The sequence below is a fragment of the Carettochelys insculpta genome, chromosome 13 (assembly GCF_033958435.1).
Source record: "Carettochelys insculpta isolate YL-2023 chromosome 13, ASM3395843v1, whole genome shotgun sequence".
Lineage (NCBI taxonomy): Eukaryota > Metazoa > Chordata > Testudines > Carettochelyidae > Carettochelys > Carettochelys insculpta.
In genome coordinates, this window is record NC_134149.1 from 17807635 (window position 1) to 17920130 (window position 112496).

The following is a 112496-nucleotide window of genomic DNA, read 5'->3' on the forward strand; positions in this document are numbered from 1 at the left end:
GCCAGCAATGCCCCTCTGCCATGTACATTGGACCAACTGGACAGTCCCTGTTGCAAAGAATGAATGGACATAAAAACATCAGGAACTGGAATGCACATAAACCTGTAAGGGCACAATTTAACCTCCCAAGTACACTCCAGAAAAGACTGAAAAGGAGCCATGCTTCTACAGAAGGATTGTGCCACACAGTTATGGAGGGAGACACCTGAATGGGAATTCATTTGCAAACCTGACACTTTTAAATTAGGCCTTAACAGAGATCTCAACTACCTCACTCATTACAAAGGCGATTTCCTCACCTCTGACGGTCCCAGGAACCCCACACGTTCTACTGCACTCGATTTGCCGCTACTACCAGCCCTACTAGGGACAGGCACCCCCCTGTGTCCCTCCCCCACCATATAAACCCTGGATTCTAATTGCCTGCTCCAAATCTGAGGAAGTGGCTCTTACCCGGGAAGGCCCCTTACCTCACACACACATCTGCTCGTCTCTGCTCGCCTCTGAGCTGCCAAGGACGGCTTGTTATTTGTAAAGCTACAGACTAAGAGGGCTACTCCTCTGCGTCGGCGTGTTGCAGGGGACTGCCCCAAGGGGGCTGGATTTGGGGTACAGTGTTTTGGGGGGGCTCCCTGAGGGCTGGCTGGGGCTCCCTGAAATGGACAGGGGTTCACTGACGGGTTCGCCAGCAGCACCTAGACCCCCTGGAGCCCAGGTGATATTGAGGATAGGGGGGAGGGGCCAGCGCTAGCCCCGGCCCCAGCCTCACTCTGGGCCGGGTCCACCTTAAGGTAGGGGGAGGCAGAGCGGTTGCCAGGTCACGTGATCCTGCCGCTGCCGACGCGGAGCCGCCACCGCCATTTTGTCTAGGGGTGGAAATGTGAAAGGAAAAGCCAGAGCGGAGCCCCGGGCAGGAGAGCGAGCGGGGCGCGCGGCAGCGAGAGCCCCGCCCCTCCGTGGAGAGCAGCGCGGCCCAGTGCTTGGGCCCTGCTAGCAGCCCAGGGAAGAAGGGTTCCCTGCGGCCGTAGCGGCTTGCCGGTTCCCTCCGTCCGGCGCACGGCAGGGGCCGCGGGCGCTCCCAGGGCGGGCGTCACAGTCCCGTCTCTCGCCTGCTCGGGGCCGTGGGGCGCGGGAAGGGGCAGGCCGGCAGCATCGCAGGCTGGTGAGGGGCGGCCGGGGAGTGGAAGATGTCGGGCCAGTCGATCACCGACCGCATCGCGGCCGCCCAACACAGTGTCACCGGTTCGGCCATCTCCAAAGCCGTCTGCAAGGCCACGACGCACGAAGTCATGGGGCCCAAGAAGAAGCACCTGGACTGTGAGTATCCGCCGGCGGCAGGAGGCGCGGTGCCGGGGGCGGCGCAGCGCGCATCCCGTCGTCTCTGCCCGGCCCCGCCGGGAAATGCCTGGTCTTGGGAATCACGATTCCGGGCCCTCGGGGAACCCCTGGCTTGGCTTCCCGACGCTATCGTGGGCGGAGGTGGCTGCGCCTTAGAAGCGTTACCTGGGTCGGGGGCCGTGCCAGGAGGGCGAGGTTTTTACCTCCTGCAAGAAAGTGAAGCACGTCCACCTTATTGTGGGGATACGCTTAAACCTGCTTGATGCTGTGTCACTCCACTCCCCTGTACAGTAGGGGACTTGCGTGTAGGCTCTGGCTGTGTAGGAACGAGTACGACTTTTCAGAGCGAAAGCACATGACTATGGTAACAGAGCAGCACGGAGGTCCTTCAAAATGATGACCGACCTGACCTGTAACAGCCGCTCTCCCAGATACTAGAATTAACAAACGCCAGGATTTTTTGTTTTTAATCTTTCATTATCTGTTGCCTATAACTGATATTGAGGAGCAAACCTGAAACTCCCAAGCAACTTAATAGGAAGGCAGAAGATGAGGAGTGTGAGGTTTCCTAGTCAAAAGTTTCAGTGATTGACTTGGTTTAGTTCTTGAGGGCCACCCTTAAAATAAGACTGAGTCTGAGGTAACTCACAGAATGAGGAAATGGAAGTTGTCTGGTGTTCAGAGTTCAACTTGCCACAACATAACTTCCCCAGAGATTGTATTATTGATCAGATTCCTTTGGGTGTCATTTGGTACAGATCTCTTGTTTAGAGCTCATTTTGCTACAGGGTGTGTATAGAAAAATTACATGGTTTGACATGCTTTTTTCATTCATTTTTCTTCAATTAAAAACAACTTTAACAAATCATGATTCTGACTGCATATAAGAAAAGATGAGATCATGAGAGCATTTGATATAGATTTTAGTGAAAATGTCCTATTCATTGGCATCTTTCACAGGAGCCAAAATAAACCCTAGCTGGTTTTCAGTGGCAGGGCTTAAACTTCTATCTAGCATTTGTCATTTAGATCACAGGTTTTGGCAAAGTTCTGATTTTTAGTTTGTGCATGTGTTTGTTACAGTTTCTCCTCTGTGCAGATACACAAAGGTTATAAATTATTATACCTATAAACTATGGAAATGTCCTTTGCTGGTTAGATTAAGCTGGTGGTTTACAGCTTGAGGTCTGGAGATCCCTGGCTCAATTTCAGGTATATGGGCCAAGAGATCAGCCATCAAGTAAGCAATTAGGATATTAAAGTATATGATTATGTAGCTGAAACATCTATAAAGCATGTTTTGTAGAGGTGTGGTAGAGAGAGTCCCTGCACAAAACAAAAGCAAAAATAGGGCTTTGGTTAAAAGTGAAAGTTAATGTATTCTCTCTGTCCTCTGCCCCTCCAGTTGGGAACTACACTCAGCTTCCTTGCTCTTTCTTAAACTAATACTAAAGATAGCCAAATACATTCACATTCAAATAAAAAAAAATTGGTGTTAAGAAAATATCCTAGGCAAAGACCTACATGTGACATATTAGTTTGTGTATGTAAGCAGTTGCAAAGTGCCCTGGAGCTTTGAGTTTGTTTCTGTTGGGCTGCTGAATAGTACTGTCATATTTAATCTTTGTTTTTGGTTTGTTTGTTTTTTTTAAGTCAAGGGATCAGAGCTGTGTAAATGGAAATAATCTCATTTTTAGTGTAGGTCACAGTGTCCCAATATTAAGTCAGCTATTCTGTTTTTCATAGTGTTAAGATAATAGAGTAAAGTAACTTTGGTGGTGGTATTTCACCTCCATTCCTAGGAGAACATTTGAGATTTACCCAACTTCCCCATTTTATTCTCTAGCGCTTCTTCCCATTCTTCAATTTTATGTTGACCTCCTTGTGTAGGATTAGATTTTTTTTGTTTTCTTTTTAAAATCTATCAATCACCTTCTTAAATGCATACCTTTCTTCCCCTGGTGGCTCTGCCTTTAACCTGCATCTTCTCCAGAAGCTGGTATTTTCTGTCTCTGCTGACTTAACAGTCCATTCTTTTTTGCTTTCAGGATAAGTTACTTGCTTGGCAGTATCAAGTCCTCACAGTATTTATAGGCAGATGAAATAAGCTGATCTAAAACTAGCTCTTTTAAAAATAAATAAAATATGTTGAGGATCATAACTTATGTAAGCAAAGTTTTAGCTCAAGAACATTATTTAAATTTTATATTGGTAGTATTTACCTGGAATTCAAATGGCACTGAATTATTTGACTCTTACGCTAATTTAAAGAAACATGAGCACAGCTGTGGTTGGGTGTTTTTTTTTTTTTTAAATATACAAAAGACGACATACTTGGGGCAAATTAAGGAGGGGAAAAAGTTACAAAACATTTACCGCTTCTGATTAATCATAGTTAAAATTTACACTCTATAAAGGTTGTACAAGTGCAACATTCCTGCATGATATTTAAAATAGCAGTAGCACATTTACTTAAAATTGTATTGTGTTGCAAAATTAGGCTCTGATCCTGCAGTCCAGTGCTGGCAGTTTGATGTTCAGTGTAGGCTCTTGGACTCATTGGGACTCTGCAGGAGAAATGGTCTATCTGCCTAGATCTGATTGCAGTCTCACATTTACAGACAACTCTGTGGTAACAAATTAGAGTATGTAGGGAGGAAAAGTCCAATATTTTTGGTTTCATGTTTCAAAGGAGCTGTTAAACCCACTGTTTTATTCACTGTTTGTCTAAAATGTTCAATATCTTTACACATCAAGTGCTTGCTAATGTTACTGCTTTAGGTGGGTGACCCATATGTTCACCAGCCTGTAAAGTTTGCCCATAGTAATAACCTGAAACAAGGAGAAATGTATAACATCAGAGTATTCCTTTATAGCTCTTTTATAGTGATATGGGAACATTCATGGTGTCTCTTTAAATTTCGGATTTTTTTTTTGGTGCCAGTATTTATTTTATAATATATCTTGGTGTGTTCTTTGTATATCAGTACTTCTGGGTTTTGCTGATTTTTGTCATGTGAGTGGAAAATGACACTACATATTTAATGGATAAATGCTGATAAAATATAATCCAGTTCTGGTTCATATTGAGACTTGCCTATTTTTAAATGCTGCTTTGTCCTGCCCAGGGTACCATAATCCAGTATTTTTAATGCTTGCTTTATGAATCCTCTGCATTTACTCATAAAGCTGTGTATTGTCACTGCTCTGTGAAGTAGTATATGCACACAGCTAGTTCTTAATTTACTTTTTCTGCATAGGGTGAGAGAGTGTTCCAAGATAGTTAACACAAAAGCAAATGAATATTCTCCAACTCCCAACCTTGCATAATCTTTCAAGAAAGATGGAGGGAAAAGTATTCAAATAGCTTAATAAAAAGTTTTGTCTGTGTATTCTAGTTTCCAATCCATGGAATAAGTTCAATGGATGTCTTTTAATTGACATTTTCTTAATTTGCTTAACTCTGCAACTGTTGTTGGCTTTTTTTTAAATGGTTAATGTCTGAAATAATAAAAATGAAGGTACTTGCATTAGACCTGCTGTGGGTTAATGTATTGTTATGGCATCAAGTCTGCTAAATTGGGTATGTATTTCCATGGGCTTTGTCTGACTCTGGAGAGGTAAATATTAGAAACTCAGAATGAGACCTCTCAACTTTGTCCCAACAAATCAATGCTAAGTGTCTTTTGACAATTCCGTGTTTACTGTAGAACAGATGGTGGCCTCCATTACACAGTTTAGTGTTTCCAAATTTTGTTTGCCATGGAACCCTTTTAAACTCATAATTTTGCACAAGTCCTGAAAGTCTTATATGTGGAGCTGAAAGAGTAGATCACAAATAAGGATAACAGTAAATAAATGCTAAGCCCTCTTCCCCCTGCCCCCGATCCCCAGCATTAACTTGCCTCAGCCCCAAACCAGCTCCCAGGACTAACTTATCCACCCAAAGGGGCCCCCAGCCTAACCCTGCCTGAACCAACTCCGCCTGAGTTAGCTCCTCCCATTACCTCACCCAACATAGGGGACAAGCCTACCTCCTCTGATGCTAATCCTGAGGGCCCAATTTCATTGGCTGCCCTGTGGCAGTGCGACAGGCCAGTTGCAGCCAATGAAAGGCAAGGATGATGCAGGACCTGTCTGGCTCCCCTAGCCCTGCACCCATTGCAGATGTACTGGCTACTTTGCAAGTGATGGTCTCTCTGTAGCTCCCTGCCCTGCTGCTGCTGAAATAATGGAACTGAATTCAGTTGGTTTAATGGCTGGATCTATCCTGCCAGCTGTTAAACCAATTAAATTCTGTTCTATTATTTCAGCAGCAGCAGAGCAGGGAGCCTCAGAGGAGTCAGCAGTGGCAGTGTCTGGAGCTGCAAATGATTCCTTTAAAAAGCCACAGGTTGCCAACCCCGACCATATCCAATTTATATTTGTCACACTTAAATTTTTAAATGCAAGAAATCATGCAACTGTATTATATTCGTATTTAGTCATCTGTGTGATCCACGCTCCCTGAGAGTGGGTATGGGAATTTACAGTGGTATATAGCAGGTGATCACACCACTGACTCTGCACGCCGTGCTGAGTAGTGACATTATCATCCCCACTCTCTGGCAAAGCTGGCGTCACACAGTGACGCTTATTGTGGCAAACTCAAGCGAATTTTTTAAATAAAATTCATAAATGCTTAAAAATATTTTAAATCATAAAATGTTATTGTTATGGAATTTTCTCATGGAACCCTTACTCACTTTTTCCACAGAATACCATTTTTGGAAAACACTGATATAGTTCATTTGCTTAAACTTGTGAGGAGGCGGAAGATGCTATGGTTGAATTTTTTATAACTGATTTAGTAGACCACGATATCTAATTTGATTACGTTTGCATTTAATAATGTGATGTTTGTGATCAAACTGATTTGTGAAACGGCATGAAAATAGTGGACTTCATAGTTCAGTTAATTCCTGATTTTAAATCTCAACTCGAAATAATGAGGTGAGATGGTGTAGTATGTAACGTGAAACTGAGAGAACAAGTTTCCTTCTCCTTCCTATGTTTCAGGTTTTAAGAGTAGAGTCTATTCTATATCAAAAAAATATTGAACAGATTGAATTTCCTGACAGAGTAGTACTAGTAGGCAATAACATAGGCAGTGAAATATACTGATTTTTAGAATGTGGTAAAAATGTTGCAAAAGGTCAGCTGAGAATTTGAAAGGGATTTGAAGAATCAGTAGTGGGGGCGGGGGGGGAATCATCTTTCAGATCACTTTATTAAAGAGTCCGGACTGACCATTTCTATAAAGTAAAACAAAGGTTGAGCAAATGCAGTTTGTATCCTGGACATTTTAATAAAGAGAAGGTCAGTGAAAACTGATGGGCACTTGTTTAACTTCTGCTTTGCATCTCCTGTTGATTTGGCTTTCCAATCAATTATGCTTTCAGGTTGGTCAACAAACAGTTGAAGCGACAAGTGATAAGGATTGCCTATGCAGCAATTGGAATCTGCTTTTTGAAATTATTTTCTTAATTGACAAAATTGATTTGTCTAAAAGATTTTAATTGAAGAAACTGTATTAATCTCTTTCTTAAAACTGGCCTCCTTAATAAATATGTGGCCTTCTTGAAAGCAATCATTTTATTGGATAGTTTTCTACAACAGAGTTGTGAATTTGCAAGTTCATTGTGGTATCTGAGACATGATTTATTCAGAGTATTGCACTTTCACCACAAACAAGTTTGAGAGCACTAATGCTTTTTGTTATATAAACCTTACATACCAACAGACAGAAAACAAATAGGAGATATTTGCTTGTAACTGATTGTAAACCTTTAAGTATGGAAAAGTTTTTATAAATAAACAAACTTATTTGGTCAGACTGTTTGATCCTATTAGCTCTTTTCCTTAATTTAGTTTTTCTTAGCTTTGTGATTTATATATAAAGCAAATGCAATATATCTGTTCAATAACTAGACTTAGTGCTTAATTAAAATAACTTACCTGTCACTCTGTCAACATGTATTACAAAATGGCATAGAGCACTTATGTCTAACTCCTTCATTTTAAGATGTTCCAACTTAAGAGGAACTAAATCAACCTGATAACATTTTTGCTTATAAAAGGTAGATCAGATGCATTTAAAAACAATTACATGATCTCATACTATTTTTTCCATAGGACACTTGCCTCATTTAGTGGGATGGCTGGCTGGCTGTTGCTCATTGAATTAACATCTATTCAATATTTTGCTTTATCTTTACTGTTAAATGTGTAGGCTCAGGCTTTACTTACAGCACACTTCAAATCCTGCTCTAAAGACAGAATTACTAATTTGCTCTTTTTTGATGCTGATTATCACTGTAGTATGTGAATGATTCACAAATATTAATGTATTTATTTTCACAATACTCTTGATGAGAAACATTCTCCATTTTATGGATTGGGAACTGGAGGCATCCAAGATTCACATTTGAATTGTAAACACTTTAGGCAGGAACCATCTTGTCCTATATTTATATAGAACCTTATGCAATGGGGTCCTGGGCCTGTGGTTCCCAGGTGCTGTGGAAATAAAAATATGTCCACTGTTTTAGGTGCCAAATTTGAAATGCTTAGGCTTTGATTTTTTTTTCATGTTTAGCATTATATAGCTATTCATATGTTCAAAGCACAGCTTGCATTGACATCTGTTACTGCTGTAAATGCTCAGCACTTCTGCAGCTGTTATTCCAGATGATCAGGTTGGACACCCAGAAAATGAAGAACACAATTACAGCCACTTTCAAAAGGGAGCTCTGTGACAAAAGCAGGGATAGAATCCCATTCTCCAGGGCACTATTCAGCTACCTCAACTATGAGCTCATCCTCTCTTTTTGCAATATCCAGCCCTATTCACTATGCATCTTCCAGTTTCTGCAAGAAATGAAGTAGAGATCCCACAAACAATCTTTTTTACTGTACAACCCTGATCACTGGTGAAGGGCGCATCTCATGCAATGAATGAGCTGGATTAGGTGGGAAAAATAGCATGTGATAACTTAAAGACTTGCATCATAATTGACGTGCGCAAGGGAAGAATTAAGACTATGCAGCCAACATTAATTTTGATACTTCTTAACTCTAGTTCTTTACTTTACAACTTTAATAAATCTTTTTAAATTGTATTTTCTATGTATAATTATAATCAGGTTAGATGACACCCATGTTAGAAATGTGAAAAATGGTTACATAGTTGTTTATAAACAATCAAAATTATATCTATTCCATGGTTAAATGGTTAGTCAGAGCCCTAGGAGTAGGGAGGAAAAGGTGCTGGAGGTGTGCCCCCATGCCTAGGGACCTGACTGCCAGCTGTGGGCTCTGCCGCCTCCAACATTCTGGCATGCACAGTGTCCAATGTGCCAGCCCCAGGCTCTGCCACCAGCAGGCATTCTGGCACTCCTGGGGTCCTAATTCCTAGCCCTGTGCCTCAGACTCCTGCCACCAGCCAGCTGCAAGGCAGCAGCTCAGAGGGACCCCAGCCATAGGACCAGCAGTGGGTCACAGTGCAGGTGGACCCTGGCTGCAGGGCTGGCAGGCCAAATCCAAGGCACAGTTTAATTGTTAGCAGAAACAGGTAAGCATCAGTTTACTGATTTAACCGTGTAAACTCATAAATCTCTAACCCAAATGTTACTAGATCTCCTGATTCACTTGCATTTGTAGAGCAGATGTCTTAAGTGGGGAGCTGAGGATGTGTTGTTTCTGATATTTAAAATGTAAAAAGCAGCAGTTTGTATTTATTGTGCATTTTTTAGCTTTACTCCCTTAATTTGATGATAACACAGATGAAATACTCAGTTGTTTTGACTTTAGATAGTTGTCTATTATCCTGAGGATCTCTCTCTCTCTCTCTGCTGTTCATGCTTTTTGCTGTCATCCCTGAAATGTCACAAGTTTAACAACTTTCACTTTACTATTCCAAGACCCTACAAAGAGAATTAAGGAAATGTCTTCCTATAGCAGTATTTTTAAGCCTGAGAGTTTCACAAAATTTATGTTGGCCTTTGTTGTAGAGGTAACTATAACTCTCTCAGCCAAATCCTGTCTACACATACAATTCAGATCTTAATAACTTGGCTTCTTTCCACATGCCACTCTGATCTGAAAATAGTGGTTAGTTACACACAATAGCTAGTTTGTCCTCACATATTTGCTGATTGTGCTTGGGCTAGTAACTTGCCTGCTTTGCTGACAGGATGCTCAATCAGTCTAGTGCTGCTAGCGCTCTTGTATCTTCTCAGAATTCTACTACGTGCCCAAAAGGACAAATGCTCTCAAAATATACTGGAAAAAATTAGTAGCTCAGCATATTGTGGTGCTAAGAACAATGGAATATGAGAAGTCCCGGTGCCTGAGTAGCACTGGTGTGGACCTAGTAATTCAAGGATAGCTTTGCAGAGTAGTCTTACACTCACATTCAGGTCCCTGTCAGCTGAATTAATTCCACAGTGTAAACATATCCCATAACCCTTACCTTGAGGGTGGTAGTGATCTTTGTGCTTGTTTGCATGCTGCCATGTGTTAAAAATACCCAGAACACAGTGATACAGTAGCATTTGAAACAGTATTAGTTGAGTACACACAGTAGGGTCCTTCCATACCCTGTCAGTATGCTCTTTTGCAGGGTAGTTTGTGCTCTACAGTTTGCACTCTTCTGGTATGCTTTGCCTACACTATGTGCACAGGTTCTTAACTCCAGTTGACAGGGATATAGGCTACAACTCATCGACTTCTAACCCAAGCATTTTGTGTAACAAGTATTGTTTTACAGTCTGGCCACTTCTGTGTGAGATGTGTTAAACTGTATTGATAGCCTTAGTTTCATATGATGTGCGTTGAGCACTGCAATAACTTCCTTGTATTTTTCTCTAAAATGAAATCCCTTTCTTACAGCTTTGAGAGAAGACAGTGATCTATATTTTAAAAAGGAAGACTGGAAAATTACTTTCTGGGTAACTTTAAAGTCATTTATCTTGTTCTGCAGTCCCAGGCAGACATGACTAGGGGAAGAAGGGCATGTCCTGCCATGCTGCCTCTTGTAGAAGCATCTCTCTGCTTCCACTGAGTGCAGGGGGTGTCCTGTCCCACCCCCCAACTTCTCTGGAGTGGTGTGGCCTGAGAGAAGTAAGCTTCCTAGCTTGTGCTCTGCTTTTGGGCTGCACCTACCCAAGGGACGGACAAGCCAGCCCCAGCACTTATTGGAAGTGGTGCTGAGTGTGGATGGGTGAATGATGCTGTGGGTACACATGGCCCCCGTGTGCACTCCACATGTGTTACCTATGGCCCCAGTTGTTTAGGCTCCCTTCCTGCTGCCAGAGGGTTTCCAGCCCTGTGGCAGCATCCGACCGCCACTCCTGCGGGACAAGCGGGTGTTCAGTCTCCTAGCCCTGTGCTGTTGCAACGCAACAAAAAGGTCCAGCTCAGGTCTTCAGCAGCCTCTCAGCCCCCATTGCCATGTGGGGGTGGGCAGGCAGGTTCCAACTCCTGGCCATAGCTGCTGGGGAGTTCCAGTTCCCAACCTGCTGCAGCCTCCTGTCCTATACCCCCAAGGCAGGGAGGGGCTCTGACTCCAGCCTGACCAGGGTTCATGCACCTGTAGGCTACTCTCTCATCTGGCAATATTCGTGGTCATTCTGGCCGATGGATGTTGCTAGATGAGAATGTACTGGATTTGAGGAGCAACCTGCATTTCAGATCTTGTAAAATGGATGTTCTGAATGTTTTATAGGTCATTAAAGATCCTGTGGCCCTGCTAATGTGGTTCTAAGGTGTTAATCTTGGTATCCAGGCCAAAGTCTCGTGTGGTTAATGGTCATTCAGTCTGTATTCCCCTTCAGTTTTGATGGGATATATTTTTTCCAGCCTAAAACTATTTAGTCTTGCTGTTATAACTTCTGAAATTCCATTCCAGAAATAGTATTTCTCTTAGTGAAAGTGGTTCATGTGATTGTGGTTTGTAAAAACATTTAGAGAAAAGGTGCTACATAATTGTAAATTTTATATTGGAGAACTAACATTTCTTACCCATGTGTTTCATTCCTTCCCGAACCTACAACTTTTGTAGTACGAATTGTCTCTACCTGTTGGTCTGTCTCACTGCATGTGCATATTCACCAACTATTAGAAGGAGGTGGATAACAATACATTGAGAATTAACAATAGTCAACTATCACTGGCTTGCATGTGTTTAAGTGTGGTTTGGTACAATTTTCCTTGCTCACATGAGAAGGCTTTTTCCCTTTCAGTAGCAAGTTTGACTATTTAATGTTTCTCTGAAAATCATCTTTTTATAGACAGGTCTCTCTTGGAAGAAATCCAGTTTTTTAAAATAATTAAAACCGCAGCATCACTTCATGAAAGTATTTACCAGTTGCCTATTGGAAGTTAACTATGCTAGTGGAATAGGAGTTCAGCTAAAGGACAGTAGAAACTAAGACTATTAATAACCTTGTGTTTAGTGATCTTAAACCTAGTTTAGTCAAGTTTTTTGTTGCATATAGAATAAACTCAGGAGAATAAGCTTTTGGTTGCATATGGAGGAATTATTTTCTATATACTGCCATTCAGGAAATAAAGGAAGAGATGGCAGGGTGCTGTATGGTTGGCGATTCCAAAAATGAAATATAATTAATGCATCCAGTTAGAGCTTTCAAATGATAGTTCTATAGAAAATAATTAAGATTCATGTTACTTGCTCATCCTGTTACACTTATTTCCATCCCAGCTTTGAAAGTCTGTCTAAACTAGTGCTTTGCATTTTTTTTTAATTTAGATCTAATCCAGTGCACAAATGAGATGAATGTGAATATTCCACAGTTGGCAGACACGCTTTTTGAGAGGACTGCAAACAGCAGTTGGGTTGTAGTGTTCAAAGCTCTAATTACAACACACCACCTCATGATGTATGGTAATGAGGTAAGCCTGATTGCGTTGTGATAGCTACATTATGGCACATCTCTGGAAAAAATCAGAATGCCATAAAGAAATGGTTTTGATCTATAAACTTTAAAAAGACTAATTTGAAGAAAGGTTTGTTGTTATTATTTATGGGCTGTAAATTAACTTTCTGATAGAAAATTAGTGAAGTGCTGCTCATTACTAATTAGAGTCAACCAGTTTGAGACTACACTGAAGTAGATGTCTAAATCCATGTCATGCCCTTCCTGTAACTTTATTTCATGAACTACTACTTCCATTTGTTTACCACCCATGTATAGGTCTGTTTAAAATGAAATATAAACAAAACTCAAGTTATGAGGCGGGGAGGCCACTGGCACAGATTTTTCTTTGCCAGACAGACCCCAATATGACATTAGAAATTTCATCTTTAATTTGTATACAGTATCTCAAACTTCTTATGATGTCTAAAAGGTCAGCCTTTTATGTTATATATATATATACACATTGTCATCTAAAATATCCAAATATGTATCCCCATGCTTCATTTGGCAGATATGAGTAAAGAACTGTGGCTGAGGTGAAGTATTTCTCTAACCAAGTTTTACCTTTTACTTTAATTTAAACTGCATTGTTTAGGATGTAAGTCTGATCTGCAAGGCAAGTGGCCAGGTTATTGAAATAAACAGTATATGACTGTCCACATCAAGAGTGGAAAATAACTTTTGATAGGGTGCCAGTCCAAGATTTTGGTAAGTGGTCAAGGGCCACATTTTTTCTATTGAGGGAGTGGAAAATATCAGGGATAAAGGGCTGCTGACAAAGGGGGTTTTCGCCAACAGAACTGTCTACACAGTGTATTTTCTGGTGACAGCAGCCTCTGCCGGCAGGGCAGTTGTATGGGGTGTGCAAATTAGCTGTATGACTATGCAAATGAGTATCCATTTGCAATTTCGAGAGCCCTCCTCTGCATCACGGCTCTGTGTAGATGTAGCCTCACTCTTCTATTAAAGCTGTGTAGAAAAACACTCGTAAATAGTTTACATTTGTCTCTTTAACCCCTTACATAAATGTTGTACAGTCATATAGAAGGAACTTCTAGTGTACCTGTTTTCTCCGATTTCTCTAGTCTGAGTAACAGAGTTGACAAAACTTTTCCTTAAAAAGGCTTGTAAGCTATTCCCTCTAATGCCAGTATGGCTTCATGTATGAATAGTGGAATGCTTCTCTTCAAACTGAACCAAATTTCCTCTGCCAAATACTCAATTCTGAAACTTTAATTTACATAAGTTTAAGTTTAGCTGCAACAAAAACAGTTCACTAAATTTGTGTAATGTAGAAAGAGCTTATAAATATTGCTTCTGAAATCCCAAAGTTCTGTGTGCTTCTTGTAATCTAATTACATTTATTACATTGGATGTTGAAACTAATAGTCAAGCAGTTGACATTTCTTTTCCTTTTCACCAGCGCTTTATCCAGTATCTTGCATCCCGAAATACATTGTTCAATCTAAATAACTACCTGGACAAAAGTGCCATGCAGGGTAAGAATCTTTCTCTCTCTCTCTCTCTCCTCTCTCTGTGTGAGAGAACTAAATTGCAAAGAGTAAAGTATTATGTTTTGAGGAGAACTTTAGCAGAACCCCACTTTCATTAAAAAGGTACGTGTATGTGTGTGCAATATATAACTGTTTTTTTAAGTCTTAAATATGTATGTTTTTCTAGCTCTGCGTTAGTAGTGATATTTTTCATGAAAGGGAGGTGAATTTATATTCTGCAATGCAAAGGGATCACAATCAAAGGAAGCAGGGAAAGTTCTGGGATCTCTTAAGGTTACACAGGTGAGAGCTAGAAATGTGCTTATAGCTGGTTAATGTGTCTCTCTCTTTTTGAAAAAGCATTTTATAGCTTAACACACGAGCACTGGATTTATCTATTTCTCTTGGCTACATTCCATAATTTTTTGGTGGGGAGGAAGGAAGGCTTGATCTCTGAAGTCTGTTATAAGTAGTGTTTCGTGGATGTGTTATGTTTTGACAGTATACTTTTTACAGTAGCTGAAATTCACTAGTTCACATCTTCAGTATTTGACTGTTTTTGTTTCCAGTGAGGCATATGCCATAATAAGAGTTCTCACATTTAACAGTGGCCTCTCCTGTTGTTAGGTGAGGCATTAACACAGTTCAAATAACATCTATGGAATTTTTATCACTTGAGGAGGGTGACTGCATTTTATCTTAAGGCTAATGAAGATAATCAAGAGGGGAAATATGAAGGGAGGCTTAAGGTGCTCTGCAGTGTGAACATGGAGATCTTTTCTCATGCAAGTTGTGTGGAATGACAGATGCATTACAGAATAGTACTTGGTTGAACCTCTGTAGTCCAGCACACTTTCATCCAGCACCATCCATAATCTGACATGATTTTAGCTCCTTTGGTCTCAGTTTGTTTACAGCCACCCGTCTTGGCTCTTAGTGTTCTGTGCTGTTTAGCTGTAGTTTATTCCTAATGTCTTCTAAAAGCCCAGTAACCAGTGCAAGTGTTGGTAATGTGCAACACGATATTGACCTCCATGGTCCAGTCAGGCCACGAGGTTCAACCTGTGCTGACGTTATTCTGTAAGAAATAGATAATCTTCCTCCTTTTGAAATGTCTCACTAACAAATATTTTAATTTTCAGGCTATGATATGTCTACCTTCATTAGGCGATATAGCAAATACTTGAATGAAAAAGCACTTTCTTACAGACTTCTAGCAGTTGACTTCACCAAAATGAAAAGAGGGTAAGAAATGTTCTCTGGCTTTTCATTCAGATACATTAATCACGTTTATGCTTTTCAACTGTAATTTAAATGCAAGGTACTAAACAAATTAAGGCTTCAGTATTCTAAGTCACATGTACCTTTATAGCATATGTGCTGTGTTACACCTTGTAGGATAGATGGAGTGATGAGAACTATGAATACTGAGAAGCTTCTGAAAACCCTTCCAATTATTCAGAATCAGCTTGATGCACTCCTTGATTTTGATGTAAGCGCAGTCTAACTTGTATTTTATTGTTAAAATGTTTTGTTTGATGTGGGAAGTAATGTATTGGTATTTTTCTTCCCAGCAATACTCTTAATTAACTTATTTCTTCACTTTCTACACAGGCAAATCCAAATGAATTAACCAATGGTGTAATAAATGCAGCATTCATGCTTCTCTTCAAAGATTCCATTAGACTTTTTGCAGCCTATAATGAGGGAATTATTAACCTATTAGGTATGTGGAACTGATACTTGTGTGCATATATTGAATTTTGGCAGGAGACAAGGGAGAAGTAGAAATTTAAAACCAATTGATTTGTGTTTAACAAATTGAGTCAGATCCTGCTTCTGTCAAAGTCAGTAGTAACTCTTATCATTTGTGTCGGCAACAGCAGGTTGCTTAAAGGCATTGAAATAAAAGCCTTATTTTTCAGGTATAAATCTGTGGTTACTGCCTTAATTTCTATTTTAGAAATACCAGAAAATGTATGTGGAGTGTTTTTTATAACCAGATTATAAAATATAGAATTCAGCCCATTAGTATACCTTACTGGGCGTGGGGTGGAGTGGACTGTGGAGGCAGGCACAGAGGGGTTATTGGCTTTACCAGCTGGCATTTATCCTCATACACCGTTTGGAAAATTCTACCTTTGAGTTTTTGGCTATGGGTAACTTATGTCAGATATGGTTCTCAAGTGTCTTCAAGGAAGGATAGTGGTGATCTAAGGAAAAACATAGTGGTGAAATTTGAGAGAGAAAGTAGTAATTTAATCATTTTTGGATTCGGCTTTCACTCTCCACCATTAAATCTGTCATTCGTTTTTTTATTGATGTATTGAAATCTACAAGTGTCATATTATGGGGGGAAACCTAAATACCTCAAACGGGTGCAAATACTATTCCTGTTTGTTTACTCATAAGGGTTCTATACATTAACTTGTCAGTATTAAAGGTGGCTACATAAAAATAGTTTTAATTTCAAATGTCTCTTTCAGATTCTAACTTCATTTAACAGGCTGCAAATGTGAAGTATTGAGCTGTTGGTGTGTAGTTTGAAAATGTGTTAGTGGGTAATACTCACTGTGCTTTTTAAATTTACCAAAATCAGATACTGTATTACTAGTGGTTAAGTCTTCCTCATGGATTGAACTTCCACTTGGCTGACAAAGAATTTCAAAACAGACTAAAGAATTTTCATTTGGGTTGACTACCACAGTCCTCCAAGTGACTACTTGCTGAAATCCAACAAACTGATAAATTGGGACTAGTCAATCACCTCTGTATTTACAAATACCTTACTCTTCAAAGTATATTGCGTTCTACTTTCACCTTTCTGTAAAGTACGTTGCTCTCCTTGAAATTCTCTAAAGTCATTATTTGCAGCTTTTGTGTCTTTAAATCTCTGCTTCAGTGTGTAAATATTCTTGTTCTAAAGTGTTTTGTGGCAGGGTTAGGGGTATTTTTCTCTTTTTTACAAATGTCTGTCTGTCCTTTTTTTTTTCCACTCCTCCAGAGAAGTATTTTGATATGAAGAAGAACCAGTGCAAAGAAGGTTTGGATATTTACAAAAAGTTCCTCGCCAGAATGACCAAATTGTCAGAATTCCTCAAAGTAGCAGAGGTAAATAAATGTACATGCATCAAAAAGGTGTCATTTAGCTATCTGTACTGGTACAATAGTCCCATTACAACCAACCTAATGTTTGTGTGGATTGTCATGCAAAATAAAACTTCTATAGGTGGCTGCTGCAGTCTGAATGTTGACTAAAAGTACTTTTACATTGAATAGTACCTTTTTAAGGTATCTTTCATTGCCTAATAATTACTAACAGTATATTAAACTGTTCTGATTAAAATGCCATGGAGAATCTGCTTTTAACCATTGATTAGTACATGGAAATGACTAGGCTGGATAATTATAAATATTTACAAAGCATTCTTTGATATTTCTACTCAAAATAGAACAAATTCAAGCAGGCAGTGTGGTTATTTCCTGCTTTTGCCATCTGTGCATAAAACACTCCAACTAGAGAGATGGTTTGAGCTTCTTTGACATGTACACGAGAATGCTAAGACCTGGCCTGTTAGAATTGGTGTGAGCAATGTACCAGTTCAGAAAGTTATTCGTGTCTCTTTTGATATCTTAGATTCTGTGTAACATTCAGACCCCACAGTTTTTATTTTCATTGCCGCTGCATGTAGTAATGTACATTTTTTTTCCCCCCCTTTTTTGTGAACCCAGCAAGTTGGAATTGATCAGGGTGACATTCCAGATCTTACTCAGGTCAGTGTACATTCCATATTAATTTAACCCAGTTATTTTCTCCTTTTGTGTTTTAATGGTGTTTGTGTGTCATATTCATCCTGTGAATATATTCTCTTCCATATATTAATATATGGAAATGTACATATTCACTTTTTCCATAGATTTACATGTACATAGTTCTTAACCAGTTCTGCAATAGTTTAAATAAAGCTTCTGTTGTGAAGCAGTAAAGTTTCTCTAATTTTATATAGGGGGTGTTAACCAGTAAGCATATCAATAAGCATGAAGCTCACCCATATGCTCACTGGCTAACCAAACCTCGTCAGTTAATTGCAGTGGTGGCCAACTGCGCCAGGCTGGAGCAGTCCCAATTGCAGTTAGGCCCACAACCACAGCTGGGCTAGGCTGCAGGACCCTGCTGCAGGACCTAGATTAAAATGGTCAATGGTTCAGCACTATTGTGTAACTGGTTAACTGCTTTAACATTCCTAATTATAGGGATATTTTTACTAGAACATATTTTTCCCCCAAATCCTTTGTTAATCTGTCTCGTGCACACCTTCTGTGCCTCATCTTACAGAAAACACTGAACTCCATTCAAGCAACAGGTCTTATTCAAAATTACACTGCAGTTCATATCATCTGTATCTGAAGTTAGTACTTGGCCATGGAAGTTTTTCAAAGGTCGATTAAAAATGACAGTGTAGTTCTAAAGCTATTTATATCAGCAGATTGTAAAATATGTACACAAATTCTGTGCCCCAAAAAATTTAGTTTAAATTATGGAAAGTTGAGTGGTTGAAAGAACTTACATGGCAAAATAACCTAGATTGATCCTAGGATCTTGATGTGCTGGAGTAGGGTCAGCATAGTGATGGAAATGCATTTAATCAATTTAGAGGAACATTGAATGTCCTTGTAAAAAGATACCAATAGCTTGTGTTTTCAATACCAGGCAGCACGTAGTATTAAGAGAACCTCCTGGGGGTTCATTTTACTGTAAGGGTAATCGCAGGTGGTGATGTTTTAAGTGGTTTTGCTTGTGCCCCTTTTCCCAGTCTTTATGGTTAGTGAAAGAATGCCCATGTGCTCCAAAATAATTCTTGCAGATTGTTTATTTTTTAGCATGATCAATTTTGAGAGAGGTGTAATCCATAAATTTTACTAAATCTTGATGTCTAATTTTGTGTGTAGTATTTCGCACAGATGAGGTCAATAGGTTAATCATGCACAGATGTTTCCTCTTTCTGTGTTAAAGTTGTTACCTCAATTTCATAAATTGACTTATTTAATTATGGAAATATTATAGCACCCAACTCTTTTTTTGTCTCATTCATTGCTTTGTATAGCATATTTCCCTCTGACCATGTATTCCTTTTCTTTACAAACTTAATGGCCCTGGTCTCTAATCTGTCTGAAAACTTCTCACCGCATCAGTGTTGATACCCTTTTGGAGGCTATTTCACAAATAACAGACATAAACAAAGAGACCAAGTATGAATGCAGACACTGAGATGAAGATATGTAATCTGTGGGCATAGTAGCTCTTTTTTATGTATTGAACTCTATTCACTTTAATACTCTACTGTCTTAAGTAATGGCTGGGTTTATCATTGCTGGTTCAAAACATTTTTAGTGGGTTTTCAGCAAAAATACCCATGTCCTTCATAAAGTTTAAGACTAAAAATTTGATTAATGATTCATGCAATATCTTTATCTTGTAATTTTCAGCACTGAGTTTACTTTGCCAGCACTTATTCAGTTAACTAGTTCTGTTAAGTTATTCTCATTCTTCAGACTTCCCTAGTTTTGACTAATGTACATAAAATTGTAATCTAGTAACGGAACAAAATTAGTCTCCCCTTCCTGTAGATTAATTCCTTCCATAATAGTTAATTCACTAATACATTTAGTACAGTCACAAACAGCCCAATTTAATAAGATAAGGAATGTACATCTGTATTTTCATACTGTGTGCTCACAGCATTCTTTCTAGAACAAACTGACGTGTTAGCCGTGGTTTTCGTCACTTCCCCGTCACTACCAGTGGCCATCATTCTAGCACTTCCCAAGAAATACATTATCTCCTACTACCTCTAGGTTGAGATCACTTTTTTATAATATTAGGCTGATATGTTTGATAACTATTCAGTAGGGGATATTTCCTTTTTTCCTTATTTGTATTTCCTCACCTTATTAATGGTGTGTGTGTGTGTGCGTGTGCTTTTTAAGGTCAGTATATGGTTGATTGCAATGTATTAGTCTGTTGAAATAGGCCTTTTGTGGTTGTTTGTCAAGTTTATTTCTGTTCTGTTGGGTTTAGTGTGGTTTTCAGTGGTTATTTATGGTTCTTCTAAGTAATGATATACCTGCTAAGTTTGAGGGCATTCTTGGAATGGCCTATGTCACTGAAAGTTGCTTTATCTAGGTTAAAGTTCCTGAATATGTGCACATTGACTTTGCTATCTGGATGACAAGTCCTCAACATGCGCATGATAGTTTTGCCTTACCTCAACATACATAATGTGGTCTAAGTCCCTTGTATTCCAGACAAACTGCCAATAAAAGCCTCCTATAACTTTATTATAATAAACATATACTCAAAACAATAAGAAAAAAATAAATCTATATATCTATAGGTAGGCAAGCAAATTAGCCCTATAGGCTACATGTCTTCCTGTGGGAGGGTGAAATGTAAAATGAACCCCATCACACAAGCATGGATGTAAATGATCAAACACTTGTAGGGACAGTTTCAACCCTCTTTTCCCCCACTCAGGATGGAGGAGGAGGATCATAATATTTTTTTAATATGTTTTTGGGATGTGCACCAATGCATATATTTTGTTAATCAGTGTTTGGTACCCATCTAGGTCTTTGCTTTTACCAGTTAGATTTGTATCCCAGAATAATTAAAACAATACCTATTTTATAACCCAACTTTTTATCCAACACCAGGGATTATTAAAGACTCATTACATTCCTTTGTTTAGTGGGGAGTAGCTTTTATCTGTATCATTAGTAATTTCTACAAAGGAGGTCTCTGAGATAACAATGACTGACTCTAATCCTTGGGAAGTAGGAGAAATTGCTTGGTTCCCCATCACAGTAGGATACCTAGATGTAAAACAGAAATATGTGTTTGTGACAGGACTCTCCAGAATACATACTGATGCTTGTATTGGTACCCTTTTGACTGGTTACCACTTAAAATTTACTGCTGAATCTAATGAAGCAGAAATATAGTACCAGTAAATATAACAAAGGCAAACTAGCTCGCTGGGCTGCTCACACTTTGATTTTTGGCTGGTTCTACCAAGTTGCTTGTAGATTTTGTTAGTGATGGCTGTATTTTCTCTTTGCTGAAACTTAAGGATTGTTACTACTCTTCCCCAGCCTTCCCTGACATGTATCCATAATTAAGCTTGCTGTGAGACAGATGCATTTATTCATATGTTGTCCCAGAGAGAGTATTTCAAAGTGTTTCTCAGCAATTGCTTTCTTTTTTAAAATTTAATTTTTAACCAATTGTATGTTCACTGTTGGCATGTCCTTGTTCAGGACAAAGGCAGAGCAGGAAAAATACTTTTAACTTTGCTACTCTTCAGCGAGCTCTTTTCCATAATTATGTTATGTTCACACAAACTTTCAATGTTACCTTTTTGGTGAGTTAACCTTTGTCCTGTATCAAAGTGATCCATCATTGTAGGTGATTCCTACCTTTCTGAAAGACCTTATCATGATGACTTGTTATATCCAGTAGCCTAATGCATAGTAGGTATTTTCAACTGCTTATGTATCTTACACTAGAATCCTCTGCTACCACTATGTGCGTTAACATGTCTGTCTTACGGAAGTATGTGTGGGTTTCATCTCTTATTCTTAAAAAGGGCCTCTCCTAATAATGGGGAAAAAAATCACATTAAATTTTTCTCCTTTTGTGGACACTATGCAGCTACTAATTTCTGTTTAGAAAATGCATCAGATGGTAATAGTAGAAAGAACAGTACACCTACCAGTAAAAAGGCAGGAGTGAGACAGAAGCAGATAGAAATAGTTTGTAAAACAGTCTTTTCTTGCGTACATACCATTTGACCATAATGAGTAAATCTGCTTTCCGTGATGAATATAGATTGTATTAAAACTACATATTATGGCAGTTATTAATCTAGAACACTCCTTGTCTGGCAAACTCTGTAATCTGTCATGATTTTAGTTAGCTGGATGACCACTTATTGTGGGGTGTGTCCCAGTTTCCCGTGGTCCCAAAAAGTTTCTTCAGTCACCAGTCATGGCTCGCAGTATTATGTGCTGTCATTTAGTTGTAATGTACCTTTAAATGTCTTCTGAGAGCCCAGTAAGCAGGGGAAGTGTTGGTCATGTGCTAGAAAATATTGACTTCCTGTCATCCAGCCCTGGACAGGTCCCAAGGGTGCCAGATGAGAGAGGTTCTGACTGTACTTGAGATGTGGGTTTCATGAAATAGTTTTCTCTTTGCCTGATTTAGCTGGACCAATAAAAACAAATTGTCTGTCTTCTGTACCAGTCTAGACACTTGTTGGTTCTTAACAATTTATTGGCATATACTTCATAGGTAGCTGTGGAAGTTACCATCAGATTTTTAGAGACTATTCATAAAATCTTGTAACTGGCAAAGGAATTCCCGTTTCTGGCATTTCCTACCTTGTTTGTCCTAAATGTAAAACCATGGAGAGAAAATTCTCCTTCCAAAGCAAAATAAAGATCCTTGCTCTCAAAGGCAAGTTTATTTTCAGCATGTTGTTGAAAAAAGGTTTGGTTCCAACATATTTGTGAGCAGGATCATTGGAAATATTGTTGAAGGTGTTTATGTGGTGTTGCTCAGTGTTGAGGGGAAACTTCAATTGATTTAAACTAACTTGAATAAAAAAGTCCTCTGCCTCCCCCGGGCCCCCACTTTAGACAAGGCCTCTAGTCAGTGGCTTGCTGCTTTTTTTTCCTACTTCTTACTAAAAACTAAATCCAGCCCTGGTTTAGTTTATTTTTCTACTGCTATTGGCTGCTTGCTTCTGTTCATCCCCTTTGATAGTAGTTCAGATGCCTCCATTCACTCAATCTTAAGCACTTCAGAGCAAGATTAAGGTTTCCAGATATGGGAAGACTTCAGAAATTTATTTGCAGTATTTTAAACACATTGACTGATGTCTACTGGTGAGCTATTTGACTTTTTAAAAAGTCTGTAGTGTGGCATTTTAAAACCTAGCTTTTTGCTAGGAAAAGTGGAAAGCTTAAATCTGCTTCTTAAAGAAAAAAAATGAACATTTCATGTATAACGCTGTTTTGTCCTGACCAAAAACTCTACATAGTTGCCTTGTTAGTTTTTAATGCTTAGATGATGCTGATGGCTGGTTTTTATGTTGATTTAATTCACTGGATCTGAGAAAAGAGAGGAGGGAATGTTAACTCACCATAATATGATCAGTGGTAAAGGAATAGCAGTTAATATTCCACATTGGTGTGAGTGCAATCGAACATTTTTTAGCCTTCGGTAAACTGGTTGTGACTATAATTACTTTCTGCAAAGTAGCTCCCCACTGTACTGAGAACTGTTTGCCTATGCTATAGGGTTTTGGTTGTAAGGACTTATCTGATATAATTTAGTTCATGGGTTTAAGACAAATGAAAATATATCCTGCCTCTTTTACTACTGTAGCTAGAGAATACCTTCTGTAAGCAGGTTCGTGGTATTGGGGCATGCTAATTAGAGCTGAGTATAATTAACTGACCTGTCTTGCTAGTTAAATGTTTTGTGCAGCTAGTTTTCTGTTCCCAGATAATTCCAGTTTTTTGCTTCCAAACATTTGCTCATTATGTGGAAATGTTTGTTTTGTAGACAAGTGTTCAGAGACCATGTTTACGTATTTTCAGTGAAAGGGGATATTGCCAAAAATGAATCATGCAAACTGAGTTCAAGTGTCTGATCTAAAAAGAAATGCATAATTGTGGATGGAGGAATTATTCTGTACACAAGGTGATGTATTATCAAGCAGATGTTTTACAAGTGCTTTAACTTTAGGCACCCAGCAGCTTGCTTGAAGCATTGGAACAGCATTTGGCTTCTCTAGAGGGGAAAAAAACAAAGGAAGTCTCAGCTGCCAGCAGGTAAGAATCAAATGGATCAGAAGGCTGTCTTAAATGTTAATTCTGTGTATTGGGAATTTCTAAGCCTCAGTAAGTTTTTGACTTTTTTTGAGATACTATGTGCTTCCACTTAAGGGGATTCCATAGTTGCCTTCTCTAAGTGTGGAAAGCATAGACTAAAAGCTGTATTACTTTTATTCTGTTAGCAGAGGATGGCAGATGAATGTTCATTAAATGTTCTTATCTAGTGATAAGAACACAGGACTTTGCCTATGTGCTTATCTTTGGGTCACTAGCTCCTTGTTAAACTACAAATTTTAACTTACAGCTGTAGTAGCCAAGTGCTGAGCTGAGGCCATGTGTAGTAGCTTTTCTCTGAATATTTTTATTTTATCTTTTAGCTGTTAATGTAGTCTTACAAGGCACAAAAATAACTGACTTTTAAAGCCTACATGTACACGTGCCTTCAGTGGTTACTGTTGGTGTATATTATAGAATACAAGTTCTAAATACACATCAGTTGTGTTAACCTTATTGTGTAAATTTCTTAACTCCAAAACATGGATTACCATACTACTTTATTTTGCTGTCTTGTGCTATTATTATGGTTACTTAAAATAGTTGAGGAAACCTTTAAGAACTTGTTACTTCTCATATGCTTGATATGAAAAGCTTCTTCAGAGAACCTTGTCATGAAATATTTTGTAGCAGCCTAAGGAATTCCATGTAGGAGTTTATTTAGAAATTAGATACTAGATTTTTTTTTTTTTTTTTCCAGTCTGTGCATGAAGGCAGGGTAACTGATATTACCTCAACCTCCTGTGCTTCCTGTGTTGCTAAACTGTGAAGGAGTTTCCATATCCTGCATTCTCACAGCATGTGATAGACTTTAACCAGTAGGCAAATGCAGCCCCAGCTGTGGGATTCTATTTGTGCTGTGGGATGCAATTTGTCAAATTGCGAAATTTAGTAAACTTGCTTGAATGCACCTTAAGTAGCTTCCTAATTGGCAGTAGCATTTTCTGAACTCAAAAACCATTATGATGCTTAACAAGAGCACAGTATACTGACTCAGGCTACATCAATGCTACAGTGGACACACTGGCAATTGATTTAGCGTGTCTAGTGAAGACGAGCCAAATCAACGACAGCATTCTCTATTCAACCGCATACTCTACCCCGGTGAGAAGAGTTAAGCTGACAGTTTCTCCCATGCAGCTATGTTGTAGACCTCATGATAACTCAACTTAAGGTATGTTGGTTCCAACTATGTTGCTCGTATAGTGGAGTTGCATACGTTAGGTTGACATTCTATGGTAGCATAGACCAGTGATTTTTTTTCAACCACTGATATGGCACACAAGTGTGTTGCAAGAACAGTCTGTGTGCCATGGAAATTTAAGGGCACAGTTTAGATGAGACTGCTCCAGTTGGAGTCTCGAGCAGTGGGGCTTTTTGCTTTTGTGCTTTTTGTATGAGGTGATGTCAAGTCTGTTCCCCCTACTGGCAGATGAGTTCTTACTTGCATGATGAGCTGAGGAGAAAAAATGGGTATAATTCTTCACCTAAAGTCCTTGTGATAGTAGAGCAAAACACCCTTTTTGGCATATCTCTTTCTGAGAACATGGTTGTGCATATTTAAAGCACACTTTTGCTTGCAATAATCATCACTTAAGTTTCTTACCTCAGACTTTCACTAGAAGCTGGAATGATTTGGCTGTATGGGTTTTAAAGGACTATGTCTCTAAATCAGTATAAGATAATTACACAACCTGCTTATCATATTTACAGCAGGTCCATAAATTGTCAAAAACCTAAAGGTGTATGAAATTCTGTATTCGATTATTGATCTGATCTCTTCAGCTAAAACTATAGAACAATAATTCTTTCTACACTTGTCCTCTTTTCTACCTTGATCCCCAAATGTACACTGTTAAGCATTGCTGTTTTTCCCCATCAAAGACTATTATATTTAGTGGGGAGTCCAGAGACAAATAGCGTACCTGTCTGTAAAGCACTTGAGGTACCTTTTCATCTGCATCTAAAGGTCATAATTTAAAAAAAATCATTCTTTTGATGAAACTTTATTTAGAGCAAGCACCCTATCCAGTGCTGTTTCCACACTTGCCAACACAGGAATGTCATTCAGCAAAATGGATGAGAGAGAAAAACAGCAAGCTTTGGAGGAAGAACAAGCTAGACTGCAAGCACTTAAGGTATTTCATCTTTTTAAGGATTGATGTTGAAGGATCTGATGCTTAAATAGTTTGTGTAGAATCCTTGGCCCATTGAAGTCAGTGGGACGATTTCCCCTGGCTTCAGTAGGACCAAGATTTGCCCTAAAAATGCAAGCATGGTAGCTTCCAGTAAATGGTAGTTCTTATGGCAGTTGCATAACTTGGTAACTAACGTTTGAATGCTTTATTCACCTGTGCTTGCAAAATAGATTGGTTTCATGTGTGTGGTTTTTTCCAGAATATATGTTCTCTTGCAAGTTTTTATATTTTTGTACTATTATTTCACCTACTGTGGCTTCACTGTCATTTCTCTATCTTGTAGCTGACTCTGAATTGTTGGTCCTATCAATACACTACAAATGAATGTGTACAGCATCACTACTATGAGCTCAGTGCTATCACTACACAAGGATGTTTTCCTTGGAGTATTCTGTGTCACTTAGGATGATTTTAGCAAGAATGGGTTGAGAAAATAGATTTGTGTTCCCATCGGCTAGAATCCTGGGGCAACAGCCACATAATGCTCCAGTGTGGACAGGACAATAGTTGACTCCGTTGGCTATGAAACTATAGAAAGGGGAAAGTCTTGCACCACAGTGTAGTTTTTAATTCCAGGACAACTCTACGTTCTTTTTAAATTAGTTTTGACTAAGGAGTAACTTGTCTTGGGAAACTGAGTTTGCTTCCCCTGCCCCCGTTTCTTCCTCCTCCCTTTTTGGTTCCTTCAAGATGCTTCCTTTGTTTGCGTTCTCTACTTCCACAGAGGCCCCCATCGCAACATCCCACTATTAGAAAATAAGACATTAGTCCCTCAAAGATCTTATTTTTGTAGCAGCTCCCTCTGAAGAATGCAGTGTAATAGAGAGGGAGATGATTAGTATAGAAATGTGATTGGTGAGACTAAGTGAGCTAGGCAGTCTTTGAGGTACTTCTGTTTCATTGCTGTTTAATAAACCTTGGGAGCAAAAAGGAGCTTATTGGTGTTCTTATAGTTTGCTATTGTGTTTATATGTCCTCACGTACACAATAGCAAATTGTAAGAACAAAATCAAGCCTTTAAGATTAAAAATCCTACTAGAAGAAAAATACCTTTTTTGAAGATTCAACTACAAGTATAGCTAAATATTTATGCAGTTAAATCTATTTTTAACTAATCTTCCAGGAGCAGCGGCTAAAAGAGATTTCTGTGGTGTCAAATTCCACTTCAACATCAGCATCTCCAAGCACCTTGTCAGGGAAAAGTGTGAACACCACTGCAGCTGTTGACCTCTTTGCAGCACCAGCACCTACAACCAGTAGGTGAGAAATATTTTTCTCCCTAATTAAGTGTAAAACAGTGCATTGGCCAGTTGCATGAACTGAAAGCATTGATTATATTTTATGAAATATATTTCTTGACATGAGGTGCTAAGCTTCCTGTTTTTTAAAAGCAGTCATATAGCACCATTCTTGGACTTGGAAACCTGTATTTGCTGTGTTACTTGAGTACTCCAGTCAAGTGAAATTGAATCCTAGATGCTGGAGTAAACAAATTTAGTTCAAACTGCATACAGTAAAAATGCATATTGGTTATACTTTTTGTTGTACGTTATTTATAGAAGTTGAAAGGTGCATACAGACATTTGAAACCAAGCTCCATTCTTGCTTAATCTGCTCAGGAAGGTTAAATGGGATGACAGACTAAATGCTGCTCAATAATTTAACTTACATAGCTCATTTTTCTTATTTTCAGCATGCCTAACCTTTCCAGTGATCTCTTTGATCTTCAGCCTGCATTTGTTCCAACTGTACAGAGTACTCCAGCTATAGCAACATCAGCAGGTAGTGCATGGGGAGGTAAGTTATCTATTCTGTTAAAACGCAATAGTAATATTCTTGTCATCTGGAAATTCATCAGTTATTGTTGCATTACAACTTCATCCTTAAGCATGAGTTTTTGTTTCAATATGTTCAGTTATCTGTGAGAAACTCCAAACATTACTTTTTACCTTGATAACGGGTGAAACTGATCATCTTAGAGTTGACTTTTTAAATACATTAAGGAGTATTGCATTCTCTGTTTTAGAGAAATGAGAAATCATGTTCTGTTACTGACAAAAAGCAGATTTGAAGCACAGTTAACAAACTCCCATTTAAAGCTGCAAACTCAGATATATTTTTCTCTGACCAGAAATAAGTGAAACTTACAGTTGATTTTATTCTTTTAAAGCAAATGATGGACTTTTTGGCACATTGTTCATAGTAGTACTAGGAAGTTAAAATGTAGATGGCTGTTTTGGTGATAATTACACAAAAGAATAGAATACAGCTTGCTCCACTGCATATACAGCTACTGTCTTTTTGGTGTGTGGATAATAGTAAAAATTGATACTTTGTTGTACACCAGGCAGATTTAATTGGAAGACACAGGGTTGAATTCTGTCCAAATACTGTCCTCCTCCTGTTTGAACAAGCTTCCTGCATTACTTTATTACTTCAGTTTCGCACGTGTGACTGCCATTGAATTATCTGAGGGAAGAAATGGTTAAGGTGCAGTTTTTATAAACATTTAAATGAGGAAATGTTGCCACTGTTAAACCTGGCAGTATGTTACCTAGTGGAGTTGTAAAAGATCCCAGTGCCATTTGCCAATCTTGGAGGTTCAGCAGTGTGTCTCAATAGGTGATGCCTACTTGGGAATGCTGCTCACAGGTGAGTAAATGTCCTTTTTCCTGACAGAACAATGATGTGAAAAACATAACCAGAGAGTGGTATGTTCATTAAAACTGCCCAAGTTGGTCAGGTCACTGTTTGTAGAAACTTTACAGCCAGAAATTTATTTCAAATTTGCTTAAACCTGGTTCACAGAACTTTTGAGATGTGCACAGTCTCTCTGTGCTGCTTCTGTGTGTCCTGTTTGAACACTAGATTCTCGTCTCTTCTTTCCTTTTCTTACTACTTACTATGCTATCTGAAAGGTCCTTTCTCATCTTCAAATGGTTGTGTTGGTTCTCCACCCCATCTGGACATCTTTGACATGAAGCCAGTTGAAGAAGCTGTAAAATCTACTATCCCTTTCGTCTCTTCCACCTTTACCTCCAAACAAACAGTGGAACATTTTAGTGGTAAAACATTCTCTAATTTCTTTCCAAGTGGAGATAGCAGTGATAGCAAACAGGATTGTGTAATTCTTTTGTATGTTTCCAATTCATTCTAATATTAAAAAGTATTTTTTGAAACGCCAGAATTTCCCCTAAATTATAATTTCAGATCTCATAATCTGAGAATTAGTTAGTCTACTTTTGGGAAGAGTGTATTTGAAGATTTAAAAATCTGGTTTATTTTTGTTTCTCTAATGCAATCAAGTATCCAAGCATTTCTGCATTTGTTTTTTGCTGCCATTATCTCAAAATTCCTTTGGACACCTTTCTTTCAAGTTCAGGAATGAAAGACTTAATTGTGGCTGTATGTAGATAGATTATGGAGTCTTCTTTTTTTTAAAAAAAAAAAAATTAAGTATGAATTGTTACCTCAGATTTTTCTTTCAGGGTTTTTTTTCCTCTTACACTCCAATCTAAAATCTCCTCTTTTTGCACAAAGGCAATTTTTATGGTAGTAAGCCTACGTACATGTGTGTACTCTCCTTTAGCAATTAATGGTAACCTTTTCTTAGCTCTTTTTCATTATTGTTATAAAATAAAACATCTGTACACTTTAATCATTTTAAATATTATATTTTAGGATTTCCTCTTCATTCAGCTCCTCAGAGCACCAGTTCTTCCATAATTAATGTGGATTTTGATGCTGTATTTGGAGGAAAGTCAACGGCACAGGAGTACAGGACTGCAAATGGTAAAAACTGTTATGTTAACGAGCTTAAGATGACAGCTAAGAATACAAAATTGAACTGAGAGCTTGAACATAGGTGTAATCATGTTCATAATAGACTGATTTCTAATTTTTAAAAAAGTAGCATTTGTAGCTAGCTTCCATTCATCTAAGACAATGTCTCTTCTCTCTTCCTCTTGACTTCCCCATCCCTCCCCGTGCCCTGGTTTGCACTATTCCAATGTGGCCAATTGGATGTCTGTGACTGGGTGAGTGTTGTGGTTTTTTTAACACTTAAAAATGAATTTTGTTCTGTTTTGAAGCATGATATACAACTCTCAGATATGATAAGGCATGGCATTAGTTCTTGCAAACTGTTCCAGATTCAGTTAAAGGTAATATAATGGATAACACATTGTGTGCAAATATTTTAATAAGTTTCTGTTGGTTGTTAGTAGCTTGATGTGGTCTTGAAAGATGAAGAGGTTTTTTCCACAAAATATATGCAAAAGTTAATTGCACCCAACAAAATATCATGTTGCTGTGCTTTTGTGGCAGAACACTTTTAGATTATTTAATAACACATTCTGTCAAGTCATGTTTTTTTCAATAAAATCAGGAGTTGTTTAGCTTTATATGAAAGTTAATTACCTTTTTAGATCAAATTGTCTTAGTGTAGGAGCTTTCTAAAATCTTTCCCTGTAACTCTTTAAATAAAAGCATGTTCATACACGTACTAGCATTTTAGTAGACATTGGAATTCAGAATTCCAAGTGGGGAGATGGGGGAAACGACTTTGGCATGTTGAAATTGTACCCATGCTATAGATGTCTTTTGAGGTTATTGCTTTCTTGGGAATGGAAGTGCCTGTCTGTTTTGTGTCAGCCAATATTTGGTTATTTTATTGACATTGTTTCTATGTTCTGTTTTCAGTTTTTATTTTAGAGGATGTATTACAACCAACAGTGCCAACGCAATGTCAGAGAGCTGTTGTAGTGAACCAACAGGGTGGAAAAATTTTAGCAAATGACCTTGACTCATCACTTGCTAATTTAGTAGGAAGTAAGTGGGATTCTGTATAGCTTTTGCATTGGTAAAGAAATAGAATGTATTTTGCTAATTTAATGTTTTTTTTGGGGGGGGGGTATATTTTTGTTACAGATCTTGGCTTTGGAGGAACCCCTTCCAAAAAGTAAGATTCTTTTTTTATTCTTGACTAAGCTCTTAAAATTATGCAATGTAAGAAGTAATGTTTCTTTTTTGAGAATTCCTTATTATAAAACCATGTTATTGACTAGGAAATGGAATCCAGAATGCAACTTGGTAACACATCTTTTGTTCTGAAGATCATGTACAGTAGTTAGGAAATCAGTTTGTGAACAACAGTGTTCAAATGTTTGACTAAAATGTTTTCAACCATATTATGATAAACCACTGTAAGAGAATTGTCATGTGTCCAGTCCTTGTTGATAAAACAATATACTGTGTGAATTAACAACAAAAGCTCAGGATAAAGTAGCCTTCTGGTTCAGTGGCAGCCTTTAACCTTCCAAGTTAGACTTGGAGTTTTGAGCGTCTTGTTAATGTCAAATGAGACTGAGCTCAAGTGAGCTGCTGAATGAATAATTCTGGCAAACCATTTTGTGTAATATGCTCTCTGAAACAGACCAACATTGTGCTGGATGGTGTTCACAAAGTTGTTTTACTTTTCATCTTGCCCAATGACAGTAACAAGGGGGGAGAAACTCATTTCCACTGTTAACTTATTCCTATATAAGAATCTCTGTAAACTTTTGTTGCCTATGAGTTTTCCTCTCCCATGTTCAGTTTTACTAGTTCTCTGATTTTTATTTGCTCATAAGTAGAAATTATTTCAGTTGTAAGTCAGAGTTATTCTACTTTATGTATGAGCCTGTTAACTCCTTGGGGATGCCGCTTTTGTAATTTCTTTTTAGATCAGACATGCAGTGGAGTCAGCCTACTGAGAAGAAGCTTACTGGAGGAACAAACTGGCAGGCAAAAACAAGCACATCAACTACATGGAATCCAGCCCCTATTCCTCCTGCTCCACATGTGGTAAGTGTTGCACTATTCCTCACTTCAGGCTATGCACTGTAGTAGTAAATACAGGGCATTTTCCACTTCTGTGAAATCCCAAAATAATTACAGGAGGTGATTTTAGTTGAGGCTGGCGATCCATGGCCAATGGGAGGTTCAAGCAGCTGTACCTGAAGAGGCAAATGTAAATAGTAGGGTAGTAAAATCCTGTCCTCTTTAAATAGTTAAGCTCTATGTTTATGTGGTAGCCAATTAAACGGGTGGCAGTTGAACAGCTAGGTAGGATGCTCTTACATGGCTGGGCTGGAGCAGCCCAGCTCTCGCACAGATAGGCTGCTCCAGCTGGGCCCTGTCCTGGCTGGGCTAGAGCAGCTCCCATTTGCAGTGTGCTGGGAACCAGAGCTGCTTCAGCTCAGCCATAGTGCCAGCGGCTTTCCCAGCCGCCCCTTTACCCTTTCATGTGTGCACCCGCCTGTCGTCGTCCTCCTCCTTCCTGCTCCCCGCCACCCACCCCAGCTACTGCAGACGGGCTACTCTGGCCCAGCTGGAGTGTCTCTGCCTGTGGCACTCCGTCAGGGCTGGAGCAAACCCCTGCCCATGCTGCCCAGGGGGCTGCTCCAGCCTATACCTGTTAACCATAATTGGTAAGCTGCCTCCTAAATGTATGAGGCTTACTGGTTAAATGTTAACATCCCTAGTTAAAGCACCAGTGGCCTGCCAACAACTAACCCTGTGAACCACATCAACCATTGGGCCAGTTATTTCTCACAGACAGTAGCCTACACAGGACACGTCACAAGTTTATGGGCAATATTAATCTGGAAGGTGTTGCGGTTGCTTTAGGGTAGAGGATGAAGAAAACTCAATGATCTGGACAAATTGGAGAAATTGGTCTGAATTAAACAGGATGAAATTGAATAAAGACAAATATAAAGTACTGCACTTAAGAGGGAACAATCAGTTGTACACGTACAAAATCGGAAATGACCTGGGATGTAATACTGTAGAAAAGACTCTTGAGGTCATAGTGGACCGCAAGCGAAATGAGCCCACAAAGTAACACTGTTGCAAAAAAACCAGAGTGGTGTAAGCAAGACACAAGAAGTAATGCTTTTGCTCTGCTTCACACTGATGAGGTCTCAACTTGAATAATGTGTCCAATTCCAGGTGCCACCTTTCAGAAACAATGTGGACAAAGGGAAAAAGTACAGAGAAGAGCAATAAAAATGATTAAAGGTCGAGAGAAAACAACCTATGAAGGAAGACTGATAAAACCGAGCTTGTTCAGTGTAGAGAAAAGACTGTGTGGAGGGAAATATGTTTTCAAACATATAAAAGGTTGTTATAAGGAAGAGAGGAAAAATTGTTCTCATCAGTGTATAGGGGACAAGTCCAGGGACTTAAATTGCCGCAAAGGCAGTCTAGGTTGGGCATTGAGGGGGCAGCGGGGGGAAAGTTTCCTAAATTGTAGGGTAGTCAAGGACTGGAGTAAATTGCCCTGAGGGGTTTGTGGAATTACCATTGTAGGATACTTTTAAGAGCAGTTAGACACCTCTCAAGAATGGTCCAGATCATATTTAATCCTGCCATGTGTGTAAGGGACTGGACTAGACATCCTCTAGAGATTCCTTCCAATCCTAACAGTTCTGATTCTCACTTGCACGAATATTAGCTATTAGTGCAGTTGGTTTTGTGTCACTGAAACTTGGAAGTACATGGTTTTTAAAACAATGTAGTTTCTAGTTTTCCACTTTTGAAAAGGACAGAAGTTAACAATGTGGATCTCAAAAGAGCTTTGTCAGGAAGGGTCCTAGTTCACCTCACTTCTGCATTCTGAGAGCACATCTCCATAGTACCTGTAATAACTGCTGTTGTCAGCTTATTTTGTGCCTGTCACGCTTCAAGATTGCTGCTTTAATTACTTGTATTAACTGAGTGTATTGGGCTATGTCTACACTAGCCAAAAACTTCAAAGTAGCCATGCAAATGGCCATTCTGAAGTTTACTAATGAAGTGCTGAAATACATATTCAGTGCCTCATTAGCATGCGGGCAGCCGTGGCACTTCGAAATTGGTGGGGCTCCTTTTTGAAAAGGACCCCGGCTACTTCAAAGTCCCCTTATTCCAATGAGCAGATAGGAATAAGGGGACTTTGAAGTATCCGGGGTCCTTTTCGAAAAGGAGCCCCGCCAATTTCGAAGTGCCACGGCTGCCCGCATGCTAATGAGGCACTGAATATGTATTTCAGCACTTCATTAGTAAACTTCAGAATGGCCATTTGCATGCCTATTTTGAAGTTTCTGGCTAGTGTAGACATGGCCTTGCTGTCCAGGAGGCGTTATTCAAATAATGCTAGAAATGTTTTTCATACAGGAATCTTCTGATTCACCACTAAGGAAATAACTCTTGCACAAATTCCAAATCAATTATAATTGAAATCTTCAGTTAAAATTATGTCAAACCAATAAAGGAAGGACAGGAAGCATCTATAGGTTCTTCTTCGAGTGTCCCCGTGGGTGCTCCACATTAGGTGTCGGGCTCGCCCGGCGCCGCAGATCGGATCTTCCAAGCAGTTTCTGCCAGACCGCGCATGCACCAGTGCGCGCCACTCCCTTGCGCGCTCCTGGCCACGTGCACGATCCGGTCCCCGCCAGTTCCTCTTAACCGCCGTCGGCTGCAGACGGAATCCGACTAGGCTACGGCCAAGTTAGTGTATTCAGTGGTTTTAACTGTTTTCTTTAAAGTTTTCAAGTTCTTAGGCTACCGTTAAGTTAGCCAGTTGTTGTTTTTAAAAAAAAAAAAAAAAACAAAACAACAACAACAAGCGGGACGGCATTCAGTCCAGTCCTAGTAACAAGCGGAGCACCGGAGGCCAGGAGCCTAGGGCCATTAGCCCTCCTGCCACAGCAGGCTATCCGAGAGGGGGAAAAACAGCACAGAGAAGGTGCTAAGTACCCATTAACAACTGAAAGACTCACCAACAACGTCGTCTTCAGGATTCAAGAAATGTGAGTCCTGCCGAGAGGCAATGCCAGTGTCTGATGGGCACAGTCTCTGCATAAGGTGCCTGGGGGAGTCCCATGTCATGCAGAAATGCTCCTTCTGTGCAAAATTAACAGCCAGAGCAAGGAAGGACAGGGAGATGCGGCTTAAAATGCTGCTCTTCGACAAGGCCCTCCAGCCAGACGTGCCGGAGCGGCCGCAGCAGGAGGGACCCTCCGGGGCCCATAAAAGGAAAGCCGCCTCCCTCACCCCATCAGCGCTAAAACGGAGGAAAGTCTCCCCAGCCCGATCCCTGCCGGCAGCAACAGCGAGCAGGACGGGAGGAGCGCACAGCCCCCAGCTGCAGCAACAGCTGATCGGCGGCGGCACGGAGAGCCACGTGGAGGCGGCTCAGCCTCCGATAATCAAACAGCCGCCCTGCACCGCAGGCAGGGCGGCGGCTAAACAAGCGCCCACACCGGCGGCACCGACCCCCGGGGAACCGGCGGTGCATAGCGCGCAGGCACGCAGCCTGCAGGCACCGGAGGACACCGCCCGTGCGGCACTGCCCATGAGCATGCCGAGCACGGCGCGGACGGGGCCGAGATCCCCTACATGTCGGGAGGCGGAGCTACCCCCTCAAGGGAGCGTGAAGGCTGCACACAAAGCAAGGCACTGCAGCGCCTCTCCAGACAGGGCTGCAGAGTTGCTATCTCTCAGCCCTCCGCTTATGCTGCAGACTCCAACAAGAAGGCAGGGGTCCCTCCAGCCTACCCGGAGCCCCCATCTCCATTTTTATAACCAGACTCGCCCTGGCTGGGACCACCTTCACCCTTCCTGGGGTTTGAGCCGCTGGAATACTATCACAAATTGCTCTCTCCAGTGTCCCAGGTCTCTCGACGATCTCGCTCCCTCAGATGCAGAGGGTATGCACCAAGGGAGTGGTCTAGGTCACCTTCCCAAGAACAGTGCCCATGCTGCCATGGTCGCCCCTATCACGCGGGGCAGACACACCACCGGCAATCTACCAGGGAAAGATCCCCTCAGACGGTCCCGTATCCCCGAGGGCAATCGCAAACGGGGACAGAGACTCAAGTATCTCAGGGGGAACTGGTTATGGAACCCCGAGATTTTCCCTTGCAAGCTTCCAGCGAGCGGGTGTACCATCACCAACAGGAACTGGAAGGGTCCAGAGAGGTGTACCCTAGTGGTTCTTCACTCTCCTCCCCGGACGAGGCTACGACCCCGGGGGACGTCCATCCTCCGGACGATCTCAAACAGTTTCAAGAGCTGTTTAAGAGGGTGGCCTTCACGCAAGGCATCCAGACAGCAGAGGTGCAAGAGAAACACCATAAGCTCCTCACAAATCTGAGACCTCCGGCCTCCTCCAAAATAGCAATACCACTTGATGAAGCAATCTTGGAGTCCGCCACTATGATATGGCAGACCCCTGCGACTATTCTGCCTGTCCACAAGAGAGCAGATAAGAAATACTTCGTGCCGGCGAAGGGCATGGAGTTTCTGTTCAGCCACCCACAACCAAATTCCTTGGTGGTGGAGTCGTCGCAACAAAGATCAAAGACATCTCAATTCAAGACGGGGGGGGAACAGACAAAGATGCCAAGAAGCTAGAGCTGTTTGGCAGAAAGGTCTACTCCTCCTCCACTCTACTGTTGCGAATGGCAAATTACACAGCGCATTTAGCGAACCATAATTTTGACAATTACACTAGGTTAACCTCCCTCATGGACTCGCTTCCAGAGGACAAGAAACCGGTGCTCAAGGCCATCGTGCAAGAAGGCTACGTGGCCTCGAGGACGGGAGTTCAGATCGCCCTGGATGTTGCGGACACAGCAGCACGCTCCACAGCTACGGCAGTGGTGATGCGAAGGGAGTCCTGGCTCCAGACTTCGGGTATACCGAGGGATCTGCAGGCAAAGATAGTCGATCTTCCCTTCGACTCGCAGAAGCTGTTTGCTGAATCAGCTGACTCGGTCCTTCATTCCAGTAAAGATTCAAGAGCCACACTTAGAACCCTGGGGATTTACACCCATCCATACAAAAAGAAAACGTACTACCCTCAACAAAGACTACCAGCAACAGCGTCCCCAGTACCACAGGGGTTACGAGCAAGGGCGACATCAACAGCAGTACAGAACTCCCAGGCGACGTTCCCAACGGAGCCGTGCGTCCTCGGGGCAGGGCCAAAGGCCACAAGTTTGACACACAGAGCCAGGGCTGCGCCATCACTACCATCGCACAAGGTCATCCGAAGCAGCTATTCCACCATCGCCTCCGACCATTCTACGACCAGTGGCAAAGGATCGCCACAGACAAATGGGTGCTGGAGATCATAGCCACGGGGTACGCCATCCCCTTCCAGTCGCTCCCACCGCCACGACCTCCACCCAGGCCCCACCTCCAGGAGGCCTCCCACGTAGCGAGGCTCAAGCAGGAGGTGGACCATCTCATGCTCATAGGGGCAGTGGAAAGAGTGCCGGAGCAACTGCAAGGAAAAGGGTTCTACTAGAGGTACTTCCTCACGGAGAAAAAGACAGGAGGCTGGAGGCCCATCTTAGATCTTCGAGGCCTCAACCGGTACCTGCGCAAGCAACGCTTTCGGATGATCACAATCGCCTCCATCCTTACGGCACTGGACGATGGAGATTGGTTCGCAGCCCTCGACTTACAAGACGTGTATTTTCACATAACTATCCATCTGGCTCACCGACGATTCCTCCGGTTCATGGTAGGCAAAGAACATTTTCAATACAAGGTCCTACCGTTCGGCCTCTCCTCGGCCCCCAGAGTCTTCACCAAGACCTTGGCAGTGGTGTCAGCCTACCTGCAAACAGGGGGTATTTATATTCCCGTATCTAGACGACTGCCTACTCAAAGGGGCCTCGAAGGAGGAGGTACTACGCATGATACGCGTCACAGCAGGCACATTCTCTTCGCTCGGCCTGGTTATCAATCTGGCAAAATCAAAGATAGACCCCACACAGGACATAGAGTTCATAGGGGCATGCATAAATTCCATTACGGCGAGAGTGTATCTACCAGAGACTCGCTTTCGGGCCATAGGCTCCCTCGTGCAGGTCATCACCTTCAGCCCTACGGTGCCGGTCCTGACGTGCTTACAGCTGCTGGGGCACATGGCAGCGGCAACGTTCGTAGTACAGAACGCCAGGTTACACATGCGCAGCATGCAGCACTGGCTGGCGAGCATATACAAACCGGCAGCACACACCGTCCACAGGGTGGTGTCGCCCACAGCAGAGGTGCGCAAATCCCTGCAATGGTGGGTAAACCCCAAGAACTTGCTAACAGGGGTACCCTTCCACCAACCACAAATATCAGTTTTTCTTACTACAGATGCCTCCCTCATAGGGTGGGGAGGACACATGGGCGAAGAGGTGACTCAAGGGCTGTGGTCCTCCACGGAGCAGTCACTGCACATAAATACACTGGAGCTCAGAGCAGTGTTCAACGCCTGCAGACACTTTCGAGACCATATACAAGGCAAAGTTGTTGGGATCAGTACAGACAATACCTCCACCATGTTTTATATAAATTGGCAAGGAGGAGCTCGGTCCCGTGCCTTATGTGCGGAAGCAATCCGGTTATGGAACTGGTGCATCGCCAACAATATAATCTTGAAAGCCTCGTACTTACCAGGCGCTCACAATGTGAAGGCAGACCAGCTGAGCAGGCGTTTCTCACTCATGCACGAGTGGCAGATCCGTCCCGATCTGCTACGACCGATTTTTCACTCATGGGGTTTTCCCCAGATAGACCTGTTTGCCACTCAACACAACAAGAAGTGCCCACGATTCTGCTCCAGGGCAGGACTGGGACGGGGGTCCCTGGGGGACGCATTTGCGATTTCGTGGAGGGGCCCCCTGCTTTACGCTTTTCCTCCCACAGTGCTGATCCACAAAGTCTTGCAGAAAGCCAGGAGGGAAGGAGCCCGAATGATCCTGATAGTCCCAACGTGGGATTGACAGCAATGGTTCCCCCTACTCCTGTGCATATCGGACCATCCACCGATGCCCCTTCCAGTGGCGCCGTATCTGCTCATGCAAGCCCAAGGGTCTATAGTGCATCCGCACCCCCAAGGCCTGTGACTACAAGCGTGGTTAATCCATGGCTCAGCTCCTTAGAGAGCACATGTACGGAGGAAGTGCAACAAGTCCTAGAAAGTAGCAGGAGGACTTCCACCAGGAAGACCTACAAGCAGAAATGGACTCGCTTCACGGCATGGTGTTCTACCAAACAGCTAGCCCCCCTTTCGGTGCCTATACCTGTAATATTAGAGTATCTACTGGACCTCAAGAGAGGACTCTCACTATCCTCGTTAAAGGTCCACTTTGCCGCCATTTCGGCGTTCAGACACGAAGGGGAAGGGCACACCGTGTTCGCCCATCCCATGGTTACCAGGTTCCTCAAAGGGTTGGTAAACCTATACCCCCCTCGGAAACCGCTTCCACCTTCGTGGAACTTGGACCTGGTGCTAAATGTGCTAACGGGACCTCCATTCGAGCCTTTGGCCACGGTTCCCCTCCACCTCCTTACGATAAAGACAACCTTTCTTCTCGCAATCACGTCAGCTCGCAGGGTGAGCAAGCTTGCGGCAGTTATGGCAACGCCGCCCTGCACTGTTTTTTCCAAGGAGGCGGTAACCATACGGCTTCATCCAGCCTTTGTTCCTAAAGTTTCTTCTGAGTTTCACATTAACGAACCTATTGTTTTACCCTCGTTTTATCCAAAGCCTCATAACTCTCTAACAAAGAGGCGCGCCTACACCTCCTGGATGTGAGGAGGGCGCTAGCCTTCTATATAGACAGGACCAAGTTCTTCCGGAAAACAGGCTCCTAGTCTCTCTCGCTCCCAAATCGAAAGGAGAAGGTCTCTCTTCGCAGAGAATCTCGAAGCACATCGTATCCTGCATAAAAATGTGCTACGAACTCAAAAAGACTCCCTTACTGGCCACGCCCAGGGCTCACTCCACTAGGGCGGTGGCGGCATCAACAGCCTTTTTCACGGATGTTGCGCTACAAGACATTTGCAGAGCGGCGACCTGGTCATCCTATGACACCTTCGCCAAACATTACGCCCTTCACAGGGTATTCCAAGAGGATACCCGTCTCTCGACAGCGGTCCTCTCGGGGACAAGCTGCACATAATCCGATTACCCACCTCCTATCTTGGGTTACTGCTGGGTACTCACCTAATGTGGAGCACCCACGGGGACACTCGAAGAAGAAAGAAAGGTTACTCACCGTAGTAACAGTGGTTCTTCGAGATGTGTCCCCGTGGGTGCTCCACTACCCGCCCATCCTCCCCGCTTCGGATCTCTGTTTAGTGTTTTGCAGGAGCATCCGAGGCAGTTGGTCAAGGAACTGGCGGGGACCGGATCACGCATGTGGCCAGGAGTGCGCAAGGGAGCGGTGTGCACCGGCGCATGCGCGGTCCAGCAGAAACTGCTTGGAAGATCCGATCTGCGGCGCCGGGCGAGCCCCACACCTAATGTGGAGCACCCACGGGGACACATCTCGAAGAACCACCGTTACTACGGTGAGTAACCTTTCTTTATATCTAGGCCTCCCTGTTAACACAAACTAATAAAATGAAGGAAACCACTGAATAAGACTGATCTTTAATTAAACTTGTCATCTGCTTCTGTTCCATCCATGGTTTAAAAATATAACTTCTGAGTTTCAGCAGATCCCATGAGAGTATGTAAGAAGACATTGGGGGGGGGCTATATAAGGGCAGAGGGGGAAAGAAGATTTGTATGTTTTAATGTATCAGAGTTCTTGAATATTTGAAATATTTATCCTGTAAAGGAAAAAATAATTACAATCCCAGGTTTGAGGCATTTTACAAAAATCTTTACCCAACTTCAAGGTTCTTGTAGGTAGTTTGTTTACTTCTGGACATCGTGCATCTTATGATGCTTTGGGTACCTAGGAAAGCTTTTGTTTTTTCTGTTATGCCTCTTGCTTTTAATACATAAACTATGCTTTTGAATAGATGAGGCAATGCCTGTTCTTGTTCTGATTCAGGTGGGGTACAAGTTGTGAACTGACAAGTATTGTGGCAAGGACTAAGTCATCCAGTGGCTGAGGCAAAACAGCTATGCCAGAATGGAACAATAAGTAAAAAATCCTGAACAGAACATTCCACAAAACAATGTGCCAAAAACTAAGGAACAGTTCTAAGCACCTTGTTCTGTTAATCTGCAGTCATCTGATTGTTGTAGAACCAGTAATAGGGGATGCAGCTGGATTTATTCATTCTTGTCCTGAGTGCTTCAGCATCTCTTCCTATCTTTTGCATGAAAATATGCTAATTATAGCCCTGAAATGGCTTTACTCCTTGAAGTAGAACTAGAAGGTTTTGTTTGTTTATTTAAATAACCCAAACTCACCAAATAGCTAAGGAGATTTGGAAAGCTACTGTGTATTCCCTAAGTCAGGGGGTGAGCAAACTGTTCATGTTGGGTCCCACTTTTGTCCCTGCAGTTAGCAGGGGCCCCCCAGCCTATCCAACATAATCTAAAATGATGGAAAATTCAGTTACATTAATATGAAAAAAAAAAACCCTTTTGGTGGGTGTAAGAAAATCAATACATAGAATATAGAAACTTTAACTGGTATATAAATGTGAATTCACATACATAAGCCAGTAACATATCAACATCTTAATGAGAGGGATGAGCCTAAGACCCAGCAGCTGATTGTGCTGTGCCTTATAAAATTTCTCACACACCCCCAAGGGGGCCTATCCCCAAATTTGCACGCATCTGCCCTAAGCTAACGTGAAAACATTTATTTTCTTATCATGCAATTAGAATATTTTAGTCTCTTTTTGGTCTATCCACTATAATTTATTAATAGTGTAAACAGTTTCCATGAGGTCACAGTGAGATGCTACACAGGACCATATCCTGAGTCTCAGAAATGAATCCCTAACTGGTTGTTCTTGGCACTGATTTTTCTCTTCCCCTTGCATCCACTCTTCAATTTCTGGACTCGCTTCCAAGACCTATTTCCTTATGGAAGGTGTCTTTAGGCCAGGGCAAGGCCCCCCCTGCTTAATTCCATCTGGCTTGTGGCAGGTCTCATGCTGCAAGCTCTGAGCCCCAGTTTCCCCCATTCACCCATCTTGCTGTGCTGGAACTTCAAGTGCTGCTGCTAGGTAGTAGTAATCAAGGAAGCTCCGTACACTGCTTTAATGTGTCGTCTCCACAGCTCCCATTGGCCAGGAACACAGCCAATGTGAGCTGCGGAGGCAATGCTGGCAGGCAAGGACAGCAACAGGAACTACCTGCCAACACCTATCCCTTCCCCCAGAGCAGCAGACACAAGGCCAGGGCAGGCAGGGAGCCTGGCTTAGCCCTAGTGTGTCACCAAGTGGGAGCTGCTCCAAGGTAAATATCCCCCATCTTACTTCCGCCCCCCCCATCCTCTGCTCCAGCACAGCATCCCCTCCATGAGCCTGCACCCCCGCCCTGTTCCAGCTCCCTAATTTTTCGTTCAGACTGCACCCCAGAACCTCCCCCAACCTCATCCTCTTCCCCCTCTCACATTGCTATTGTCCGTTCCAGCCTAGAGCTCCCCTTCTCCACCTTGGGCTGTGCATTTTTGACCCAAGACTTCCTCCCCCTCACAACTGATTCTTCCCCCCCCCCCCCCCCCCCCCGGGTCAGTGGCTCCAGGAAAGAGTTTCCCCACCGCTGCTTTAGGTAAGAAACTTTTGCTCTGTGAACATCCCCTTCTGTCCGTTCCTTGCTGCTTTTCATGCTGAGTGATTAAGGCTTTCTTGCTCTTCTATGTAAACAACTATATACAGTGTCTATATCCTGAATAATTGATTGAATAAATAAAAGGCCTCAAAGGTGACTGGATTTAGCAAAAATACGATGACTAAGGTCTTCATTATTAGCCTGGAACTAGTTATTCCTTGCATGTTAGAAAAGGAAAACTCTATGCAAGTTATGTGGTACATCCTGTTAAAGGAACTGCTTTTACAGTTGGCACAAAGCCTCATAATGTTTGTACATTTTTCCATTCTAGTTCAAGGCTTTATTATAGTCACAATGAAAAAGCATGGAGAGAGCTAATCCATTCCTGGATTAAGTTGTCTAATTTCAGTACCACTTCAATAATTTTCTGTCCTTATTCCTTTTTGGTATGCCAGAATGGAGTACATTATCCTGGATATGTAAGTTACTTTCTTGTAAACTTAACCTATTTATGTACTTTACAAAATATGCCTCTATTTTGTAAAGTTCCTTATTAACTGTTGTACTTGGCACGCTATTTTGGATCATTTCAAGCATAACTTTCTGCTTGCCATTAAAGGTACCTGCTCCAGTGACCTACCCAGTGACTACACCTCAAGTGCCTGTATATGGAATGGTAAGGAGTTCATAACTGTAATTTCACACTTATAAAGGTAATTGCATATTGTTTGCTCAGCACATTTTAATATGCTAATTTGTCAGTTTATACTCCTTACGTGACCCAGACTGAAACATGAAATACTGGATACTTCAGTTATTGTGCTGATTTCCATTATATCATATGCAGCACAAAATACTGACTAATTCCAGGATGCGTTTGTTTAAAATACTGCTTCAGTTTACCTTTATCCTGTCTGTCTTTATACCTTGCAGGTACCTACTCAGATTGGTGCTGCACCTTTAATGGCACCCCAGCCAATGATCTACACGCAGCCAGGTCTGAGGCCAACAAATCCATTTGCACCTGTTCCTGGAACACAGGTAAAAAACTTTCTTGTGTAAACTTAAATTAAAGTGCACAGTTTACCAAAATCCCACAACATGAGATTCCAGTAGTTTTGCAATTATCTTTTTGTAGGCCCCTTAATTGACAAATGTATGCACTGATAAGTTCCTAGTCTGCCTTTTTAAACAGGCAAGTCTTGCTTTTTTATTTTTTTATCTTTCAGGGTTTAGCACTATTTAAAATTTTGCCATAAAGATTTAACACTGATCTAAAGGGATACCTTTAAAGAAAAGAATTTAAGTAAAACCAGTCTCTCTTCTTTCCCAGCCATTGTTACTGCTCTGAACTCATTAGGGCTATGGTCTTCTATTTCCATGCTTGGAGAAGTTACTCTCATTTGTGTATCAACTCCTATTAGGCACTGTAGTTGGAAGGGGAGAAGTAAAAATAATTGAGCAGCAGAACACAGATTACCGAATGATTTGGTCTCACTAGCTGTGAAAATCCTTGCATGGAAACTTGAGCCATGGGGCAGGTATGTGAGGCCAGTATTTGGCTTCTGGGACTAGCTGATCAGTCATTTCCCTGGAGGAATTTAGCCTTACACAACCATAGCAGGAACTGAGTTAATGTCTTCTGCTGCTCTGGGCCCACAGTTGGAATGATAAATGGTGGTCTTTGCACATTTTATGTGGGGTGTGGATCAAGATTCACAGTAATTTATGCCCCTTTGAGAGAACATGCATTTCATGCTCAGCTGTGAATTTTACTCTGTACCATATCCCTAAAATATTTGGGGTTTGTAATTTTAAGTGACTCTCCTGAAGGAATCAGATTGTACATTACTTATCTCCTTCCTCACCCTCAAATTCCAGTTGACAAATAACCAGGGTAATTGTCCTGCTTTATTGTACAGGTTAACAAACTTAAATTTTTACCTTACAGATACAGTTTATGTAGAGCCGCCAAAGCAGAAAGATACATTGACGACCAAATATTGGTAAAAAGAAGATTGAAAATTCAGTGTTCTCACAGTGCAGTCTTCAACAGGGCATCCACTTACTCTCAGTGTAATATAAAATTACTTTGAATTGCAGTGCTTTAGAGATTCTTGTTTATAACAGTCACTATGGTATGGAATCATGTCTGTGCTTTGGTTTTAGGCTGTGTAAGACTAGTTTCAGTAGAAAACCAAAATCTTTGAAGCTAAAGGTCAGTTCAGAAAACGAAAGAATCTGACTTCTAAGGACCTATACGTTCTAAAGAGGGGCGTACTCACATAATTGTTTTGCAACTTTATTCATCAACAGATGGCCGGTAGAAAGTTGACGGAGAGTATCATTTCTATTTATTTTATTTTCTCCCTGAACTGTGTGGCTGTTGTAATCAAGGCACAACGCAAATGAAGTTGAGCAATAAAACTTTCATCTGCTCTAATAAAGTACTCTGATAGAGTAATGCTTGCATTATCATATAAAGCCAATATTATGTGAAATCAGACAGCTTTCTCATATTAGAATAGCTTGTTATAATTCACAATTTTTATACTGTGAGTTTTAAATGCTGTGAATCAACTATATATAAAAATAATTAACGGATAACTGGTCCATTGGCATTATGACTGCGTTATATTGCCAACTGATTGATCCAGACTTTGGCATAGGCTTGAAATCTGTCTCCACACCCGAGGAGGTAATACGTTACAGAATAGCATGTGCAGCTTCCAAATAGATTGCTGCACTTGCTTACGGTATCTTTTGAGCCGATAGTATCATTCTTCGCTCTAGCAGGAGTTGCCTTTCTGTCAAAGTAAAACTGCACCTCTAACAGCAGCAAACTGGAGGGATTAGCAGGTCTTGTTGCTGGCCACTAGAGAAGTCCATATTTCAATAGTCCCCCAGTTAAAAGAAAGAAATAGATCTCTTTGGACTGAGAATTATATTCATGATATTGTCCAGCCTTTGACTGTGTCCTTTGCCACTTGCTCAACAACAAATCCAGTCCTTTTCAAATTACAAAAAAGTAATTATTTTTAAAAGTGTAAATATATATGTAAACATCCGTATGTTTCTTCAGTGCTGCACTATCTTATTTTATTTTGTAGAACTTTCAAATAGAAATACTGTACTGCTTAAGACATGTACATACATTTCTCTTATAATAGAAATCTTGCAAACCATTAATCTATGAATATAACTGCCATCTAGCTACACATATGCAAAAAATTCAAAAATTAAGGTTTTCACTTTCATATTTATTAAATAAAATATTCAATAAAATACCATAAAATGTTGGCTAAAAATACAAACTGATCTTTCATAATTGGTAGTATGGAAAATGTTCATAATTTGACATACATACAACTGAACATGTTTCCAGAACTTTAGCAGGAGAATAGAAGAAAAGGGAAAAGTCCTGTCGTCATTTAAATCTCACTGTAGGGTAATCTTAAACTGGCTCATCATGAAAAGAAAACAAACATCTGTGTTATGTCCGTATAGGAGTGACTGTCTTGTCTTGGGGCTGTTATGTTAGCAATAATATCATTGAGTAGTATACTGATGCCAACATGTGATTTAGTAATCTTGCCAAATTGTTCTAGAGCAAACATTTGAAGTACAGCACTTAAATTCTAGAATACCCCTTTCTCTAGGTATTTTGTTTAATTTTGTGCCAAGAGCATAAGGGAAATACACTTATTTCATAAGAGAAATGCTTTTGTCAAACTAAGCAAGAACTTTTAAGACCTTTTGACTCATGTATTTGAAATTTGTAACAACTAACTTTCTGTGAAATTAAATGTTGCAAATGGAACAGATGTATTAAGCTGAAATTCTGGACATGTACTAGTAAAGAGATAAACTGGACTTCCGTACAGTGATTAAATACTGAAATTTGAATTTAAAGGCTTTTGGATTTAATCCCCTCTTCCTGGGTTGACCAAAAATGTTGTAAGTTAATTTTAAGCCAATGAATTCTCCAGTGCCTAGAATAGCTCTCCACATGCTGGGGAAATGTGCCCATAACTTGGAGTGTGTCATAATGTTTCAAACTTTGATACAATAGGGATGAATTCCACTGAATTTAGTTGGCATTTAAACATTTTGCTTCCAACAAATTGTCTTATATCCAGTTTAGGTGAGTACCTGTGATAGAGAAATGTATTTTTAAAGTAATCTCATGGGCTGAGTTTATAAACAGGTTATGTCTGGCACTATACAGTAAATATCAAGACTTTTTTTCCTGTAGCAGATTTTATGGGTCTGTTCAGTTCCATTTTACATTACATAACTTATGATTCATTTCAAATTATTTATATGAATGAATGGACAGACAGCCTACATTCACGTGAACTTTACTGAAGTGCTATATCCTGATTAGCTAGAATATACTTGTTCCGTACTTCCTGCAGTCAGAGATGGGCTGAAATGCTTTTTAAACATTTGACTGGCTAGAAATTTTCAGTGACTGTTAGGCAGCTTTCCTCTATTCAGACTGTTCTTAAAACCAGTTTCCTTTCCTATTACAAAAGGAAAAAATAGCCACAGTGTACATTTTGAACTCTTTATAAACTACCTTCCCTTTTTGTTTTGTACAGCATTTGTTGCATTAATTAGGTACATAAAACGCTATCAAGATTTTATCTTTGAAGAAATGGGAGGGAGGGTGTTTGCATATTTCTGACTTCACAGAAATGTTAAGAACTGCTTTTTGGAACTTCCATGTGAACATATTTGAATATGTAAAATGCTGGAGTATCATTTTTAGCCCACAGTTTGAAAAATTAAGAATTGTGTAACTGCAAAGAATGAGGACATTGTCAGGATTCTTAAGGCTCAGTGTTGGTCCCAGATGCTCTGACAGATGCTTTTTGTTGTACAGCAAATTATAGCTGCTGTTAGGGATGGTATGACTTTAAAAAATGAAACCTTGCAATCATTGCAAGAGTAGCTGGTACAAAAGCAGGGAAAGCATTGTCCTTACACCTCCATACTAAACCTGTTTTTGTGATTCACCAAGATAATTAAGCTTCCTGTTCTGATTTCTCATCAGGGTTTTTTTCACTACAAATCAGTGAAATCTTAGGAATGCCATGAACTTCCATCATGTATTCCAGTGGCATTTGTGACTATCATTCAGCCTTACAGCTGAGATTATAACATTACTGTAGCCCTTTTTTGGGAGGGAAATCAATGTGTCTTTCTCATGGGGCACTCTACCATAAAATCTATTGCAGGGGATGGTATGGAACATGGTGGTATTGAGCTTGTTGGACTCCAAAGTGTCCCGTTTTAAATAGCTGTCACATTTTAATGTCCTTAACGTGTTATGAATTTGACTACTGGAAGTTCTCTACTTTTAAATTTTAGGTTTCCAGCTAGAATTATGTAATAGAAAAATTTTAGTTCTGTGCATATAGTGGTGGAATAAATGTAGGGTAAAATGGTGTGCATACTTTTTGTAAAATGTTTAATAATCTCTTCAAGATTGATTACAGGGTGTGTCCAGATCTGGATTTTTGATGTGTGGCAGAGAGGGTGGGTTACAATTTTAGAGTAGCATGCACTGTGGATCGGTGCTTTATTTGTAAATAAAAGGGAAAACTTTTTTCATTTGGGTAGTTTGTATCGTATGGATAACATCTAAAGGCACTGTGTACCAGTCATTTGTTTCCATTTTAAAGATTATATTTTTGAGCAATGGAAACTACATGTTATCATTTATACATTTATTGGTAGAAAAATAGAAAAGTTATGTTGCTATTACTCTGAAGATGTATTTGATTGTCATGTATTGCTAAATACATTACAGCATAGCTTATTTTCACAAGTATCATGTGCATTTATTTAAAAGATTGTAATAACTGGTGCAGTTAAAGAAAAAAGATGATGTACATTAGGAAGCCTCAAACCTGAAGCCTTGTGTTTCAAGTCTAGTCCTTTACCAGATATTTGGCTGGGATTTCCTTATAGAGCACTGGTTTTTAAAAAAAAAAAAAAAAAAAAAAGGTGCTGAACAGATTTATTCATTTTTGGGTTTATTTATTTACTAGCTTTCATCATTTTATATGTTGCATTTTCCCCATGTGTAAGAGGTTTGTGCCTTTTTATTGGGTATTTATTTAAAAGGAGCTTACTGTAATGTAGGAGGTTGTTTTATACAGGTTTATTCTTGTATGGCTGTTTCTTTAAATGTGTTCCTTTCCATTTTACAAAATGGATACAGAATGTTTGGGGGAAAAAATATCCATTAACCATAAAACTGGGAGTTGGGGGAAACAAAGTTAAAAATTCTGCAAAATAAAACGTTGCATAAGCACAAGACTGGCTATGTTGACATTCAATTGTGGCACTTAATTTGACAATATACAGAACTGTTTTGGGTTTTTTAAGATTTGTTGCTCAGATTCATTCATTTGTTAATGAAAAGTTTTGAAAAATAAACTTTGGCACAAATAAGATGCGTTTTTAATGTGTTCAGATACAATGTTTCAGAATTGTCAAGTGTGGAAGGAAGGTGAAGCAAGAATAGAGTGTGATGATCGGAGGGCTGCATAGTTATATTGAAATACAGTTCTGGTGTTATGACTTTCTTGCTGATATTCAAATGAAATCTAACCTTTTATAATTTAAGGGTTTGGTCCATCAGAAAGTCCAGTAAATGGAAAGGTTGGCTTCGTAAAGTACAGGTTGGACCTCTGTGGTCTGGCACCCTCAAACCCAACCAGTCCTGAATGAGAGGACTTGCGGAACTATGGGAGATGCCCTGCCACCTGCTCCCCAGCCCGAGTTACTTTGCCCTCTCCTCCCCCCACCAGCCCCAGCCTGGCTGCATGCCAGGTCTGCCCACAACCCTACTGCTGCAGGCTCTGGATGCAGGCCTCAGGCAGGGCTGCCAGATGCTGGCCACACTGCCACTGGCTGTGTAGCCTAGGGCGCTCTGTCCAGGAACATTTGCAGGTAAGATGTTACTAGACCAGAGAATCTTGGTGTTTAGAGGTACAGCCAGTAGCGTGCGTTTTCCCTATGCAGGCTTTATCTTTAATGGAGAAGTATTTTAAGCTAGTGACTAAATTTTAGGGACACTTATTTCATTGTTGAAAATAAAATGGTAGCAAGACCATTGTCCTCTCCTTCGTGCCCTCCCCATTTAGGATCAGTGTCTGTCTTGGATGCAGTAGACTATAGTCAGTGCAAATCTATACTAATGGATTCCACAGAATACTCTCTGCCTCTGAGTCCAGTATAACAAACAGAGCCAACAGCCTGGGTTGCGTGGTTTGGTTATATAAACTGTAAACTAGAAGCCCTGACAAGAAAGTAGCTCACTCTTAACATGGGGCTTGCATTTGTAGTCAGTAAATTGGGGGGGGAAAAAATTTTTCCCCCAGTCTCAAAAGAAAAAAAAAAAAAAAAAACCCTAGTAATTTTAAAGTCAAATTGCCAGCATTATGCAACTCAGTTGTTTAAAACAAATAACCAAAAGCTGTCAGCTAATGTTAAAACCAAGGGCATAAATCCTAACAAGGCAGGGGTTATGACATGTAAAGTACTTAAGCCTTCAGGAAACATCAAATAAAGGTAAATCCATTTACTATTCTGGTTTATTGTTGCCAGGGCAACATCCTACCTAAAGTTTGTATCATTTGATGTCACAATGAGTTGATCTTGGAAGTGTTTGTTCCTAATAGCTGGGTAGGCATTAAGCTGAGTAACACACAGCATTGAACCAGACATTGTAGCAATATACAAATCCTGTGTCCGTGCATATGATTCTGTAGTTGCTAAAAAGGGTTTTCAGGTTTCTAGGAGTCAAACACTTAAAAGCAGCAGTCTTGAGTCAGCTGCAGCTTTGTGCAAGTTTGACAACAGACTAATTTTTCAATTAATTTTTGAATAGACTGCAACTTCTGAAGTGCTGGGTCACTTCCACTTCTTCATATAACTGAGAGGCACAAATCCAGCACAATTTTTTTTTTTTATTACAAAGCACTTTGCAAACCAGGAAATCCAAGCTATTTGGCTGATCTTGACATACTTCTGTGCTATGGAGTTGTAAAGGGAATGTTATCTTCTCAGGGAAACTTCTCCAGGGCAAATTCTGTAACAAACATTAAATTTTGCACACTATTTAAAAATTCTGTGACATTCTTCATGTTGTATGTCAAAACAGTACAATATAATCATTTTAGTTTTAATTATTTTGTTAAATTATTTTAGAATACCTGTCATGTACATAAAGGTAGAGAGCCAGAAAACTCTCCCCCCCACCCCCCAGCAGTAATGAGTTAAACCCTCTGAGGATCCAGATCCAGTCTGGTGGAGGGGGCTGGGTAGTGGGGGGTCCTCCAGAGCTCAGGTATTTGCATGTCACACGCCATAGCGTCCTACTGCAGGGCAGCTGGAGCTCCCATAGTAACATCCCTTCCTCCCCCAAGCTCTGCCATCAGGCATCCCTGGCCCAGACCATCTTTCTCAAACCCCCATCCCACCCAAGGGGCTCAGACACCAGCTCCCCCTCCCCAAAGTCCAGCCCTGAGGCACCCCCTCAGCCCAGACACCAGAACCCGCCTCCCTACGGAGTGAAACTAAATGGCGCCCAGCCCAGACCCCACCACTCCCCTTTGCTGTAAACTAGCCATAAAAGATCAGCTGCTGCAGTGCCCTGAAGTGGCCACATGTAGAGCCAAAACACCAACATTCTTCTCCCTGGAGCCCAGCCATGGGGCAGCCCCTGGCTCAGACATGGGCACCCTCAGAGTTTTTCTCCTTCCAGGTTCTTTATGGTCCTGCCAACATTGACATGGGCTTGAGCAGAGGACAGGAACTAGTGTGACTTGTGGGGAAATCTCTCTCCAACCTCACTCCTAACCCACAACCACCCCCCCAACTCTCAACAGTCCCTGGCAGCAGTGGTGTGATTCTTTGTATTACAACTAGCTCCCCATCTCTGGCTCCCTACTCAATCTCCCACCCCATTGCTTCTGAGAGCTGTGGAAGGAAGGCAAGCCTGGGAGGGAAAGGCAGCATCAGTCTAACACTTCAATCCAGCATCATATGTGCATGGCTGTCTCCAAGGCAGGGGCTCTGGCTCCAGCTCTGCACTGTGGTGGGGGCCTTCTCAGTTGTGGTGCCAGCCCCACTCTGCTTCCTTCCTGTGCGTAATGGGGGGAGGAGGGGCAGGGCTGAGTTCTTGCCAGGTACCACTGAAATTGGCTCATATGCCAAGAGGGGTGTGCACGCCGGGGGTTGCTGACCCCGACCTAAAGGGTAAAGCTCTGCATATTCATTAATGAAACTATTATAAATAGGATTATTAGGCTACTTCTACATGGCAAAGTTATTTCAAAATAATTTTGCTAGCGTCTACATTATACACACACTTTCAAAATAAATTCCAAGTAGGTGCATTATTTTGAATTTCATAATGTATGCAATTGGCATGCAGCTTATTTCACAGGTGTGGCGCTTCAGTAATACTAGTAGGAAAAAAAATATGCAGACAAAAAGCAGCAGAATCTGGCAACCCTGTGCATGGGCAATAGCAAACAATGTCTCAGGGGCCACATGTAGAACTCTAACGGGCCGCAGGTTGCCCAACACTGCCCTAGAATCACATGTGATTTCACACAGAATTTCATATTCCTCCTGAAGGAGGAACAGCACTGATTTCAAAACAACTATTTCAAAATAGGTGCTGTTAAGACAAGGAATAACGCTATTTTGAAATAAACCAGACTGGTGTCCAATGGCACAATTTTGAAATAGGCACTGGGTGTCCAGACATGCCATTTCAAAATAGCTGGGTGCTGTTTCAAAATGTATTCATGTGTGTAGCTGTGTTTTGTTTTGAAACAGCTATTCCCAAGTGGATTATTTTGAAATAATACTGGTGAGGTAGATATAACCTTAGTGACTTTAAAAAGTCACTAGCAGTTCTAGTTCCTTCATTGTGTTGCCTAGCTTCCTTGTATTGGTACATAGACACCTTAGTTGTTTCTGCTTGGCTTCACCCAGATTCCTTGCCTGAGATGAGGTACAGTCATTCTGCTGCCAAGATTGCCCTTTACTGTCTGTTGAATTGACACTGTTTTCCAGCTGTCCATTCTCCTATATTCTGTCCAGGTCTCTCTTGCTGTGTCCTCTCATTTGATTTTTCTGCTGCTCTATATTAGACTCAGGTGTGATTGAATGTGCCATCTCCCACCTGTCTTTACCCCAGCTTCTTAGGTTAACACTCTTGTTGTCAGTTATGCCAGCCAGCCTCAAATTTTCTTGATCCATAAGTGGAATAAATGTTGTCATGTGCACTGAGGCATGAGCAGATGTGCACATATGCTGCTAATTTTGGGTGTTGTGGGTGTTCTGCTAATCAGCTGGGCAGCAGCTGAAGCTCTCCTGGCCAGCTGCCCAAGTGCTCAAGCTCTGTTCCAGAAGACAATTGCCCTGCCTACTTGCATGGAATCCATCTCATGAGAACAGTATTGTGTCCACGTGTGCCTCTGTGTTTGAACATCCCAAAGCCCTCCTTACAGTACTTTTGATCACCATAATTCTGTCTTGCCTTCACTATCCTCCCCCAAGGACAGGTAGAAGCTCACTGAAGATCACATGACCCTCCATTTATTGAAGCATCTTCTCTCACCTGGTGCAGTCTTCCTTAGTGCATCTCAACAAGAATCAAGTAGTATCATTTGTCCTCATGTGAAGAACAATCTGGATTCTTTCCTGCTCCCAGGAGGATTCTGCAGCCTCAGTTCTACATTGTGCATCTTTGCTCCCAGCAGACAGTGCACTCTGCTGTTCTCTCGATCAATTCTGACAGGCCTATTGGATCTCCTAGGGTGTTTTAAAATACACACAGCCCCACTTTCACTTGTGTTTGTGTGATTCTAGGGCAGTGTTGGGCAACCTGAAGCTCAAGGGCAATCTGCAACTCATTGGAGTTCTACGTGGGGCCCTGAGACATTTTGTTTACTTTTGCCCATGCACAGGGTTGCCAGATTCTGCTGTTTTTTGGCCATGTGGGTTTTTTTCCCTACTAATATTACTGAAGTGCCACACGTGAAATGAGCTGCATGCTGATTGCACACATCATTGCTTTTCTGAGCCTTGTGCTCCCTCTGTATCCAATCAAAGTATTGCTGTGGTTTAGCCAGGGCACAAGCAAATTCTAGGCACACAAGTGCAGTTAGCAAAACTACCCTATTCCGGGAGACCTTCTTTGTTTCAACAATCTTACTATCCATTGAGATGAAGGATGGTCCCTCATGTAGCCCACTCACTGTCCTATGTCCTAGCCTGCCCTTCATTACTCTATGGTCTTCTCACTTCTGTCCTTTCTTGCAGCAATTCTTGTCTTTGTTCATGTTGTGCCTATAGAAATAGTCTGGCTTTTGAGGCATTCTGAGCATGTAGTTGCTCCCAGAAGAGTGCAGAATCTTGGCAAATCCTATAGAGCCCTGTACATCCATGGATGTCAGCTTTATATCCATGCGTATCCACCTCCCACAGCTCATTTTCGCAGATACAGATGCGACTACAGATACAAAATGTTGTATCCACACAACACTCTACAAATCTACACATCTAAATATAGATTCAGAAGCTTGACTTTTTACCTTTCTTCTCTCCTTTTTAATCTCTCCCACATTTCTTGATATGGCTCATATTGCTTCTCCTTCACAAATGTGTGAATCTCTGCCTTTACCCCCTACAATCCTCTTTGTCTGTTTGCCTTATCTACTTACTGTGGTTTCTCTCATGCTGTTTCCTCCTCTGTTTGCTAAGATAGTGAGCATGTGTGGCAGAGGAAGTTCATTTCAAGGAAAGAATTACTTCGGGAAGACATATCAAGCTACAGTAATATCTAATTGTTGTTTGTCATATGCTTGTTCACATTGATTCCAATTAGGAGTTCATGTGCCACATGCAGGGACGGGAAGATTTTCCTCTTCGCAGCCCATGTCAGAGTCAGCTGAGGAGGCCCTAAAGTGATGTCTTTATGGTGCTCTGTATGTGACCCTGATGACCCAATCCTTTGGTTCCTTTTTACTGTCCATGGCAATGTTGGAACAGTCTCTTGCTTGGTATTCACAAGTCTTTCCCTTGTTGTTTGTAGCTCATCAATCTTTTCATAGGGATGGAAAAGACTTCAAGAGGTCATCAAGTCCAACCCCCTGTCCAAAGCAGGATCAACCCCAACTAAATCATCCCAGCCAGGACTTTGTCAAGCTGGTGCTTAAAAAACCTCTAGGGATGGAGATTCCACCACCTCCCTAGGTAACTCATTCCAGAGCTTCACCATCCTCCTTGTGAAACAGAATTATTCTGTTTTTCCATTCTTTATTTAGACAGCTACTGTAGTTAAGGGAGCTAGTAACGGGCAGGACCACCCACACCCCTCGCTAGCCCCAGGCTCAGGCTATGCCTAAAGCCCAAGGTTTCAAGTCTTGTGCTACCTCTAAGAAGCCTGTGTCCAAAACAAGCCACATGTCTTGTTCCTGAGGTAGTCACACCCATCAGAGCATTGTTGTATTTAGGAGGCTTTGAAAGCCAGGACCCATAAGGAGTGTGAATTTTGACTGAAGCAGTTACTTATGCAAGCTAGGCCTCATCCTTTGCACCGGACCATCAGCTGCTGGGAGTGAGTTTGCTGCAGAGTGCCCTAGCATCCGTCCTGGAAACAGCACCGAGAGAGAGGACTCTGGCCCTAGAGGCATTCTCATTCTCATAAGCTACCCTCCTTCCCTCTGCTGGAGTAGCTGGCAAGAAGAAGGTGAAAGGGGGTTGGGTCAACAGGGTCACATATAGGGCGTCATAAGGGTACCACTCTCAGGGGCTACCTAGTGGATCTGACAGGAGCTGATAGGAGAAAAAGTTTCCTACCTCCATGAATGCAGTGCACACGCGCACACATGCACACACACACACACCCCTGAGTGGAATTGACATGAACAACACATTTTGAAGAACAGTTATGGGAAGGTGGTTAGCCATCTTCCCTCCACTTCAAAATAGCGTTAACAGATACAATTGGTGTTCCCTGTACTCTGGGCGACTGAGAAGGATGCTGTGGTTCATAAAGTGATGTAGGTTCTGAGAGCAGAAGTAGCAGCAGACAAAACATTATCAGGAATAAGTCTAGCAACCTGTGGAACTGATCCCTGAGTTGACCAACAGGTGGTGGTAATGTGAGTGGTGTGCTGTCACAGTGTAGTGGAGTACTATCACTTTTATGGGGCATAGAAACTCTTCTTAAGGGACATATTTTTCACTTGTGTTGCTTCCAAAGCTCAGGTCGCCTGAACCACCTATGAGGAGCACTGTTATAGAGAGTTGTCACTGCTGGAACCCATAAGGCCTGCAGAAATGGTGCTTTCTGCCCCATACCACTGCAAACACTACTAGCATGACACTTTAATAGTATTTCCTGCAGTTGTGAATTCCAAAGGAGATTCTTCCCATCCCAGTGTTGCCTTTGAAGGCAGCCATGGGGAGAACTCACTGAGCAAATCTGGGGGGAGGGAGGAGGAGAGGATGCAAAAAAACACATCTAGGAACAAAAGGGCAAGTTGCAGGCACCCAGAGGAGCTTGAAACTGGCAAGGAAAGACCATTTTTATGGAATTACATAATGACACAGAAGTCTTATGTGGCATCCTGATAAAGAGGTAAATTTAGATAGAGGCATAATCCTGTTATATAGAGAGAGCTGACCAACTATTGATTATAAAAATATTGTGTGGATTGGGAGGTGCTCTTTAAAAAACTGTATCCTGTTATTCCCACTAATTGCCAGACTGTCACAACACCTTTTTGACTTACAATCTCCCCCTGAGCAGGCTCCTAGAAGTGAAATATAAAGGTTGAATAACATGTGGCTTTCAATTATTATCTTATTTTATTCCATTTTTTTCTGTGAGCTCTGTTTTTTTTAAAAAAAATGAAAAATTTAGCTTGATCAACTGGTGCCTGAAATCCACATAAGTTACCATTGGAACAAATATTTACAATTTAAGTACGAAAATAAGTTATGAATTGGTGCAGTATGTTAAAGAAACTGTAGCAACAGTATTACAGGACTCCAGAGTCTCACCAACTAGCGTCAAATTTCTGTTGTTTCTTGACTGATTGAAAAATACCTAAAATAATGAATCAAGCCCCTAGCTACAACGACCAAATTTTGATATATGAACTGGGATCCCTGTGTACATTGCAGAGCATAAAACCCAGATGTAGTTGCTGGGATTTGCAAACAAAGCATTCCTGCTTGAAGAGCTCTGATTACAGAGCAAACACAGAGGAGAAAAGGGGAAGGCTGAATCTGACCAGCTGCGTAAAACACTGCAAACTCTTCTTCTTTAGAGAGAGTCTTTCCACGTGACACAGTATGAATGCACCCTTTGAGTTCTAAACTCTTACCCCGCCACGCAACCTATCCCTAAGTAGAACTGAGATTTGAGTTCCACTATTGCTATTGATTTTTTAAGGAAGGTGCACAGACCCCTAAACTCAGGTGATGGCCAATAGTATAAAACTCTATAGTAGAAAGAGAAACACAATGATATGATTAATAATGGTCATTTAAACCTTGAAGGGTTGTTTTGCAAGGAGTGAAATTCCTGAAAACATCATTAGGTAATGCACCATAAGTACATTACCATTTGTTTCATAAAGTCATGTCAATGCTAGGGGGCTATAACAGTATAGAAACATCCAGTTCCGCATTCCTTTTCACAAAATGGAGAGCCTTCTTCCAACATGGAAAAATCACCTTTCTGAGGACAGAGGTTCAGTTATTTATTTTAGAGAGCCAACCCATAATGCAAAGCTTCTTCAGAAAGGTCCTCAGTTCCTCACCCTCCTTATTCAAAACAAGGTTCACAGAACACACAAAAAATACATTCTTATCCATAAATTTAAAGAATACCTATGCTGGGCTTGCTATCAAAATATAGAACTGCTCATTCTCTGCAGGCATAGAATCTTAGAATGCTAGGACTGGAAGGGACCTTGAGAGGTCATTGAGTCCAGCCGGACCAAGTACTGTCTAGACCATAGCTACGTTACATTAGGACTATCTCAAGAATTAATACAACAGTATATTGTTACGGGTTAAATCTTATATAGGTTGTCAAGTATCCACAGTGCTGAAGGCTCATCTCAAGATTGGCGCTGTGGGCAGCAGATCTGGGCAGCCTTACATTACACGTTTCCCCTTTCTCACCTGCAGCCATCTCTAATAATCCAAACAATGGTAAAAGAGGAGAAAAGCAGAGAGATGAGCAAGGAGGAGAGATGGAGGAAACCAATGGTATTACAGAGACATGCAAAGCAGAGCCTTGTACTACAGTACTGCAGTGGGCTGGTGATCTGAGAGGACTTGATACCATAATGGTGAGTTGGGAGTGTGGCAGTGTAATCTGCTGCAGGTGGAATTGGGTGGGCACCCGCCCCCTAAGACTGCAACAACTCGTGGGGAATCAGAGAAGCTCTCCTCAGTATGCTGCCAACACCATTCTGGCAATGGGAAGTATCTCATTCTAACAAAGGCTTTCCTTTGTACACTTTAGAGAGACATTGGGCCGACAGACTGACCCAGACAGGGATCAGCCCTCGGCCATTTTTCCCTGGGGGTAGCACAGTGACTCGTGCATCTGATGAAGCAGATTTTTGCCCACAAAAGCTTAGGCTCCAAAATATCTTGTTAGTCTCTAAGGTGCCACAGAACTTCTTGTTGCTTTTGCAGACACAGACTAGCAGGGCGACCCCTGCGGTACAGTGAGACAGGCTTCCTCCCCACGCAGGAGGAAAGCAGCAGGGACAGAGCAGACAGCAGCAGGAGGATGCCGCTAGATCAGTCCCACCACCTGCCCCCCGCAGCCCCCTCGAAGCCCAGCTCCTAGCATCCTCCCTGCCAGCCCCGCTATGCGCCGTCCACTCACCCAGGCCCCGCCCATCTTCCGGCTAACCTAGCCTGTCAGGCAAAGCGCAGCCGCCAATGGGCGCGACGGGGAGGTGGGCTTGAGGATGACGCATTGACGTTGGCTTCTTCGGGTCGGCGGACGGGGAGCGGTTACTCGCACGCACGCACGGACGCCGTCGGTTCCCCAAGATGGCGGCGGCCACCAGCGGCGAGACGGGCTGCGGCGAGGTGCCCGCAAGCGGAAAGCGGGGTCACCTGGGCATCCCCGAGGCCGTGTTCGTGGTGAGCGCCGCTGCCGGTGCCTGGCCGCTGGGGCGCAGCCAAGTCGGCCGCGCCGTAGTCAGGCAGATGGGCCCGTTCCGGCGCTGGGGTCCCGGGGAGCGGGATGGGAAAGGGGCACTTGGCCTTTCTTCTCGGCCGTGCCCCAGGGGCCCTGCGCGGGCGTGGGGAACGGGCTCGCCCCTGTCTGCGACTCTGGTCAAGGGGCTCTGCCGGGCTGCCCCAAGGCTTGTAGCCCCGCCCGACCCCGGGTAATTTGATTGCCTAACTGGTGGGGTCTGGATGCTGGCGGGGGCCCCTAGAGCTTCTGGGCCCTGTTTCTGTGCGGCGGGGCCGAGGTTGGTGCTGGGCAGGGAGGCTGCGCTGTGTGGGACTGGCTGATCCAACTTAGGCGCTCAGGTGGTGGAGGGGATCGGGAGAGTCACTCCTGCATTAACTGGCTGGTCGGGATCGGCCTTAGTCAGGGCCTGGGTCCTGCCTCCCTTTCCACGCTGGTACCAGGCTGGGTTGAATGACTCCGAACCACAATCATCGGGGCGCTCTTTGTGGGGTTGGGAGATTACCCCTTATGGATGCAGTTTTGGGTTTTTAGCGCTGTTGCTACCTAGTTCTTGTTTTCTGTCAGCCTGTCCCAGGCTTGGATATGAATGAAACTTATGGAAGAAACAAGTGTATGTTTTGGGAGCGTGTTGGTGTCCGAAGTCTGAGGTTTTCTTTTGCGTACTGTCCTATGACAGCCTAAAACAGAGTAGCATCTTGTACCTGTCAGTGATCCCTGGTTACCCCAGGGGTGCACAAACTTTTTACATCCAGCCCCACTTTTTCATTCCTGCAGTTAGCAGGGCCCTTCCCCACCTGTCTAATACGATCCAAACCAATGGAAGTTTCTGTTAGAGTAGACCCCCAAGTACATCAAATTTCCTGTGCAAGTTGGGGGAAGCCAGGAAACTGACTAGGGCACAAGCCTTGGTCAGTTTCCTGGCTCCAGCAAGTGGAGGTGAGCTGGGGACCAGGTGGCAGCCTGGGTCCCAGCTCCCCTGGCTTGTGGGAGTTGAGAAACTGACTAGTGCACCAGCCCTGGTCAGTTTCCTGGCTCCCCTCCAAAGAAGCCAGTCTGCTGGCTCCCTGCCACTCTGGGAGGCAGGCACAGCTTCTTCCTGGCTTCCCCTAGCTGGGGGACCCAGCGGCTGGTGCGGGGAGCTGGGGAAGCACCTGTGCTCCCCAGCCCCTGAAAACCCCACAGTATTGACTTGCGTTTAATTTGCATTAACACAAGTTAAGTGTAAATCAAAATAGCACATATTGGGGGTTTACTGTGTGTTCATGTTAAGAAAGAAAAGAAAAAACTTTCAGCATGTGAGGAAAAAATAGGTATGCAAAATGTAAAATCTTTATTAATCAGTATATAAATGTGAATACGCTTACATAAAACCAGTGACATATATCAACATCTATGCCCCCTGAGATGCCAGTCCCCCAATTTGCATGCTCTTGAGTTAAGCCATTGTCCCCTGTATCCAGAGCAACAATGCTCAGTGTGAAGTGCTTGTTTTCCTTTTGTTTTGACACCTTCAGAGCTCTTGGGAAAACTGACCTAATCCTGTACAGAAAAATTCTTTTGACTTAAGGTAGTGAGCCATCTCTTTCCTTTCCAAAAATTAAACAAAATCACACACCTTTCAAATTAAGTGTGCTTTTTTGCTATATTGAATTTCCTTCAAAAGTCTTAGGAGAAAGATAAATCTGCCCTATGATCAATTTATCTTGAATTATGGAGTTTAGGGTGAAAATTGACTTGATCAATGACCATCAGCCATTTAGTTTGATCATATAGTAAAGAACTTGTAAAGGCAACTTGGTATTAGGAAAAAAGGAAAAGTGATTTTCAAAAACGGAAAGACTGCATACTTAACAAGGTGATGTTTGTAGGGAAAATGTTCATAAATTCAAAATCATTTTAGGAAAAAAGATCTTGCCTTAATTGCTTAGAGAAATGGACTGTCTGCTTTGGTGTAAAGTCTTTGAATGGCCAATACTAAATGCTTCACATTCAGAAAATTGCTAGAATCCCTATCGTGGATATTTGTGGAATACTTTATTACTTTGGGACTCTTCTAGTCAGTTAATACTTCATTTGTGACCCAAATAATGAGGGTTTATATTACTCATAACTTTTGTATTCTTGTATAATTTTATTATAGATTATCTTTGTGTCCACTCAAAAGATTCACATGCATTTTATTTTTAAGCTTTAATCTTACCTTTCATGTTAATTGTCTGTCCTCTCATTTTTGTGTTTGAGAAACTTTTTTGTTTATTAATAGGAATGCCTGAATGACATTCTCTATCATTCATTAAATTGTCATGTTCCTTCTGATTGATTTCACACCCCCTCTAAAATAAGCAGTGAGCTCTTTTTCAACTCTCCTCATATAGAACGCTTCCCATTCCTCTTATTCCTCTAAACTCCTTGTATTTCTGATACACGTGGGTTTGCATGTAGGCAGAACTGATTACAGTGGTCAGGATTTTCACAGTTGATTTTAGATCAGGGATGGGCAAAATACAGCCCACATCCAGCCTATCGTGACCCTGTGGACTCTTAAATTCCCATTGCATGGAGGTCAGACAGGCTTCTGATGATGGCTATGCTGACCCCAGATGTGGTGTCCCTAGCACCATTGTAAAATGGCAAATAATAGCTGCAAGGGCAGTGCTTGTGGGCAGCACGTTAACACCTGCTGCCTTCCCTCTTCCCAAGAGGTGCACATTGATGTCTGTGAGAAGCAGCTGGCCACTCTGAGTGGCTTGTTGCCACTATGACATACGTCTCGTACTCCATGCAGCACGCCAACCCAATGCCCCAGGTCAGACCCCTCTTCTGCATACACACTCCCTACCTCCCTCCCAGAGCTGGCACCCCATCCCCCTGCCTGGAATTCTCTCCTGCACCCAGACTCCATCCCAGATGCCACATCCTCTCCATTAATATAATAGAAGCACCTACCTAGATTTTCAGAGGTACCTATGCACTAAACTCCCAATGATTTCATTGGCCACTTTCTAATGTATGACCTCTGTTTCTCGATTATGTAGTTTAGGTTTCCTTACTACTAGTTGCTGAGGGATTTTCTTAAAGACTTTTTGAAAGTCCAAAACTATTTTGTTCATTGCCTTTTTCCCCAATATCTATTTTGTCTGTTACAAGGAACACAAGAAAAATTCTGAGGGAGCAAACACTATTGAGACTCTTCTACGTGAATCAATGTCTAAAAAGAGATTGGTTAAGTTGGAAATAGATGACAAATGCACACCACTTTTTGACTCAATTGACTGTATAACACTTTGCTGGCAAATAAAAGATTGCTGGAGAATCCAAGTAGTGGGCTCTTTGAAAGCTGGAAAAGTGATGATCAAACATATTTTGCCATCTCCTGATGGAGACGATAATGCCTTTAGTGAGTAGCTGATATTCTCAAGTGCAAGTAAGACTAAGGCTTAGCACTTTTAACACAGCAGCCCCATGCATTGAGTGCCACATCTGAAATCTCTGTCAGTTGTGTGCCCAAGAAAGCTTCTTGAAGTCAGCTTTGGGGTTTTATGAACTAGTTTTACAAGTTGTTCCTAATGCATTTTTGAAAGCTGTCCTCAAGAGGCAGGAATGTGTTGTCCCTAGGTAAGGAATTAGACTGGGAAGATGAAGGTTTTGCAATTATGTATCATGCTTATATGGCGCCTGTCATACAAAAGGTGCTACCTCAGGGTCAGCAGCCTTTCAGAGGCAGAGTACTGAAATTTGACCTTTTGAGCTCTGTGAACGGTCAGTGCTGGTGATACTTTTTAAAGGCACTAATAGTCCTACTTACAACTGCTTCATAAATAAATGAAGATGCAGAGCTTTACCATGTAGGTGGTGGTTGGTAGCATTAGCTGATCTCTTGTTAATCCACAGGCAGCATGGCTTCAAGGAAGTCCCCAGCTGCATGGGGGGGTGAAGCCTGAGCTCCCTCCTCAAGTGCTGATGAAAATCAGCTTATGTGCCACTCTTGGCACCTGTGCTACATAAATAGCATCTCTGAATACGATCTCCTGACCCCAGTGTAGTGTTACGTCCACTAGTCTTCATAGACTGCTGCCTCCTGATGCATAATGTCAGCTCCTCCTACTTCAGATGTGAATAAGGAGCTTCATCTGGGTTGTTGGGTCTGTGCTGAGAAAGGTTGATTGCATTTACCTATTTGGGCACAGTGAGTCTCCCTCTAGCCCAAGGGGACTCATGCTGTGAGTGGCATAGTAAACTATAATAAAACCATCTGAAGAAGTGAGTTTACTCACGAAAGCTCATGCTCTAAACTTTTCTGTTAGTCTATAAGGTGCCACAGGACCCTTCGTTGCTCTACAGATCCAGACTAACACGGCTACCCCTCTGATATATAATAAAACCAATTACTTGCTTGTCTGTTTAAATACTACCACTGCAATAAAGCTTCGTTAACAGACACAATCTGTATTAGTGACACAGGTTTTTTGGCATGGAATTAGTAAAGAATGGAAACTTCAAGTTATAAAAGAGTATATTGAGAAAGGACCATGTTTTTTGTCATCTAGCATGCATAAAAGTGTATAAAAACAAATGCTGGCAAATGAATAGCCTGTGAATGAGCTGCAACCATATCTCCTTAACATGAATCTCACTGAAGCAGGGGACCTAGAAAGATTAATTTTTTGTATTGCAGAAGTGCCTAGAAGACCCAAAAAAGATCAGGACCCTTTTGTTCCAGGCACCATAGTTACATATAGTAACTGAATGAGCCTCCAGTCTAATTAGACAAAAAGCATGAAAGGGAATTGTGATCCATATGAGGAAACCTGAAATACACAGGGGTTAGGTGATCCTACACTTTGAATGGAAAAGAATGTTTTTCAGCATTGCATAGGGGTTAAACTGTAAGGTGTGCAGCACCAGCAATTCTAGCATTGTGAAATATTGTCTGTATCCACAGTATATGATCTCATTTCTAGGCAAGCAAAGATAGGAGCAGTGTGTCAAGGGAGAGCAATGAATGAAGGCATACAGTCATTTTTATGCAGAATAAGTTTTGTCCGCTTAATCTTTCTGATTGTTACCATAGGTTTCTATGGAAGTCTTCATTTTATCTTTCTTCTTTAAAGGAGGATGTAGATTCTTTTATGAAACAGCCTGGAAATGAGACCGCAGATGTAGTACTTAAGAAACTGGATGAACAATATCAGAAGTATAAGTTTATGGAACTTAACCTTGCTCAGAAGAAAAGAAGGTGAGTTACAATTTTTTTTCAGTTTGGAAATAGACAATAAGACTTCAAAAAGGCTATATTTTGGGAAATATTTTCAACTGTCTAAAGAAGCAACAGAAAGTGTTAGCAATGCCAATAATGGAGTAAATTTGGAAAGGTACAATTCACATTTTTCCACAGACTGAGCAGCAATGTCAGTAAATCTCAGTTTATGGATGGAGTTTATGCCCAGAAATGACTACTGTGACTGTGTAGTCTGACCAACTGCATAGCACAGGTCACAGAATTTCACCAAGGCACTTTACAGCAAGCCCATAACTTTTTACTTTTTGTTTTTGTTATGTTTATAATTTACATATGTACAAGGTGGAAATAGCATACATGTAACAAAAATAAGCTTGCATTGTTTAGGAAAAAACTGGAAATAGCAAAATAACCACCCCATCCCCCAAAATTTGCAAAGGTCATATCAGACGTCAGTCACTCAAATGACTAAATAGGTAAGTGAAAATATAAACTACAAGTATCAGGTACTAATATATATTAAACTGCAAAAATATGCAGTAGTTTCATGTATGGCAAGACAGCCTAATTTTTTCCAAGTGTTTGTGTTAGTCATTTTTCCCATTAATTCAATAATACAGAACTCACTAAGACAGTCTGAGGGAGGAATTGCAGATTCACCCTCCCCCCCCACTTTTTGTTTTTCCCTAAAAAATATGGCAACTAAATAGTTACTGCAGTCCATGTCATAACTGTAATTGGTAGTACCAACTCATCCAGCATCCTTAATTACCAAAGCTTGGAGAAGGAAAGATAGCATCATTTAGTTTTTGGGAGAGTATTGATTCTGGCATTTCAGAACACTTGGATTTTTCATGCTCAGGCAGAAGTTATCTTTTAGAAAGACATCATCTTGATTGAAAAACTTTCAAAACCTTTGGTGTTGATGAACTATGATATAAGAGGTCTAGGAACTACACTGTGGCAACCTGCCTGCTTGGCTGCTCAGTTGCTTTTGAGCCTAAGGAGGACTGAAATTGTCAGATCCTATTGCTCTCTGCCACTGAATAGGATTGTGAAACTGACAAGGCTATGGTCAGTTTCATTCAGCTGCTACTTGTAGAGAAAGCTGAGCACAATAACACTGGCATCCTGGGGCTTATTTTTATTGTCGGGCTTCCTTATATATGAGTAACTCCAGTGCCTGTCTTTAAAGTCAACCTGGCAAGCTGATGGGGAGTCTGGGTTGCCAAAGAAGCAGAGACATGAGTGGGGAAGCTGTCAATTAACTAGGCAAGTTCACTTCGAAAGATTTGACCATACTGCCACATTCCCACCTAATTTTTCAATTATGATTAATCAGCATTTTTGGAAGAATGCCCCACCTCTAAACTTCTGACCAACTCTAATTTTAATTCTTTGCTGAGTAAACATACTAGTTCCATTGGAATTTTTCTTGTATTCATTGTATCTAAAACGGTTGGAACATGCCAGGTACACCTACCTTTTCATGCTAGATCTCTTGTATATTCAGAAGTGAAGAGTTTGTATTAACTTCTTAGCTTAATTATGAGTTTCTGACAGCTGATTACAATGAAGACAGAGAAGGCTTGTGGAACCTGACTGTGTACAATTTTTAAAAAGATTGGATTATGTAATAGCAAACTGTTGGAGTCTGTGTGCGCAAAATACTAAATTTGTGACTTATTAATTCACAGGCTAAAAAGTCAGATTCCTGAAATTAAACAGACACTAGACATTTTAAAACACATGCAGAAGAAAAAGGTAAATTATTTTGATGATTTAAGGGGCATGAATAAAAAAGCTAACAGCTTTACCATACTAGCAAAAACCAAATATTTTGGTAAGCATTGCTTAATTTGCTTTTATAAAGTACAGAAGAACTATTTTTAACGTTAACTTTATTTACTAGCTTTCAGAAGGTTAACATTCCTATTCTAAACTTTACTTTTAATAGGTGCAAATCATGCACTGATTTTTGGCTTTATGGACTATTGTTAGCTTTGTAATTGTTTCTAATTACTTTATAAAATCACTACTTTATAACACACTTTTATCAATCTTGGGATCTTAACATCTATTTTGAAGTAAATTTGTACAGTAAAAGCTGGTGGGGGAAGGGATAGCTCAGTGGTTAGAGTATTGGCCTTGTAAACGCAGGGTTGTGAGTTCAATTCTAGGGGGCCTTTCAAGGGTCTGGGGCAGGTTAGATTTGAAAAAAAGTCTGTCAGGGATGGCAATAGGTCCTGCTGTGAGTGCAGGCAACTGGACTCAATGGCCTCTCAAGGTCCCTTCCAGTCCTACAGGATGTATATACCTCCATAATTATCATTAGCTGTGTTATCCAGCCCCGTACCAGCTAGAAAGATCTATAAACTGGTATTTCTGATCTTCATTAAAATGTATTTTATAGCCCTGTTGGAGTGGGGTTAACAGGTTCCTTACTTGGCTTTGCATGGCTCCCCAGATGTGGCAACATCCTTCTGCTCTTAAGTGGAGGAACAGCCACTGGCATTCCATGTGCTATGCTGCCCTAGTCTCAGTCTCTGTAGCTCCCGTTAGCCAGAAACCTCTAATACTGGAACTCCTTCCTGAGCCTGGCCCTGCATTTCTTCCTGTGCCCCAGCCTGAACCCCCTCTCGCATCTGAATGCCCATGGGAAGCCTGAAGCATGCATTCCCTACCACATGCTGAACCCTTCAGCCCCAGCCTGGAGCCCCTGCCTATATCCCAAACTCCTCATCCCTGGCCCTGCCCCAAAAATGCATCTCCAGCTGGAACCCTCATCCTCTCCTGCAACAAACCCCCTGCCTGAAGTGCAGATCCTGCACCCTGAGCCCCTCATTTCTGACACAGAGCCTGTACTCTTCCCATACCCTGGCCTCAGCCCATAACCCCCTTCCACACACTGAACTCTTAATTAGCTAGAATATTAACCAGCACCTCCCATCCTCCCCATATGCCAAACAACACAGCTTTTACTATACCAAGAAAAGCAAAAAAAAAATTTACACTAGCTTTTGTATTGCTATTTAAACTCTTTGCAATGCAAGTAGCAACTTCAACTTCTGTGATCTGTCTTAAGGAATCCACAAACCCGATGGAAACCAGGTTTTTATTGGCAGATAACCTCTACTGTAAAGCATCCGTTCCTCCAACAGATAAAGTCTGTCTGTGGTTGGGGGTAAGTAATTAGAGAATTTGTCTAAAATATATTTTTAAAATGATTAAACTGTTAGGTTTTTAATATTGTTAATCTCTTCCGCTCACAGTGGAACAAAATTCCATGCAATCATCAAGTTTAATGGCATTGGATGTAGTAGGAGGAAAGTGAAGCACCTGGTATAATTTCTAGAAGTTTAATTATGGTGAAAACTTGAAAAAGGGCGCATTTAGGTGATCAAGTAACAAGCCTCTGGTGTGAGTTCAATGCAAAAAAGGTCTTCAGAATCTGGTACCTACTATTTATTTTGTGGCCGAGTAACTTGCAAGCCCGTTGCGGGGTGGAGAACAGAGGGGGCAATTCAAGGGGGCTTGGGGCTGCTTGCTGCCACTGCTGTTCTTGCGGTAGTGGCTGTAGTCCCAGGCCCTTTAAGTTGCTGCCAGAGCATGGCACCCTGTGCACCTCACGGCTCTGAGGTCTGGGGAGGGCCCAGCACTGTGTTCCCGGCAATGCTGAGGGCTGGCTGCCCTGGGCCTGCTCCTTCAGGTTCAACTTTGGGTCAGAAAATCAAGCTGTGGGTGTTTTTTGATCTCTGCATCAGTAATTAAGATTCTTCATCTGCCCCTGTGCAGCCCCATTGTCTTTTGACCTGACATAATTTATCCAAATTCCAGGTGAAAGGCCAACTGGTATGTTAAAGCACAAGCCAGAATATACTCCTGCTCTCTCTCCCCCTTAGATGTTGGCTCTGCAGGGGTATCTGGAGTACCAAGTAGTGACAAAAATCACAAGGGTTAGAACTGTTGAGGAAGAAGCTGGCATTTTTATATGGTAACTTTTTCTAATCATACATTTTTAGTTGGCTTTGTCTTACTTTGTGTGATGACCATAAATTCTGAGCCGTGAACATTTAACTTTAAATCTTGTTTGCAAGAAACCTGTGGCGGTCATCAAGTCCAGTCCCCTGCACTCAGGGCAGCACCAAGCACCATCTAGACTATCTCTGACAGGTGTTTGTCCAGCCTGCTCTTACAAATCCCCAATGATGGAGATTCCACAACCTTTCTAGGCAATTTATTCCAGTGCTTAGCCAACCTGACAAGAAGCTTTTCCTAAAGTTGAACCTAAACTGACCTTGCTACAATTTAAGCCCTTTGCTTCTTGTTCTGTTCTTGAAGGCCAAGGATAATAATTTTTAGATATTTGAAAACTGTAATGTCCCTTCTCTGTCTTCTCCATACTAAACAAATCCAGTTCTTTCAATCTTCCCTCATAGGTCACATTTTCTAGACCTTTAATTATTTTTGTTGCTTATGGATAGTCTGAAGTTTATATTGGCTCTACTGCTGTAACAATGAAAACTTTTGTGAAGTAAATCTTACAGGGATATTTAAATAATGTTAGGGGCTTCCTTGCTCATACTTAACATTCTAATTAGCCATAAACTCTAGTTTGGCTTTCCTTTAAGATTACTCAGAATGATTAATTATGGGTATTTCATTATCACACTGTGCTTCCAAATACCAGTCCACACTGCCTTGAAATCATATACCCAATAAAGCAGTTTGTTTTGACAATTACATCTGCATCAGTATATCTAGCCATATATAGCCTTTTGCAATCCTATTCAAAGAGTAAATGAAGAAAGGATTTGTCTTGTGTTTTATGTATTTATAGTGCAGTTACCAACTTTTGTATCTAACCACAGATGATGGGTTGGCTGGGTCAAAGGTTTTAAACAAAAAAAACTTCTGAGTACTTAAGCATTATCAAAAAGGGATATCGTATTCATATGTTTCCTTATCTGCAAAGATAACTAGTGGTGTTCCCCAGGGGTCAGTCCTGGGACCGATCCTGTTCAACTTGTTCATCAGTGATCTAGAAAATGAGGTAAGCAGTGAGGTGGCAAAGTTTGCAGATGACACCAAGTTGTTCAGGACAGTCAAAACCAAAACAGATGGTGAAGAACTACAAAAAGATCTCAGCAAACTGAGTGATTGGGCAGCAAAATGGCAAATGAAATTTAATGTGGGTAAGTGTCAGGTAATGCATGTTGGAAAAAATAACCCAAATTACACGTACTACACGATGGGGTCAAATTTAGCTACGACAGATCAGGAAAGGGATCTTGGAGTTATAGTGGATAGTTCTCTGAAGACATCCACGTAGTGTGCAGCAGCAGTTAGTAAAGCAAATAGGATGTTAGGAATTATTAAAAAAGGGATCGATAATAAGACAAAAGATATCATACTTCCCCTATATAAAACTATGGTACGCCCACCTCTTGAGTACTGCGTGCAGATGTGGTCTCCTCACCTCAAAAAAGATATATTGGCATTAGAAAAGGTTCAGAAAAGGGCGACTAAGATGATTAGGGGCTTGGAATGGGTCCCATATGGGGAGAGGCTAGAGAGACTGGGACTTTTCAGTTTGGAAAAGAGGCGATTGAGGGGCGATATGATAGAGGTATATAAAATCATGAATGGTGTGGAGAAAGTGAATATAGAAAAATTATTTACCTTTTCCCATAATACAAGAACTAGGGGACACCAAATGAAATTGATGGGTAGTAGGTTCAAAACTAATAAAAGGAAATTTTTCTTCACACAGCGCACAGTCAACCTGTGGAACTCCTTGCCCGAGGAGGCTGCTAAGGCCAGGACTCTATTAGGGTTTAAAAAAGAGCTTGATAAATTTTTGCAGGTTAGGTCCATAAATGGCTATTAGCCAGGGATAAAGTATGGTGCCCTAGCCTTCATAACAAGGGCAGGAGATGGATGGCAGGAGATAAATCACTTGATCATTGTCTTCTGTTCTTCTCTGGGGCACCTGGCATTGGCCACCGTCGGCAGATGGGATGCTGGGCTGGATGGACCTTTGGTCTGACCCAGTATGGCCATTCTTATGTTCTTATGTTCTTACTAAGGTTTACTTTAAGACCACTAGGTCCCTAACTCCTCATGTAAGAACTGAGTCATCTGGTTGGGATAAAAACATTGTTCCCTTTGTTCAAGTTAATCTGTACAAAGGCACAATCCATTTAGCAGTGGAGTGGAGTGAAGACCCACTAAGTTGACTGCAGATTGCTCTCCCATTGACTCCAGTAATCCACTGGAATGAGAAACATAAATTGATCCAGCAGGGGTTAGACACTGCATTAAGTCTAGCTCAGCTGTGTTGACTCCATATGGGTAACTTAGGTCAATCTAACCCCATCATGTAGACCTGCTCTTAGTGTGGAATAAAAATGTCCACAGGGCCATTAGCTATTCTGGGTTTTTCCTTAGGAAGACAAGCACTTAATGAGGATTTGAAATGTGAAAGTTTTGGAAACTTTTAGAACTTCATTTGAACCCAATCATCCTTCATTCAATACCATCTTTTCTGAAAGATTTCTCCCTAGTCCCCATCACCGTAAGAGCTCATCTGCACAAGTCAGATAGCTTTGGCTCCATTAAAGTTGTTGCAGGCATTTGGTGTGGTATCATTTAAAACTGTTGCCATTAACTAGCGTTCACACAGAAATAAACCTTTCACAAAAATGAGTCATGCTAACAATGCATTCTGTGTTTCTGGGACATGCCTTGACCATATGGCCTACGCCATAAATTGGTTTGTCTTGTGCTGTGCTTGATTTCTACTTGAGGTCTTGAAAAGTTAAGGCTTTCTGTTTCAATGAGAATATGGATTTCTAATATAGTGCGTTCTCAGTCTCGTGGAGGCTACCTGTAGCAGTTGATACTTTCTGAGTTCCAGAGCCAGTTGATGCAGTCCAAAGCATTGGTGACAAGATTTTTCTGTGAAATGTGTGCACCGTTTTGTTTGTTCTTTCTTTGGAAAGAAACAGTCCTTTCCTTCAGTCTTTCAGTAATGTATGTTATTGTTGCCTCCACTATTAAGTGCCAAAAGCCTGAAAATCAGTCAGGATTAGCTCCATAGTTTTGAAGATACAGCAGAGTTCTATCTCTAACTCTGTGATTATGGCCCTACCATATTTACAGTCATGGAATCACATCACACACTGAAATCTGTCTTCTGCCATAAAATCTGGTCTTGTGCGCTTTTATCCTATAGCATATTGATATCATGGGGAGATACCCAAAAGAAAGTTGCTGGAAGGATTTGAGGTTATTGGGTGGGGGTGGGAGGGTTGCAGTATTGCCACCCTTACTTCTGTGCTGCCTAAAGAGCTGGGAGGCTGGAGACTGGCCACTGTTTGCCATCCCATGTCTCCCTTACTTCTGCACTGCAGCCTCCAAAACCAAACAAGCTGAGGGTGCTGACTGAAAGCCCAGCTTTGCAGGCAGCAGCATGGAAGTGAAAGTGGTAATACTGTACCATGCCATCCTTCAGTGCTGCTGCTGGTAGTAGCTCTGATTTCAGAGTAGTGCTCCTAACCAGCAGCCTCCACTCTGTTGCCCAGCCCTGAAGGCAGTGCTGTTGCCAGCAGCAGCACAGTAGTACAGGTAGCAGTATGCAAAACCCCTATAATAACCTTGTGACACCCCCCTCCCCAGCCCCATGCACATACACAACTCCTTTTTTGATCAAGACTCTATAATTACAACACTTTGGGATTTCAGGTTTAAGTAGCTGAAATAATTAAATATATGGTTTTTAAAATCCAATGACTGTGAAATTGACTAAAACAGGCCATGAATTTGGTAGGGCCTTAAATATGATTGTTAAATTCCACACAGTCTGAATGCATTTGACTCATGCTAGTTGCTACATAGATGCAGAATTGTAAGCACCACTCTCCAAATAAAATAATGTTGGAAAAACTCTGTATAGCTCTTATTGTCACAAAGGAGAAAACTGCTCTGGGCTCCCCAGCAGCTTCACTTGATAGGGTTGGTCTTTCTACTTCATAGAATCATAGACTTCTAGGGCTGAAGGGACCTCAGGAGATCATCCAGTCCAGCTCCCTGCCTAAAGCAGGATCAACCCCAGTTAAATCATCCCGGCCATGACTTGAAAGCCTCTAGCTGACAGTGGTCCCACTCTGGGATGTTGGGGAGAAAGAAAGAGAGGTTTTAACACCCCCCAGCTGCCCCCGCTGCAGGCAGCTAGTGGGGCTAAAACCCCCATGGCCCTGGCTTGGCCCCAGCACCCAGCAAACTACAGCCCCACTCAGGCTTCAGCACCCAGGTGTGGTATACAGGGCTCGGGCTCCAGCCCTCTGCCCATCACCCCCACAGACCTTCTCCAACCTCTGCAGCCCTGGCTCAACTCCACTATCCCGCCCCCGCTGCAACCCTAACCCACCCCAGGTATAACTCCCCCAGTCCACTGCCCAAGCCTTCCCCCCGCAGCCACTTACCCAAAACTTGGGATATGCCAGGGTTGCATGGAACACAACCCTTGTGTATCCTGGGGGACTACTGTATTGTTTAACATTTCCAAGTCATTCTGGAGAAACTCTTGCTTCCATTTTGAAAAGAAATGTTAGAATTGTGTTAATTAAATTGTATGTAATTCTGAAGACTCTCAACTGTTGGTTTTGGTTTTTTATAGACCTCTAGCTGCAAATGCAACAGCCATCCATTTGGTATTTAAAATGACACTGGGAGAAATATTTGTTCGCCTTTTGTGGGTGTTCTACTGTTTAAATGTTGAGGTGATAGAGACCACAAATGTATCTCTGCATTGTGCTTGCTTTTTGTTGGCATAGCTTTGGTGTGTATCTGAGTTTCTGTCTACATAGTAGGTTAAAAATAGTCTGTGTGTGCAATATTCCCCCTTGGATAGAATTAATATTTTCCTTCAGGACTTCATCCTAGAATAAAAACTTTATTAAAATTAAATATCTTCTCTCAGGCCAATGTGATGCTTGAATATGATATTGATGAAGCCCAGGCTTTGTTAGAAAAGAATCTGTCTACAGCCACAAGAAATCTTGAATCTCTAGAAGAAGACCTGGATTTTCTTAGAGATCAGTTCACCACCACTGAAGTTAGTATCCTTTTTTTGGGAAGCGGTGGGGTTGGGTGGAACCGTTCATTTAAACCCAGGGCGGGCAAGATATGGCCTACATCCAACCCATTAAGCTTTTAATCTGCCCCTGGCTCGTCCCTGTACCCAGGGCAGCAACACTCAAAGCAACTGCTTCCTATGGCTCCCTACGCTGCAGAGGAGCATGGGAAAGAAGTTTCACATGCTGCCGACACCCTTAGCAGAATCTCTCAGCTCCCATTGGCCAATTTTTGGCCCATAGAAGGGGGATTTCACTGGGGTAGGGTGGGGAGAAATGCAGCAGAATTTCTCAGATGCCGTTGGCCAGTTTCTGCCCAATAGCTGAGAGATTTCGCTGGGGGAGGGGACACCACACAATCTCCCCCGCAGCACAGAGAGCCACACAGATGGTCTAGGGCTGCGAGCAAGCATGGGAATCTGCCTGAGTGTGCTGCTGGCTGGGAGCTGCTTAGGTAAGCGCCTCTATGCCCCAACTCCCTCCCAGCACTGAACCTATTCCTACACCACGCCCTTAGGCACCCACAGCCCCTCCAGGACCCTGCAGCCCAATTCCCTCCCCCAGGTCACAATGTCTTGCACCCCAACTCCTCTCAGAACCCCTTCTCCCTGCACCCTAGTCCCCCTACCCCAAGTTCCTCCATCCCAGACCCTGCACTGCCTCCACAGAAAAGTGTGACCCTTGCCGACTTTCTGAAATCTTGGAACGCGCCCCCCCCCCCCCCCGCCCCCACTTCTACCCTCATGAAAAATGATTGCCCAACCCTGATTTAAACACTGGTACAATTTTTTTCTCACCTCTCCACAGATGTGTACTTTTAGGAGGAGAAGTGCTTTTTTTTATTTGTTGTTTTCATTTTATTAATTATTCATCTGTGTTTACTCACTTTCCCTAACCAAAGAGTGAATGGAGGATTAGTGAGTAGATGCCTTGAATGGTAAGGGAGGACTTTGTGTCCCAAATTCTGCATAAGGGAAGGGACTGTTTCATGCAGCGCACTGTTAGATTTCCATCTCTTAACAGACAAAGCTGCCAGTGCAACCCATTGCAATGGGCACTACTGTTCTGTGTGTGTAAATCGAGGACACAGACTAGTACTTAGAATTGGTAGCCAATGAACACTTTAAAATGGTTTCTTGTCAGAACTCTAGATAACACACGAGTGTTCTCAGCAGAGTGCCTAAATCAGCTGCCACCTTAGTGCCCATCTGAGCAAGGAAACCAGTGCTAGACCCATACTAATAAACCCCTTGCATTAAGTTTTTGGATTTTGTGCTTCAAACCAGCCTTCTGGTGAACAGTCAGTGCTCACTGCTAGTTGAAGACTGATACTTTAGCTATTTAATAGTACGAGCAGGGAGCTGTTGGGGTTTCAAATGTTGCCAGTTTGAAAAGATATCCACTGCTGAATAATGTCATGAATGGCTGAAATGGGAAAATGTTACAACCAATAGGGAAGAAGTTGTAACTGGAAGCAGTTTATTTGGTGCACAGGCATAGAAGCTCATACAAAGGGAGGAAGGTATGTGCAAACATGACTAATTGTTACCCTGTAGATGGTCTGAACAGCTGCCCCATTGGCTGTCAGAAATCCCACAGCATCAAGTTTCTGCACTGCAGGCAGCTGTTTCGTTAATCAGTTTCTATATTGTCTGTCATGCATCAGTGAAACAAGCAAGGTTAACTTAGGTTGAATGTATGTGGATGATTCTGCAATTATCTCTTTGCATTATGGAAGCTTTCTTAACTATATGCTCAGATATGGCTAGAGTTTATAATTGGGATGTAAAGAGAAGAAACAAGGATGATCCTTCCAAAAACAAAGCATAGTTCTACCAATTTTAAATGTGCTTACAATTTCCAAATACTTTTAAACACCCCCAAAATTCACCCTTAAGGGACTGAGTTAAGTTAATAATTTTGATAAATGATAAAATATATAAAATCAGTAATAAAAGTGAACACCAATTTATTTATTTGTAAACTCACAATTTGATTTCATGCATGCTTCATGAAATTATGAATTACTTGAAAGGTACCACATGGTCCAACAAAATGCATAGCAGTTTTGACCAGCTCAATCTCTTTGTCATAAGTAAATTCTTACTTCGAGGTTTGTCTAAAGATGTGAGGTGCATGTATGAAATTGAGGTTAGGACGTTTTATAAGGTTATTGTACTGTAAGGGTTTACTTTTTTCATGTTTGCTGATGTGTTGTATACACTTGATGAGGTTAAAAATAACTTTGAGGTGGGGAAGACATGCAGCTGATATTTTAGCAAACAAGGAAAAAATACAGGAAAATTCTGGGTTTTGTTTCTTACGCAATTACTGCTTTGGCAACATCAACCCACAAACATTCCCAGATTGATTATAATCAAGCTTGCATTAGCCAACTGATAGCTACTGAATTTTCTCTACTTTACACATAACAGTTCCTGCTTTGTCTTCAGAAAAGAACAATCAGTGGATTTCCTTCAGTGAACAGCACAAGCTATGTCAAGACTGCTCATTCTCACCCAAGTCCCTTTTCTCATACACGCACACACAGTTTATCTGTGCAAATATATAAAACCAGGCCATCAAAATGCTAATATCCTGTAATAGAAGAAATATCCCTGCCCAAACTTACAGCCCTTAGATAAGATGATGACTAGGTCAAATGTCTTAACAAGCATCGTAGGTGAAGCCTGTATTAAATATGGACGGTCTATTTAAGCACAGCTTCTGTTGTAAACAGGCTGAGTATTTTTTTCAGTTATAATGAAACCTCACAAGATTGTTGCCTTTACTTCTGCAGTTTCCTCCTAAACAAAATGCACACACGGTGTTGAAATTAGTGGTTAGTATTTACACTGCTGAGTGACTGGTAATACAGGTTTTATTAGAAAAAAATGCAAATGTTAATTGTTCTATTCATGTAATAAACAATATACCTGTAAAGTTTTTGTACTTTTATTTCATGATATTAAAACAGTGAAACTCTACACGTGTGGCAACATCTCCTTTGTGAATTTTTTCTTACCCAGTCTTGTACCTAAACTTGTATAACTCTTTAACCTCTTTGGGAAGGTAAAGAAAATGTCGCTGAAGAAAGAGACACAAGAATTAGCCAGACTCAAGAGGGGGAAGATGTGTCCAGACAGAAGGTTACTGTAGTTCCAGCAAGACGCTGTCAGGATTCAAGGAGTGATGATAATGTTAGAGGCTCCAGCTACAATTTGGTCATCTCCTGAGTGGGAATATGAAGCTAATTCCATGATTTTAAGTTTGAGAGCTGGGGAGAAGAGTGCAGTTGTTAGAGGTAGCGGGAGAGGTTGGGAGGGGAAGTGAAAAATTCAGGATCTGTGGCATTTCAACAAACCAATGGACCATCCCCAAGAAGAGGAGGGTAGATAAGTAGACTGCAGCCTTGACAACCAAGTGACCCTGTAGGTACTCCCTGATCAGAGACTACTGACGCTAGATACCACAGAGCCATCCTTCTTACTAAACAATCATAAAAGTTGAATGTATAGAAGATTTAGGGTATCCATGAGTCCGATCTAAACGCTTTACTGGTTTCTCAGATTTTTGGAATCGAGATCCATATTTGTAGTCTGTATCTAGCTATGTCATGTTTATTGCACCAGTAGCTGAGTCTTACCTGTTTCTTGTCCTTTTTCTTCATTCTGTGCTGGGATATTTTTGCTTAACCTTCTCACCTGACTTTCTTCTGTACTATGAAGGTAGCAGTTTCTCATTTCTCGTCCAGGTGCCTCGTAATTTCCTCCCCTGCTTCCCTGTCCTCATTTGTCCTTTGGCACAACCTAAAAGTGTTTTATTCCATGTGGAAGTTCTACCGGGGGCAATTATTTTAGTAAAGCTGGACCTTCTGGGCTCAGCTCTGCCAGTGAGCAGCCTGTGGAGTGGGGGTTGAAGGTAAAAGGAGGAAATGGAGAAAATAACTGAAGATTACTGTGTCTGATCCTAAAATTCACCAGGACACTCAGCCCCCTCATCACAAGCAGACTTTAGAGGCTGTTGCTCTTTTTCCCTTTTCTGCCCCTTAGTTTCCTCTCTCAGACTTGGCTCATCAGAGAGACTAATATTTTGCTCCCAGAAGGTAGGCTGCTCTGCTGACTGCTAATGAGCTTTGCTGCTAGCTGAGTAGCTCCCATCCAACTGCTGATGAGGTGAGGGGCCTGAGTGCAGCTCTTCTACAGCAATCACCACAGGATGGGACCTGGGAGCGAAGCGCCTCCCACAGAGAGAAGCAGCCCATGCTTTGGGAGCAGGAAGTTGCTGATCACCTTGCTGTCTAGCCCAGGGGCCTCAGTTCCTTGAGCTGGGTCCAGATGTTAGCAGTCAAACCAGGAGTATTGATGGATATTCCACTTACCTCTTCTCCACTCCCCTGTACTTGCCAGAGAGCCATATCCAGCCTCTGAGCAAGTGCCTGCTGTTTGTTTCGGAAGCGGGTGAGGGGAGAACAATCTTGATTCCTCAACCTCTGTGCTGCTTTGCCCAGGGTACAGTGGCCATACAGAACTACCTCACCACCCCTGACCATAGTGTGACTTGTAAATAGTTGTATCAGGCTGCTCCCCTGGAAACCACCTTGGAAGAATTATCAACAGGAATTTATATTGGAGAAGTAACCAAGTTAGTCTGTATCTTAAAAAACAATAAGTCCTGTGGCACCTTCTAGACACATATTTTGGAGTATAAGCTTTTGTGGGCCAAGACCTGCTTCATCAGATGCATGGGGGGGTGGGGTCCAGAGGAGGGTTTAAACAGATGGGTTTGTGAAAAAGAGAGCGTCCCATTGAAGAGGAGGGCCTGAGTTGACAAGGTCTGTTGGGTCACAGAGGATGTGGCCCTTTATCAGCAATTAATGTGGAGCTGTGAACATGGAGAGGGGAAATCAGGTTAGTTCAGTCAGGGATGATGTGGCCCATTACCAGTGAACATCAAGAGTGGGAAAAACCTGCTTTTGTAATTGGCCAGACACTCCAGCAGCCTCTGCTGGGGCCTGGTGAATTAATTAGCAGAGATGGGGCGAAATTCACTGTATAAATTGTTAGGGGTTAGCTGCCTGCTTCTAGCTTTAGGAGGCTTTGTCACAAATGGAACTGGGAGAGTTCTGCTGTTTCCTTTGTCCTTTGTTGGTTTCCTAGCCTCGTTGCTGCAGCTGGGAGTGAATAGGACATGCTCAGGCTTATCATCGCTATGCTCTTTTTCTATGCTGAATGCAGCAGCAGACAAGAAAAGGGCTAGTGCAGAGGCCTGCAACAGAGAGTGAGAAGAGCCCTTTTTTTTTTTTTCAAATTCCGCTACAAATGCAATCCTTCAAGAGCTGCAATGCATGTGAATCTGCAACAGTCCTTAATAAATAGTGTCAGACTATGCTTTTGGTCACTCCCATTTTCAGAAGCGTGCACACACTGACTTGTATGAGTTAGAAAGTTGTTACCCTCCTCTCCAGGCTTTACCTGTGTCAGCCCCCCACCCCCCCAAAATCCACTAGTGGTTTGGAGTAGGGGGATAAGCAATAAAACCCAAACAGCATCCATACTTAGCACACAATCCTGAGAATAGGCTTCATGTATCCTGAGCATGCAGCGTCATTCTGGTCAAGGGGGAAATTGTAGGGGGAGGCCAGCCTGAAACAAAAATTGAAAACGTGATGTAAACTTATAAAAAAACTCTCATCACTAAACCTAGAGCTGCTAAAAGGTTTCTGACTCACATCCCTGTTCCAAGCTAAGTGGGCTTTAAAGTGCAGGCTATAGCCTTATGCATGCTACCTATGGACAATTTTTTTTTTTGCCTTTTTAAAAAGGATTCTTTAGGCTTTAATAGTGAAGCCTAGATAGTGAATAGCAAAGGGTGCTTTAAAAGGGAGAAAAAAAAAAAAAAAACCCTTAGCAAAAACCCTCTAAAGCTGTAGATTCTAGCTATTTAGTCTTATTGGTATAGGCTTTTAATGTTTTCTAGTGGGGGGACACAGCAGCAACTGCTGGAACGTGTTCTAGCTTCATTAATGTCAGTAGTGCTAAGAGAAGTGGCAAGATCTTGCCTTTGGTGTTTTATTGTGGATAACTACTATAACTGTCACAGTCCGTGACCACATGAATTACTCAGATCCATTACATTTTTGGAATAATTTCTGTAGCGCTGTATTTATCTGAGGGCAGGGGTGGTGGAGGGAGAGACCTGAGTGATTAGAGCATTGGCCTCATGAACCCAGGGTTTTGAGCTGAATCTGTTTTGCGGGGGGGGGGAGGGGTGCTTTTAAAGGTCTGGAACAGATCAGATTAAAAATATAGGTTTGTGAAGGATGGTGAATAGGGCCTGCTGTGAGTAAAAAAGGACTGGACTTGATGACTTCTTGAGTTCCCTTCCAGCTCTATGAGATTATGTACAACTCCATGTTTCACTGAGAGACTCCTGTTGATTGTCTTAGGACTCCCTCCCAAGGACAATGAGCACATTCTAAAATCAGTAGTCACTGAAGCATGCATGATAAGAGAAAATGCTTGGTGGCTCTGTCATAAACAGAGTGCATGTTTATTATTTTGTATTGGATTTTTCAGTCCCAGTGTAGCAGTACATAGTTACTAGATGGCTTACTGATGAAGACTGGGAGTGCAGGGAAGGAGAAAAACACATTTTTCTTTACAAGATTTGACTTTCACATAATCACATTAACAATTTTGCTAAATACAAGCATGTTTCATTCACATACAGCTAAATACAGCGTTTTGTTCACAGTTCATTACAGTGCATAACAAAGCATGGGAAAGTGTACAGTATACACTGGAGTTCTGAGTCTGGAGACATTCCAGTCCAACATGCAGACTGTTTTAATCTGTGACCTGTACCACAACAAGTTTTTGTTTTCTTTTGTCCTAGAGTGAATACTCCTGGCTAGTTGTTTTGAATGATACCACTGTCTGATGTCCATGCCTCCTGCAGTAGTCAAAGCACTAAAAAAACAGTTGTTAAAAACCATTAGTCACAGTCTATAAGGGTTTTCATTTTAGAAGGAAGAATAGCAGCCCAGACTTGCCCACATGGATGTATTACAGCATCTATTTGCTTTATAAACTGCCTACAAAATGCAAGGAATTAGAAAACAGGTGTACACAATGATCTTTTATTCTATATAATCATTTTTCTTTGTTTTAAAGTAGTTAGTTTTAAGCAGTACAGATTTTTTTCCTCGGTGCTCCTTTTTTGAACTATACATACAATATAAATTGTAAGTTTATGCCAAGCCTGAACACAATTCTTGGTTTTTTTTCTAAATTTTATATTTAAATACTAAAATCCCAACCCCATTAAATAATGTAGATTTGTGTTTATTGTTTTTTAAAAAAACAAAACCAAATGTAGTGAAAAGCTCTATCAGCCCCTCCCCCCCGTCAGAGAGGTCTTGCTCTGCTGGCTCATATGACTTTGGTGACACAGAAGACATATGAGGTCCTATAGACCCCCAAAATTCACTTTTATGTTCAGATTATTCCTTGATTAAACCAGACTGGACATTTAAGATCAACTGATGGTTAAATTAGAAAATCTGAGAGAACTTTAGAGCTGGCTCAGGTTTCAAAGGCTTCAATATCTTGGCATATTTTCCATTCAGTGATTTAATGTTCACATTGGACTCTTTTAAATAGGGCTGCTCTTGTTAGTGAATGTGAGAGGTCAGCAGGGCTGGCCTGACAGGGTAAAGCTGCATGTTCTTCATCAGGCTCTACCAAGACCCTTCAGTTTTTGCTGAGAGTGCAAATTCAGAGGGGAGAGCTTGCAACACCCATATTTTTGTAGGTCTCTCCTGAGCCAAGACCCCATCATATCAAACTGGGCTATTCAAGAAAGAGGTTCTGTTATGCACACAGCAGCATAAGGGTTGTATCCACCTTCTCTTGAAATCACTGGAAAGGCTTCCATGGACTTCAGTGGGAGATGAATGTAAGCCTTTGAGTGAGACCAGCAACCAATACATTAATGACCTAATCAAGAGTAACCATTGATAAAAGGTTGTATTGTTTCCCCCAGCCAATGCCCATTTCCATATCAGGATCTGTGTTTGCAGCCTATGAATGCACCTTGGCATACTGTGCTTCCTCTCACCCACTGAGCTCAAGCATTGTAAGCAGAACTAGAAAATTGAAAGGTAAACTATGACTCACTTTTCATTTTTACAGCTTTTAGACCTCAGCAATGCTCTCGGTACTTTTATGATGGAGCTGGGCTCAACTAGTACAAAACACAAGAATAGATCAGAAGCGCAAGGGAGTCAACTTGTCAGAAGACGAACTCTTCTGGCACATGAGACCTTAGAGGAGCACTTTGAAGGACTTTGTTCTTATCTACCTGGTGGCCTGTATGCACAAGCTGGATCTCTGATGGTTTATCTAATCCTTCATATCCAAAGTAACTGGCTTGTAAAGTTTGCAAACTTGAGTACATGTCACATGATGTTTTGCTAACATGCGGATCCTCCTTGGCATAATACAGGTGCATTGTTATCCTGTTGCAGTTCAATAGCTTTAGTTAAAACAGTTCTTACACAAAGCAAAGCAGAAATGGTGTTCCCAGAAAACGGATGATTTATTTATAGCTTTTGTAAGGCGGCTACCTGTCCTTTTTCTCCTACCCATGATGGGCCCAACAAATCAACCACTTTCACCTACACGTCTCTCTTCACTCCTTTTCACCATCCTCGACACTTTAGGTCTTCACCTGCCCTTCCACTCCCTGGTTTCCCAAATGAAAGAAAGCAATAGATAAAGAGCAGAGAATGGTGCCACTGCCGCGGTGTTGACTTCTGTAACCAGCTTTTCCCCTTGCTCTTTGAAAGACAACTCCACCTTCAGGCATGGATGATGCCCTTGATTTAAACCTTGTTTTAGTTTGCTTTTGTTCTTTCTTAAGGAGTGCTGTAAGTTTATGGTGAAACGCTGCCAACGTCACCCTACTTCCGACAGCAAGCAATGCCTGCATACTCCACCTCACTACTAATCATGGATTGCCATGGCCTGTCTGTGAGACACTGGATGTGAGGGTACACTTAGGAAGCTTTGTCCTCCTGATCTGTTATTTATACTGAAAACCCACATAGTTGAGGTTCTTCTACTACAGTCATGTAAATAGATATTACATATTTATAAATTCATCCAATAATTCTAATTAGAGCTATCATTCTAGACTTAGCCCTTAGTCTCAGCTAGACAGGGAAAGGAAAACACCCCTCTCTGGAAGGATGCGGATGGTTAAGTTTTAATTATCAATAGAACAACCTTTCTTTTCCTTGAAAATACCCTAGTATAGCCTTAGTCTATGTTTTAACTAGGGACAAGAACATGAAGCCCCAAAAGTGTGTGCACTGAGTTAACCCTGGAAGTAACGTTTGTGATGGCAACCATACTATACTCTTATCTTCCTGGAAATAAACTGTTGATGCAAACCAAGATTTTTTTCTTTTTTTTTTCACTCTCTCCCACCTTGTATGTGTCATATTACTGGGCTACTCAGACTGTTGTTTCAACACATGGCACACAGAAAACAGCGCATGTAAAATTCCCTGGTCTGTACTATCTCATTCAGATCCTGTTTAGTTCTTATGCCTCCTGTCTCCTTCAACAAAACCATGCACTGTCGTACATTCTCAGATAGTTTTGTAGCACCCTCCCCCCCGTCCTGAAAGAGGTTACTGGGAACAGACCGTTTTTTCCTGGTTCTGTTCCTCTAGTGTCCAAAACAACATGTGAGGCTGTTCTCCATGCTAGTGTTACAACCCTCTTCCATCATACCGAGTTCACTTAGTAGAGTATGGTTGATTAGTAAAGTTCTTCGTAGCTTTTCTCACTCGATGTGATTAGCACAGGCATCTCCTATCTGATTTCACCACTTCTTCCGAAGAGTGCACTACATTCGGTACAAACCCACTCTTTACCCCTTCCCAGCCCTCCTGGATGGAAATATCCCCCCTTTTAACAAGCTCGTATATATCTCGAGTCAGGTCAGTGAAGGCCTTCTCCACGTTAATAGCATCCCGAGCTGATGTTTCAATGTACTTCATACCATACGCAGCTGCCAGTTTCTCAGCCTCGTGTCTAGTGACTTGCCGCTGTGTGTCCAGGTCGCATTTGTGACCTACCAAGACAAAGACAATCTGGTATGGCTGGACATGCACCTTCGTCTCTTCTAGCCACTCATGGACGTTCTGGAAGGATCTGCGGTTCGTAATGTCAAATAACAGGAGCCCACCTACTGAGTTTCTGTAGTAGGCTCTGGTGATGGATCTGAAAGAGAAACACGCCCCCCCCAACAACAACAAAGTAAAGATCATCTTAGAAGTTGAACTTTTTAGGGGAGGTTTTGCCCTTTGGGTGGTGGTTGAAACTTTCATTTACCCAAATGTTTTTGTTTGCCTGTAGCTGGGTTCAAAGATTAATAGTCAAGAAGGGGTCATTATGATCATGACCTCCTGCGTAACAAGTGCAAGAATATAGACCAGTGATCTATGTTTCAAACCCGTAACTTCTGTTTGCATTATAGCATCTCTTTTAGGAGGGCAGCCAGTCTTGACATGAAGACTTCAAATAGCGGAGAATGCACCACTTCCTTTGATAGGTTGTGCCAATGGTTAGTCACCCTCATTGGTAAAAACTGCTGCCTTGTTGGTCCTCTGAATTGGTCTAGCTTCATCATTTATAAGGATGTAAAATCCTGTTTAATTATTTAACCAGTTAAACAGGGTGGGGGCAGCCAGGGGCGGTGCTTCAGCCTGGCTGAGCTGCAGCAGGCCCTCCTCCCACAGCCGAGGGCTGCTCCATTCAGACTTGAGTGCCCAGCCTGCAGCAGGCATGGGGCTGCTTCAGCCTCCACCAGTTAACCAGAGTCATCTATTTAGCCTGAGGCTTAGCATTAACCATTAACATCCCTACTTTCAATCACTGCATCACACTATACCTTTGTCTGCCATCTTAGAAATCTCTTCCCCAGTTACTCCGTGATCCAGTCACTTCGGATACATCTACACTACAGCAATCTTTCGAAAGATGATCTTCCAGAAGAGATCTTCTGAAAGACCTTTCGAAAGAGCACGTCCGCACACAGAAAAGTGGATCGAAAAAATGATCTGCTCTTTCGAAAGAGAGAATCCACACAGCCTTCACTCTTTCAAAAGAACAGGCCAGGGATCAAAAAATCCAGTACCATGAGGACTGCTCTTTTGAGGGGGTGAAAAAAAAAAAAAAAGGCCCATGGAACATCTACACGTGCTTTTTTTTTCTAAAGCAGCTTTGGAAAGGTGGCGCTCTTCCTGATCCAGGAGTGGAAAAGGGCTTCCAGAAAAAGAGACACATTCTTTTGATTGTGGATTGAAGGAGCATGTTTTGGGTATAGACGCTCCATGTGGTCTTTCAAAAAAGGCCGGATTTTCCCAAAGAACTTGCTAATGTAAACACAGCCTTCATGTTTAGCAGCACTGTACCATACATCGTGCACCTTCCCTAAAAGGGGTCATCTAGGACCAATTGCTTGGCAGATTATAGCTTTTTGTAAGGCAAAGACTCCACTTTTCAAGGGCCTGCAGCAGAGCTGGAAGCCAGAGCCTAGAAATGTGAAAAATCGGAGGCATCATATACACACATTCATTCTCTTAGCTTGTAGTAGAGGCATCACAGCCAACACACTACTAAGGACCATGCAAGCTACTTGCTGATGCAACACGTACTTGAAGCAACTTGGAGACAGGATATTATTGCTTGTGAGTGATGATCAGTTTACTAGTAGTGCTGGTTGAAAACATGGGCGGAAAATTCCACTGATGATGCTGTACCTTATTTTTTTTGTCACAAGTCTCAAGCGTTTCAAAACGTGGCACCAGCACTATTTGTTCAGTATGATTTTTCTTGTCCTGCAAGATCTGTACTCATGGGGCTAGAGTTACGGAAACCTTTATTGTCCCAACTGCCGCTTTTCTCAGTTCAAAGTGTAGCTCTGAAGCCCCCTGCTCAGTTGCTCCTCTAATCCTAAACGTACCCTAAGTCCTGGGCACCCAAGTTTTCACTGCTAAAGTCTTAGGTATGTGCAAATTCATCAACGTTCTGACACCACCAGGTGGCTCAGTTCTTGAGCCCACTCGGGAGCCTCAAACGAGGCGCTCTTCTACCTGTCTCACATGTGGAACTGATCCAGTGGGTGGCCTCGGAAGGTCTGAGAGAGGGAGGGGGACTGCACCAACGATACATTAAGGAAATGGAGTGATTAGAGCAGGGGTGCACAAAGTGGGGACAGGCCTACTTGTGGGGGGCATGACATTTTGTAAGAGGGGTGCAGCACAGTTGGCTGCTGGGTCTCAGGCTTATCCGGCTCATTAAAAAGGTTGAACTCTGTTACTGTTTTTGTGTGCGCATAGACACATTTATATGCTGATAAATAAATATGGAGAATGTAAAATCTTTATCTTACACGTGCCAAAAGGGCTTTTTTTCATATGAACGTAAACAAAATGTCTGTTCCTGTCTGTCTGTTTGGATGGCATTAGACTGGTTGGAGGGGCCCTGCTAACTGCATGGACGAAAAGCGCGGCCTGCCCTAAAAAGTTTGTTCCTCCCCCGCTCCCGGATTAGTGCACTTATCTGGGAAATGTCTGGCCCCAGTGCAAATCCCCAGGCAGCCTAATGGGGAAGAAGTGGCTGAACAAGTGCATGCTGGGGTGGGCTCATTTGATCTTTTGCATTGCAGTGGTTTCACTTCGCATAAAATGTTTAAACAGTCACTAGACAAGAGAAGGAGTGACTCTCTAGCCAGGGGGTTGGGGCATTCTCCCTCCAGCCCTAGGTTCCAGACCCTGTTCCAGTAACTAGCTAAGTATTTTATACAAAGTGGAACAGGAGGGACATGCGATGTGTCTGGGTACTTCCTACGGTATCCTCAGCAAACCTTACTGAATGAAGTTTAAATGTCTTTGGAGCCCATTGTATTAAATGCAGAGGTTTATTAGTGGGAGTCTGGGCGGTAAAAAGGGCTATACTGAACCTGCGGCAGATAAGAATGGGCTTCTGGGAGAATAAGTATGATGTGGATTTCCTGGGAAATCTCTAGGGGGAACCTGGGTCCAGTAATCAAAAGCCCAGATGTCTGAAGCTGTGCCTGAGGAAAGGACCATTGTCCACTGAACACATGGCCCCAGCTCAAAGGACCAAGCTGGACACAGGAATGATAAACTATGTATTCTTGTTCTGGTTCTGAGCTAAGGCAGTTATGAATCTGTAATCCCAGTGAAGCTCCTTTGTGGGTTTGGATGCATTGACACCTCCCACTGCCCTTGTTTGCCCTTGTTTGCTTTGGTGGGGGGAAGGGCGGGGGCGATCACAGATAAAGAACCTAGTGTCTTTTAATGTTTTCTCTGCCGTTTTCACATTTATCCTTAATGTGCTTGCTCAGCATGAGTTGTGGGCTAACTTGTACTTGCTCGCTGCTACAGCTGCTCACGGGCTTCGAAGAGAATGCAAAGTGCAGGTGCTGGCCTGCTTTGGCAGGGTGGTTTGATGGATATGACAGAGCTGACAGGGAACTGTGCAGCATGGAAAAATCCCAGTCAGGCGGGCCATAGTCAGAGATGGCGGTCACTGCCCACAAGTGGTGATGGCTGGGGAGCTGAACGCATACAACAGGTGCCCTGGGTGGATCATGACAGGGAAAGAGAGGTGCAGTTACCATGAAGTAGGACAACCCCCACTGTAGAACAGCAATAGCCCAGTGGTGAAGGTACATCCTTTAGGTCCTGTTCTGCATCAGACTGAGCAGGGACTGAAGCAGCCTTCCCCACACCCTGGCTCAGTGCTGTAACCACTTGACTAGAGGGTACAAGGGGCCCCCTTCTTCCCCTCACATGTTCAAGGGAAAGGACTAACCTGCTTTGGGCACCCCACTGCAGGAGTGGGTTCCTGGCTGTGACTCCTGAGTGGAGGGAAGCATCTAGTCATTTCTGACAGGCAGGGCAGAGGCCTCACCGATTGTCTAGCTCATCTGCCTGGGGCTTCTCACTCTCCACCTGCATTGTCGAGGGCAGGGGTGAACGAACTTTTTACGTCATACCCCACTTTTCAGCTCTGCAATTAACCAGGGTCCCCCCAGCCTATGTGAGAACTACAGGAAAGGATAAAGGGGGGCCCCTCAGGAAGGGGGTGGGATGCTCAGGAAGGGGGTGCCCCAAAAGGGAAGGGGTGCTCAGGGGGAGGACCTCAGAAGGGCACCTTACCAGGCCAGGAACTCATTGGCGGCCCCTGCTGCTTGACTCAGGGCCTCTGCACATTCTGATTGGCCCAGTGACGGAGAGGTGGGGGGGCATTCCCTTGGTGACAAACAGCAGCAGAGGCCGTGTGACAGACAAGGCAGCGGAACCCATGGAGGGGTGTAGGGAAGCCGATCACACTGCGCCCCCCCCTTACAAAATGTCATGCGCCCCACTTTGTGCACTCCTGGTCTAGGCTGCATGTGGACTGAGGCAACAGGGAACCTAGCATTAGGCATTGCAATGCAGAGCCTCTATCTCCTTTGTGCATCTGACCCAGGGTACCCTGGATTTTCAAGTGGAGCAATGAAAAATGAAGGCCTTCCAAATGGTTTTACAGTCCCCAGGCATTACCAAAAGGAGTGTGGGTTTTCTTTTCTGTATAGTAGGCAGCATCCCCCAGTCTGATAACTCCCTTGGACTGTCAATGGGCGACTCTCCATTGCTGACAAAGGACCAGCTTGGCTCAGGCAGGCCTGCGAAGAATGGCTCCTGCGTTAACATGCATGGGGGCTGACTGGTCTGATGGAACAATCCCAAGCTCACAATGTAGTGTAAGAAAGACAGTAGATTGGCATTGGGCCTCTTACTCTTGCTTCCTGCTCCTCTGAATTACTGCCATACGTACACCATCCATCTACTGATTCATGCCCCAGTTCAGTCCCGCACCTGCTTTTGCTTCTGTGCTCCTGCTGTTAGGCTTCTAGCGGATAACGGTAAATGCCAGGGGATTTGTGTCCTTACCAGCCTGCAGCCTGACCCTTCACAGTGTCTGTATTTTCTTTGCTGCAAAACCCAACATTCTGGGATCTATGAGGCACCTTACAAAAGGTTTGTGAGGCAAGACACTGCAGGAACCAGCTACAATTGTGATGTAAGCACAAGCCAATCTGTGTGTTATTCATACTGTGAACCAGGAGGTGGGTAATAATTTTTGCTGCGGGCGGGGGCACGCTATAAATTTGGATAAGCTGTAAGGGGCCACATATTTCCTACCTCACCATCTTTCCTCTATTGCAGGGGCAGGCAAGCTACAGCACACAGGTGGATCTAGTCCACCGGCTGCATGTAGCCCACATCCTGCGCTTTTCTTTAAAAGGCTTCAGGTTCAAGGAACTACCTGCAAACCACCCTGTGAAATGTAGCCTGAGCAGATTTCCATTTTGATGGCAACTAAATGTGACTCATACCAGAGAAGCCGCAGGGTGCCTGTGGACTGGCGCTCTCTGTGCAGTGAATGGGTTTGGCATGAATCCAGAAGGAAATATATATTTCTCCCTGGAGCTTCTGGCTCCAGAACATGCTCTCTTTTGTGCAAGTGTCCTACTGAAAGGTTGGACGTATTGCTGCTCTGTTATCATGAGATCTTCCTGTGTTATCCGGCCAGTTGTACTTGTTCCACGCACCCATCGACCACCAAATGGGGGTAAACTATACCACTTAGATTCTTGTCCTCTTATTTTAGTCCATTCGCAGCCATTGCTGTTCCATCCATTTGGAACCCAGGTCTTCACTGGGCCCACAGATTCTGAAACTCGCTCAGCTTCTCTACTTGTTCTTCTCTACACCTGGGTAGGCGACACCAAGCTGGAGTCCCCCCGCTCTTTGAATCCTTCCATTTGCCTGTAAGCAGCTGGAAGGCTGCCAGATGGAGTTAGACAGCTGGGCTGCTACTGGCCGCACAAATCTTCACCTAACACAGGTGGCAAAGTGTTGTGCTCTTGTTAGCATTCCACCATGGCTTGGCTTTCAGTACGACATTCAAGGCAAGGAAACATGAAACCACAGACTTTTGGGATGGCAAACTGCCCAGGTCCATGGAGAGTAAGGCTCTCTCCATAGCATATTGCAGGTCCAAAAAGGTGGTCCCATACTGCTTTCCAGTGGAGTTGCTCTTGTTTTCCATCGGAACAACTAAGACCAGAATCAAGTCCAGGCTGCTGAAGTAGCCTAATTCTGGAAAGGACAGCCACAAATCAAGGGGCAATAGTCTCCCAGCCCTGCCATGAGAGCAAAGCGAGCTTATTTTCGCCTGTGTCCACGACCCATGTAAGCAAGCAACGAAGGAAAGACATGGGAGCCGAGTTGGCAGGGGGTAGGGCCATGAAAAGGCATCTCTCTGAAGAGGTAGTTCAACCAATGAAAAAAGTTTGGGTGGTACTATAGTCTGGCCCTATGCCACCATGTGCATGCAAGGATGTTTCACTGCTACTACCTTTTAAAAGCCTGCGTCCCTCAGAGGGAGAAGATATTCGAGCAAATACATTTTTAGCAACCTCCTCAATACTGTAAAAATGACCTCTCATGTGAAAGGGCATCACAGGTTTAAAAGAAACTTGCCAAGGAGCAAAAAGAATAATGGACTCCTGCCTGATTGCTTCATCCTTGATGGCACACAAAGACCAGGAAAAGGGAGTTCAATGTTTTTTTAATATTGATTTTTTTTCCTGATGCTTTTTACATTAGACATTCAGGGCTTTGTCATCCTGACAAGACTATGGGGACAGGAGAACACTTTCTACATCCTAATAATAACCCACTCTGACTCTTAACCAGGGAGGCAATGACAGCTCCTGTGGCTGAAAGATGAGCAAAGGGGAGGGAAAATGATTTGTGTCTGTTTGAGATGCTTCATTTTGGTCTTGCCTAATGCCAACAACTAACAGTGCTTTTGGAAAAAGGCATCTTGCTTAAAGATTGAACCCTTCCCCCCACAGGCCCCACTCTTTCACTGAAAAGGGCTCCCCATTCATATGATCTGTGACCCCATGAGAGGTCAGCTGGCAAAACCCAGGATAAGCAGCTTTAATATGCTTAAGGCTTTAAGGAAAGGACAAACTACAGTAGGTAGAAAACCTTTCACACCTCGTTTATGCTGCACAAGCAAGTTGAGGAAGAGCAGAAATAACAGCTGGTAAGTGGTAGTAACACAAACGCATTCTTCACAAAGTCCTGAACAGGTCACCTTTAAATTCTAAGCTCTAAAGACAGGGCCTGTATCCAATAAATACTGGGAATTGGCCTTGTCCAGTGGTATAAATCTGGTGTTTCCAACCCTGAGTGGATGCAAGACTCAGAGCTCAAGTATGTTACTAGGGAAGGACTGAATATTGTCCCTCCTGGACACGTGTCATGTGAGCAAATGGAGGGAGGGATTCAGCTACTGAAACATTTCTGAATCAAGCAAACAGAAAATGGTAGCTTTTTGCAGCTGCCCCCAGGGTTTGGAATGATGGAAGCGGCCCACGCAGGAGCTGGATAAGTGAGCAGAGCACGGGTGCAAGAAATATGACTACAATTATCACATGGCTGCAATTTACCATATGGCTCTACAGTGAATTCCATGGATATTTCCCCCATATGTTCCTTTTCTTTGCTAATGAAGTTGGCTACCAATTAGTGTCTTAAATGACTATTCCCTATTCAGTATTCACTGCTGGTGGCTGTGAGACACATTATGGCAGTACCTATACGTAGGAAGGCAGCTGCCAGTCAGTCAGCCTAAAATCCTGGATCTACATCGCACAGTCTACAGCCTTCAGTGGAAAATACTGCACTTTAAACAATCAGGTTTGCATATTTAGATGCTCCAATTATGCCCCAAGGAACCTAACTTTAGGCAACCCTGTTTGAATGCTTAGCTGCTATTTTTTTCCCCAGCTTGTTACATGTTCTTCCTTCACAAGCTGCTTTTTTGATGTGACAAAAACAATTGCAATGAATTTGCCTTTACTTTCTGCACTTGGTGAACATTCATTTCTATTCCCACAGCTAACATGCAGAAAATCTGCTCTGATTTGTTTTCACTTGGGTCAGTGGGAGACAAACAAACCTTGTTATGTTTCAAAATCTTCCATTCATTCTGCACATTAGAAGGAGAGGCTGTGTGCTTCTTTCTAATTTTGGCAACCATTAATACACCCTCAAAATGTGGAATTTGCCTACTACATCTTTGAGGGCTCAGCAGAAAATTAAAGATGAAATCTCTGTGCCATTGATTTTGGCAAGGCATATATGAACAAAGCAAGCCAGACTGGCTCAAAATAGAACCATATCTCAGTCTCTGTGTTACAATTTATAATTCTGGCGCGCTTAGTATATTGCATGGATATTTAAAAGTCAGATGGAATGTATGATACTACATCTTTCTGTCCTAAACACTGTTTAAAAATTCCAGTTTGTGTAAAATAATATCAGTGGAGAAATAATTCATAAGGACATGGAGTAACCATATTTCAAGGCATAAGCCCAAGTGAGCAGCATTAACTGCATTTCTTGGCTGATTTCACAACCTTATTAACAATGCTGGTTTTTCTAACCAGAATGGTACTAACTCCTTTGACTTCTTCATTCATTCATTCCCCCCTCTTAGGTTTGAACTTATTATTCTGTTACATCAAAAAACAGAGCAGGCTCATGGGATGGAATCCTGTGGAGTTCTTTGTGCAAAAGGCAAAGACATCATAGAAAAAAGATGAAAAGCTGCGAGCTAATTTCATCCAGTCTGGGCTGGCCAGCACCCCCACTGAAGGGGGAAAGCCAGATTCTCTCTCTGAGGGATGTTAATGGTTACCAGTTAACCGGTAAGCACACCTCATCCTACATGGATGAGGCCTTACCAGTTACAGTAAACCATAGAGGCTGGAGCAGTCCACTGTGGGCAGGGGGTTGCTCCAGATCTATGGGGTCACAGTCCACGACTGGAGAGGCACGGTGGCTGCTGCCGGGGGACCAAGGCTGCTCATGGCAGAGCTTAAGGCAAGGAAGTTCCAGCGGGTGGGGGGGGAATGGAGAGCCCCACCCCCCATTGGTTAACCAGTGGGTTAACCAATTACGGGGATTTTTACATGCTTACTCTCTACGTAAAAGCCAGCTCCACTCTCTGGCCAAGCTAAAGACCAGGTGCCTGAGGGTTGCAGCCTATGGAGGCCTCTGGGGAGCCAGCCCTGTGGCCGGCCTGCTGGGAGCCACAGACAGGTAAGATTTGCTCTAGCAAGAGTCGGCTGCTTTCCTTCCCCGCGCAGGGCAGATGCCTGGCCAGGCCTGGGGTTCAGAGGGGAGCCCTGTTAGTCTGTTTCAGCCAAAACAACCAGGAGCCCGGGGGCACCATCAAGCTCGTCAAGGCTGGAGCCCGCTGCCTCCCAGGCAGGGGAACAGAGGTGCGCTAGTGGGCGCTGCCTGGATAGGTGTTTCTCCCCAGACTAGGAGCCCCATCACCTTCCCCCACACCCCCAGCTCAGCCTCCGGGAGGCGCTCAAGGACCCACCCCTGGCTGCCCAAGCCACGCCCGCAGGTAGGCTCCAGCTCTCCGGGAGCGGGCTGGCCCCTCTCCCGAGCCTGCCCTCCAGGCTCCCCCGCCCGGTCCGGCCCGGGCAGAGCAGGGAGGCGCCGGCTGACCGCAAACCAGGCACCTCCCCCCCCCCCCGCTCTCACCTGAATCGCTCCTGCCCGGCCGTGTCCCAGATCTGCAGCTTGATCCTCTTGCCCGGCTCAATCTCCACCAGGCGGGAGAAGAAGTCCACGCCCACCGTGGGGTCCGAGACCTGGGCGAAGCGCCCCTCGGTGAAGCGGCGGATCAGGCAGGACTTGCCCACGGTGGAGTCTCCGATGACGATCAGGCGGAACTGGTAGAGCCAGATCGCTTCCATGCTGCCCCTGGCGGCTCGCTCGGCTCTGGCCTGGCGGCGGGGGGCTCGGCGAGCCCGGGGCTAGCTGTGCGCGCAGCCCGGCGCAATGCAACCCTCGCGGCGCGCCTAGCGCTGGGCGAGCTCCTGCCGAGCCTGGGGCGGAGGCTCCGCGGGCGGCAGGTGCCCGGCGGTGCTGCGCGCACAGTCCTGCAGCCGAGGGAGGCACCCGGCAGGCGGCGCTGCAGGGACCCTGCCCACCAGGGGGCGCGTAGCCTCGCCCGCAAGCCCCAGCAGAGGGCGCCCGGTCTCCCCGCGGCGCGCTGGGTCTCCTAGCAGAGACACGCCGGGGCCGGCGCTCCGAGGACAGGTGCGCGGGGGAAGCGGAGAGCTGGGGAGCCTTCGGCCTGCCGGGAGCCGCTCGTCGCCGGCCCGCTCATGTCTTCCGGCCGCGGAGAAATGCTGCTGCGGGGCAGGCGGGCGGCAGACGCGCACCCCCGGCCGCTCCGCCAGCGGCCCTGCGACGCGCCCGCCAGATGCCGCTGCTGGCGACGCGAGAGGTCACACACACTGCGTGTCGCCCCCAGCCAGGCCGGGTGTCGCTCTGCGCCAGCTTGTTGGCCGGGCTCCGCCGCGCGTTTGGCGCCTGATCCCTGATTTCTCGGGCAACAGCGGCGGAGAAAGGCGTTTGCAAGTCACCGGGAAGCCCGTGGCGGTGGCCGGCCAGTGCCAGCAGCAGCACAGGGGCTGGCTCGCGCCGCCAGCTCTCCCCGGGGCCCCGGCCCCTCTTCAGACAACGATCCGGAGCTGCCGCCCAGCAGCCTAAATCCGGGTCAGCGGCGAAGGGGCTCTGATCCCCCGCCTCGGCGCCCTGCACCCAACAGCCGCCCCTGGCGCAGCGCCTCCAGGCTCGGGAGCGGAGATCCGCGTCGGAGTGGAAAACAAAAAGCCCAGCCCGAGGCTCGATGGTTCTGTGCCCGCCGGCGCGGATTACTGCAAAGGGATTCGTCCCCAAGGGCACCGGCCTCGCTCCAGAGCAGAGGTTTCCATTCCGCGCGGACAGACGTGCAGCCCTCCCGCCTGCGTGGCCTGCAGCCGCAGAGATGCCCGGGGTGGTGACGGTGGAGCGCTGATGGAGAAGGGATGCTGGGGATCGCGGAGCTGATGAAATGGCAGCAACATCAGCACCAAGCACACTGACTCATCATTGGCATCAGCAGCTACTGTAATCCCCCGCAGAGAGGAGCAGCCTCCTTCTGCCTCACACTACCACATTGATTAGAAAAGAAGCCGCCCGTCAAAAATATTAACACAACAAAGAGCCCATCGTTTAGAAGAAGACAAAGGAAATTAGAAAGCGGATCAAGCTGGTAAAAGGACCTGGCACGTTGTGCGAGGCTCAACCATCTAGCAATGCCAGCAGGGAACACCTAATATCATCCTGGTTTATTATTTCTGTTTTGAGAATACTCATAATACGCTCGGTGCTGTCCTCATGTGTAGAAGACAGTCCTGGGCCGAAAGAGCTCACAATCTAGATAATGGTGCTTTTAACTACAGGTACTTAAACTACATTGTTCTTAAAACAAACTACCTACACACTGGTACACTCATCCCTCATCCGTTTAACAAGTACTTTACTAATGAGTACTCGCTAAAACGAGGAACATATACACCTATATTTATTCACAATATGAGTGAACTTCCCTCGCTTATACAAGCAGGGTCCATGGCTGGGGGTGGGGAGACCCACAGCCCCGTGGCTGGAGCGGAGCCAGTCACAGAGTCCCAGGTGGGGTGATGGGGAGATCCACAGACCTGCAACTGGAGCTTTCTCTCTCCCTTCCCTCAGACATGCAGCTCTGACAGTCCTTAGGTTGGGGGCAGAGAGGGAGAAGGCTCTTAGCCTGGTTCCCTTCCCTGGAATGGCAGGAACGTGAAACTGACCAGCCATGAGCTGATCAGTTTCCTGGCCCTACAAGCCATGGGGAGACTGGAACCAGCCTGTCCCTGGTTCCCAGCTCCTGTCACTCTGGGGGCCAGGAAACTGACCAGCCCTGGTGGTTCCTGGGTCCCCTCCCCTTGCAGGAAAATTCAAGTTATGTAGGGCTTGGAGGAACAACCCCTGGGTAACTTGAGGGTTTACTGTATTAGACCCCACTCCATTCTGCAGACCTCACCCTCGGCCAGGTTTTAACCCTCTCCCCAAGGTCCCAAACTGCCCCCAGCCTTAAAGCCCCCACGCAGCAGACCTAAACTACCCCCAGCTTTACACTCCCCCAGCAGCCCCAAACTGGTCCCAGTCTTAGACCACCCCTGCATCCCTCAACAGCCCCACCCTTAGACCCTCCTTCTCCCACAGCCTCTTCACCGGGGCTACCAGGCTGGGTGGCTCCCCCAGTCATCATGCTCCCAGCAATTAACTCAAGTGTTAAGGTTTCAGCACCTAGACATAAGGTAATTGCTATCCCTAGTGATAGAGAGAGATGCCATCTCCAGCAGCTATTGCTGTTGATAGATATCTGCCTGAAGCAGCAGTGTTAAGAAACTGCAAATGTCTTCTTTAACAGCCATATGCAGCTGGGAACTGCCCAGCTGGCAACCTTTAACACCTCTAATGGGACCCATGTTTGGGTCCCTACCGATAGATGGGGAATCCCTGCTCTACATACACACACTACATCCTATTTCAGGTGCCAAACTATTCAAATACATCAGAATAGCACCTAAACTCAACTGGTTCATGTCAAGTTACAAGCACTTGGAATGAATTAGAGACTTTTACATGTATTTTAATGGGAGTTTAGTGTTGCTCTTATGAGTTTTTGCCTATGAGCAGAAATTTATGAACCAATTGTGCTCATATAGTGAGGGATGAGTGTATAACTTTGCAAACACTCACCCCCTAAGACAAGTGGCTAATGACAAATATTCGAATAACTGATTACTTAAATATCATAAAACAGCCAACTCACTGACTAAATTTAACCACTTCTATTTTTAGCAATATTTTGAATGAGTATTTGTGTCAGCTACACCATGCTGAGCACAGTGAAACGATGAACAAGGATCTTTTGAGCAGCATCACATGTTTAGTGATGTCCAAACACAGCCACAGAAACAAGTATTTTACATCATATATAGTCATTTCATGCAGAAGGAGCAAACAACATTTTATACACTTAGAAGTAAATCCACTCATCACTTTCAGTGCAGTCATCTCTGGCGTGGCATGTGGCTGCTCTTTAACATGGCATAGCTGCATCATACATGGTACCAATGTGGGAGAAGAGGATTAGATTGTAAATGCAGGGCAGAGATGATTTTTCATTTTAGTGTTTGTACAGCGCCTAGCACAATGAGCATTGATCATGACCGATCCCTTTAAATTGGAAAGAGCGTATACTGACAATGCCGCCCAACAAAAATGTTGATTTGATATTTTTATTGTGTCAAATCATGAAAAATTTAAATTTTGAAAGTGTGGACAGCTGGTGAATAGTTTTGATTAAGAAAAGGGGAGATCACTGAGAACTTTTTTCAGAGAATATCTACTAAACCTGGTAATAGATAATACAATGAAAACAGCTGCATCCAGGTAACACTGTAAGGGCATTTCTTTAGACAACAGAATTGAATTTCTTAATTTGGACTTTTGCCAGGATACTTACTTGAGTCAGTGTGTTTATTCCTATGAAAAATGTCAAGGGATTTTATAGTGGACTTTACAATATAATTTATTAATTTAAGATATTTAACCAGGAAGTTCTCATTTCCATCATATCTTGGGAATGAGGGGGAGAAAGGATGCTTCATGTAGTTATGGAAATAAGGCAACAAATTATATTAAAAACATTAATCAAAGCTAACTTTAAATTAACCAGAATGTCATTAACAATAATTTCAAAGCATTTTGCAAGTGTGAATTAATAGATCATGCTGTTTATTATCACTTTTTTTCCACTCTCACCACCCACGTCCATCCTTCATTTGGATATTACAGAAGGAGAGTGAATCTAGTGCTTTAGCCTACCATTATTTTTTGTCATTATGTTAGAGCCCCTCCACTTTAAAGCACTCCTAAAAGACAAAGACCTTGCCTGTGTCTTTATAGGATCCCTAGCACACAGCAACTGAAGGACAAGTGAAACAAAAGAGAAGGGGTGAGCTAGAGCAGGGGTGAGCAAACTTTTTACGTTGGGCCCTATTTTTCATCCCTGCAATTAGCAGCTCCGCCGCCCAAGCTGTCTAATATAATCCAAACTGATGGGAATTTTGGTTATGTTCATGTGAGAAAAAAAAACACTTTTGCCACCTCTAAGAAAATAAGTATGTCGAATGTAAAAACTTCATTAATCTGTGTATAAATGTGAATACATATCCATAAAATCAGTAACATATCTCACAGTTGTTACTGAGATGGGTGAGCCTGAAACCCATTAGCCGATCATGCTACTCCCCCACCTCAAGAAATTTCATGTCCACCCAAGTGGGTCCACCTTCTCCCCACCCCACTGCCATTTGCACACTCCTGAGCTAAGGCAAAAGTTACAATAATAAAACCACTGGGCTACTCAGCTCCAGGGCTGATACACGGTCCTTTTTTTAACCTATTTTGTGTAGCAACAAAATGAACCATACCACTAGCAGCTTACACAGCATGAACCCCACCCCCCCGCCCAAAAGAGGCACAGATGTGAGAGTCGGTGAAGCTAAAGAAGATTCCTTAGGGCTGGTGTCATGGGCTTGACTAGTGACTGAAAAGGGCCAGGTGTGAGCGTCTGGTCTGAGTACAGCATCTGACCACTGAGCTACAGTGAGGCTTTCATATGGTGAGACTGACTTCCTACGCATTTCCTGAGCATCAGGGCCTTTATTTCCCACCAGCCAAGCCAGTGGGAGTTCCAGGAAATATCCTTATTTTTATTGCCCTCAGACACTTGACTGTCGATGACTAAACGTCATGGCTAGGCAGCCGAGACCTTAATTAGTAGGCCCGAAAAAGCAGAAGACATGGGAAGATGTCTGAGAAATGTAGTTATAGAGCAATTTGAGAAAGTGAGCAGCCTGGTGTCTCAAACCCCACAGCCGATGTGTAATGTAAAATACCTACTTGGGTGAGTTAGCTAGTGCGTGTGTCTAGCTGCAGGTGGGCACTTGTCTGCAGCTAGAGACAGAGGATACACAGGGACTGGAAAGATCTTATCAAGGGCTCCTGTTACATTAATGAGTTGCAGATTTAAAAACAAAAAACAAAAAAACCTTAAGGACTCTTCCCCTCGCTGTAAACCCAGAATATAGAAGGATTGCTGTTTCAAAAGGCCTGTTCTGTAGGTCAGTGGCAGATTTGTGACCTGCCTGTGGTGCAACGCTTCGAGATGCCCTAAGGCACTATTCACCTCTGCACACGCAGAGAAACCTTTGATAATGAGCCCATAGCCAATGTGATTCAGGTTTCCCTGCTCGCGCCCCCCACCCACAGGCTCTTCAACGTGCGTCTGTAAAGCCTCAGGCCATCTTTGAAGAAGGCCTCAAACCAAATGAACTACACCAGCTTAGCCTATTGGCAAACAAGGGGCTGGCCCTTGCCCTCATGTTTGCTCTGCCAGCCCACTGAAATCAAATGGCATGAACAAGACCAGCATTTGGCTCACATTGATGCATGTTAGACTCAGAGTGGGGCTGATGGTTAGCCCCCCTGACAGGCAACACCCCATTTCTGGCAGCGCTGAACAGTTAGGCAGCACCGCCTGCATTCAACGCCCCCGTGCCAGGTGGACGTGGCTGACCATGTAGTCATTGTAAGCCTGGATGTAGCCAAAATGCATGTTGGCTCTTAGCAGCTTTAGGCTGCATACAGCAGACGCACCTTACTCAGTAGCTCCTTTTAAGGCAGGAAAATCCAAGGGCCTGAAGAAAGGCGTTTTTCCTGCCTGCTTTGCACTGAGCCTGTTGTGATTGTCAGCCTCACCCTCAGCGCTGGTGGCTGAGGATTTAAACGTATTTTGCAGGTGGTGGTGGGGGGGGCTTTTAAAATCCACTTTAGCCCCAATTCAAATCGCTGCTGGGCTGTGTTGCTGTGTACTGGCCCTGTGCTACTCCAGAGGTGGCTGCCCCTTAGTCACATGAGGCAATGATAGCAAGATACACTTTCCACCCTACTCCTGAAGACTCACGCTTCATTTTGCATGCATAGATTGGGGCTTAATTAGCCCAATTTTTCAGACAAGGCCTAGAAGGCAGGGTGAGACACAGGGGCCCTCACAAGAGTCACACCGCGCTGCCTTTGAGCTTCTGGGCTGCATTGCTCTCGGCGGGACAGGGGACAAAGCAGTGCTTTTTTGTGCCGGTGCTGAGTGCTGGCACCTCGGCCGCCCCAGCCACGGGATTGGCTGGGGGATGGGGGGCACAGAGCCGGCTGAGTACCAGCACCACTTGTTTTACAAACAAAGCACAGGGACAAGGGCTCCTTTTGGCACAGGGACCAGCCCAAATCTGCTGGTCCACTCAGGCCCCAGTCTGGCTGTTCTTGGCCTTCCTGGGTGGAGGAGCTGGGCTGGGCACCACTGAGGAACAGGGCCAGCCTTAAACTTCATGGAGACCTATGCAACAGATGCCACTCTGCCCCCTCCCGCATGCCAGCTCTGAAGCATCTGCCTTGGGCTTGAGGCTCAGGGCTTCCTCTCATCCCCTCCCTCATGCAGGTTCTGTCTGTGGCTTCCCTCCCCCACCCCATGTGGTTTCTGCGAGGGCTGCAGCTGTAAGTGTCCTTCCCCCACCCCTTCACACGCATCTTCGACCTTGTCTTGGGGGTTCTAGGGGCCAGAGCAGAGCCTGAGAGCCTCCCTCCACTCCCAGCCTGGCAGGAAGGGGCCCTCACAAGTGCCTGTCTGCTGGCCTAGAGGAGCACATGGAGCTGCGGGGGGGGGGGGGGGCGCGGGGACAGTCATACACAGCTGCACAGAGGCACTCAAAAATTTGGTGCCCAAAATTTCAGGTGCCCTACACAGCTGCAGATTTTACATATTCCTAGGGCCCGGCCTGCTGAAGCAGAGGGCATCTTACTGTAACCCTTCTGTCGGAAGGCGTCGGCAGCAACCAGGGCTGGGTTCGACATCTAGGGGTTCCTTATCATCCATCTCACACAGAACCAGCTCGAGCCCCCACCCAGTAGCCTGGGAAATTCACACAGCCCTGGGCACCTTGGCAAGCCGGTGCTTCCCCACGCGCAAGCACACAGGCTGAGTGTAGAAAAGAAACTGAATGACCGAGGCAAAAAAGCCAATGATCTCTGCAGAACACAGTCCCCAACTCCTTCAGCAGTATAGAGCTCCTGCTGGCACATTCCCTACCACACAGGTAAATAAGGAGTGAATGCTTCCTGCTCAGAGGAGATAACCAAAACAGGGCATAACTGGGGTCAGGGCGGAGGGGAGGGCATTACTCATCTCCCACATCTCAGATGAACATTTCTCATTGCAGCCCAATAAATCCACCAACTGCTCAGGAATGGAAGCCTCTGCTCTGGCTGGTGTCACATCATTAAGCACACTCTTCCTGTGAGTGTCCAACCACAATGCCACCACCCAACTGCCAGTATGCCAGCGTCTCAATCCACTCACAAAGGTACTCCGTTCTTCCTGCAGAGGTGACACCTGGTAAGTGCTGTGGTAAGTTGTGAAGCAGAGTTGTACCAGTTAAGACTGGAAAATTAACAGCCCAGTGGTTGAATGTTTGCATGGAAGTTTCGTGGGCTGAAAATGAAACAGGTCCTTTCTGAACGTCTCTCTTGCTGTTACTGTGCAGCATTGTAGCCATGCTGGGACCAGGGTGTTAGAGAGCTGAGGTGAATGAGGGAGTAGCATGTATTGGACCAACTTCCTCTGATGAAAGAGCTGTGCTTTTGCACCACAGCGAGATCTTCTTCAGGGCTAAAGAAGAGAAAGCCCTCTGTGTCAGCGCTAACGCTTGTCTCTTTCACCATCAGACAGTCCCATAGCTCTTACCTCACCCATCTTGTCTCCTAGATGGCAACTGTGAGCTTAGTGCAATTTTCTCAGCCAGCACAGCCCCCTGGGAAAGGCACCCTCTCTCCAATTTAGGACCACTATACATACTTGACTGAGTCCCACCAAATTTGTCTTTGCCATTCCATAGAGCGTCATTGTTCTTGCTCCAGTTTCTCCACAGACTCTTGAGCAGCAAGTTAGTTCAAGCAATTTTATTCTTCTTGTTGCCAGTGCTAATGAGAAAAACCCATTTTTCTCAAATGAAGCTGTTTTTCTTTTCAGAGTAGCAGAACAAGGACTCGCTTAACTAGCGCTTAGCTCCTGTGTGGGCTTTCACACATGCATGTGTTTGTCATAGGAGTAGTTCCATTGTCTTCTACAAGCCTGCTCCAGAGAGCTGAAATAAACAGGTGTGTAGAGCTGTGCAGGCTCAGGGCCTTCTGAGTCCCTGCATAATCAGCTACAGTGGTTCTTAACCTTTTCTATTCTGCGAAGCCCCCCTGCCTCCACCCCATACAACATCGAGCCAGTGAGACCAGGAAGTGGTCCAGTCCCTGCCTCCCTCACCACTCCAAACCAGGCTGTGACATTCTGGGCATCACAGTCCTGAGCCTGAAAACCCATGAGCATCTCTCATGTTATGATGCTGCTGAGATGCTATTAACTTCTGTATGTAATACCTTTGTTTAGTAACATAATATTTGGAAGCAGTTTGAACATTAGTTTAAATACTTGATTAATAAAAACAGAATAGTAATTAATTGATGCTGCCAAATTCCAAATACATAAACTTGATTGATACTCTTTTCTAAATAGTACTGTGAACCCAGGCGCTTTTTTGCCTTTTTTTTTCCAGCCACTTGAGCATAAACACAAGACTGGGGTGGGGGGCCTGCCACACTGCCAGCACATCATCAGAAACACTGAACAGCCTGGTTCTAGGATGGCATCAAACAGAAGATGAGGGGAACAGCAAAGAGCTGCATGGGTGAGACCTCGTTTCTGACATCGTTTTATGGCGGTAGCTTGCTGATTCCTTTTACATTTCATTAGTTACATGTGTAACAATTGTGGGGGATGCCTGGCCCACTCTGAACGTGGGGGCAGAAGGTAGGCATCTCCCCAGTGATCACCCCAAAGGAGTGTTCATGACATCTGCTTTTGTGATGGGTATGTAGTCCAGTGGGAGCACTTCGGTACTCGGCATGTGGGCTGGGTTCTTTGCCAGCAGAGAGAGGAAGGCACCGTGTTCCATTTTGAGGAAAGACCACAAAGTTACTCACTCTGCTCAAAAAGCTGGGAGTGAAATCCTGGCTCCCCTGAGAGTTTTGCTTCAAGGGGGCTATGCTGTCTTCCTGGCACCTATGGCCCTGAGGTTTGATTAACTACAATTGTTATGTATCTCTGAAGAAAGAAGAACACATCTCCCCCTGAAGAGAGCCATGCCACCATGAGCACTGCTGGTGGTGTTGTGGTCATTTTGAAATGGGAGTTTCCTTTTAGAAGGAAACCACTTTGTTTGAGTCTGTTACAACACGGCAAATTGTGGCAGTGTGGTAAAACCCTGTCACCGCAAGCAGAGGCAATCATGACCTGTGGGCAGTGAAGGCTAAAGGCCAGAGCCCCAACCAGGACCTCAGCCCTGACGGTTTGCTGAGAGGGTCCTTTGCTCCAAATAGTGCACCAGTTAGCCTTGATTTATGGCCCTTATGAACTGCCAGTGCTTTTTACACCCACTGATTGGCAGCTGGAGATTTAACCCTTCTGCAGTCCAATGGCAGAACTGCAACAGGAATACGTAAAACCCTGCTGAGCACCATACACTGCATGCAATTTTAATGCTCTTTTGGTTTCCAAGGCTCCTAAAAATAAAATCAATCAAGCGTATATTTGGAGAGCATTGTTTGTGCATGAGCCTCACTACACTGCACCCCTATCCCTCTCCTCCCACTGGCAGCTGGACCCATGCAACTTTTTAATTAAATGTGATTTTCAGTGGTCTAAGGCAAGTGTGAGCAAAGTGGAGGGTGGGCCTCCCTGCCCCCAGGGTGTGTGTAAACTTTCAGAATGGGAGTGGGGATGGGTGCAGCACAATCAGCTGCTGGGTCTCAGACTCATCAAGCTCATTAAAAACGTTGCACTATGTTACTGTTTTGATGGCTGTGTGGTCACAGTTATACACTGATTAATAAAGTTTTTACATTCTATGGCCTTCTTTTCTTACACATGCCAAAAGGTTCCCCGCCCCCCAGCTGAGCATAATCAAAATTTACATCAGTTAGGATTACAAAAGACAAGTTGTGGGGGTTGGGTGGTGGGGAGGGCAGCTGCTGATCTCAGAGACAAAAAGTGGGGCCCAACATAAAAAGTTTGCTCACCCAAGGTCTAAGGAACAGTAGAATGAGCTGCCACAAGAGGATAAAACAGGACCTGCTGCTGATCCTCTTCTATACCAGAGCACTTGCCCTTCATGACATTACTTCTGAATCCCATTGCTAAGAACTCAGTTGGGTTTGCCATCTGTTGCTCCATTGTCTGGCGCCTTGGGTAACCAGTTACATCCACTCTGATTGCAGCCACTAAGCCAGTGTTTCTCACCCAGGTGTATATTTACCTTGGGGGGGGGATACACAAGGTCTTCCGGCAGGTACATCAACTCAGCTAGATAGTTGCCTACTTTTACAACATGCTACCTACAAAACACTAGTAAAGTCAGTACAAGCAAAAAGTTCATTCAGACAATGACTTGGTTCTACTGGTTCATATACCGTACTCTGAAATGTAAGTACAAGATTTTTATTCCAATTCATTTATGTGCTAATGAGATGGTAGCATGTCAACACGTTTTCAGTACTAGTATGCTGTGATAGTTTTGCATGTTTTTTTGTAAGTAAGTAGCTTTTAAGTGAGGTGTAACTTGGTAGTATGCAAAACAAAGCTGATGCCTGAAAAGGGTACACTAATCTGGACAGGTTGAATGGCACTTGTTTCAAGACCTCAGGCCCATGTTGCTCAGCTGGTCACACACATATCTTTAGTGGCACATGAGAGATGTTTGGGGTACTTATGTTTTTTAAAAAAAAAAAAAAAGAATGTGGTACTTTATTAAAAAAAAAAAGGTTGAGGCACACTGCCCTAAGCAATCTTCCTGCCTGTGCTGCACATTACACAGGCACTGAAGTTGGACACCCCCCCGCCCCCAGTTCTCCCTTCCTTGAATAGTTTTTTTACACTAAACTCCGTGGGATTTTTGGCTTGGCGTATGTGGCTGTAAATTGAAGCAGGATCAGGCCCTTTCTATATACTGACCAAACGTCTGTTGGTGCCCTATACACCAGTAAATCAATGTGATGGCATTGGTTAAAATGAATGCTCTGCAACAGTTTTATTACCTAGTTACACAACTAAATCCCGTTAGACCTAACTGTCGCACGCTCATGTGAAAGCCAACAACAGCAGGTTAAACCCCATTGAGGGGCTTATTTCAATGACCTGCAACAGTTTACCAGCGCCCTGGCTGAGACGTGGGCAGACAGAAGCACAAAGCAGCCCTAAAGCAGCTGAAAACTGAGCCGCTGAATTCACTAAACTCTCTGACCTTTTTTAAAAAAGTGCATGTAATGCTTTAAAGGTACCACTGTGAAAGCCCTGGAGCCTGACACACTCACACCATTCCAGGACAGGGCTAATACTCCTGACAAGTTGCGACAGTACATAAAGCACCTGTTTGGCCGTGTCTGTTTTTAAAGGACTATAGCCAGGTATGTGGTGTCCTGTTATCCAGAGCCTACTTTTCAGTTTAGCCCCATTAGCCATAAAAGGCAGGCTTCCTTGTCACTGTTCCCGCTAATTGTTCCCAGCTATGTGCAGAATAATTTTTGCTCGTGCATCACAATATGTGGCGGCGCACCACCACTAGAAAGACATGCTGCTGGTTGTGGGCCCACTGCCAATGAGTTGGGCAGTATCTGAATTGCTCCTGGGCAGCTGCCCAAGCACTTAATTTACAGAGAACACCGCCATGGTGTGTTGGCTCAAAAGGCGCCCCAGGCTCCCTAGCAAAACATTGATTTCCCTGAAAACAAATTACAAGAAAAAAACATTGTACAGGAGTTGCATGGTTGGTGCCTTACATCAGCGTATTAGACAGCTCAAAAGGGCAGCGGCTGATTGGTCTAAGTGGCAGTTTTCCAGTTCAAGGATTTCATGCTGACCAAAGACTCACCTGAATGCAAAGAGAAGATTCTCTGGCAGAAACATTATGCTCTTGGAGCCAGGTCTGTCCAGTGAGGGACTAGGAGTTCTTGAAACACCTCCCCGTACAACAGGAGTCGGACTGCCGTATTTGACCTTTTAAAAAAAGAGGGCACACCTGAGAGGGAGTGTTTCTGTATCAGTAGCTACCCCCTCCAGGGGTATTAATGTTCTGTATACGCTATAACACATTAATACACCATGGGTTGGTAGATACCGCTACAGAGACAGTCCCTCTCAGGGGTCCCCTCTTCTCTCTCCGGTAACTGTACCTAGGACAGCTCTACATTTACACAGCGATTGCTGCAGCGCTTGACATCCTGGGGCTTGAGCTAGCAGGTCTCGCAAGCATCTGCTAAAGCAGCTGCTGTGTGCATCCTTGTTGCTTTTGGTACCCCACCATAATGAGGTGCATAAGGGAAGGCAACAGAAAAGTGATTCCCATCAAGCCCACCTCCTGCTGCGGAGACCCTGTTGCACCTCAGCCTGAGGTCTGTTGACTCCAGCTGTGTTGCTCAAGCAGTTGCAGTTGTGTAGCTGAGGCCGACACCGCCCTATACCGTAGCCCTTTCCTTAAGAATGAAGAGTGGGAGGGTGCAGCAATTCTTCTCCATGCAGCCGGCCTTTCGCTACTTATAGTGTTAGACAACGGTTCACTATCCTGCCCCCCACCCCCCAACGCGCTGAGACGTGCCAACACACATGTTCACCGCTGGAAAGCTACTTTGGATTGTCAACCCACTACAAGGGCAGCTGAGGGATGCTACACTACAGAGCATGCTACTGCCATCAATGGAAGTGTAGGAGCTGTGACTGGGCTTTACTATGGGCTAAGGCACAAGGCAGCTGATACGCATGCTGAAATCCTGTTCTGAGCCTCAACACAACAGGTAACCTGTTCCATCAGCTACATTATTATTTGACCCACAAGTACCTGGTTAGCGGCTGTATGGGGTGGGGAGGCGTTTGTGGTAAGGTGTTATTAATTAATTTTAGAAACTGCATTGCACAAAACTTCCCAATAGAAATCCTGAAAAAAGTGCCCTGAGAGTCGGCCAGCAGCATTTGTACTTTGGGCTCCCACCTTTAGTCAGGCAAAATTCTGGCTCACGACAACGATTTAATTGCCAGAAATGCATGGCAGATCCGGCTGTGCAATTCTCCATTTTATTAAGATGACAGATGTTTGTAAAAATCCATTTCCCAGCTCCATCGCAGTGCAGCAGATTGCATATGGGCTAAGTAAGGCCGCAGACACCTTCGCTACTCCTTGGTTACGTTTTTGATTAACCTGATTGTCTTGTGGTAGCACGAAGAGGTGCCAAGCAATAAACAATGACCCCTATAAGGCCTGATCCTGACTTTGTCAGAAGCTGAAGAAACAGTTCCCAGGATAAGCCCCTAACTATCTCCTAACTTCTTGCTGATGTGGAACAATACTAAGTTCAGCTGACAATCTGATCTGTTGCCAGTAAAGACCCTGGCAAAGCTTCCACTGACCTCAATGGACTTGCTGAGGCCTTCTGCCCCTGGTTCCATGAGGTGCCAGTGGGAGGGTTGTGTACACAACATAATCACTGCTTATTTTGTTCCAAATGGTCAAAGAATGCCCCTGTCAGTGCTGCCACGCCTGCACCTCGCAAGGCGTAAGGGAAGTCAATGGGCGCAAACCTCCTGCAGTGGAGATGGTGCAGAAGCTTGAACTGAGGTACATCAGCTCCAGGTATGTAAGTAACGTAACGAGAGTTGCGTATCTTAATTCAACCTTCCTCTTTACTGTAGATGTGGCCTATAACTGTTCTGTTTGCTTGGCTCCCCGCTCCAGTGACTGCCTCAAAAGAAATAACTTCCATGGTTGAGCTGATTGCTTCTCTCCCCTTCCTCCTCCTCGGCCCCTCTTGGATGTTTTTGGCTTCCCCGTTTGCTCTGCAGCAACATGCCTCCTACCTAAGCTAAAGACTCCTGTAGGAGCCAAAAGCCCTGTGGGGTTTGCTCATCTAGTAGAGTACGTCCGGAATAACTGTAACATGAAATTGGGGCTAGGAACATGCTGCACCTAGGCATGTGAGAGTGGCAACTGTTCAACCCAGTTTCCTCAGTGGTGTGCCTTTGAAAGGGCCAGTCTGGAAGGGTTGCTCGACCCAGGCTACTGAGTCCAGGGACATATAAGGGGCCAGCCTGGAAGTGCTGATCACTGTGGTCCGCTCAGATGTGCACTGCTAATATGTGCGCATGCGTTCATCGGATTCCAGGGTGGGAAGAACCCAGCCGTGGGGAACCTTGGTCCTGCAGGATAGCTCCCTTGGGCGGGAACTTGCAAAAGAGAGGGGTAGAACTCCATATGAGACCACAAGTGACACAAGAAGTACAGTGGTGGACTTACTGAAACCCTCTCCCGCTTCCCCCTTGCTGCAGAAGAGTAACCCCATGCAGTGAGCTTCCCCCCTCAACATAACAGGCAAATCTGGTGACAATCTGCTGTGCCAGGCCCAGCCTGTGCCCTGCACGGGCTGTTTTTCTCCCGGGGGATGCCATTCTGCTTAGCCCCCTCAGCTACTTGATGTTCAGTGTAGGTGCAGAGTAGCAGTAGATACGGCTGGGGCTGGGGAATGCTTGCCATTAGAAATACTGGGATAGCTCCGTGAGCTAGGACACTACTGGGGTGGTGGTGGTGTGCTGAGAAACACAGGAGAGAAGAATAGAGATGCTTGTAGGGGAACATGAGAACTGTGACAAACCTGGTAGATGATCAGGGTAGCCAAGATGAGAGGCCAGATGTATGCAGGTCTCCCTGGAGTGTTTGCCCCAGGTCAAGTATTAAGTATTACTGCTTACCAAAGGCAAGATATAAATAGCCAAATATTGGCTAATACTATATGCCCCAGCCTGTCTCCTGACTTCTGGAGGGACTGCGGGGAGGCAGGCGGGCAGGGACTGTTTATGGAATGAGATGAGGAATAAGAATTTGGCTGTATTGCACAATATGGAATCATAGAAATGTAGGGTGAGAAGACACCTTGAGAGCTCCTCAAGACCAAGTGCCTTCAGTGGCGCAGTGACCCTAACCCCTCTGGGATGGCAGGTTGATTTTAAAAAATTTCCAGTGCTGAGGATTCTACAGCTTCTGTTGGGAGGCTATTTCCCAGCTTAACTACCCCTTAACGTTTGAAAGATTTTCCTAATGCCTACCCTAAGTTTCCCTAGCTGCAGCATAACCCCATAACTTTTTATAGTAGCTGTAGTTGAAATGGAGAACAATTGATCCTACTCCTGTTTATAATCACCTCTGGCAATTCGGATTACTTGGCAGGTTCTCCCTCAGCCACCTTCTCGCAAGATTAAACATGCCCAGCTTTCTTAACCTTTCCTTTGCAATCATCTCGTCTAAACTTTTAGGAATTTTATAGCATTCTCTCCAGTTGGTCCCCACTTTCCCACAGAATGGTGTGCAGAATTAGATACAGTACTTCAGCTGAGACCTCACCCCAGGCTGAGTGTGGAAAAATTACATCCCATGTCTTACACTCTGCGGCTACAACTCATTATACTAACCATTTTTGCAGCTGTATCACATTGTTGACAACTTTTCAGTCTGCTCTGTTATAATCCCCAGACTCCTTTTTGCCTACTGTTTTTCCTCATTTTCTAATTGTGCTTGTAATTTTTCTTCCCTCAGCATAGTACTCTAGTGAGCTTTTGTGGGAAGTGGGTCTTACCCCTGAAAGCTCATTGCCTAATAAATAAAATTGTTCGTCCTTAGGGTGCTACAGGACTGCTTGTTTTTGTAAAGTTGTTGCTCTGGTGTTATCTTTGTAAGTTATTGTAAGGTGTTGCTCTGCTAATTTTCATGCCCAGAGACTGATGTTCAGTGTGACATACATTTTCCATATGTTACAATGTCTTTGCAAGTATCTTTTAGTGTGACATTTTAATATGAGTTCTGCAGTACCTTTATAACAAGCTTCTTGACTTCAGCTGCTACGGTGAACCACACACACAAGGAAGAATCCTCCAGGAAAAACCAGAATATGAGGAATGTGTGTTAGATATGGGATAATGTAAATACTTTTCTTCAGGGGAGGGGAGGTTTGTTAACAACTAACAACATTGAATATACACTCACCAGGAATTAAAGTATGGTTTATTGATTGTGTTCCTCTCACACAGGTCAGGTTCACACATTCCTTGTGGTTTATTTAATAAGCTGACAAAATACAGTATTCCTTCTTTGAGAACATTTTATTACAGATTCATATGCTATGGGTCTACTAATTTTTTCTGTGCCACTTATAAAGTTCACCATAACTTCAATTTTGATTTTCTCTCTATCTTGGTTAAGACTAGAGCTGGGCAAATACTTTGTAAGAGGTACTTTGCCCAGCAAATGTTGATTTTTGCCTATTGAAATATAGACAGTGATTCCCTGGATGCTGGGAATAATATTTAAGATTATTCTCCAAATTATTTCTGCTACTTTGTCCAAAAATGAAACAAACAGCTCATGAACAATTTGGTTCACAGTTTGAATGCGCCTGATTAGAAAGGTCACATGGTATTCTGTTTCCTGACTGGAGGAGCAAAACTTGTAATCTGCTTCCCATGCATGTCTTGCTGCTGGCCAATTAAAAATTGGTATTTGAGCAAAACATTCCTTCTTACAAACTCACACAATAGATGTGCAAAAAGCAGATACGAAGGGGGGCATGAGCACAAGGAAAGCACATTTATTCACAAGTGCAGAAGAATGGTCATGGGAAGTTTCTCCTGGAGAATCTGCCCAGCACTAATCAATATTAACTTTTTTATTTAGAAAAGGGCCAGATCCTGTAACCCTTCACCACACAGGTAGCCTACTCGGGACAATGAGATTACGTGTGTCCCATCAATGATTGGTGGTTGCAGGATCTAGCCCTAAGGACAATATCTTTGGTTTCACCTGCATGCAAAGAGCCGCCCCCGCCCCGACCTCGTTCAATGAAATCTTATGCTTTTATCCAGGGAAATGATAGCCTTAAATATATTTACTATGCATAGAAAAAGCCCTTTTTCTTTGTTTAGTCCACCTGGCAAAAAACTAATAAATACCATCAGAATCTTTTTGGCCTATTACACCTATCCCTTGATTTATGAGCTTCCAATTTACACAGCTCTTCGTAGCAAACATTTGTAAATTTATACCTGATTTTCAATTTACAAACATTTTCGCTACAACAAAGAACCAACCTTTGTCCGAGCATCTGCATCGTAAGTAATGAATGCAGAGGAATTTAGCAGTACACAGTGCAAGGCTGACTCACTTCCCTCAGCCACCCAGCTCCTCCCAGTTCATTCACGCGCTTCACTGTGTTCATGTCATCTTGACTGTGAGTGATATTAACCTTCAAATACCTGTTATTTGTGGTCATCATGGGCCCTAAACATGAAAAAGTTTCTTCAGGAGGTGTTTCTTCAGGCCAATAAACCAAGGAAAGCGATATCCATGGCTACCAAATGTGAAGTTATTAAAAGAATTGAAGAGGGCCAGTGATTGAAAAATACATGTTTGGCAATGAACTTGGCAGAATCAACAGTGTTTAAGATCCTTGTGAAGGAAAGACAAAACAAATGGCAGAAATGTATGCTGGTGGAACTAAATTGCATCAAATAACAAAGGCCGGAATGCAAGAATGAGTAAATTTGAAAGATTTTTAATCAGCAGCCATAATGAGCTTTGAATCTTTAAGCTTGCTCATCATAAGGGAGAAACCCCTGTGTTTGTTTGAGGACCTGAAGAAGAAACCTGAGGATGAGAGGCAATTTGGGACCAACAAAGGAACTTTCAAAACTAGGCATGATTAGTTTCAGTGCTTTAAAATGCGTTCACATTATCCTAGTCTGCATATTACAGAAGCAGCATCTGCTGATATTCAAGCAGCTAACATTTTCCCAGTCAAACTGCAATGAATAATTGATGAAGGTCGATATTCTCCAAAATAAATCCTTACTGTTGACAAAACAGGGCTGTTCTGAAAAAGAATGCCTTCGTGAACCTTTATTTCAAGGGATGAAACAAAAGCAACAGGTTTTAAGGACTTGAAGGATCATCTAACATTACTTCTTGGGGAAATTTGGAAGGAGACATGAAATTAAAGCCTCTCCTTGTTTACCATTTGGAAAATCCAAGAGCACTTAAAGGTTTAAACAAGACATTGTTACCTGTAGTCTGGCATTCTAATCAAAAGTCATGGGTGACAAAGCAGGTTTTTGCTGATTACATAACAAGCTACCTTGTATCATTCATCTCTAAATATTGTGCTGAAAATAAGCTGAATAATCAATGTTTGCTGATCCTCGATAATGCTTCTGATTTCCTTATAGATGTCAATGAGTATGGCAATAATAGTCAAGTGGTATTTTGCCCCCAATACCACTTCCATCCTTCTTCCAATGGATCAAGGCACCATTGCTACATTTAAAGCTTACTATCTGCAACTCATGGGCCGTGTCTACAATAGCCCCAAACTTCAAAATGGCCACGCAAATGGCCATTTCGAAGTTTACTAATGAAGCGCTGAAATACATATTCAGTACTTCATTAGCATACAGGCTGCCGCAGCGCTTCGAAATTGATGCGGCTCTCCGCTGCGCGGCTCGTCCCGACGGGGCTCCTTTTCGAAAGGACCTCGGCTACTTCGAAGTCCCCTTATTCCTATGAGCAGATGGGAATAAGGGGACTTCAAAGTAGGTGGGGTCCTTTCGAAAAGGAACCCCGTCTGGACGAGCCATGTCAATTTTGAAGTGCCGCAGCCACCCGCATGCTAATGAAGTGCTGAATATGTATTTCAGCGCTTCATTAGTAAACTTCGAAATGGCCATTTGCGTAGCCATTTCGAAGTTTGGGGCTAGTGTAGACGTAGCCATAATGAGATAGATATCTTGTATTTGGGTCAGACAGGGAAGGCAAACCAACAATTAAGCCGTTGTGGAAGACGTACAGCATCCAGATGGCTATAGAAAATATCACAACTGCATGGAATAATATTATTCAGAGTATCATGAACGGTGTTTGGAAAAAGCAATTGCTGAAATGTGCTCATGATTTCCATGGCTTTAGGTAGACACAGATGATGTTCAAGATGTGTTATTGTTACACAGTGAAGAAGTG

At 43.3% G+C, this 112496-nt stretch overlaps 3 protein-coding genes across 8 annotated transcripts; 2 read left to right on the forward strand and 1 right to left on the reverse strand.

Annotated features, from left to right (window-relative positions):
* Positions 1-886: 886 nt before the first annotated feature.
* Positions 887-48582, forward strand: LOC142020292 (phosphatidylinositol-binding clathrin assembly protein-like). 5 transcript variants are annotated; one of them, XM_075008015.1, is made up of 21 exons: positions 887-1317; positions 12149-12291; positions 13741-13816; positions 14953-15055; positions 15209-15302; positions 15425-15536; positions 16815-16921; positions 17543-17584; positions 23622-23707; positions 25779-25902; positions 27086-27222; positions 27656-27759; positions 28881-29027; positions 29644-29754; positions 30676-30792; positions 30892-30922; positions 31686-31806; positions 42976-42999; positions 43140-43196; positions 43454-43561; positions 44472-48582. In XM_075008015.1, the coding sequence occupies exons 1-21, from the start codon at positions 1188-1190 to the stop codon at positions 44484-44486; spliced, it is 1989 nt and encodes a 662-aa protein (XP_074864116.1). In that variant the 5' UTR covers positions 887-1187; the 3' UTR covers positions 44487-48582. The 5 variants fall into 5 exon arrangements, 4 of the variants coding, with proteins under 4 accessions (XP_074864116.1, XP_074864117.1, XP_074864118.1 ...); XM_075008016.1 differs by lacking the exon at positions 42976-42999; XM_075008017.1 differs by lacking the exon at positions 28881-29027.
* Positions 48583-58599: 10017 nt separating this feature from the next.
* VBP1 (VHL binding protein 1) lies at positions 58600-81649 on the forward strand. 2 transcript variants are annotated; one of them, XM_075007471.1, is made up of 6 exons: positions 58600-58735; positions 63905-64029; positions 65730-65796; positions 67118-67216; positions 73016-73154; positions 74929-76156. In XM_075007471.1, exons 1-6 carry the CDS (start codon positions 58643-58645, stop codon positions 74997-74999), a joined length of 594 nt encoding a protein of 197 aa, XP_074863572.1. In that variant the 5' UTR covers positions 58600-58642; the 3' UTR covers positions 75000-76156. The 2 variants fall into 2 exon arrangements, with proteins under 2 accessions (XP_074863572.1, XP_074863571.1); XM_075007470.1 differs by lacking the exons at positions 73016-73154; positions 74929-76156 and adding an exon at positions 81365-81649.
* Positions 81650-82833: 1184 nt separating this feature from the next.
* On the reverse strand, positions 82834-94795 carry RAB39B (RAB39B, member RAS oncogene family). The gene is made up of 2 exons (XM_075007472.1): positions 92899-94795; positions 82834-83464 (listed from the first exon to the last, which is right to left on the reverse strand). The coding sequence occupies exons 1-2, from the start codon at positions 93111-93113 to the stop codon at positions 83038-83040; spliced, it is 642 nt and encodes a 213-aa protein (XP_074863573.1). The 5' UTR covers positions 93114-94795; the 3' UTR covers positions 82834-83037.
* Between the last annotated feature and the right edge of the window lie 17701 nt (positions 94796-112496).

What these genes read in the sequence shown, in the direction of transcription:
- LOC142020292 (XM_075008015.1), top strand. Translation starts at nt 1,188, where the DNA reads ATGTCGGGCCAGTCGATCACCGACCGCATCGCGGCCGCCCAACACAGT. An exon ending in GGACAAAAGTGCCATGCAGG is followed by an intron (nt 13,817 to 14,952) that starts GTAAGAATCTTT and finishes TTTAATTTTCAG; the next exon opens with GCTATGATATGTCTACCTTC. An exon ending in GGAGTACAGGACTGCAAATG is followed by an intron (nt 29,755 to 30,675) that starts GTAAAAACTGTT and finishes TTTTTATTTTAG; the next exon opens with AGGATGTATTACAACCAACA.
- RAB39B (XM_075007472.1), bottom strand. Translation starts at nt 93,113, where the DNA reads ATGGAAGCGATCTGGCTCTACCAGTTCCGCCTGATCGTCATCGGAGAC. An exon ending in GCCGGGCAGGAGCGATTCAG is followed by an intron (nt 83,465 to 92,898) that starts GTGAGAGCGGGG and finishes TTTCTCTTTCAG; the next exon opens with ATCCATCACCAGAGCCTACT.
- VBP1 (XM_075007470.1), top strand. Translation starts at nt 58,643, where the DNA reads ATGGCGGCGGCCACCAGCGGCGAGACGGGCTGCGGCGAGGTGCCCGCA. An exon ending in TCCCCGAGGCCGTGTTCGTG is followed by an intron (nt 58,736 to 63,904) that starts GTGAGCGCCGCT and finishes TCTTCTTTAAAG; the next exon opens with GAGGATGTAGATTCTTTTAT. An exon ending in AAGTCTGTCTGTGGTTGGGG is followed by an intron (nt 67,217 to 81,364) that starts GTAAGTAATTAG and finishes TCATTTTTACAG; the next exon opens with CTTTTAGACCTCAGCAATGC.